Source organism: Larimichthys crocea, chromosome XXI, assembly GCF_000972845.2.
Source record: "Larimichthys crocea isolate SSNF chromosome XXI, L_crocea_2.0, whole genome shotgun sequence".
Lineage (NCBI taxonomy): Eukaryota > Metazoa > Chordata > Actinopteri > Sciaenidae > Larimichthys > Larimichthys crocea.
In genome coordinates, this window is record NC_040031.1 from 19,021,399 (window position 1) to 19,165,577 (window position 144,179).

At 39.8% G+C, this 144,179-nt stretch overlaps 3 protein-coding genes across 9 annotated transcripts; all 3 read left to right on the forward strand.

Annotated features, from left to right (window-relative positions):
• Nucleotides 1-7,272: 7,272 nt before the first annotated feature.
• On the forward strand, nucleotides 7,273-37,275 carry sema3d (sema domain, immunoglobulin domain (Ig), short basic domain, secreted, (semaphorin) 3D). Of its 2 annotated transcripts, XM_019273413.2 has the most exons (19): nucleotides 7,273-7,434; nucleotides 7,543-7,618; nucleotides 14,482-14,739; nucleotides 18,218-18,378; nucleotides 20,437-20,499; nucleotides 20,672-20,791; nucleotides 20,902-20,995; nucleotides 21,448-21,576; nucleotides 23,740-23,876; nucleotides 25,743-25,857; nucleotides 26,087-26,156; nucleotides 26,248-26,392; nucleotides 26,987-27,209; nucleotides 27,594-27,682; nucleotides 27,991-28,032; nucleotides 29,129-29,286; nucleotides 30,908-30,972; nucleotides 31,136-31,275; nucleotides 35,962-37,275. In XM_019273413.2, exons 3-19 carry the CDS (start codon nucleotides 14,532-14,534, stop codon nucleotides 36,415-36,417), a joined length of 2,415 nt encoding a protein of 804 aa, XP_019128958.2. In that variant the 5' UTR covers nucleotides 7,273-7,434; nucleotides 7,543-7,618; nucleotides 14,482-14,531; the 3' UTR covers nucleotides 36,418-37,275. The 2 variants fall into 2 exon arrangements, with proteins under 2 accessions (XP_019128958.2, XP_010728062.3); XM_010729760.3 differs by having other exon boundaries at nucleotides 7,273-7,618.
• Nucleotides 37,276-43,572: 6,297 nt separating this feature from the next.
• sema3ab (sema domain, immunoglobulin domain (Ig), short basic domain, secreted, (semaphorin) 3Ab) lies at nucleotides 43,573-101,018 on the forward strand. Of its 5 annotated transcripts, none has more exons than XM_019273945.2 (18): nucleotides 43,573-43,774; nucleotides 77,240-77,602; nucleotides 85,207-85,367; nucleotides 85,812-85,874; nucleotides 88,900-89,019; nucleotides 89,960-90,050; nucleotides 90,828-90,947; nucleotides 91,626-91,768; nucleotides 93,524-93,638; nucleotides 93,739-93,808; nucleotides 93,920-94,064; nucleotides 94,193-94,412; nucleotides 94,516-94,607; nucleotides 94,722-94,763; nucleotides 95,247-95,404; nucleotides 96,711-96,778; nucleotides 97,998-98,143; nucleotides 98,383-101,018. In XM_019273945.2, the coding sequence occupies exons 2-18, from the start codon at nucleotides 77,485-77,487 to the stop codon at nucleotides 98,914-98,916; spliced, it is 2,406 nt and encodes an 801-aa protein (XP_019129490.2). In that variant the 5' UTR covers nucleotides 43,573-43,774; nucleotides 77,240-77,484; the 3' UTR covers nucleotides 98,917-101,018. The 5 variants fall into 5 exon arrangements, with proteins under 5 accessions (XP_019129490.2, XP_019129482.2, XP_019129492.2 ...); XM_019273937.2 differs by having other exon boundaries at nucleotides 77,294-77,602; XM_019273947.2 differs by lacking the exon at nucleotides 43,573-43,774 and adding an exon at nucleotides 59,257-59,590.
• An 11,688-nt stretch (nucleotides 101,019-112,706) lies between these two features.
• sema3e (sema domain, immunoglobulin domain (Ig), short basic domain, secreted, (semaphorin) 3E) lies at nucleotides 112,707-133,832 on the forward strand. 2 transcript variants are annotated; one of them, XM_019273359.2, is made up of 17 exons: nucleotides 112,707-113,926; nucleotides 122,588-122,748; nucleotides 123,009-123,068; nucleotides 123,461-123,580; nucleotides 125,476-125,569; nucleotides 125,845-125,961; nucleotides 126,545-126,687; nucleotides 126,782-126,896; nucleotides 128,273-128,342; nucleotides 128,426-128,570; nucleotides 128,884-129,109; nucleotides 129,387-129,478; nucleotides 129,908-129,949; nucleotides 130,191-130,357; nucleotides 130,728-130,798; nucleotides 131,101-131,234; nucleotides 131,793-133,832. In XM_019273359.2, exons 1-17 carry the CDS (start codon nucleotides 113,806-113,808, stop codon nucleotides 132,291-132,293), a joined length of 2,379 nt encoding a protein of 792 aa, XP_019128904.2. In that variant the 5' UTR covers nucleotides 112,707-113,805; the 3' UTR covers nucleotides 132,294-133,832. The 2 variants fall into 2 exon arrangements, with proteins under 2 accessions (XP_019128904.2, XP_019128910.2); XM_019273365.2 differs by having other exon boundaries at nucleotides 130,731-130,798.
• The last annotated feature ends 10,347 nt before the right edge of the window (nucleotides 133,833-144,179 follow it).

Below are 144,179 nucleotides of genomic sequence, written 5' to 3' on the forward strand. Positions count from 1 at the left end.
TTACTTTTATTGAAACTCCTGACTGCTGTGAATTGTTTTCAATTAGTCTAAATCGTTCAGTTAAATCGTGAGAGTTAGTGACTTACTGAATCACCTCAGCATGGACTGTGACCATATTAGTATTGAACGTCTCTGTAATGATGCTGAGGTTCCTCAGTAATCAAAATGTGTTGGTAATTGGGTGCTTAACTGCTCTTAATTGTTCTCAATTGCTTAAAATACTGTAACAGAGTGATTTATAGCTTCCAACGAGCCAACCAGCACCAGACATCAACACTGAGTGTTCCCCAAAGTGAAGCTGTAGATTCAAAACACACTTGAGGTAGACTTTAGGGATAGGGAGGTCATGCTTCACTGGCACGCACATTATTATCAATACATTCCTCTGAGACCTAATGAAAGCCGTGTAAATGCATTCCATTGTTATAATGAATAGATGCAGAAATACAAGCCTAATAATAACTGGCTGAATGGGGGATTCAGTGGTGCAGTAAAGAAGATTAGAAGTAACAGCAGAGTTGATGCTGTATCAGTAATTTGATCATATTGTCTAACTTTGGCCGTGGTTTGTTGGCACGTCTCTTCTAACTTCAGTAAAGGGATGGCAGGCTAGAACAGAGGAACTTCTGGTTCATGCTAATGGTAAATAAACAACATATAGTCTGGTTTTCATTGACAGGATTCAATGAATACGAGGACAGCAAATGAAAATCTGCCAATAACATCATCATTCTGATGGTCTCCAACCTGGAAGTTTACAGCACTTCATTAAGAGCGGTGAGGTTATCAAAGAGTCCATCTATCTTTCTGTTTTGTGATTTTTATCCTCTGTCGGCTCCTCTCTCTTGTTCTTTATGCTTGAGTGACCACAATTACAAGCTGAAGCCAGCACAGGATGCGGCAGTGATTTAAAATGATTCATTTAGGGAATGCAGAGAGCTGACACACTGAAACACATACTCCCACTGCAGCCCCACATCCCACCCACATACACTAAAAAAGGAAAGAGAACGTAAAGCTAAAACTGTTAATATCCAGAACAGGTATTGATTGAGTACACAAACGTCCTTTCCTAAGAACCAGATGAAAATTCTGCCCTTTAAGGTCTATTAACAATGAAATGTGGTCTTCTTTCAAAATTTTTCAATTTTTTTTTTAACATTTGTTAACACACACAACTTCACACTGTTTACTCTGGCATGTCAAATCCAGACTCCGTCTTTAAAGGCGACCTGTCTCAATGTTTGCGAATGTGGGACCACCCCAGGGGACCCCCCTCCCTCTTTCCACCCCTGAGTGAGTGAACTGTGATGTTTGATAAGCTGTGAGAACTCTGCAGTAAATTCAGCCTAGTTGGGCCACAGGCATTGCTGTGTTTCTATCTGTAGCCCTCTACCCCCCCTTGAGTTCTCTCTATCTATCCTACCCCCACTAGTTGATGGCCTAAAAGAGTAGATATAAATCACATGTCAACAATGTAGCAGTAAAAATGAGGGAAAGGAGAGAGAAGGTGAATAAGAGAGAGAGAGACAGAGAGAGAGAGAACCACTGGCACAGGACAATTAGGCCTTCTAACAGGAAGTTGAACGCACATGCCTCCTGTCTCCACTTCCTTTCCTTGCTGCCAACATTTGACCCTCTCCGATGACAGCACAAGTTCAAAACCCTTACCAGTGAATAACATCATGGCATCAAGCCTCTTGACTGGGAGGTTTGTGCGGGTTTCTTCATATCTGGTTCTGATTAGGCAGATTCATACTGCGATATATCACAAACAAAAGAAAAGAAAAATCATGGGATGTGGGTTTGAATTTATTGGCCATTGTGTTTGTTAAACACTTAACAGTGAAAGATAATATGATAAGTAAACCCAATACCTCCTGTGTTTGAGCCACTACTGTAGATTTGGGAATTATTTTATACAGTGAGAACAGCTGATCGATGGAGGAGAGGTATCCCTGGTAAAATGACAAATAACACAGCTGCGTCACATCACAAACACACAAAGTACACACAAAGTACACACACACACAAAGTACACACAAAGTACACAGGGGAGGATGTTGTTACATGTGTTCAAAGACATGCAGACCATCTGAGGCTGCATGTCAGCCTCCTCTCTTGAATGTCTAATTTACACTCTGCCCTTCTATCAGTCTCCCTCTCTTCCCAAGAGGTCATATTGATTTATCCGATGAGATCCACAGAAGCTTATTTCACTAGGGAGGAATGTGAAGGCCTATCAAGATCTCATACAGACGTCAGCTCAGCTCTTTAGTCTGGATACCATGCCAAAAGAAATGGACAGTTACTGACAATTTAACATGAGTGGGGAATACCCTTCTTTGACAGGTTTGAGTGATAGTAGAGGCAGTGTTAGGGTTAAAATAAACTCCCACAATCCACATCCAGCAATAATAAGATCCTGTCTATTCTGTAGAATATGAAACTGAAATTAACGTCAGTGATCAGTGAGTTTGAATAGCTGTTACATCCAATTTCTGATTTTCCTTAGAATAACATTCATTTTTACAAGTCATGACAAGATAACAGTCATCCATTTCCTAGGATGGACACTCCCTCTTTTGTGATCCTCTCCTGTGCACAGAAAAGATAAAATACTTGAGAGAAAGTGGTGCTGATGTTGGCAGCTCTTTACTTGGAAACTTTTGGGAATACCTGAGTCATTTGTGGTTTCCCCTTGGTTATTTCCTGCAGAGATTTATTTCTAATACAATACAGTCTTTAACTGTACAGCTCCAGCACAAACCTAAGACTGCAAATAATCAGAAATAAGAGATGCAACATGAGGAATAAAGAAAACAGTATAAAAGTCACATGTGATTTTCTTTCTGTGTAGTCACCTTTAAAATAACTGGATTCAATTGGAAGTAATCTTTTTACAACACGTTTCTTTTTATTATTCTTTGTGGGTAACAAGGAATGTTTTTGATTTCTCATTTTTTCTTTCTCTTTCTTTTTCTCGTGAAGCAGGTGTTTCTTTTCAACCAATAACACACATCACACATTCTCTGTACTTTTTCTCCTTCTAGCAGTCGTACATCCCACCTGTTTCCACTTTAAGGTCACTTCACTCCTCCTTGTTGTTCTCTAAGCCGCAAAGCTGCATGTTCCTGATGGAAATAAATAAATAATCCCACGCTCAGACACTTGACAATCACTAATAACCTGAGAACATAAATAAACAGAATGGAGATGTTTTCTCAGCGTGCGTTCACTTTCTACCTCTCTGGCTGTGTGTTTTTGTTACAGTTGCAGTCTAATGGGCCTACATGTTTAGTGTTTACCTTGGGCACTAAGGCCTGGTGAATTTTGAAATGTGTTGAAGGGTGTGTGTGTGTGTAGTTGGGAAATGCATTTAATTGGGCTGTGGGTTTATTGTTTAGACTGTGTATGTGTGATGTTTGAAGCTGTGATTGCTTGTCTCGCATTCAGTCAGACTGCATGCAGTCTGGTGGCATTTTGTTTGGGTCACTGTGTGTTTATCAGAGGTACATAGAGAGAACACTCGACACAGAAAATGTATTTTTATGCCTGAGAAGAGCCAGTGTTTGTTTAAAAGTTACAAAACTATTGAGATGAAATAAAGGTTTTATGGGAAGTTACAGGAAGAAAATAAACAAGGATGAGGAGATGTGTTAACAGGCATTGTAGCACATTTTCCTTACTAGCAATAATTGAAAATACACCTAAAGTATGTAATCCAGTATGTAAGATTCAGGGGCCTCTATTTACAGAATATGGCACTGGCTCAAGTGGCCAGTTGAGGAACTGCAGTTTTTCATACTGACCCACTGGGTTCACTTCATAGCCATGGCGGTTGCAACCTGCAACTACAGCTCTAGATGGCACTAAATCCTACTCGCAGATCTTTTACTAGTTAGCATAGCTATGGTGATTTATTCAAAAATATTTTTTAACTGTATGAAATTAAAGTTCAGTGAGTAAAATTTTAAAACTAAATGCTTCTCTGAAATGTCTCATAAAAAATAAAGTCTCAAAAAGAAATAACAATCTCAAAACTAATTACAAAAAAATGCATTACTTCCCTTAATTAACTTTTTTAACATCTGCTCCAACAGTTTCATGTTATGGTCAGTATTTTTTACAACGTAAAACGTAGAATTTTAAACCAGAAAAATGAGTGGCTCACAGTGGATTGCCTCTAAATTCATGTTGTCTCCATCTTACCAGCTACATACTGCAGAGAGACAGTTACAGTTAGATCTATAAATTACAAAGTCACAGTGAACAGCAAGTCCTCATGTGATTTATGCAGTGCTGAAGATGTCATTCCAACACACCCATAAACCTGGAAATATGCTGGCAACTGTTTGAATGTTGGCCATATAGTTTTATTGCATTCAATGTCATTTCTAACTTCCGCTGTACATTGAAGAGCTTTATGGTTACCTGTCCAGGAATCACAAAAGGAAAAGCGTAAAGCAGACTGCTGAAGGTCCCCTTAGACAGCGAGACAGAGAAAATGGACATATGCAATATACGTGTGTGATCACATGTAAACTGAATCAGTTAACCATTCAATTGCAAGTATGCAGTGAAAGGCAAACATCCAAGTAAATAGGATGTATTACAATGCATCTTTTTTCCACATATTCACCTATTTTTTTAATTAAAAAAAATCTGTGTGTGTTTGTAGCCTGCAGTATTACATTTTCTGAACATAGTCAAAGTCCCTCCATGCTTGTTGCCATGTATAGTTGAGATCTAATTAATGATCCTTATTCCTAATCATCGATAAGTAACAATCAGTGACAATTAGCTCTGGTCCAGTTGTTTTAAAGTTCTACGAGCCTGGTGGCAGCTCATGTAATCAAGATTAGTTAATCAGTTCAAGTCTATTGGCACTAAAGCTCGGAGGCCTCCGTGTGTGTGTGTGTCTGTGTATGTGTGTGTGTGTGCACATGTGTGTCCCGAGCTCCCTGGGTGACCAGGCCTGGCTGACTGCCCTCTCGCTGGAGATCTTCACGATTACTTTAAGAAATTACTCACAGATTGCGCTTCATTTTGCGCCCTAACATGCTAACTATTTGTGTGATCGTGCACAGGGACCCCCTCCCGCATGCATACCACAAGCATGTGAAAAAAAAGTTGTTTCTTTCTCTAAACAACTGAGGACTGTGGATCAACTAATGGAACATAAATGCCCAAGTTTATAAGAATTTGTGCTCTCTCACCTCATTTCACAGAGTGTTTCAGCCTACTGGAGACTATAACTTAACCTTGTTTTACCAACTGCCAAGTGCTTTTACAAAACTTTAAGATGAGACAGGGAATGTGGACCAAACACTGTGAAGTGATATATTGGCCACTTACATATCCCAAACACATAATGTACTAGTGAAAGTGTGTCCAGTTTGTTAAGAGTTAATCCCTTCGAATGAGAGAGGATTTCACAACTTTCTGCTCCTCTTTGACTTCAGATAACATATTCTACCTCCTCCAATGTCCACGATCTTCTCCTGTTTATATTTCAGCAATGCCGTCACTATTTATAAGAGAATAATCAGCACAAGCCAAGATGGTATATTCTTCTAAAAACCACTACCTGCCGATCTCACATTTCTACAGCTTCCCACCTCATCCAGAGTGAATGGTTGATCCTCCTAAATGGAGGATCAACTGGATAACAACATTGTAGAAATAACTAGGGATTAAGGGCCTATTCTTTGGTTTGCTTTACATATCATGTCATGCACTGCCAGATCCTCTCCATTCACTCACACTCCATATATCAGGGGATCTGGATAGTAAAAACACAAAACAAGCTACTATCCTGTGAGTAGTTCACATAGGGGGAAACACAAATAGCATAATTAGCGTGCGTGTATGCTCATGTTTTGCTGCGCGTATGTGTGGGCTGCGCACACCAACACTTGCACAATTTTTTATCTATGTGTAAACTGAAAATTCACTTCAACAGTAACAGTTGTTGGTCTTTGTTTTACACAACATGGCAGCTGCTCTGGGAGCACTGCCAAAACTCTCCTAAACTATCCGCTAAAAACATTTCTTATTTGATTTGCAACAAGTCAGCATTACTAGGACAGTTGCTTAACTGAATGCTTAAATAGGTTTAAACGCTATACATGAACTGCCACATATCCAGTTTGATTCTGAGCTCTTTGTTGCTCATCTGTCCTTTGTGTCCTGTCATCTCTCTTCTCTCCGATAAAGGTTTGAACTGCCACTCAAAATAATAAATACAAAACATTTGCATTTTTGGAAACAGTAAATACTATTTCATTGTTTTACTTTTAATGGTTTGACATGTGCCTGGAGCTTATAAAATGTTTTCTGGTTTGTCAGGCCTAAAACCTTATGGACATTAGCTAATGTCCCCAAATGAAAAGTCGCCAAATTTCTGCTTTTATTTATTTTGAGGTTTAAGCGCAACTCTCAGGAGAATGGGCAGGGATGGGGTGGACACTGGACATTATGCGCTGTTTTACAATTTATGTCATCAATGCTCATCACTAATGCTTTTACTCTTTGGGTGTGTGTGGTGAGGGAGTTTTTCTGAGGAAGTGCACACCCTGATACTAAACCTCCCTCTAGGGAGGAAGGACACTGTTTTAACCTGTTAACCTTTCACCCATAGGTAACTAAGATCCAGCTGCTGAAGATACACACCCAGAACCGGAGCAGCAGGTTAAATAACACCACAAGTATAATAACACGCATATCTCATCTCACTTTACGACTGGGACTGTCTTTTCTGGGCAGCTCTCATCTCAACTGAATATGAACTCTCTGCATACTTGGCCCTGACCATTCCACAACTTCTGCTAAAGGAAAAAAAAAAATTGGATTTGGATTTGGACAGACTTGTGTCTGTGTGTACATGTAGTGGAGTGCCAAAGAAATCAATGTTTACTTCAAAATCTTTGGTGCTGCACGCGCCCTGTTAGAAGACACACGGCCAAGACATCCCACCCAGCAGGATCTGCTGCTTGAACTCAAATACAGCTGTTCTTTTCTCTTGCACGCAGCCTGAGGAAATCACAAAGGAGCAAACACCTGGTTCAGAGAGATGATCAGCATCAGCTTTGGCAGAACATCCATGCTCACATATCCAAGATTTAACAGTTATAAAATTATTCCAGTGTCATGACACATGCTTTTGTAATTAAATTGATTTAACTACAAAAAATATTCGGAAATAAGCTGTCCAAGGCTGTGGAAAAATATATTTGAGGACGTGTACCTAACTCCCAACTCAACTCAATCCTGGCTGGCAGCGGTACAGATGCTGAGGGCCCCTCCCCTCCAGCAGCAGCATACTGTAATTGGGAGGTTGCCGTTTGTCTTTGCCGGGGCGAACTGCCACAGAGTAACCAGCCATCCAACACACACAGGCGCACAGAGTGCACATAGAGTTCAAGAGCGCTGGTGTGCGTTAAACTACTATTATAGGCAGTGGACATATTTGGTGGAAGTTTTCACTTTATTCATCCACTGTTCTTTTGGACGTGCCAAACTTTCGCTTACTTTTCTCAGTGCGTCAGGCAATTAAGTGCGACGCCGCTGTCCGGGCATGCGTTACACGTGAGAGGAGACCGACTTGAGTGTGCAGGTAAGATGAAACAAGCAATGAAGACAAGAACGATGATGCAAACCATGTGCAGTTCATTGGAAAACTTACAACTTTGTTTTTTGGAGTTGATATGAATGTGCTGTTTCTAGTTTCTGATATTTAGTTATTGACTGTGCCATCTGTTGCATTAAGACGTCTCACTTTATTTTTCTTGCGTCCTCACATGATGTTTTCATATTTGATATTTTCGAGTTAAAATCAACCTTTAAAATTAGGATTTTAACTGCATTCATCTCCAAAATGTCAACGTTCAAGAAATTCTGAACGGTTTTGTTTAAAGCACCATGATAACTTTTCACATACTGGGCTGTGAAAGGATTTTATGATCGTATTTGATCGTTTTATCAGCAAAGTATGTAATCCTTTTAAATGACTGCAACTGTAAAAAATCTTTGTAATGCATGCTATTTTTCCAGCAGCAGTGATGTGTTTCTAAACTGTGCCAACAGTAATGAGCTGAAGGTGTGAATAAAGTGGATCAAAACACATTCATTTGATATTAATCTATTCAAAATGTCATGCAAGATAGCTGAATTTGCAACATCTACCTCTTGTATTAGAAGTTTTTATATTAGAGCGGTAAAATGAGTTTGAGAGTGTCTGGTTTTTGAGGAAGGGGGGTGAGTGTGTGATTCAAATACTCTCAAATTGATTTTGAATGTAGGTGCACTTAAAGAGCTGAGTGCTTTACTCTGATCCAAATTATTCACATTGCACATTACAATACATTAAACATATTACATTGAACCTGCTTGCTGTACTTTTGGATCTGACTGCAATGTGTGTATTTTTGTGGCCTTACTGTGCAGCATAAATATAAAAAGTCTCAAGGACCCACTCTTTACTTACTAAAGGTTTATCTAAGTCTCTAGAAGGAGCGTTGGGTTGAGGGGGTGTTGTGAGAGAATCAAAGAAACTCTTGAGGGGAGGCAGAGAGATGGGAGTTGTGTAGGTATTGATTTCTCTGGCAGTATTTCAGGGCTTTCGATCAGCATGACTGAGTTAAATAAATGATTTTTGCTCCGGGCCACAGAATCACAACTCAAAAAAAAAAAAAAATCTTGTCTGATTTTCCCCTTTGAACATCGTCCAATCGTTATGTCACTGAGGTGGCGTCTGCCAGGCATACTGCTGTATACACAGGCAGTCAAAGGTTCACTCGACTGGAGGTGGGGCAGTCTGGGGACTGCTGCTGCTGAAATCACAGCCTGGAGATGTATACTTGTGAGCTTTGAGGACTTTAAGGGGACTTTTGAAAAGTGACAACACACTTCGTGGACGAAACTGTATACTCTCTCATCATTTGTGTGAGTGCTGTGTTATGACTGGGGAAGTGGTTTTGGTAATCAGTCAAAATGTGAGACTGGTTGAAGGGATTTGGTAGAAAATGTCGGTTCCTTTATTCTCTATATCAATCAGTTCAAACCCATGGTGTGCTAACCTACAGCCCCCTGGATGCTTTAACTCACTCCTGTTCTGTAGAGCATGTCTGGACTGATCCAACATTGACCTAAAAATCACACCATCAATATTCAGCTGTGTTTTGAATGGCCTACAGCACCATTCCTGCGCTCTGTGACTGGTTCATGCCGATGTTTTTTCCTGGACGGTGATGAAAACTAAAAACTGAGAGCATGCTTTATCAAAACTCAACAGGTTTTGGGTGGTAAGTGTTATTAAAACATAAAGCAGCCATGCTGCACGATAGCGTAGCCTTACACGGTCATGTTTCCAGAATCCTCCAGGACAAAACAGCTAGGGCACCTTTATTGCAGTGATGATGTTAGTATGTTTAGAGAGTCTATAACATTTAGGTGCCAATGACTTGCAGACAGACAGCCTGGCTGGGTTTCCCTGCCCTGCAGCTCTAAGGTCTCCATGTTTTTTCTGTCTGTACCGGAGCCGATGTAGAACTGCATAACAAAAGCATTCCTGGGATAGAACACTAGAGTTGCTTCCCACATTTGTAGAAGGCTTAAATGCTCTTGAGAAGAGTTGTTGCATAGCATGCATGGGTGTACCTCGGTACCTCAGGCCATCAGAAGACAAGTGAGAGCACTTTAGACAGTCAGTCAAGGTTTTCAGGCTCTATTGCTCCCATCTGCCTACCTCAGGATAGTATTATCTTACACACACATATGTCCATACATGGAGTCTCTCTACACATTTAGAGTTGCACGTCTGGTTCTTACCCTGTTCAGCACATGTAGAATTACTTGTTATGTTGTCCCTTATCAACAACCCTATGGGCATGTTTATCTAAATGGTGTTGTCTCAGTTACATGGTTTCCCCTCTGTTTTGGACAGACACTCGACCTTGTTTGCACTTGTTGTCCTTCTGTTTCCATCTTCTCTATTCAAAAGAGTTAAACCACAGATCCAGTATCACTCGACCCCTCTCTCAAACCTTTCCATTCACCCATAGTGTGACAGCAGACCTGGGCTTGCACTGTCTCCGTTGTATTTTGAGTAGTGAGGCTGTGGGCTCTTCCTCCACAGACAAAGATTAGAGGATTAAACTGCAAGATTAAGCATAATGCAAGTTTTTAACAAAAGCAGCAAAGGCACTATTATCTGTCTTTGGTATATTTGGTTACAGTTGCCCAGAGTATTCTTTTACCAGTGTTTTCAGATAACAGCTTGGGGAGGGACAAATTGTGGACAGACAGGACCTCAGGGTTGGAATTTTATCCATCTCCTCTGGTTTTTCCCCACAGACATACCCAAAACGGAAGGAATTGCACAGGAATGTCATCTTGTCTGCGCATTGATTTTATGCAAAGGGGTTTCAAACGTGTGTGATTGTCAGTAGATATTTGTAATTCTAATGGTATTTGGAATGTGTTCATGTGATGCAAAACTGAGAAATCCTCACATAAACTCTTTTTCTTACGGCAGTGGAGTTAACTGTCAAGACTCTGCTGTTGTTAAGCTATGTGAGAGGTGCTTTCTGTAATCAGACAGCCTGTGGATTTCTGATTTATAGGATTTATTAGAAGGTAAACGGCTGCAGGAAATACAGACTTTCCTAATGGCAAGGGATCAAATTATCCCTGTTGTAGTCCACAGAGAGGTATTAGATATCCTTACCTAACATGTTCTGTACTATGCATTCATTCATTATTTAGGAATAATTTATTGCAGCTTATTCAACTTCAAAGCCCATCTCTGCCAGCATGACCATGTTGGGTATGATTCAATTTCATGTGTAAGGGGATATTTCAGCAATTTATTTTGCTTTCGTTTTTTTTTGGGAGTGATATGTAATTTCCTAAGAGATACACACTTGCTGTGCTCATAGATACAGTGTTTCTCTCAGATAAGGCGGAGTAATGTTGTAATCTAAAATAAATCTCATCTTGCTGCCTTTGTGTTTACTTCATGACCTAAGTAAACAAATTACAGGAAGAAAAAAGGATCTAGTGATACTGTAAAAGTTGCCAAAAAGCTCTAGTATAATAGTATGTGGGTTAAGGTTATTGATCTCAGTCCAGAATGATCTTACATTTCCTGAACAATCACACGTTTCATATTTACTTGTTATGTTGCAACAGTTCACGCTCAGCATGCAGTCAAACACAGGAGATAGAAGATACAGATTTTGGACCCTTCCGATCAGTATAGTTTATATTAGTAGTCTTTGGAAGCAGAGCTGACAGGGCTATTTAACTTTGTTTCTAGAAGTCTTTTGGCTTGTTATGAAAAGTTAAATAAATGACCCTCTCTTTAAAGCAAATGCTATATTACAGTGCCAGGACATAAAGAGAAAGAGAGCGTGCTTTTCTGTATTTGAACAGTGTTGTGTTTCATCTTTATTGCCTTCTATAACTGGAGTTATAGCTTAAAGAACAACTTTAAAATTTAATGCTCCTTGTATATGCTTTATAGTTTGTGTTTAGTCACAACACATACAGTATGACTAGGTATCTGTCCTGTATTTTCCCTACAAGACGTGAACTCACACAAACTCACAGGGGAGTTACATACTTGCTTAAATGTGCACAATGAAAAAAGATGATTGACTGTTGCCAAGAAAAACAACTAATGTCTTGAGAGCTAGAAACCATTACCTATGTTGTTCTGCCAGGCCAATGCCTGTGGTCAGGGAATAAAGACAAATAGCTGTGCTAATGCACTTTGTCCTGTGGAGATGGAGGGGTTTGATAATAGTGTACGCTACAGGGCACCTGGGTGTTGCTAAATGCCTCATTAGGGGTGGTCTCTGTGTGAGAATGCCTATGGACAGAGCACTTCTTCACCATCTGCTCCTTCCTTCCTTCCATGTCCACTAACAGTCTACAAGGAATATGTATGAAAGGTTGAGCTCCTTTAAATGTGATGATTTTCATTAATTAATAGCTGCTGGTGAATTGTTGTATACACTATATAGTCTGGATTTGTCTGATGTCAGCCAGTATATATTTGAGGATGTGACATTTATTCTATATGTTGGGCTGAGATCAGATGCTTGCAGCACCATGTTGGCTGCTATAGCTGTAAATCTGTCACCATCACCATCAGGATTGTTTCCCATCACCCCCTGCACCGTGTGCCGGCCATGCTGCCAAAGACAACAGGGACTCAAGCCACCAGGAAACAGGGGTGTTAGCTTAACCCACATGGCACAAGCTGTCTGTGTCTCCTCTTTCTCACCTCTCCCCACCCCCCTTTCTCTATCTCTATTTTCATCTCTATTATTCACTCATTCTGAATTCCTGACTGACAATGAATATTTTGTCTTTCTGTTTTGTGACCATCTCCTGTTGTTCTCAACAGATGGAGAGATTTTAACACTCCTCTTGTAACACTTATTCCTTGCGCTTTATTCTTACATTCTGCATAGACCTGTTCTGCTGATAGATGTGGGCACTCAAGCAGTGAGGAGAGATACATTACTGAAACGCTATTTCACATGGGTGAAATCGTGTCACTGCTCCCACTGAAGATACTGTGTGGACGATGAGCCCCACCATCACTATCACTGTCGCTCACAAAGAGCGCAAAGACTGCACAGATTTAAACCTGCTTGCCTTTTCACTCTCTTTGCTGATTGCCCATCCATCACACACAGCTCTATATCTGCATTTCTAACCCTGAAGGTGTGAAGGTGCCTCAATTTGTCATTTTGGATAAACAGCAGTCTGTTTATCAGGGTTTTAATCCTCTTCAGTTTAAAGCTAGAGGGCACTTGGATGGGTGCCACTCTGCCCTGATTCACATTAATGAGCTCAAGTTTCAAATACCAGATGACAAAACTAGACAGGGAAAATAAATGAAGTGAAATGAGTTGTACTATTACATCTTGTATCTGTCTGCCAACATGGCATTTTACATTTTATCTTGCAACGCAAACCTGTATGTGTCGGCGTGAATAAATGTATGTGCTCAGAATGTTGCCCAATATAATTTCCTTGGCCCCAAACGGTGATCGTGTCCTATCTTGTCTGTATGTCCAATCTCTTCAACTGACGGCACCATGTTCGGTTTCAGTATTTAACATGTGTGAATCTGTGCGGCAAATTGAATCTATTAATCTAGGTTGACAGTGTTTATGTTGTCACGAGACAGGTTGATGTGTGTTATCTAGCATGGGAGTGGAAGGAAAGTAATGGGGAAGATGTAGCAATAAAGTCTAAAGAGGGGAGGCATTCTTTTGATGTATTCATTAATTTCTTCATTGATTGTCTGGTTAATTAGCAGATACATGATGCATTTCAATAACATCTTTGTAAGATACACCACTTTTCTTGAGGTAATACTAAGATACTACCATGCATGTGAAATAAGTAAAGTAATTCAGGGACAGTTCATTAAAAAAGTAATGAAAGATTCATAGATATTGTAGCTATAAAGCATTACTGTAGATACTGGTTTCAAAGTACCGTTGAAAATAATAAAATATAATAAAACCTAGAATATAATCCTGGTCAGGTACTACTTGTGAAACAATTATGTATTAACACTTAGTTTGTGATTTCTTCTGTCTTTTTTTTCTTCTGTGATGATCACATTTTCATGTTTGAAGGTATTGTTATCATGCATGTCACATGTAGGTGCAAAGCTACTGGAAATCAGCTTCAAATCACAAATATATCTAAATGGACAACTGTTCATTACAAGTTTGACATGTCAAAATAACTGTGATTGAAATGTTGTCATATTTGCATGTTAAATGTTAATGTTCCCCACTGAACATAACAAAAAAAATGTCCATTTTCGGCGTCAATGATTTCACTTTGTCTCGTGTTCAATTAGTGCACATCGCTCAAGCTCTCCTTGCTTATTAGTAACAAAAAAGCCAGCGAGTGTTCCCATGACTGTTCACTCATACGTCTCACTTTGCATTGAGTGCAAACTAATGTCCGTGCTACAGGCCTCTTTAATGCACTGTGAAGTCCTAAACAGGACATGGCCCATTTTTTTTACAGAACATAAAGGAGGAGGTGACAGGGTCGACTATTGCCAAGTAGCTAAAGATTAGCTACGATTTAAATGAGTTATCCAAGTCAAAAGAATATAGAGGAGAGAGAGAAACTGAAAGAGGCGTGGTGGAGTGAAAAATGGTAAAAATGTGACTGTTTTGTTAGCCTGACCTTTGTTGTGGGCAAACAGATTTAAAGGCGACACAAAAGGAAAGCCAGTGACAGGCAACAGCTGATGTAGGACGGGTAAAGAGAGGGGACATGCCTGTAGGGCTCCATGGTGAAACAGCTCAATAGCAACAACAGAAACCTGTGCACATATCCTGCATAAAGTTAGATGAGGCTGCACAGACACTCATGCACATACAGACTTATGATGGCTCCTCCCTAGCATGACTCTTTTCTCTGGTCTCTCTTCAGGGTTGCAGAAAAGGACATAGTGAAAACGGAACAAGACCACTCTACACATCATGAAGACAGAGGATTCTGTTAATCGGAGTCTTAATGAAGTTGGGGCGCTGCACTGCATGTCTGGCAGTAATTATGGCAGCAGAGGGAAGAGGATTAAGGCACTATCCCATCTAGGGGTGCCATTAGTGGGATTGATGTTGTTGGCCACCCTCCCTTTTGGAGCAGGCATCAAACAAAGTGTCCCAAGGGTCAAACTCAGCCACGGAGGTAAGAACTGAAATATTGTCGATATGTCTTGTTATTTTTTATTGTTGTTAACTTTTACTTTGAAAATTTCAGATTATTTCAGTATGTGTACAGGGCAGTCTGAAAGCAAAATAGTTTGGGTAATTTTTGATATTTCATCTCATGCCAGCAACCTTCATCATCTATGTGGAGTTATAATTTAAGCTGCATGCAGTATGTTTGTTCAACCATTTTTGTTGGTAGCATTTCAGTCATTTGGTGTGCATCTGCGGAGTACAATCTCTGTGACATTTTGTCTCCACTTTTCTCTACTTCTCTTGTGGTTTTGTGCACACAGTGGAAAAGTGAAAATAGAGATTAGTAGGCTCAGTTGCACTGTTAAAGTAAATGGCCTTTGAAACATCACTGTAAAGTAGAGGGAGAGATTTAAGACTCACTTACTGATCCATTAGCCCACTTTATAATTCAATGTTTGTCACATGTCAAGTAACCTTATTACATAAACCTGCAGTCAGTTTAAAAAAAATCTAAAGTTGTTGCAATCCAATCCTTATATTTCTAATTCACATGCAGGACATACATGTCATGTTGATGCTCTCAGTCCAGAGGAGACTGTCGTTCAATAAGTTGTGTGTATATTAGCCAGTCCCGGCAATATGCACTCTGTCCATGTGTTTAGTTTTGCGTCAACTGAGTCTGTTTGCTTTGTGCCACCGGAGGAAAGCTAAATTATTGCTCCCTTTAAAACCCATTCTAAACTCTAGTGCAAACTTAACTTCAAAGTCTCTGTCCCTCATGCGATGTATCAGCTAGAAGAAACCACACAAATGAACTTCAGTCTTGCTCCATAAAATTGAATCCCCACTGTGACCTAAAAGTAAACTTACTATGACTTCAACCCCCAAAAGCTGTCTTCTGGTGAAAGGCTTTCAAAACGCAGTACGGCTGGAAATAGATACACATGTATGTCCTGAGTGTCCAACATAAATATATGTAAGTAGCTGCAGGAATAATGATTGCTAGGGACAGTGTTTACACAGCAGTTAGGCTAGTATTTAACTTTACAGTTAGTCACTTTTCATGCTTGTTCCAAACCCTGATGATAAAATAAAGTTGTTCATCATTTCATAGATGATTGCTTTTTAATGAGGCTATATATCTGACAGAACTTTTTTGACACTCTATCAGGGTGTGTCTCTTGGCTTTGACTGAGCATCGATGACTAAACTTTACCCTTCATTGAGGAAAACAGCCATCTGACAATGCAGCACTTTCCTTTGGACCTCAGACAAACAACAGCAGAACAATGTCCATGTATGGTTCTCTCAGTCCAAATGACTGAAGCAAAGAAGAATCTATCACAAGCAAAATAATCTCCGACCCAGTGCACACATCATGCGCACAACTTTTCATCATCTCATCAATGCACACTCTTTAAAAGCAACACCACCCAGCACTGATCACTCTTCAAACATCACATAGCACCACCCTCCAGTGAAAGCATGACTTCAATGAGTGAAGGGTGAAGTGATCAAAGTGAAATCATCCCTGATTGAGCGAACACCTCCAAATCATCTGTCTTCTACCCCAAACTCACAGACTTTACTCTGAAAAACACCTCTTTAGGCACGAGTTCAAGTTTCATCCAGAGTCACAACATAGACAGCGTGGCCTTCTGCCAAATGTAAAATCGTCTGGTGATGATTTAAATATGTTTTTAATATGCTGCACATTTAGATTGTTATTCCTTTGTTCTTAATGTGCAACCAAAAGGATTAGGTTACACCCAATGCATTCTGTCTGGCTCAATATAATACCGCCTTTTAGTGAACTTTGCTTTAATACATTTCAGCGAATTAAAGCTGCCTATTCTTGACCTCATCTTTAGTATTTCGACTTAACATTTGATACTTTCTGTGACGTTACTCTGTGTATTTTGAAACCATGGACAGAACATCCTCCGCTGCATATATTGGCAGACTCCGGTTGTCATCGGGCATGAGGTACAGCTAACTCAAATGCGCAACCAGCTTATATCCAATAAATACTGTCATAATTAATGCTTATATTATGTGACTCTTGTCCCAGCACATAGAACAGATTCATATACTGCATCATTACTGCAATTTATCTAATCTAAGCAATCTAAGTATTGCCCTACTCACCCTGTGGTCTGCACTTCTACAATAATAGAAATTATAGTATTACAGGGCTTAAATGTACTCAATCAGCAGAGCCTGAAACTGTCAGCAACAAGTCAGCATGGTGATGCCTTACTCAAATAAATGTGTTGATCAGGGTGCCTCAGAGCTCTAGCAGAGGAGCTAATCAAAAGTTGTCCAGGGGGCTGAGGGCTCTCATCTGTGGAGAAAGGTGTGGAGCACTATGCCGAGTGGCAACAGCTAAGCACGCTGTTTCAATGGGCTCATAGTGCTCTGTGTTTACAGAACAGATTAGCGTTAGCCATGGGATAGCAGGCCTAATCTCTCTGTAAGGTTTAGTCTGAATGCGGCAATGTATATGAAAGGGTGAGAGATGTGAGCATGTGGGGGTGCTGTGTGTGTGTGTAGAGCAGGAGGTATTAAACGGGATTGTGTGGTGTGGAGGGGTCCCAGAAGTTCAAATATTGAAGGTTGGTAACCTCTCCAATCCTTCACACCAAGAGGGTAATCACAATGTCAATCCTTTCAGAGTGACTCCCACAGGACTCCCCCGCATTGAGCCAGTGTTTATTCAAGGCATGTTGCTGTACTGGCAGACTGAAAAGAGCCTGGTGATAGAGGAGATCAAATCAAGGGGATCAAGGACACAGTGCTGAGAATGTAGTCCAAAGACCGACAGATACTCATGGAAAACAGCATGTATACAGTCATTTTTAACATCTGTAAGGCAACAGCAAACCATACCATCATCTAATGGATGAGCGACATGTAATCCACCTGCTCTTATCAGGATCTAATCTCATATTGCTCATGACAGGCATATGCTAAAGCCATATCTTGTGCTTATGAAGATGTTCAGTCATCTGCACGTAACGTCAAGTCAGGCAAGAACTGGTGGAGATGCAGGTTGTTTTAAAATGAATAAATCCCACATATCTTTCTAACAGCTGCTTTTAAAGCGACACCTTCATGATTAATGAAGTAGCTGCGAAAAATACCCTGATAAAGATATCCGATAATGGATCCACTGAAGCAATGTGCTGTCGGCTTATGTGCTACTGTATCTCTTTTCTATCAGCATGTGTAGCTAAGGTGTTGAACCACAGAGGATTAGGCAATTTCAAGTCAAGCCAAGACATGTTTTCTCTAGAAGAAGAAAAGCTAGTTTTGAGGATTTCAGTATGAGTATATATCCTGCCAAATATCCTTTCCAGCATACTGTAATTCAATACTAGATGGTGCATTTGAAATGTAAGAGATATACATACTCTGCACTGCAGGTATTTATTCATATTTCTGTTTGTCTCTATGTTTGTCTGTCACTCTCTGTGGGTCAGAACTGTTGCAAGCCGGCAGTGTATCTCTGTTTTTGGGCCCCTCTGATGGTCTCCACTCCCACTCACTGCTGTTGGATGAGGAGAGAGGTCGTCTTCTGTTGGGAGCCAGGGATCACATCTACCTGCTTGACCCTGACAACCTTGCCAGAGCCCCGAGAAAGGTACATAATGCTGTGATGAGAAAAATAGGAACGTGCACATTTTTATATAGAAGCTTAGTGTAACAAAATAACATCAGCTTTTAGTTTACTATACTATACTGTAGACTGTTGAATGCTTACAACAAAGCCCCCACAGCCTCTGACAGAAGGATAGTGCTAGAAGAAATTCAAGTTTCAACAGGAGATGGGGTATCTTTCCATACACAGTAACCAGCCCAATCCCCAGACATACAAACTCATTCTTGGAATCACTTAAGACACCCTAATAACCTCTGTTACTTGCTGCTCATTATTATAGTGTGTCATTTAACTCCACTTCATGACACTTATACCTGTTTTGCCATTAAGCAGGGTGATGTAAGGTATTTTTTTTTCCATTACTGTGTTGCCAAGCTAAAATGCCTCAGCCGTGTATTGTTTTAGCGAAGAGCTCACCTTTCAATCAACAACAGTCTGAAACTGTCTGTCTGGCAAAGTCTGGGTCATCATGTTGGAGGGCACACGCACGTAGACAAGTATATACACATTTACAGAGTATGCACGCTCAAGCTTAGACATATGTGCCCATATACACAAACATACAGATGCATCTGGATGGAGGCCATATGTTAAAGTTTGTAGATGTGAGCGTGTGTTTATGCAGCTGAAGTTGATACGCAAGTGGGACGACAGTGTGTTTATTTGATCTTTATCTGGTTGTTTTAACTCTTAGACTTGCTCTCAAAGTGTTGCCTTTCTGTTGCCTCTCTGGTTATTGATACTGATGCCAGGGAGATATGCATCAAAAGTCTAATTCTCTTGGCCTTTTGTGACCAGCCCTCAAATGTGCATATGGTCCCGAGGTGCAAATTTGGTTCTTATCAGCTAATAAAGATGCATACCTGGAAAGGGACCCTCGGGCACTTAAACACAACCAGATCTGCTAGTAAGCATTCCAGTTGTTTATACCTTGATTTTTAGGAGATAGCTGCTATGTTGTAAACATTTTACCACTGTCTTTAAATATCCCCATATGCTGAGGTAAAACTAGGCTGCTGATCATTTCATATTGTGTGTTATGTGGTCAGTTTAAACTCTCACACAGGCCACACACCACTCAGTCAACAGATCACGTTGTAACACTGGCTCTCTGTATGAATTACTCAGCGGCATGCAATCATTCGGAATCATGAGATGTTTTAGTAGTTGTGCCGGTGTGTTTGCATGCGTATTGAGCCTCTGTCAACCCATGAACAAGTTTGGCGATAGCTCTCCTTGGTAGGATTTAGGAGAGGTAACACGCTAAGCACATAAGCCTTTTATAACACATGTGTGAACATGGTGGGGTACACTGAAAGGCCACTGGATATTACACATCCATTGCTTTCCTGTAGCAGCACCTGGAGAAGTTAATTATTGTAGATCTTAAAACAGTTGTTTAATAATTCTCCAAATGTCGCTGAGAGAAGCTAAAAGCCATTGCTCATTATTAATTTAATTTAGATAGCCCTCTTCAATTAACATAAGACTGGAAACAGCATAGACCAAATGAAAGTAAAATGGAAAATAGCTATATACAAATCATAACATTTCAGAAGAACATTGTGTCTTTAAAAGGGATTTGATATGATAACGAAAAGGCTTGACTGAACTTCTCTGGTAGTTTGTTCCAGAGTTGAGGGGTCCTTGATGGCCCTAAAGAGCCACTAAAAAGTACCTTATGGAGGATCTTGGGCTGCACTTAGGCTCCTATCAGGTTAGGGGATTAGGAGCTCACTTGGTAGTACCCTTTAAAGTGATCCATAAAATTTTATATTCTACTCTAAATGTACAAGTAGCCAGTGTAGAGATGTTAAATAAGAGTATTATGCACTCTCCTGGGTACTGCATTTGAACCTACTGCATCTTGAACACATTATATTGTTATATTATTGGCTTACATTTAAAGAAAAGATTTGGATTTTATTATTAAAGCATATAAATTGAAACTGTATGAAGACTGTTTTATGATGTAAAGTGAAGGCACATGCTACTTTATAAGATGTGGAAAAACTTTTTTCTTTATTCGTATGTCCTTAGATTTACTGGCCTGCTCACCGGGACCGAGTTGAAATGTGCAAACTGGCCGGCAAAAATGCAAATGTAAGTGTCTCTAAAGAAGAAAGAATATTTTCTTGACAAAAAAATTATGTAGAAATAGATATCAATAGATTAAAGACAGATCTTTACACCATTGTGTTTAGTAAAAACAGCACACCTCTTCATTCATTCATTCAATTCATCCTTGCTCTTTCTCTGACCCTACTTGTCCTAGTTGGAGTGTGCCAATTTTGTCAGGGTCCTCCACAACTACAATCGGACACATGTCTATGCCTGTGGGACAGGAGCCTTCCACCCTAACTGTGCTTTTGTTGAAATCACTGGGCACAGAGAGGTAAAGTAGATATGAGTTGGTGAATGCCAGTAGAAATGATGGTGGCATGAGTTCAGGAGTTGGTCCAAAATATTTGAAAGAGTAATATTATCTTGTTTTTCACCTCTCAGGATGGTGTGTTCCAACTACTGTCTAGTACAGTGGAGTCTGGCAGATTGAAATGTCCTTTTGACCCCTTGCAACCATTTACCTCAGTCCTCACAGGTAAGATGAGCCATCATACAATGTTCTGGCAGTCCTCTGCCTGTCTTATCTCTTGTGCACCAGAATTGTATTGCTTTACAGCACCATTAGTCTACAAACAAATGATGCTTTTCTTCAATTCACCTAGTTGTTTGACCACATTTGTATTCATGTATTTGCTTTCCCGGTGCAAGAGATGATCCAACTTTATTTGGCAAAGAATTTTAAACAAGAATTGCTTATCTCTTTTTCATATGTTTGTCTCGTGAAATCTTTTCTCAGTCTGTTTTTATAAACGGGGTCACTAATGTAATGGTGAAAGCTAAATGATATGTTTTCTGATATCAGTATTTTTATGGTGATAGTATTTATGGTGTACGTAGGTATGTGGAGATTTTCATGTATAATAATGTGCATATTATATGAGTATATTAATGCCATGTTTAACTGACCTGTCTCTGTTCTTGTTCCAGATCAGTACCTGTTTGCTGGCACATCTTCAGACTTCCTGGGCAAAGACACAACATTCACACGCTCCCTTGGCCCTCCACCTGACCAGCACTACATACGCACAGACATATCTGAAGACTACTGGATCAATGGTACACACATGCTTGAACATATCCACATTAACACGCTGAGTGCACTCAAAACTTGTTATTGCTCCAAACTTCGAGCCTCTCTACTGATACAAAGAGGCTCTTTATGCCCTCAGGATAGTTATTGGCATACCATTGCAAAGAAAACAGCCCACTTATTCATTTAGCTGGAACTTTTATATGAATGCCATAGCTGAGCTGGGACCACACCTACAGGGGAATTTACAGTGTGCCACAAAGTTCACGGTCTTAGTCACACAACCGCATAGCCACACACACACACACACACACACACACACACACGTACTTACACACACACATACACAAGCATGCACAGTCATCGCTGAGGAGGAGTCTTCTCTCTGTATACATCTCCAGTCTCAAGTGTTTTACAGCCACTGATGGGTTGTCGTGTATCAACAGTTGTCACCAAGACCTAAATCCTTACACATGGTCTCCACATTTCACAACCACACAGTCAGAGATGTTTGGAGTAATTATGTCTCTCTCTCGCTCTCTCTCAGTGTGTGTATACAGCATGTTTTGGCGCAGGCCCGGCAGAGAGAAAGAGCACATAATTTCTTGCAGTGTTTCTGTTTCTGTGAGCCTGTGGAACATCTTTCTTGTGGCGCAGGACTAACAATGACCTTCTGTCGGGTGTGTTAGCAGTCGTACATTAAGCTGTTCCAGTTGGGGAATCACCCTCTGGTGGTTGGCTCAGCTTCTCGGGGTTGAGCTAATGTTGATGTAACGTCACTGCAACACTCTAGCTTTTGGACTAATTCCCCTCTGAATCAGGACAATGATGCCAGCATGCTGTTGATAGTCTCCCCACTATATCCCAAATCACATACTTTTTACTGTCCTTGTTCTAACACCATCTTATTACTCTGTTCAATGTCATGAAATAGAAATTACTAATAATTCTTAGCATTTGTTTTTCTCCTGAACCCTTTGATAGTATTGATATCAGTAAAACTTCTCCTTGCATACATTTCAGTACTATTTACTGAACTGCATTTATTTTGTGCTATACAAATGACTGTGTCACATGAAACCTGCTACCTATAGAGTGTTTTAGCTTTGGTTTACAACTTGCAGGTGAAGATCATGGCACATTTTCTCAACCAAAGAACCAGGTTTTTCCCTTGTCATGGTGTAGACCAAAACAGAACAAGAAGAGGGTCAGTATTAGATTAGATTAGATTCAACTTTATTGTCATTGCACAGACTACTAATACTAAGAAAATGAATTGCAAACAGCAGCAATGTACCTATATATAAAATAACAGCGAGTATGCTAAGATATATACAGTATAAAGATTTTTAACAGTATCAACAGAGTGAAATAAATAGACTAAGATATATACAACATGTGCAGCAATCACAGTTGGCAAATGCAGGTATAAACACAAAAAAGTATCAGTCATATCTTTATGTGTGTGCAGACTGAAAATGAATGTTCTATGTCTGCTCAGTGTCTAAATGGCAAACTGTTTGTTAACATATTTAACTTTATAAGGTATTAATATGTCAATGTTGTTTTTATGGTGTGTTGTGTCCTGCTAGCCATTTAATTAATCCTGCTTTAAAGGTCCAGTGTGAAATATTTATTGGCAGAAATGGAATGGGATATTCATAATATAATAATATTTAACCTATGTTTTCATGTGTGTTTAATCACCTGAAAATAACAATCTTTGTGTTTTTGTTGCAATTTCTATATTTTAATGTAGATGGTAATTTAATGTTCTGAGTACTGTTTCAAACACTGGGAATACATGTATTTAAACCCGGGGGTTCCAGCTGAAGCAAGATTTTGTTGCCACACTGCTGCATAACAGATAACAGATACTACCACACAGGCTGAAAATCATAGAAAAGTAAACAGAACTGCTTTTAAACTAGCCTAAATATTCGGACTACAAATCACTGCATTAGCAGTCCATGCAGTCCAATGCAGCAAGTTAAAGATTTATGCGCAGCCCAAGTTCCAGCTTAGTAAATAGAAATGCTAGTAAATCAGATCTTTCCGTTGAAATAGAGCAAGACAGTAAATAAACATGTGCTAAGTGAAGTGTTAATGCCACCTTGAGGCTGCACTGCATGGCAAAGCCATTACCTGACTCTCCCCTCTTTTCTTTCTTTTCCTCTTTGTGTCTTTAGAGGCCAGGTTTATATCTGCTCATCCCATTGCAGACACTTACAATCCAGATGATGATAAGATATACTTTTTCTTCCGTGAGGTGTCGTGGGAAGGCAACGACAAGAGCATCGTGTCCCGTGTGGCTCGTGTGTGCAAGGTGAGATATTACACAAGAGAGACGTGTGGAAAGTGGGAGGTATACAAAGGCATGGAGGGGAGGTGAGGATATGACATATGAATGGACAGGGAGGGAAGAAAAAAGGGGATGAAAGAGTGAAAACTAGGATACTGTACATTGATGTCCAAACCCAGATCGTAATAACAGAAATGGTCCTGCAGTGGTACAGTTAAAGTAGGGCCAACTTAGTGGGAGTAGAGAGAAAGACAGCATTAGTACAAGACCTCTCACAGTGTGTGGGGGAGTCATATAGCTCGTACAATGATCTTATCGGATGAGGATCTTTTTGTCGGCCACTACAGAGGTGGTTTATGTCCCTCAGGAGGAGGCCTTTCTGATACATTCTTCTTTTGTATCATCTGAAAGAGTCTCTCAGGAGCAGTAAATCATGGTTTAGCCCCTTTGTGCTCTGCTGACAGGGCATTCATAGAGCTGCTGCCTACATTATCACAAAGGTCGATGTAGTTCAAAGATCTTTGCAGCATCTCATTGTCTCTATTAAAAGTGACTGCAAATATCAGAGACAGAGTTCATACGTGTGGTAACATTACATTACATCAGATTTTGTAAATTTGGCAGAGGCTTTTGTTCAATGTAACTCAGTGTGAAAGCATTTCAGTGTTGGCTGGAATAAGAACTAGATGTCATCATTCAAACATCTGTTGTTAGAAGCCATACTGAAGCTGAACCATTTTGACAATACAAATCTTTATCTTTGTTCAGATGGTAGAGGCTAAGACGGTTGAGAAGCATATCATGTTTCAGAGCCCATTAGGTTCCATTTTGACAGCATGTCAAAATAACTGTAAGCTTCGCACTACACAGCAAACTGGGGACAGAGTCACGAAAAATTAATGATTGGGGACTTTTTCTATGCCATGCAGTGTGCTGTGAGTCATTCCAAATGGGACTAGCCCACACAGCAGTTTGCCATTAGCATTCAGAGGTCTATTGCTACATTCTTAGAGAAAAGCTTTGAACGTGTTTATGACTTGGGAGTAAGCTGTAAGACAGACTGGAAGGAGATTCCTCAAGATTACAGCCCTAGTTTTTTCTTTCTCTTTCAACTATCTCTCCTTCTCTTTTGGTCTTTGTATTTTCCCTTCACTTTCATTAACTGTGTTTTTTTTTTTTCCTGCATGGGGCACTTCATTCAATCCTCTTTGAAGATTATCACCATTGTGAAACATCCTCATTAAGTGCTTACATTTTTTTTTTTTTTGCCGTCTCTTAAACGCAAATGCGTTTTTATCTGTGTTGAACCAAAACGGTCTTTTCCATACCACTTAGTTAATGCACTAGGCCGCTTTAATGGGGAGGTTCTCTTAAGTTTTTCTATGCATTACAAAGAGGTGCACTTGAATTCTCTTGCCAGGGCTCAATCAAAGGTCGCTGCTTAAAACAGCAATTCACATGCTGAGATAAAACCTGCATTATCAACCAGCAGCCTCACTTGATTTTAGTGCTCTCTTCCAACACGCTGCACTTTCATTTGTTAATTTTCTCCTTTGATGTTTTTCCCCCCTCTTCTCTCTCTGTTCTACCCTTTCTCTTTCCTCTCCTTTTTTAATTGCTTTTGACTGTTATTATACTAACAAGAAGGTCTCCTTTTGTGCTAGTTAAATAAGCAGATCCATACTAGAGGCATGTGGTTCACCTGTTTATTTTCCTAATTAGTGCAGGGAATCTGAGTCAGGCTGCGATGCTGTATGTTGTCTCTGGGTCCATTGGATAGATTACAGTTGGACTACAGAGTACTGAGTGGTTCTCTTTTGTCCTTGTTGGACAGCTGCACCAGGCTGACTATGGTTTTGTTACAGTACGGTATTTACGGTTGTGTTTCAGAATGATGTGGGTGGGCTGAGGAGTTTGACCAATAAATGGACCACCTTCCTCAAAGCCAGACTTGTGTGTTCTATCCCCGGACCAGATGGAGTGGACACACACTTTGATGAGCTCCGTAAGTGACTAAGAGAATAAAAAGTGATAATGTAGGCCATTAAACTGGGTTTTATCTTCCAGAAACTACATTGTGATTGCACTTTAGAAATGGAGTGAATTTTTAATTGCGCCAGCAGTGGCACAATAGTAGCAGTAAGCAATATTAGGCTGCTGTTATTATGGATCTTTTCTGTGCAGATAAAGGTAATAAAAACAAATAACCTTTCTGTTGCTTCCTTTTCTTATAGAGGATATCTTTCTGCTCCCTACCAGAGATAGCAAAAACCCCATAGTGTATGCAGTCTTCACCACCTCCAGGTTAGTATTCATCACACCATCATCAACACCACCTGTGCTCTCCTTTTCTCCCTGAGCCTTAATCTGGTGTCTTATTTCACTTTTCTCTCAGTTCCATTTTCCGTGGCTCAGCAGTCTGTGTGTACAACATGGCGGACATAAGGGCTGCCTTTAATGGACCTTACGCCCACAAGGAGGGGCCTGACCACCGATGGGTAGAATATGAGGGAAGGATACCATACCCTCGCCCTGGAACGGTGCGTTGCCCACTGAAAGGCACTGAGATAACATAGAGCTCATACTTTAGCATTCTTAGCTAGAGATGATTTTCTTTTCACAAAGCAGATGAATAAAATCCTCAGTTTTCTTGCTAATTACAACATAATAAACATGACCTAATTTAAGTGTGCCTTTGTGGATTCAAGGGTGAAATGTTCAAGATGCTGCAGGGTCTGAATTCACATCTGCACATGAAACCATATGATGTATGACATAACTTTGGCTTTGATGAGGTCACTCGACATGTTAATCAGATTCTTGTTTGATTTTGTTTACAAAACCTAATCAAGGGACAGGGATGTGTGGAGATTTTGGTGTATGCTTCAGGTGTACAGCTGAGTGAGCGCAAAGTTCAAGCTATATTATAGATAGAAAGGTTGAGCAGGAGTTTCACAGATGTTCCAGATGTGCCCTGCCTCTTGCTGTTCATTATTTGACCACCAGAGGGAGACATGCACCAGTAAATTATTAGACATAAAACACTGGTTAGTTAGCTGAAGGAAGATTAGTCACTACATCATCATGTGAAACTCATCTTGTGAAATCAACATGTTTTTATTTTCTTCTTTTAGTGTCCTAGCAAGACATATGACGCAAAGATTAAGACCACCAAAGACTTCCCAGATGAGGTGATCAGTTTCATTCGATTCCACCCTCTTATGTATCGCTCTGTCTACCCTCTGACTGGCCAACCGGTGTTCACACGTGTCAGAGTGGACTACACCATCACTCAGATCGTGGTGGACAGAGTTTTGGCAGAGGATGGACAATATGAAGTCATGTTCCTGGGAACAGGTGAGACACACATTTCTTCAAGCTGTCTCTTGAAATGCCATATTTGACTAGCAGAGGGCACTATATAACTACAAATTGTCATCAGCCCAAAAGTTTTACTGACCCTGTTATGGTCTTGCTTTTTGAAAAATAAATAAGGTTGAACTTATCCTCTCTTAGGTCTCAGCACTGACCCACAGAAACTCTTGTTCCAGTGTTTTTTTCTGTTTTTGTTGCTTTAGAGAAGAGAGTGAGGGATAGGACTCAATGTACTAATTTTAAATGGATATGAAAACAATCCTTGGCTGATTTACATTATTCGCTTCTAAATGAAAAATGCATGCTGTGTGACTTACTTGACTTATTCCAGTCACACCTCCTTCCTCGTGCCTTACTCTGTCATAGATGCCGGCTCAATTCTGAAGGTGGTGAGCATAACTCAAGAGAACTGGTCAACAGAGGAAGTGGTGCTTGAAGAACTTCAAGTTTTCCAGGTTTGGTCTTCAACACAGGCACACACATAAATACAGAAACACTAGCACACAGGTTTTCTGCTTTTGCTGTGAGCGTTGCTTTTTGATAGAAGATGACAACTGTACTCCAGCCGTCCTCGGTGGGCTAGTTGACTCATCAAACAGTGAAATATTCAGTGAGCTTCTGTTATACAAACTCTGCAATGCCGATGGATTTTTCTAAGCTGTTAAACAAACTCACGTGCTGTTTTTACTCAAACTCTGCTCCAACTGTGTATTATTATGGAGGTGTTAAAGCTGATGAAGTTTGTGTGTTTTACTTTTTGCAGGTTCCCACTCCCATCCTCAGTATCGAGATATCTTCAAAACAGGTTTGGCCTCATTCTCATCTATTTTATTCACACACTCTTCCCACATTATTTCTGCATGTCTTCCCTGCTGTCTGCCTTCATTCTTGCCACATGCATCCAGTCGTGTGCATATCCCTGATGTGGCATAAGGCATACTGTTTTTCTCTCCCCAGTTCATTCATGTATTCAATTTCCCTCTCTCTCTTTAGCCTTTTGCCTTTCCTGTAGCTTTCTCTCCCCCTGCTGCCTCATTATCTTAGGGTCAGGGGTGTCAGTAGACACCTCAACCCCAATCACAGCTTCCATTAATCTCCAGCAGCGTTTGACTTGCATGTGTGTGTGACTGTATGTGCATGCTTACTAGTATTTGCAGTGGTTGCTTTAAAGTTTTGGTTAGGAATCTTATGAGATCCTTTGAGTCACATTTTTCAAAGTTCCTCATATTTTGACTTTCATTAAGCCTTTTAAAATCAGAGTCACAAGGTGCTGTACAATGTTATCAATAGAAAGTTAGTACTGGAAATGATAATATAGAAAACAATATAAAAAGCTACTCAGCAAAAAAACATTACAGGACAAAGTGCTACAGGTGAGTTTTTAGCAGCTTTTTAAAGCTACTGATTTTTTTATTGTTTGGAGGAAGCAGTTCCAAAGGTTGGCCATGACTGCAAAGGCTCAGTCAGGTTTGGTTTTAAGCCTAAATTTTGGGATCACGAAAAGGCCTTGTTTAGTAGACCTCAGAGATTTCAATGAGGTCTAGTGACATAATAATTCAGAAGTATGGAGTGGACTCGGTCCATGTAGTGCTTATAGTTTTTTTTCAAATGAATTCTACATTCAACTGGTAACCAATGTAGATAAGCCAACACTGGTGTAATTTATATATATTACTGGTATAATATAATGTGGACTGTAGCCCAGAGAGGAAATTTTAATGGATGAAGTATAAATATATACAAAAATTCAATATCACAACAAAAAAACAGCTTCTTTTGCTGGACTTTTTCTATGTTTATATTTTTGCACTTCTCACCAAATCATTTTCCTTTCTGGATAATAAACTTGAACTTGAAATTGATCTTCCCTAAAGCAAAGTGTGGTGTGTGTTTCACTTTAGCAACAGCTCTACGTCGGTTCAAGGGAAGGGCTAGCCCAGGTTTCACTCAGCAGATGTCATCTGTATGGCCACGCCTGTGCTGAATGCTGCCTGGCACGAGACCCCTACTGCGCCTGGGATGGACACACATGCTCACGATACATTCCTGCATCCAAGAGGTATGCTTTAGTCTTGGAAATTCACTTTGCTTAGTTGTAGTTACTATGTAGTATAGAGAAATACCTCTTTAATTTTTATCTTTTTATGTTATGTTTTTATTAAAATAAAATAAAACTTCACCATTTGTACACACACATGCACATGCTTGTATGTATATGTGCAGGCACGAAACTCAATTCAAAATGTAGTACTTTTGATTGACTTTTGAATTAGTTTTTTCCACATTGATGTCTTGGTGCTATTAGGATTTCTGAAATCGGAGACCATGGCTTGCAGCAGGAAAATGAAAAATCCGTTTGATCCAAAAAAAAAAGTTTATCTATGAACTGCTTTGACCCTTTGTTGCTCTACTTCTCCATGGTTTATGAGTATGTGTTCTTTACTCTGGCATCTGACTGTCAGTTGGAGTGCATAATTGTTCTTAAACATATTTCCTCTTCACCTCTTAGGAATTTGTCCATGCCAGAGTGTATTAGTCAGTTTGATTAGAGAAGCTGTTCCTCAGCTGATTAATGCTACTGTCATTCCACACCTAAAGTGTAGTCCTTGAGGTGCAAGTACTGTATGTGCATCTGTGTTTCTTTTTCTTTGTGCTTCCTTGCACGAATCGAGGCTCTACAGAGTCTATACCCTACAGATAGAGGTCACACTGTCAGATTACTGGCCAGTGGGGATGCTGTTATGGTTTGTGGAATAGTGGAGGCCTTGCTTTTGGTCTCAGGGGCTCTTTGAAAACTGATCTTCACAGTCTCAGTGAGTGTAGGCTACAGATGTCCCATCACACAGCACTGACAGGAGGTGGAGGAGGTGAAATCAATACAAACTTAAGAAGTCCAAGTGAACAACAGCTAGAGGCCAAAGAAACTTGATTTTTTACCATTTATACTATAACAGTCAACAGGAAAACAAATATCAATCTGCACAAAGGGGTGGTGGTTATATCACAGACAGAGAAAGGTCAGTTTCAATACAGGAAAATTGATCAAAAATGGCTTGAGAAGTTTTGCAGTGCATTTAGGTTTCATACATGTCAGCTAGAGAAAGTCACTGAGGGTAACCAGTAATCACAGGTCATCTTAGATCACATTTTCGTTGTGAAAAATTGTTGCTGGAGGTAATAGTCACGCAACTTCTTCACGTGCTCACCATAGCATTCCTAATTTTCCAGTTTATGCAAATTTGACATTTGAGAAAAGATATCCCCTGTTTCAGAGGCCCTTCATTTGATTCTTTATTTCTTTATTTTATATGTAAATGTTTCTTTTTCTACTTTTTTTTCCAGAGCATTTTTACTGAGTTATAAAGACACAGAAACATATTTGAATTATATTTTGTATGAACAACCATGATTGTTAGCAATGTCTTTTATTTATTTGTACAGTATAGAGTTTTACTATTATTATTATTATTTTAATTAATTAATATAAATATATGTGCATTTTAGTGTAGTGCATGTTTAATGTTGAGCTATACCTATTTATTAAGATCAAGTAACATGAGATATACTTAAGTACAGTACTTGAGTGAATGTACTTCATTACATCCCATCACTGCTGTCAGTATTGTATGACATATATCTTATATGCTCAATAATATGTGTCTGTGTCTGTGTCTGTCCAGACGAGCCAGAAGACAGGACATCAAGCATGGAGACCCTGCCAGCCAGTGCTGGGACATAGAAGACAGTATGTAGACTTTGTTCTCTTAAGAAGTTTAACCTGTATCCATGGCTGTAAACACACAAATCACTTAACTAGCCACTAGAGGAAACCTGCATGAAATACCTTTTTTAGAACCAGAGAAAAGACTCTTGGATCAATAACAGTCGTGTTTTTTGTTTTTTTTTAGGTCTTGTTGGGGGACGGGTCGAAGAGAGGGTCCTCTTTGGGGTGCAGAGCAACTCCACATTCCTCGAGTGTATCCCCAAATCTCAACAGGCCCAGATCCGGTGGTACATACAGAGACCTGGATCTGAACGCAGGGAGGAGGTCAGAGAGCGTGCTCAATCACACACATGTACACACACAGAACCCAAACATAAATTCTCCCAGTAACCTTTTCCTTTTTGCTTTTCTTGGGTTTACTGTACCTGAGGGGTTAAATTTTTTTCATGCCAGGTCACAAAGCAGAAAAGAATGTAAATTTCTTACATAAGTACTTCAAAACATCCAAAAACATCATACTTCACTTCAACCTTATTGGCTATGAGGTCTGAGCCTTGAACTCAACAACTGTTTGTGCCACAAATCAGATTGCTCCAGGTCCTTATCTTGGGGAAGATAAAAAATGCTTTGACAGCATACACAAAGTTAAATACCCAAAAGTCACATACATTGTGGAATTATTGGCTTTTTGATATGTGAGTCTTCAGGGCTTTCTGAAACTCTCTGCAGCTTCTCTGTTTTTAGAGAAGGTGAGGAATGACTTGAAACTGTCACACACATGGGGATGAGGTTGAGACATTATCTATCTCATATAAAAAATGGGAAAAGAGGGAACAACATAGAATTTACATTTTAAACTTGCATTTAACTTTTTTCCCCTTATTGAATAGCTAACTGTTTTTACTGGTGGGCTTCTGAAAGTTATTCAAGGGAGGCTAGATAGATTCTTCAAGTTGTGTTCTGGTCAGCAACATGCAGTAGTGCATCAGAAAATTGTTACTGACATACTGACATCACACAAAACATTACTTCAAGGTCTTGTGTGTTTCGGGGGCTCTATTTAGAGAATATAGAGGAAATTGAATATAATATTCATATTTATGTTTTCACCTGTGTATAATCACCTGAAAATAAGAATCAAATGATGCTATGGATCCTCATTCAAAAACTGCTCAAAAACATTTAAAACTCAATAAATGATGGGGTAGTTGGCGAGAGATTGCAGAAACTTTAAAGCTCATTTCAGCATTTCTAAAGAACATTTTTTTTATCATTTCAGTTTTGCAAAAATCTCCTTGATCCTTGCAGACAGGATGGTAGACAGAGAAGGACATACAGGGACAGAGGGGTAATGTGTTTGCATTTGAGGTGTTGAAAGGAACTCATTGATGATGACACTCGTCTCCTGAATGGGACAACAGAGACCTGCTTACTCAGCACCTTGGTGCCCGCCCCTCCCCTATCAAAACATACAATGCTTCCTCTACCCACTGGGAGTGGCCTGCTTACCACTCAACCCGCTCACCACTTCCAACTAGACTTATTTACTCCCACAACCGGTCCCCTGTCCTCTCTCTCTCTGGGGTAAATGTAAACACACTGACAGGTGCAGAGGTCACTTAAGACCCATGTGGTCCTTTACGGGTCTGCGCAGCAGAAAGCCCTGTGTGCGTATGTGCGTGTTTCTTTATGATCCCCTACAGCAGAAATCATAACAGAGCGCTCCCTAGGGACTGCCATGTGTTTTAGGGTAATAAACACAATGGGGTGTTTTCTGTGTTTGTGTGTCTAGTCATGCAATGATATGTGACCTATTGTACTTAAGACAAAGTGATGAAGGATAGAATGCAGGAGTTCTTCCTCCCTCGGGATTGTTATGTGATAGACTCAGAAGCTAAACAAATAAAGCAGAATGTGCAGAATATGATGGCTCAACAGTGGTGTTTATAATGGCAAATGTTAGAACTATGTATATAAACATTTCTAGGTGACTGAAATTGTATCTTCTCTGCCACTGAAAAGGTAGGACCACCTGGATTATTAAAAAGTAATTCATGCTCATGCTGTGCTTTGCAGCAAATACCTTTCCTTTTTCATCATCTATTATGATATCTGACTTAGTAAGTAAATTACTGAAATCCAAAGAAAGCAGATGGTTCATTATGATTCAGACAATGTTTTGGGGGAAATGAGAAATATTTCAATGAGCAAACATGGCTTTATAGTACAACAGTCTTTACATAAATAAATAAATTTGGCATGGGAGCCAGTGAACATCTCAAATGTTTGGAGACACAAAATCCCCAAGACAAGAAGAAACTGCACAAATGCTTGGATTTCCAAGTAATTACACATGGCTGAAAGATAAATTGTTTCTACTAAAGAGCGAATAAATTAACATTTAATTAACATGCCAGGCTACAAACACAGCCTTCAAACTGAACAGGAAAGACAGGACGTCGTTTAAGAGCAGATTTTCTTTTTTACTTATTGTGCTCACACAATTGCTGTAAAATGGCTTCTTAGTTTTTACTCCACTCAGAAAAGTCAACACAAAGTAAAGAAGTTCAAATGATCCCCACAAAGCTCGAGGTCAATGAAACTCAGTGTACTTCCTCAGGTGATGGAAGAGATTAGTCATAGCATGTTTTTCAGAATGTCTTTTTCTGAGCCTTGTTACATGGAAGATAATCAAATCGCTTTTAATTGATGTTCTTGTTTTTCCCCCTCATCTTTTTATGGGAACATGACTTCACTGTTATTGTTGCTTTTGTTCTTTTCGGCATGAGTCATTGTTTCCTTTCTTTGTCACTACCACTTGTTGCTGTTACCTTTACTGGCAGCTGTGTCAAGTACAAAGAAAACGACAACCTTGTTACCTGAATTTTACGACTTCAAACTTTGTGGCTTAAATATTAAAACTACAACCATATTAAACCACCCAATAAACCCAGATTATCATCATTAACCAAAAATCAGATTTGAGTGACCCTTACAGCAGAGACCTAGGAGTCATGAACAAGATCCATTGATTCAGTTGGTTCCATCTTGTAGTTGGGTTTGGTGACCAAGGGCTTTCCTCTTTGCGTGACAAGGTGGTCTACATGCTCTCACAGCTGGACCTGTGGTGTTGGAGCAGGTGATGTCTGAAGTGTCCTCTCCCCCACCCTTATCTTTCTTCACTTCCTGCCTTCATGCTTCTTACTCTGTACAATGTCCCTTCCATGTCTCCCTCCACACTTTCTACCTCCCAATGGGTTATGATAAAAGCATCCTTGACCAGCACCTGCAGCCCACACAAATACTTATTCTGATCACACACTCATACACACACTCTCTCCTCTCTTATACCCTCGCAAAGGTCAGTTATTAAAGATATGAGCTGGAAGAGATTCCTCTGTCTTTCTCACACCACATTGATTGTGTGTGTGTGTGTGTGTGTGTGTGTGTGTGTGTGTACTCCCCGCCTGGAGCCTGGAATTGTGGCCTATTAGGACATTTGTAATAAGAAAGGCATGGATGATGTTGCACAGCCTTGCTGGAAACAAGGGAAGTTCTTAACCTAATTTAAAAGTATGCACTCAAACTTGTAATTTGTTTGACTATTAAAAGCTGTGTTTCATTGGGTTGCCCCACATGCAGGCACACAAAGACTTTGCATATGCGAGGTTTTATCTTTTTCATTTATTTCCCATGTGTTTTTGTCATGGTGTGTCATGAAAGGAGAATGTGATAGGAGACACGCTAGAAAGTCCAATGTAGGTAGGGGTCAAGGTGCAGAGAGCCTCTGAGGCCTGTGGGTCTGCCTCTGGCTGGACAACACATCATCAGTGTCAAACCTAGGAACTATTGCACAAGTATGCACCTACACACACACACAAACACTCAGGGTATGGGATGGATGTAGGAAATAAAAGTCACAACACAAACGAACAGGCAAATATCAATGGTTTTCTATGTGAAGTTTACGCTTCTCTAGTTTTCTTATCAGTTGCACTTCTGGGGGGGGGTCAGTGCAGGCCTGTGGGAGGTATTCTTTTGAAGCATCCGCACATACATCCACTCTGTCTCTGTCCTCTGAACACAGCTGTGTTGTTTTAGGACCTGACAGCAGCCATGCCACCTGATGAATCGTGGTGGATGCTAAATGAAAAGAGTAGACTATAAACATTAGCACACTACTTACCCTTACACCTTAACGCCTAACTCTCCCACACACACTTGCACACACAAACAAAACCACCCACCCCCACATACACATACACACCTACACATACACAGACACCCACATTTTTGCCTTTTCGCTTCTTTTGCCTTTGCTTACTGCTGACACTTATGTATCTAAAGATCTCTCCACACCACGTAATGACCCCTGCCCCACACTCACCACACCCAATTCAATATGTTTCCTGTTTCAAGGATCATTACCATGTTCAATGCACCTTGGATACAAATCAGGCATGAAAATCTATGTGTGTGAACAAGGTGGCAGATACAGTGGTCCCTCGTTTATCGCGGGGGATACGTTCTAAAAATAACCCGCAATAAACGAAATCCGCGAAGTGAGTTTTAAAATTATTATACATGTTTTAAGGCTGTGAAACCCTTAACCACACACTTTTTACACACATTTTGTACAGTACTCCCTTAAACAGGACGCAGAACACATGTGCGGTTCTCCCTTAGCCAATTTAGGACGCAGAACACAATGCGCGTTCATACTGTACAGTACGCTGTAAAAAAAAAAAGCATGCAAAATTACACTAAAAAAAATCTGCGAAACAGCGAGTCTGCGAAAAGTGAACCGCGATATAGCGAGGGACGACTGTACTGGCAAACTGTTGTCATTATGATTGATTGTTTTAGGGGTAGAGAGACAGAATTTCTCGTTGTTATTATTACGAAACACGTATTTCAGTGTAATATTAGTGTAATAATTGTGTAATATATTGTAGTGTAAATAAAGGTGAGTGTGAGTTTGTGTTGAAGGATGTTTTTTTTGTCCCCCAGGTCCAGCTGGATGATCGTGTTATAAGCACAGGTCGAGGTCTCCTGATCCGTTCCCTCCACGCCTCTGATGCTGGCATGTATGTCTGTGTGGCTCAAGAGCATACACACTTCACCCACACTCTCCTCCGTGTTACGTTACAACTTGTTTCACACGGTCAACTGGATGGGAAGTCTAAGTCCATTGAAGACCCTGTAGCGGAGCTCCATCATGGCGCTGAGTCCCGCCAACGTTATAAAGACTACCTGAGAGTGATGAGCGCTCCATTTGGCTCTCTGGAGGAGTACTGTGATTCCTTGTGGCTGGAGAAGAGGCCATCAAGGGTCCGAGGAAAATTGGGAGCTGGCAAATGGAAACATATGCAGGAAATGAAGAAGAGCAGAAACAGGAGACACCACAGAGAGAGGGAGGAAGAGTGGGAAAAACAAGGGAGGGTGGTGAGGACAGCAAAGCAGTGAGGGGTGTGGTACAAATGATACAAATTCAGGGTTAGCTGTCCAGTTGGATAACAAAGCAGGTTTGACACAGAACTGCAATTGAAATGACAGATCAACTCGGAGCTAACGGGGTATGGCAGACTAAGACTGAAGTATACACTTCGACAGTTCAAAATAAAAGTATTCATTTCAACAAGCAGTTTTAAGTAGTATTTCGTTTTGAGTATGTAATCTCATTCATCTACCAGTATGAACGGAAATTTTGTGGTTTTAGAGGAAAACTACCATGTGATTTTATTTCTGAATCTTCCTTTTGAATTTTTAAGAGCAATTAGTTCTTTGGATAAAACTGAAATTATAATTTTGTTCTGTTTGTAGATGACATATTTAGAAAAAAACATCAGAGACTAAATAACAATGACTTTTGCTATTTGCAAGTTCGCATAGGCATTTATTGATTTGTAGTTCAGCTGCAGTGCTACTGGGGATGAGATGACCAGATGAAGGTTTGCAACATAACTGATCTTTCCTACAGTGTTCACTGGCAAACAGTACAGACAGTTTATAAAGGCATTAATTTGATGATATTAAAACAAGGTTGGATTGATGGGATTGGGGAAAAAAATAAGTTTGCTTATGGTGATGACAATGCATTCATGTTGAATGACTGTAAATATTTATATAACATGTACAGGAGATACAGCATGCTCAATTTAGTCATATTACCGATCTGTATAACTATAGTGATTATCAGGTATTATGTTTGTGTTGACAAAACGACATATTTTTGTACAAACGCTTCACTCTTATGTACTGTAGGTTCAATAGATGTTCTCTTTATTGCTGTTTTGGAAAATTATTTAAATAAATTTGTCTTGGAGCCTCTTTTCCTTGAATTTCTCACTTAAATTCTCTGAAGAGATAAAATCAATATACAAGAAATAAAGCTTTGTACAAGTGCAGTTCCAGACACTCTCAAGCGAACAGCAGACATGTTGAGAATGGGTTAGGGTTAGTTCAGCTGAGCCTCTCCTGATATAGAAACACAAATCCCTGTACACTGTATGCAGATGTCAGAATGATTCAGGACCAGCTGGTCTCTTGTTTAGTGTTATTGTGTACGTGTGTGTGTGTGTGTGTGTGTGTGTGTGTGTGTGTGTGTATGTGAAAGAGAAAGAGAGAGAAAGTTAGAGTTAAACATTAAAGCTTGTGATCACACTGAGCAAGTTACATGTTTCCCAGAATAAACAACCACAGCATAAGCGTGAAAATCGAGCACTATGCAACCCAGTGAGTCTGACCCGGATAGTATTTTTGACTTACATAATAACATAGATAACATTGTACACAGCAGAACGTTGACAAGATCTTTCTGTGAAATACATTCTCAGAAGGTGTGTTGACTGATTTAGTGAATTTTAGGGAGGTGCTTGACCTCTACATACATATGTCTAAACAGACAACATTGAAGTCTCCCATTTTCAGCTCCTCCACAGTCATTTCACCATGTTTCTTGTAACAAAGACAATAAATATTTCAAAGACTTCCTCCTTGCCTATAGTTTATTTATCAGTCAGCGGCAAAAAACAAACTACATCTCTCCCAAATGGGAAACAGTAAAGGGACACTAGATCAGGCTTTAAGACAGTCTTACAAAACAGTGTTATAAAACAAATGCGTAATCCCGCTTTATCTGTACCTTATGATCACAATATAATCTATTTAAGAAGAACAGCAGCATTTATATGTCCAGAATCTTCTATAAATAAATGTACTTTTCAAAAATCAATGCTGCATCTTTAATGACTGTTTACACCACTCATTCTTATGGTCTGCACCTCAACGGTTTGCCCCTCTATACCTCACATGGGTCTAAAATGTTGTGAATTAATTAGTTCACTGAGGTGGTGGAGAGTAAATAAAATGGCGAAGCAAAACATTCCAAAAATATTACAAAATGAGATGTTTGAGAGGTCAAGGTAAACTTTAAAAGACAGAGTAAAGGGAGAGTGGACAAAAGGCCTGAGGTAGAAAAAACATGTCTCCTGTAGAGATACCACATTGTCACAATATCAACAAGTCAGAGACATAACAAGATTATTACAAATCATTCTTCCTGCAGGTTATTTTTCCAGGAATCTTATATTTGCATTTATGCTTTGTGTAACTATGTTTTCCTACAGAAAAGATCCATTGTCAGACTCGTGAGGAGCTCTTCACAATATAGTCATAGTCATATGTCAGGCAGTTGCTCAGCACACTGCTGTGTTAACTTGACTTGAGTTAACTTGACCTTCACATTTGGTTGGAGATGAACCAATGAGTAAAGATGACTTGCTGTGAGAGAGAGGCAGACAGAGGCAGTGGGGGGTCAAACAATGAAAAAGAATTGAGAGAAAGAAACCTGATTTTAAGGAAGGAAGTGCTTAATTTGATGTGATTGGTTTAATGAGCAAGCAAGTCAGCTCAGGACCCCTGTAGTGATCTTACAGGATGCTCACACACAGACAAAGGCACATACACACACTATACTCCTTTTCCACCTTCTTCATTTTAAGTGGTTTCCCTGTGTCTAGTGACCCATATTGGCACATCAGATATAGTGCATGGGACTGGGGTTGTCCCAGTAGGTGGCAAAAGTTAGACTCTAATTAAAATATATTGTCTGGGCCAGGTTTAAAAAGTGGCTTGTCAGAGCTTCTATGTCTTTATTATTTTTGGAAGTATTTTTTGGCAATTCATAATGGAGAGTTGAATTTTTCAGTTGAAATAAAACATACTTGTTATTCAAGGACAGCTTGTGGTCCGGTGTGATTGAGAAACTCATTTCAGTATCTCTTTCCTTTTTATTTAAGAGGGGAAAAGAGAGGCCCGAACTTAAAGATATGCCTCAGAAAACAGTTATGGACAGTGTAAGAGTTAGTTGGCACAGCACAAGTGAGCACATATTTGTATCTGTTTATGCAAGTGTGTCCAGGTGCAAGAGGTGTTTTCCAATAAACACTGTCCCCATAGCAAACTTACACAGTACCACGCCACAATCAAGATATCAAACACCATGACAGGAAAAACTAAAGGGGAGAGAAAAAGGAGATGAGAACGAAATTAAGATGTCAGACCGCAGAGGTGTTACTGGTTCTATATTACAGGGTATTTACAGCTGTGCAGATGTATGTGTTTGTCAGGCGTTGACATTGAACCTCTGGGCCTGGGTGGAGACAACCAAGTGTTGTGTGGGAGTTGTCAAGCTGGGCGGTATTGATGGCCGCCTGGGGGTATTGGAAGACGAGAGGTATGTGTGTACGAGCTAGAAACAGTTGTTCCCCTTAGAGTAATGACTACTTGTGTTCCTGCTGCCTGATTTACGGACATACATAATCTCTCCTCACTCCTGGATTTGTGGAAGTACAGGCAGGATGCAGTGAATATCCTAAACACACCCTATGATGGATGTTTTCATTTGCTGTGTGAAGAGCTGCTTTGAAAAAGTTGATTAAATGTATCCTCTGAATGCTCTTTGTCCAGTTGTTCTCCCTTGCTGTAGCAAATGACTTGTAGATGTGACATGTGATTGAATCAGGAAGCCGGGGCGTCATTGGTTCTAATTGGATATCAGATGTCATTTGGCATTGTGCATCCATGCATATCTGCTTTCACAGAGGTTTTGATCAGGTCCATGTTCTTCTCATTAGGGGTCAAGGGTCACAAAAGAGGCTGCTGGGCTCAGACATATCTGGTATCAAAGTACCAGAGTTTAGGGAAAACTCCTTCAGATTTTATCATCAAGTGCTGGCAAGTTAAAAAAAATTAACTTAGCTAGATCCAAATCTAGTGCCTGTGATAGTTTACAGTTTGTCTGGCCTGTGGTTGAAGAATTCAGTCTTTTCCTACTGGGACAGTAGGAGTTTCTCATTTCATGTGGTATGAAAATGTCTGTCACACAAATCTTGTGAGACATCTTCAAACATGAGAACACTTTCTGATTATATAACCACTGAGGGGTGGGTATAAATGTATTCAATGTGATGGCACCACAACTACTCCTAGTATGAACAGCTGTGAGATAAGAAACAATTCATAATCACATCAATGGATCACTTAATCATTGTATTATCTTATTTGGAATCAATTTTCACTTCAAAAAACTTGAATGTTCATTTTGAAAATAAACTGTTCATAATTTCACCCCAGTTGTTTGTCTCCATTCCTTTACAATCCCATTTTTTTCATAAAACTCTTATGCTACCTACATGTAAAAGGGATTATAGAGGTGACCTCCACATATAAAGACCAGGTTTCCCGCAGAGCTAATTAATCATAACAGCATTGCAATTATAGTGAGAAAATCCATTGTCTGTGGTACTGAAAGTGTCATTAGATTAAATAAATACAAGGTTTGTTTTACTCTTTTCAAAGAAGGGGTTAATTAAAATTGGCTGCTTTCTAGAATCTAATCTGATGTTATATGGTCTGGGCATATGGCTGCCTTCTTTGTTTCAGTTTTCCTTGGATGTTCGGTAGTGCTGCTCAAAAGAAAATAGAATCATTCAGTACATGGTTTATGTTGAAATGATACGATAAGATACACAAAAAGATCTGGCTGCTGGCTGTTGAGCACTACCGCCATGCAAGGAGGAGCAAATGCTGTGTTTCCTCTAACACTGTGTTGCATATAGCTAGTTGATCAAGTTTATATAAGGTCTGCTTGCTACCAATGGTCCACAGGTTAACTTTGACCTTTTCTCAATAACCCTTTTCTTCTTGCCTCATCTCCTTTTCTCTCACCCCATCTCAGAGTTTTCCATGCTGCTGTATAGGTACATTTGTAAGGCATGGTCATAAATGTGTTGGTTTACCCAAGGAAAGAGTCAAGCCCAGATGAGAGTTAAGAGAAATTCTAAATGAGTATAGCGACAACGTCTGTGGATGTGCCTGCCTTGTATTGTGGAAACCCAAAGCCACAAGAGATTACCTTAAGCCATGAAGGTTAATGAGCTCAGTAAACATGGAAATCTTCCAGAACATTGTGTAGCAGGGAGGATTTTCAGCATTTTCCATGCCTGGATGTGAAGAGGCAAACAAATTTCAAGCTTGATTTTGTAGCTTAGCATACCTCCCTTATTTTCTTAACCTATCCTTCCAAACTGCCTCGGGCTACCTTGATTTCCAGTCTGGTTGTTAGTGTAATGAATTTAGGTCTGTCAAAAATATAGACAGCATGTATTTACACTGTGTTAGATTCTTTTTCATTGGGCATGCAGTACATTAACACATTCCTGCATTACATGTATGTTGTAGTGTGCTTTAATGTTGTCTGTGGCCTAACACTGGCCCACAAAGGTTCAGATTATAGGGAAATACAGAGATTTAAACATGACTGAATGTTTATATGATTAACTAGTCTCAAAATAATCCAAAGGGTTGTGTTTGTTCAGTGTTGGAATTTAACTTACTTTGTGTGTTTTTCTAAGTATCAGTTTTCAATAGTTTTTACATTCTGCCAGAAAGAGGACATATTCAATTTTAACTAAGTAACATAATCCTGTTAAATTTGAAAAGTTTACACCACAGACAAGGCATTTAATTTATGAGTATTGGCACTCTTACAGTTTTTTATTTCAATGCTTTTAAGGTTTGTACACTAAAGAAGATAATGGGTTTCTCCTTCTCAAAACATATGAACTAAAACCCTATCTCATCCTATTCTCTGCTCAATTTATACATTTTCGTACAAATAATTTATATAGCATATGAATAAAGATGAGGCGTTTAGTCATTTAACCTTAAATAAATGTGAATAAAAACATAATGACATCAAAACTTTTTTCTTAAACAATGGAGACAGTGTACAAAAACATCTCAGCTATGACTATTATTCAAGAATAAACTAACAACAAATGACAATAATAAGCTATTTAAAAAAAACAGTATGGCAAAGTAAAAATGAAGCTGACATATATCAGTCATTTTGTATTCACAGATTATTCAGTACATGATAATTATAGTTAATTTGAAATTGAACTTTATTCATATACTCACATTCATCTTATAATACTTACTGCTTACATTTCTTCACCTGCAACATAGAATTGTGCACTTTAATTACAGTAATAAAGTAGTACAAAGAGTAATAATAGCTCTTACAGACTGTTGTGATTTATATGATGAGGGTTAGCAGAGTCGCAATTATACAATGTGAATATAATAAGTTTAAACAACGTACACAAATGATATCAAACATATGAGAGGACATTGAAAGACACTGACTTTTTTTTTTTTTTTTTAGCATCCAAATGGAGCAACACAGTGATCCATAGATCATCTGCAGACAATGCTTCCAAATTATACAGTTAAATTAATTTACTTAATCAATTGGCATATCAAGTTGATGAGCCTTATGGCATGAGGGATTTCAGCGTGTTGATGTAACTGGGTGTATGTGTGTGTGTGCAACACTAGAACAGTCCGCATTCCTAAATGTATGTGTTACGGTATGAGTATGTGTGTTGTGTTATGTGATGTGTTATGTGTTGTGTTATGTGATGTGTGTGTGTGTGTGTGTGTGTGTGTGTGTGTGTCTCATATTGCTGCTGGAATCCACAGATCCCATGGGCGAACACAGTGTGCACATCCATGAAATAGATATGCCTTTCAGTACAGTTTAATGCCACACCTCTTTGACCTTTAGCCTTCCAATCGGTTTTTCCAATTGGTCACATATCTCTGCTTTATCCTTGCTCTGCTCTGCAGTGGACTCCACTAATCTCATTTGGAAAATATTTTCCTGATTCATGTAACAGATATCAGCCTCAGTGAAAGGAATACCACACCATGATGATTCATATATATATATATATTCATGTTTGAAACAAGTGTCATCATATCATTAATTCTGGAGTGCCTTGACAGTGTTGGAAACTATTTAGGAGTCTCAAAGCAGTTCAGCTATTGTAAAAAGATTAAACCATCAGAGCATCCATCTTTCTAATGATGAAGTAATTTCTTAAAGTCCTTCTGAAAGATGCAGGGAACAACAACAAGACAGTAGGACACCAAGATAAGGGGACAGGATACTAGAGATAAAGAGTGAGAGGTTTTCATCGTATTGATCTGAGACACTGAGTAGGATACTTGGCAAGTGGTCAGGGCTATCAGATGTTAGAGTGAGGAGAGGGAGAGGAAGCAAGCAACAGAGTGGGAGAGAGAGGTGAGAGAGAAAAGTGGATACTTGAATGGGATTAGTATCAGCCTGATGGCATGCGATGGCATCTCGTTCTTCTCCAGTCATACCACATCACATCATACCACCGAGGATCTGGCAGCTGAAACCAAACTCCCCTGCAGCGCTGCCGTTAGACTTCCTCTGCTTGACTCCAGGGTGAGAAAAATTCCTTCTCATTTTGAAAATCTATTTGTTATACATCATGACCAATAACAAGAGATTTTAAAGCTGCATTTCCCAGACCTGTTGACGTCACTTATTGACTTGCTTGTTCAGGGATACTGAGCTGTGTACAGCAACCTGTGTCATGTTGTTTTGGGTGACTTTCCTCTGTTTGCCTGATTTTAGCAGATGGTTAAATGCATTTATGTAGTTTTTGTTTTGACACTCATAGATTGTGACTTCTTCCCTACTTACACCACACTATGGCATGAAGCAGCAGTAGGCTATATCACTGTTTTTTATTCTTTAAGATTGAGGTTATGTGCATGGGATATTATTACAAACAATATATTTAATATAGACAGATATTAACTATGGGTCATGCAGTTATTTTTTAGTGCTAGTTAGTCTAGTAATTTGAATTTTATTTTAAGAAAACATGCATTTATACCTATCCATACTGTCATGGTCTTGGTCTTAAACATGTACAGATAAGCACTACATGAGCATGATGAAAATATAGTTCCTTTTAACAGCTTATGTTAAATTAGTTTGGTTTATCCCTTTACAATTATCAACTGGAATAATGGCAGAGGTAATGAGATAAACAGATCTATAAATATAACAAATCATATAGAAGATGTGAAAGAGCTCAAATGCTTTTGCTTTTGCTATGTAACCCAGGAAAGATATAATAGCCCCATTTAACACATTAACAAACGATGTGGTGTAGAGACTCACGAGTGCTTTTAAGACTGTATGTGTGTTACCATGTGTGTGCACGCTTGGTATGTTCTGTAAGTATTTTCCAGAGGTGTGAATGGTGATGAGTTTCCAGCGTCGGGAGATCAAAAGCTTAGATGCAATGTTTGTCACTATAACAGCTGCAACACTGTGGATTTCCACTTGATGCTTTTAAGCACAGTGAAGACTGCAGAGACCCCTATTCTTATGTCTTAACTCAAAACATTTGCAGGTCTTATTAAGACATTTCATTGCATGTTTACCTTGGTTCGTCACTTCCATTTTACAAGTTCCAGACTGGCTGTTTTGAGAACAATCTGTTGCTCTTTTGCAACAATGTTCCTCTCTGTTTTACTGTGGATCACTTCCAAGCAGAACTGTTTTATTAAGACCAAGGGGAATTTGATTTAAGTCCCCAAATGCCTAGCCAAATTCACAACATTACATAAGACAAAATCTGGACAAAGTTTGTGAAGAGAAGCAATGGAAGGGGTAATGACAGACCGAATAACAACAGAAATCAGACTAGTAAACTCAGCAGGCTGATTTGTAGCAACCTTAAAAGCTACTAACCCCACTGCATGCAAAGTGCAATATCATCACCAGGCTAAGATATATATAGACAGGCATTTGACGTGTCACATTTCTATTTACGATTACTAACAAGATTGGCTGCTAGCGCCCCGGAAAGGAATGACAGCACAGCGGTGCAAAGCCAGTAGGTATTGGCATTCTCAGTATTAATCAGTTTCAGCTGAAAAGATGAATGGAAGGGCCCTGCTCCTATTGAGTGAAATTCCTTCTCAGATTCATGGCCATTCAGATGTCCTAGTAATGAATGCCAGTCATCAACAGTCTAGCAGTCCAGTTAACCAGTCCTATTGTGTACAGCTGGAAATGAAAAATGACATCCATGGCTCTACATCCCATACATTCCCTCATCATCCATAAAACTGATGTCATGGCCCGGTGATCACAGCAGGTCTTCACACAGCTTCCTCGTATTTTAAACTGATTTGTATGACGGATGATTCAGTGCTTTCAGATGAGAGAAGCTGCCTGTGCCTCTTCGACTGTGATAAGCCTTTGTCCTCTAGCATTTGTCTTAATGAGCCCATTCTACATTCATCGCAAGCTAATTACTTTTCTTAATCGTCACCAGACACATGGAAGTCTATGATTATGATTATTATTTATGGTAGACTGTACTACAAATGGACTGTATTTTTCAGTCGTTTATGTAGTTTCTTTCTTTCTTTCTTTCTTTCTTTCTTTCTTTCTTTCTTTCTTTCTTTCTTTCCCTCTGTCCTTCCTTCTTTCCTTTCCTTCTTCCTTCCTGTGGTTTTGGTAACCTTACCCATATGGCTTGGTCTTTGATGTCTTTCCCAAATCCGTGTGCATGTTGGTTGTCATGTTGCTTCATGGCAGGCACATTCCTGTCTTCCAGCATGAGGGCCTCCCAACACATAAACACACAAACACATGGTGGGTGTCTCAGTCAAATCAAAATTGGAATATTCTTTCCCATATGTGCCATGTCAATGCTGCTGCAGTATTATTTCCATTTAAGAACACTATAGAATCACTGTATTGTAATTACTGTTTCAATCCAGCCACAGGAATTAGTTTTTCATTGTCCTATCAGAAGATGCCAACCTTAAACTTATCCCAACACCATCTCATTTTCACAACTACATTTAAGACTGTATTAGATGTGCTTGCATAAAGAGAGGTACTAAGTCACCAGTTTTGGCAAGCATGAAGGGCACCACGATCATCAGGACTGAAGATGTTCGGTAGCCTTCTGCAAGTGACAGATGACTGCACTCACCGCCATTTTATGGCACCTTCAGCCATGCTTAAAGTTGAAATATGTGAAAGAATAAGCAGAGAATATATTTCACACAAGACGTGGAGGTCACATCCAACCTGCTATGAATTTTATGGTGGTTCAGATTCCTACTCACTATATATCTGTGTGTGTGTGTGTAGACAGAGAGAAAAAGGGAGAGAGATGAAATAAAAGTCACAATCAACTTGATGAATGGTATAACATTTTCAGTGGAAAGTGTCATTTCACAAGATTCATGAGTCTCAGTTCTTCCAGCTGTTCAGGTCTGTGCACTGGATTCAAGGCTCAACTATTCCCATCAGTGGTGTCTGATATCTATTTTGGAAGTGCTAGACAGTTTAAAAGACGACGACTTATACTGCATTCAAATGTACTTTTTGGATCATCAGTAGAATAACATTTACTACTGTTTGTATTGTGATAACATCACTTGTGAATTCTCTGTGGAACAATTTCACATGTAAGAGCTATGCTATGAATTATTTGACACCATTACTGTAAAAGGAAAATGGTTAAGGTTTTAATGCGTAATATAAAAGACAAACTATTTAATGGTGGAGGGATCATTTTTAACAACTGGTAATTTGGTGTGATCGTATATCACAGCACAAATGTCCTCAGAACCCTTTTTTTCACTGGCTTTGTTTATGCAAAGTGTATGCTAACGGTCATTCATTCTAATGTGTGTGTGTATATGAATAAGTGCAAAAGAGAGATAAAGAGAGGATGATAGATCAGAGACAGGTATTACTCCCAGATGCATGTTAGTTGGACACCACCCAGCGTGTCATTAAATATATAATGGGAGTGGGACCTTAATGTTAGGCTGCTGTTTTAATGCACTCCATCTTTCACCCTGTTATATGTTGAACAACCCTGAACCACCATTAACCACCTGGCACAGCCTGTGTCTCATTTGCTTACAGGTCTTTTTGATTCTGCTCGTTGTGTTATGCTCATTCTCTTTGCTGTTTTACTTAAATCCGGGTTTTGTCTTTGTCTGCCTTAGTGTGCGGTCTCTTTCTTTGTCTCTGTATTCAAGCCCCAAAAATAAATAAATAAATAAAATACACCTAGCATCCAATTACCTCTGTCTCATCCTATTGTGCTATTGGACAGCTAGTGTATATGGAGTAAATATAGCAGTCCATACCCGTTTGTAATGAGGAGCTCAGAGGACCACAGTGAAACCCATTACCCCAATTACCCAATTATCTCAAATGACAGGTGATTATCAGACATCATCACCAATATTGCTGTTGCACCTCCGCTAGAGTAGCACTTTTGCTGGTCTGAATATAGCTATTCGTGTCTCCATTTTCTTAGTGTCAACACAGTCACACATAGAAAAACACTAGCCTGGCTGTCATACACCTATTTTGACAGGTCATTCAGTGCAGTGTTTCCTTTTCTGAACCATGGACGAAGCTCTCGTATTCGATGGCAAAGGAAACAGAGCTGTTAGTATGAGGTCACAACCTATCACCTGACATATGAGAAGGCTGTTTGTGCGCGCGCGCGTGTGTGTGTGTATGTGTGACATGTGAGGAGCACAGGTCAGAGTGTTCAACATCCATGATTTTTTTTTTTTTTGCTCCTCTGCCTCCTCTTGTCCTTTCATCTGTCCTCAGACCCAGGATCCAACAACAACCAATAAATAGGGCTCTGTTAGACCATAGGAGACCTAAAAAAATCTTTTGAAATGACAGCAGTAACCTAACAGTGATACAAATTGTATCTCTGTCCTTTAATCAGAGATAATAGCCCTAGGTCTTCATGAATCTAAAGTCAAGAATGTGCCTCTGCTCACAAGCAAAACTACTTCCTGATGATTATCCATCTCCTCCTCCTGCCGCCTTCTCTTCCCCTTCCCCTCCTCCTCGTCTTCATCTTCTCCACCCACCTCCTACAATTCATGGCATCACACCCAGCGATGATGGACATCTCAAGCACAGACCACTGTTTACTTAGTCTAAAAATAAGAGGTTAGGCTCCAAACGCCATAACTTGTGCGCGCCTGACATGTAAGGTGCAGCAGCAGCTTGCATTTGTGTGTGTGTGTGTGTGTGTGTGTGTGTGTGTGCCTGCGCGCTCACGAATGTCTCTCTTTGAGAGGTTGAATGGGTCATCACTTTAGTCATGTGTATATATTAGTGCCAGGTGATGTCCAATGAAGGACGAAGGCTCCTGTGTCTACCAGTCATCTCCCATGTGGCATAGTGTCACTTGCCCCCCCTTCTTGCCTCTTCTCCACACTCACCCCCCCTACTGATGGTAATACAGCCAGGGCTATTCTTAGCTTCTGTCAAGTCTGTCTCTGGGGAGCAGTCGAGGGGTCTCTGTTACATGACACACACACACACAGACACACACATGGACACAGGTGTCTTGAGACGTCTCTATTTGATCTGTATTAAGCACTGTAACTCCAAAACCAATTTGAAGAACAGCCTTCTAAGTAAGATATCATATTCCACCACAACTGAAAACTCACTTAATTGAGTGGTATGCAGATAGGGTTGCTTCAACAGGATATTTGTAGTTGACATGTTACTAGTGACATCCATGACAATCCAAAAAGATATTTATTGACTCTATTTTAAGTCTTTGAAGTATGATTTTTCATGCTGAAAGCACAGATTTTACGAGTATTATCAGTGGCATGTGCATAAATTAGCTGTAGGACCACATTTTATGTAAGTAGTAAAATACTGAAGTGTGTAATTTAATTTTATTATAGAAGTTTCAGTAGCATGTGTTTCCCATTTGAGGCGGGACTGAAGACCTAATTGTAAGACAAAACAAAAAAATCAGATTTTTCTGCAGTTTAAGCTTAAAAAAAATAGTATATGTGGCTTGTACTCACATCCTCATATTGTGAGGTTGGGATGCTAGTGGTGATGGTAAAGGTTAGGTTTGAGGAAAAGTAGGTTATGCTTCGCTCTTCCTGCAAACTGCTCAACGTTGTTGCAGAGAAAAGGTAAAGTTAGCTGATAGTTTGACACAGAAAGCTGCTCCTGTGTGACTCTGCATGTGACACATCAAGACAAAGACTGAAGCTAGTGCCCCCTTTTTCAACCCTCTCTCCAGCCTCTCCTTAACTCAATCCTCCTTTTACACGTGTGAGACTTTAATCTACTTCGTATGTCAAATGTATTCACCCACACCGTGAGAATAAGCCTTACTGTGTTCATCAGTGAGATGGTACCACCTGGCTTTTGGTGGCAGTTGCTGGGGTTTGTGTGTGTATGTGTGGGTTCAAATGTCTGGAGCAGGAATACGGTTGAGGCTTCACTCTCATGTAAATCCTGAGGTAAGCGTCTCGAGCACGTAGCACTTCATAACAAGGGCATTGCCTTACAGACCACACGCAAGATTGGCACCCAGCTAAAGCCTTGCAGAGGGTAAAAAAATCCTGTCAATGTGTCTCTGTGTGTGGCAGAGGAAGGGACAAGAAGAGGAAGGTCTGGTTTAGTCCTCAATGCAGCTGTCCTGCTCTTATCCAGTCAACTTCACACACATGAACACCTACCAATACTGCACACTATGCACTCTGCAATCTGAGCAAGTTGTGTTTTCGACAGAATCTTAGATCGAGCAAATGATCTTCTCTGACCATGGAAAATTAAAATTTGAACATTATGAGAGTATGATTGTCTGTGACCAGCTCCTTCATCCTACCCAAGCGGCAACCTCCATGGCTGGGAAATGAAGCCAATGCGGAAGTGCTAAAAACTGCACTTCAGAAAACTATGGGTGACGTCACTTATGCTCTGTCCATTCTTTATACTGTTAATGACCACAAAGTCCAGCGATGGTGGGTGAAAGCAGCAGTAGCTGTCATTTTTGGTTGTTTTATTTTCACTGATTTCCTTTTTTTCATACCATGATATTTTCCATTTGAGTAATTGTGAGATCACGAGAGGTTGCTCATAAAAAAGCAATAACAAACAAACAACAAAAAAAAGAATTAAATACAACAGTTCAATGTGCAATATCCTGAAATCTGTCTTAACTAGTACAAAACTGCAAATTAGGAAGCTTATTCTATTCCTATGTGTATTCTGTGTGTTCTATTAACAAGGTAGCCAGAGCTGAGATAAATATAAATTAATAACTTTATACGCTTCTTGATCCAAAAATATGTACTTGATCTATTGCTCATCTCTGTTCACAGTCTACAGCTGCAGGGCCATTTGTTGCACACTGCTGGTCTACCATACTTAATTCAGTGGCTGTGTAAAAGAGTCTGCAGTCGTTTTGCTCTGCAGCAGAGCTCTAATGCCGCGTTTCTGGTGGTTAATGGCCTCCCAAGAGCCTGCTCCTGTTTTACTGCCCAGCCTATGGGAGGGAAGAAGGGAAAGAGTGATGGCGCCTGGGGGAAAAAGAAGTACAGAAGCCCAGAGAGAGAGAAAGAGAGAAAAAAACAGAAGTAAGGATAGGGAGGGAGTTAGTGGGATGAAAGGAGGAATGATGCATTGATAGGAGACAGGGACAAAAAAAAAAAAGTTAAAATGCAAAGAGGGACAGAGATTGTGGTGTGAGAGATGGTATAAGGTGACCCAGAGCCCTGCAGCCAGTCTGACTCCTGATAGTTTGATGGATAATCACCACCCTGACAGGGTGAGATATTTATTTCACACGGTTTCTGCACTGTGTGTGTATGTGGTTTGTGTGTGTCTGCGTTTTACTGGTTTCTGTATGTGGCCTCCAGTGTACAAAGGTCCACCATCAAGTTCAGGGTCACATTCACAACCATTAATCACAGACAAGGCACCAGATTGAAGTACTGCCTTAGCTTCTCTCCCATTCATGCAAGCTGAGGCTGTGGTTTGCCCTCCGAGGTCTAAAATCTACTTCTAACAGCCTACTCTGAATACTGATCAACCGGACCAGCAGGAAAGCCATTTTTAAAATCTGTGTTACCATCACAGCCGTGAACAATGTAGACCATTTTTTAATCATGATCATTTTATTGTAGGCAGACAAACATTGCTCCAAAGATTCAGCTGTTCAGCTTGAAATGTGTATAGAATAATGCAAAAGGAATAATTTAGCTATTTCATATACTGGTGCAACTATAATATAGTTGAAATATATATCTTGGACTTCATTATTTCATATAAAGGTCCACTAGGGAGTTCTATTTCCAGAACAGGGCAGAAATTAAATTTAACATGTTTTCTTTAGTGTATAATCACCTGAAAATAAGCAGCTATAGTTTTCGTGAGCCTTTTTTAATATGACCATACACTATTATAGGGAAAAAAAGATATTCGGGATTAAGCTATATTTGAACATGTCTGAAAAGAGAGCAAAGCTTACTGTCTCTGTTTAGCTTGGGCTTTTACAAAAGCAATCAGGAAGCTGTGGTTATACTTTAGTTCCTCTGTAGTCAACAGAGTTGGAGTCAGTTATAGGGCAGAGGGATGAGTAGCCACACCAAAGCACCCTCACTGCAGTTATATATAGAGGCTGTTCACCCCCACCCTGCTCTGGAGGTGAATGGGCTGTACGCAAACACATTCTACAGCTTACATGACCTGTTTTCACACCCACCTCCTTGGTCCTGCTTTTCTTTCCTCTTCCAATTTGCACTCTTACATCCCTTGTTTTTAGTTAGTGGTTTTGGCAGAGCAGCACAGTATGTGGTTAAAGAGAAAATAAAAAGCACAAAGCAGTCTAGTGAGATAGCTATTAGCGTAACATATCGGTTGACTCCCTGTCATGATTGTTGCCTCAATTTGTATTTATATATGCATAAATATACCGTTTCCTTTGCACTTTTGATTCACTGTCTGAACAAAAACTTCTGAATTCACACCCAGTCTATGTCTGAAAATGAGCCACAAGGACATTTTGTATTCAGGGTCGGGATAATAATTCAGGAGAGGAATCTAATGTCAGGCCGATCTCACACATTCACAACAGACCATATTTTTTTTCTGTTCCCTGTTGATGTCAGTAATTCTGCCAGTAAATGTTCAAGAGTTTGTCAGTTCATGTATTGAGTGTCATGTGTTGATCATCATGAAGCTCTGGTAGTTTTGCATAGCCTTACCCGACAGAAAAGTGTGTACTAGTCTATCCTGTTTTTCATTGTCCTGACTTGTTTTATTGTCAAATTACTGAAAGAAAAACAGAGTGAGACAGAAGCAATGGAAAGAGAGAGGGTGAGAGAAAATGGAGGGATGGCAGAAAGAGAGAGAGAGAGGAGGGGGAGAGAGGGAATGCTGACAGCAACAGGATGCATGGACAGTGTCACATAGGCCAGTGCAGTACGCGAATGGCCGAGGCCTCCCATGGCGCTGTGAGTGTTTTCGGCGTGTTGGCTGTGAGTGCGTGAGAGGTCAGAGCTGGATGGACACTGAGGCTATTGTCCTGATATGGCTGAGCACTTATTTCCTCTCACTGACCAGGTGTTAAGGCCAGACAGATGACCTGCAAGGAGTCTGTGTGTATTCATGTGTGTGTGTGTGGGTGTGTGTAAGCACTTTCACACATGCTGTATTTACCATTAATAAACATTACACTGCTAATGGTTGAAATAATAACAGCAAAAATGATATACAGTGATAGTATCACTGTAGGCCATATGCCATTGTGCTCCAGTATCAGTGTTTGTGTTTTTCATTTTCCAGCAACAGAATACTTAAATGCTCTTATTCTAAAACATCTTTACTGCAACAGTAAAAGCCAATATCATTAATATTACACAATGTATGAAAGGGTCATATGGGTGAGCATGTGTGTTTGTGTTCCCTAAGATTCCCACTGAGTGCCAATCACACCCCCAAAGTCCTAAGAAAATGTTTATGCTATTTAGCTTTCGATCTTTATTGAGTTCATGCCCCATCCCTCCTTCTCCTCCCCTCGTTTTCTCTAACTCACAAGGTGTTGTTTTTATTGCTCATTCTTGATGGGCTCTGGTCACCATGTGGAGCTCATACTGTGAGTGTAAATCAACACCTTGTCACACACACACCAGCTTATAGCCACCTGTGACAAAACGCCCAGAGAAAGGAAACTGGTGGAGTAAAAATTGAAAAATAAGAAAGCGAGAGAGAGAGAGAGAGAGAGAGAGAGAGAATGTTCTTCACCTGCTCTTCCTTTTGGTTATGCTGTTAATCACATGACTCATGAGTGACTGAATAACAACAACAACAACAGTGCCAGGAGACACTTTCCACTCACACACTTTCCATAACCCTGAGATGTACTGACAAATACACATGTGCAGAAACCAGTCTGTGGTGTCACCAACAGCTGCTGCCCCTCAACCATTGAAACAAAAAAAGGTGAGGAAGGTTGAGAGAGACCCAAGGGTGGGAATGATGAGAGATCATTGTTTTCAGAAAGCATTTTTGAAACATTATACAGTGAAAAAAAATAGCCTGCTGTGTATGAAAAGTGTCAGGAGATAACTTCTGTTATGATTTGGCACTAAATAAAATAAAATTGAATTGAACTAGCGTATGTGAATGTCGCTGTGAGGCTAAAACGGGGAGCTTTTCTTAAATGTTCTGTCAAATTTGATTGGTTTAGTGTGGACATGGCCTCTGTAGCACCATGACAAATCAAAGACACACTTTCTCTCGCACTCTCTCTGTGGTCCAGCTGGTTTTGCCATTATGTACCAGCCACAGACACACACCCGATCAATCACATTTACTCATTTTGGATACAAATGCCACACATCAGCGATCGACACTACACAATAACTGATCACAAACACTTAATGGGAGACAGATTCTTAAGGATTCAGGAGGATCAGACTGATTTAAACTCCAAGGAATAAAAAAAAAAAAAGAAACAAAAGAAAAAAAGCAGGATATTCAAGTGAGAAAGCGTAAACTTGAAATCAAATACACAAATTACTTTGACACCATATTTTAATCTCGTTATCACTGTGATAAAAGTAAATCATTAATGTGATAACTTTCCAGGGTTGTGAAAACTGGTTTATGAGTGTTATAAATCATTGCAGTGTTATGTCATCCAATAAGCCTTCAAACTCATGAATACGTTTCTCAAACTGGATTTTCTGGATCATGTCTCACCAGTAGCTGAAGCAGCACACTCCTTTTTATTTTTTTATGCAGGGATGTTTTCAGTCTGAATGTCTGCTCAGGGCCCATAATGTGCAGGGTCCATAATTGCTAGCAGTGCTCCTGGACACACCTATCTAAAGCTTCTCATTTCCTACAGTCACCTACAGTCCATGCAGTCGTCAGTCCAGTGCAGGTCCAGTTACCAAACATTTCCGTCTCAGGTAGAAATAATAAATAGTAAGGCTGGGCAGGTCAGATTAGAGAGAACGGTGTGTATTTTTATACAGCTGAAGACAAGGGCTGCATACTAAAGCTCTAATGCCCTACAGATGGTTCCACTCACTTTAGTCAACTACAGGACAGGGCCCTCTCTCCTTGTTGGCTATATGATATGCTGAAGCTTGACCAGATCTCTGATATGTCTGCTTTGACTTTGTACGAGGATAGACTCTATACAGGAATTCGTCAAGGATTTACCATGTCAGATAATAATCTGCATGTCACAGTCTACAATGTGTATTCAGCATTTCTCACTGATTTAGGTTGTAGAAAATACAGATATTATTAACCTTTGACCCCTGCTGGATCACATTCAAGTTCAGAGTAAAGCAAATACTATTAACAAATACTGTTATCTTACCGTTAGATGCTTTGACAACACCAACAAATGTATCCAGGGGAAAAGAATCTTTATGTCAAAAGAAATGCTTTTCTTTCCAGACTGACTGTTGACATTTAATAATCACAGAGAAATTCTTCCAAAATAAACATCCTCTCTTTCTGTGATTATGACTTGTAAGCTCTTGCATCTGTAAAACTAACAGCTGCGACAAGTCTAGGCAGAATTTTTGTTGGCTATCTCCAAAAAATATTTTAGAACGGTTGACAATCATTAGGTGAAATCTAGTATAAGTAATTTACTGAGGTTAAAAAATATTGTTAAGCACCATACATGGAAGATGTGAATGTAGATAGTTATACAGTAACACTCATAAAATAACTGTAGTGAAGTATTGAAACCTGGCATTTTCTCCTCTGGTTGTCTTTTTAAACAGGATGGGATTATACACCCTATTTGCCATTCTCTCACCATCTATCTGATATGCTGACTGACCAGGCCTCTGATATGGTCTGTGTAGACATTCTTGGAGGACATACTTTATACAGAAATTCGTCAGGGATTTACTGTGTCAGATAATAATCTGCCTGTCATAGTCTATAATGTGCATGCAGAGATCTCTACAGCTCAAGTTTTCAGTGAAAAAAACACTGAAATCACCACCAAGTGTGATTTAACTGCCACCCACCATGCTTTTGCAAGTTAACCTTAAAGAAAATCCACCCTAAAACGTTTATTTTGTTGTGCAGTGGTGTATAAATACAGCGCCATGAAAGAACAAGTGATTTGTCATGAAAAGTTAAATAGCAGTAGAAGTTTCAATGAAGATATCCTCACTGTGTTAGGTTGCAGACCCAGGTTGACTTAAGCAGTTTGACTCCATTCTTACAATATTTTCTTGGTGTATGCTGCCTTTTGAGTTCTTCACATGGACTGTAGATTTTTTTTTTTCATTACTCATTACTCACTCTTCCCTTTGTATAAATAAGGGACAAGGTTAGAAGTTTCATCATCAGAATTCTATTTCCTCTTTTTCAATAACTGTCTTGTCTCAACCATTTCTTTCTTCACTTTTGCATTACCACGGTGTAGGTTTAAAGGGCATCTGCAGCTTCTCCAGTGAGCAGTCCATTTTACAGTGGAGGTCAATGAAATGTCACATATTTGAAATGGCTGAACACTAATATGCTTGATTACTGGTGAAAGGTCTGTTATGGTCCATGAATGTGTAGATACCAGAGTACATAAAAGTTCAAATTTGCATCCTCACGTCTTTTATTAAACAGAACGCTCCACTCATTCAATCAAATCTGCTGAATTCACAAAAGTTTTAGTTTTTCAGTCGGGCTTCGCTGACTTTTAATGAAAAACTGTACACATAACTTTGATCAACAGTGTCCAATTTAGGCTATTAAGTTTAATTTCAAGCCTGTAAACAGTATAACTTGGTCTGCTGCTCTTCTGTTGTTAAGCCACTAATCACACTGGAGCCTTGAATAACTGTTGTTTACCAAGTTCACCAACAGTATGCTAATCTGTACAGACACATAATTATCTCCTAAGACTTCTTGCTGTCTCTTGGTGTTCTGTTCCTTGAATTTCATTAAACTCACAACTTTTTGGTCAGGCTAAATTGTCTTGTCATTTGGACTAATTTGATTTAAATGAGATTTTGCTGATGGAACGGGTCATGCCTCAGTTAAACCATTCATCATGCCCTTTATTCTATTATAATCACTTTAATAACAGACAAATTATTCATCCATGTTGTTTTATGCAATGCTATTAGATTGGGTGGCCCGTCTGCCTCTCCCTCCCATAGGAGGACAGCAAGGAGAGACAGTACAGTAGAACTCTTAATACAGAGGGGCTTTGTAAAGGTAACCAGCAACAAACACACACACATGCATGCATCCATGTGCATACACATGCACACAAACACGCTTTCCAGCACCGCGGCGACAGGCAGTCCCACTCCGTTAGGGGTAAAAACACAGAAATTAAACGCTGCATGCTTGTGGTTTTTAATTTAGCATGCTGACAGCCATCCAATAGTCCTGTGGTGACACTGGATAACTTTACGACCCTGGTGAGAACAGCCTGGGACAGGGACCAGGACAGACACCCACTTCAGCTTTAAGCCCCTCTACACACACATACACACACACTTCATTGAAAATGTTATCTGGAAGACCTGAATTACTACTGCAGATGTTCAACATTTGATCAATGATTTTAAATACTTGTGGGTACATAATGGGGCTATTGATCGTGTAGTGAAAACATTTCTGTGGTCAAATAATAATAACATTGTCAAAAATAAAAATTTTAACAGTTACTCACACACAGTATGCCAAGTCTACATCAGTTGCTGTGGTCTCTATAATTGCCTAATTTAGAACCAAATACCCACTTTCCTGGACAACATAGCCACACACGAGTGCTTTGTGTGTGTGGTGTGCTTGTATTTGTTGGGACTTCACCGTTGTGCTGTCTGCCAGTTAAGAAGTGCTGACTGCATAGCATTTGAAATGGGTACTCTGTACTTCAAATCCTCTGAGTGAAAGGCAGGCATGTATGTAAAGAATTTATGGTTAAGAAAGCATCTCTTGTCTCAGATTACCATAGTTCCATTACTAGCTGCTGAGTGATGAAAACAGATCTGATCTTTGCTTTGTGAAAGCTTGTGGCTTGGTGACTTTACTATTGATTGGCTCAACCATGTCCTGAGTTGGCAATATTGACATTGTGTCAATTGTCTTACTGCCATTTGCCTGTAGTTGGTATGACCTTGGTAGGGTGAGCTAAACATCATTGTAGTGTGAGGAGTAAAACATTTGCAATGCCTAAAGAAAATGTGGCTTCTCCATTCATTTCAATGAGTCCACCTTGCTGGCATAGCAGTGGTGGCAATACGGAGGGTACTGTCCAAAAAAAGTAGGTTGTCCACCAAGAAAGTCCAGTGTGATCAAATATGCACAAGTACATATTATAGGTAAGATATATTGCTGAGACAGTAGACTGCAGAGACTAAAGCATTCCCAGCTGACACACAGAGACAGTCAGTCACACTCACAGTTAACAGGTTAATGAGGCCCTAAATCTTGATCTTCGAAGTTGATCTCATACTCTCTTGACATTAACAATTTTGTTGTAATCTGCATATAGAGCTGCTTACTGAAACAAGATGCCGGCATGGATTCCTTTACAGGCGGACACACACAAATATACATAAATGTACACATAAGAGAATGCATGTAAGCAGAAAAGATGCAGTGCATGGTGTGGTCCATATGTTTTGTTTTATGACTCTGAATATAGATACATGGATCGAGGGCTTCAGAGGTGGCCTTGTGGGGATGTGTGTAATTTTGAAAGGGCTCACTCTGTAGGTGCTGGATATGTGGCCGTTCCATTGCCGCATGGTGGTGACAGTGTGTGTTGATGAAAAGCACATGCATTGCCAAGACTGTATGCGGTTCTATTTCTCTGTGTGTGTATTTTTATGGAAGCTCAAACTAAGTGGATTGTGGTCTAGTCTCAGTGGACATCTTATTAATAGGCTCTGACAGTGAACTGCATTAATTCGACGTGACGACACGTGCCTCCAAATTAATGCTCACTGATGTGTTTGTGTGTGTGTTTTCTGAATGAGGACATGCAGAAAACAGGTCATATGAAGTCATATGTTGGACTGCTGTAAAGGAAAGATTTGCTGCTCTGCTGGAATATTCTGAATGGTTACCAGGCTGGTTGTTCTACTGTGTACAGCACTTTGGAGAGTTGTAAATCTTTGTCATTTGGGAACCATGGGCTATACATACTGTAGCCTTTGTATGTGTCTGTGGCATCTGGAATACACAATCAGTCTCCATGAATGAGTCACAGATGAGTCTTTCTTCATTGAGTGGATCTCTGTCGTACGATGTTTGTATCCTTGCACATCCTTTCTCCATAGGGAGATATTCACATCTGTGTTTCCCCACCTGCAGTCTTCATTCACTCTCTATACCTGCCGACCTGTCTTTCCCTATTTTGCTCTCACCCTTTGCCAAATACTGCCACATGCTACCAGGTTCCCCACAGAGGCAGGCAGCAGGCGGGCATGCCCAGTGCCAGCCCTTGTCCTCCTCTGAGAGTGGATGACGTCACCGTTCTCCCAGGTGATTCTGTGAGACACATCAACACTTTCACACGCCATGATTTATCACACACATCAGACCAGTAACTAAGGAAGGAACTGTGTGTGTATGCATACACACACAAGCACAACTGTGTTTATGTTTGAAAGACACAGGAAGAGAGAGATAGAGAAATGGAGATGCTAATGATCAGTCGTTGGCAGATGGTAGAGTGATGTAGCGAGGACTGATATTACTGCCCACTTAAACTCATCTGCTGTTACTCCAACCCCCCAACACTACTACAAGGCTGGACTCAATGCACACTCATCCTCTCTGTCACGCACCCCAGGGCGCTTCCTCTCATGCACACTCTTTTAGATACACAGGACTCTACACAAACATCGATCTGGATTAATAAGTGTAAGTGAACACCCTTTTGTTTGTTTAAACTGCATTCCAGTATTATTAGAGGAGATCTGATATATCTATCTCGGGTCGAATACAGGGCAGTGGTTGTTAGTCATGCATTGTCTTGTCATCGCTGGTATCATGCTGTCAGGGTAAGGAGTTCAGTGATTGCATCTTTTGTCATGGCAATAAAATAAGTCTCAATTACAGTTTATTGGTGCTGTTGGGCTGAGTAACAGATATCGTGGGGCATGCCATGTGTTCTCATAACACAATCTGGTGTTTTTCCTGTGTGTGTACATCACATTGGTATAGTAACCAGGAGAGGAACTCTCTCTCTCTCTCTCTCTCTCTATCTCTCTTTCTCTCTCTCTCTCTCTCTCTCTCACTCACTCACTCTCTCTCTCTCTGCGTGTGTGTGCTTATGTGTGATTTATGATGGCAGCCCAGTTCATAAAATTATGAAGTGTTCAGTGTTCGGTAATAAACTCAAGGCTTTTATGAAAGTCTGTAGAGTCTCATAATTAGCATATTGGTCTGGAGTTAGACAGCAGCGGAAAACACTCATAGCTCTTGTGTTTCCTTTAGGTGTGAAGCTTGAGGAAATCTCTTCAATATGACAACATGTTTTGCATTTTAATATTTGTTTAGCTGTTTTCCGGAGCCATATTTCAAACTGGCAGTATTTATTTGAATACTTAAAGAAATCAAAATTCCTTCAGATATTTCATGATCAACGACAGAGACTACAGACCATGACTGATGATCAAATTAACGCTTGCTTTTAGTTTTTGTTGAGCGAGTTTGCGAGCACATACACTACACGCACACACTTCCACAGACACATACACAAACCTGCAAGTGCACCCTGCACCTACCGTATGCCTTTAATGACTGAGGATCTTTGATCAGATATCATGCTTCTGTAACCTGATGATGTCTTAAAATACCCCCAGCATGACTCAGTGCAGTTTATCTATATCTGACCATCAGCAACTAGAGGATAGGTTACCCAAACTCCTAAATATCTGCACCAATGACATATAAAACTGTATAAGTCTGTGAAATAATTCAAATCAGCTGATTGGGGTGCATTGTGATAATGTATGCTGACAAAAGTTAATCAGAAAAATTAAAGGCAACACATAATGCTACAAATAGCTTGTATAAATTGTGCAGTACTCCGAAGGATGTTATTCCTTACCATCTCTCTGTGTTTACACTGATCTTTAAAGTCCCTAATTAAAAGCTATGTACAGGGATGTGTTCTCTTAAGTGAGAGGTTGAAAGGCGTGAAAGCTTATTTACTGCCATGCTGCACTGTGGGGACTAGTTAAAGGTGCTGACAGTGGCTCATGCACGTCCAAAATACTGTAACACATACACACAAACACAGATGCACACACCATTAGGGAGAAATAGATAGAGCACAGCTGCCCCGTCTCAGGAGAGAGAGAGGATGAACAGACTACTCTCTTCAACAAGACCACTCCCTACCTAAATATTGACAAACTAACAGCTCATAATGAAAGAAAACCACAACCAAAAGAGGGAGTGACAGATTTTAATTTTTTGCACATTATGGAATCAAAGCTACATGCATGATTGCGAATTTAACAAACAAAGCAGATCAGTCATGATCGGTGTCCCAGCTCCTGCAAGGCTGCAGCCTGTTTTCTGGGATACACAAAGTGCTGAATCTCTGTTGAGGCATTATATTTGGGCCAGCTCGCACTGAAAATGCATTGTCTCCTGACATTTAGTCTAGATTTTTCCCCTCACATGGTCAGCTGTTGCAAAGCCAGAATCTTGCACGTGGTTTTTGTTTCTCTGGGCACAATGCAACAGAATACCTCTCATTAAGTGTAGCTGACCGTTACCACATGGAGGTGAGGTTAAGAGGGGTTAGCATAACTCTTCTGCTACTGCTCAACCATATCCTGTAAAATTCAAACAGATCCCAAGAAAAATGTGGCGAATGGTAAATATGCAAAAACATAACTGTAGCGAGAGAAAACAGCTCGTGCTTGTACAAGCTTGAAAGGAAGAGAGAGAAATGAGTTCAGTCAGGGAAGTTATGTTGTGCGTTTGAAATTTCTCTGAGCACACTATAAAATAGCTATAAGGACTTAGAATAATATTGGTGTAGTGGAGCTACACCTTAAAACTGCCAACAACAAGTCTGTTAAATACAACTGGAAATATAGCTTCCCCCACTGTCTATTGTCATCACATAGGGTGGCAAAAAGCAGGGGAGTCACTTATGCTATTTCCTCTCATTACACACTTTTCACACACAGCTTTAGGGTCAGCGTGCAAAGGGCTAATTGAGCCTTTAGATAGCGCAAAAAAAAAAAAGGGGGGGGGGGACACTAGTTTACTCCCACCACAGTCTGTTACTAGCATGAACAGCAAATCCTGGGTGGTAATTATGGCTTCATTATGAACAGGCATTCCTTTTGAATGCTTGCTGGTAGTTAAATATTTCTCTCACTAAAGACTCTTGATTAAGGGTGCAGACAGAATCAGTCAATAATCTGCTGAGTAAGAAGTTGACAAAGGTATTCTCAAAGAAAACGTTGGGGTTTTCTCTTACTGTGCTATACTATAGTGCACTATGCGAGCTGAGGATATGTGAAGGTTTTATTTGGCATAAGCAGCAGTTGCTTTTAATAATTTCCAGAGTTTGGAAAATTACCCAAATATAATTAATTGAATTATATCTGGGATTTCTGTATTTGATTACTGTGAGCTGTGGCATGTGGTTATAACCTATAAACTGCTAATGTTCAACAGACATGACCCCTAAATAAATAAATAAAAATATGATAACACACACTGAAAGGCGACACATTGTACGGTATAACTAATCTTGTCTGGCCCCTTAATTGGTGTCCTGTGAGCCATGGGTAAGTCATCTCAGAATATTCCTATCTTTGTTGAGAGTTACACATGAGCTGATTGAACATCAGCAATCATATCTTTCACAAATAATAGTTTTCTCATGTGCGTTCTGACCACACTTAGTCACATTTCAAAACCCCTTCCCTTTGAAAAGGCCATTCACAGACATGTAAGAGGTAAATAACGACAAAACTAAAATTAGTGTGACATCAGCTATTTAAAATGTACCCGTCTGCATGACACTTCAACGATTTGCAGGGTTGAAATTCTAGCTACAGATGGTTTTGAAATGCTGTGTGAAGAACTAAAAAAAGTGTGGGTCATGTCTATAGCAGTCGATGAGTCCAGTCTGATATTGTAGAAATGCCTTTTATACAAGGACATCAGAGGGAAAGCAGAAGACATTTTCTCTGTAATATATGATCCAGTTTTACAAAACGACAAGTGCCGTTAAGCATTACGTACTTCTCGCGGGTGATCAAGCACAAAGAGCACCCAGAGCACAAAGTTAAATAGTGTGAGAACAGACATTAGGGGCACAGAGTGGGAATGACAGAGACACCATTCACTTGATTACATGTCAGTGTATCATCAAAATGATTTAATGGCAGAAAAGTTACACAATGTTGCTTCAAACAAGATTTTAAAAGACGATCTTTGGCTCACAGCTACCGTGTTAATCAGCTTACTACTAGCTCAATAGCTTACTGTTATAGCAGTACATTTGATGTTTCTATGTTGAAAATGGACTGATGCTTAACTTATCAGTACGATTATGTAGGTTATTGTTGTTAACTTATCAATATTATTTTCAGTTACAATAAGTGATGGATCTGATTCATAAATAATAGCAAGTATTATTATTTTTAACTTTAACATTTTATTGATAATATAATAAGATAATAAATTGCTTGTTACACAGTTATACTGACTGTGTGTTAAATAAATGAGTTTCCCCTGTGACGTTTTGGAAGAAATATTGTCATAGCACAATTTAAATGAACACACTCAGCCAAGTTCTGTTATATGGTATGAAATCATATCTGATTAGTCACCATGACTGTTATAACAGGAACCAGATGATTACAGAGCTGTGCAGGAGAACTGATCTAATTAGTACCTCTATGTAAATAGTGCTTAATGTTTGTTAGTAAGAAAAACAAAAGAGGAAAGTCTTCCAGTAAATGATGATCATGATATAAGCATATTTTGTTTTCAATATTACCAATACCAAAACCCATATTATTGTAAATACATGTTATTGTGAATAATTCAGTGATTGCAAAAAAATCACATAGATACTCCCTTTGTCTCTGCAAATGAACTGTAATACAGTGGGTCATGTGTGAACAAATTAGTGCTATTCAATTGTACAATTGGCAATATTTCCCATGAAAGATTAGAAAAACAAATTATGCATTTAATGTGCCATTTTTGGGTGATTCATTGAGAAGGAAACTGGTGAAACATGTTGCACTATGATCATTTCTTGACAGTAGGTGAAGATATTATTATAGTTTAGTAGCAACTGAATCAAATAAGAATCTGTATTTTAACACACAGGTCGGAGTGGACACTTTTTATATTTAAAGGGTTATTTTAATGGATCCTACTGTTGGAAAACAATGCAGTGTCAGTGTTGATGCCTTTGATATCGATCTGTCCAACAGATCAATGCAGATCCTACACAAATGTTGTTGTGTCATTTGACTGCAACTTTATTATACAACAGTGTTTTTTTTTAACCTATAATATTGTATTAAATTTGACAGATTTGTTGGTTATCGTTGAAACACAATCCTCATTTTAGCTTACATCAGTGTGATAATGTACCTCAAGTGTGTCTAGTCTTTCACTCACTGTCAGATACTATCTCAAAGGTTATCTTGGAAAACTACCCCCTTCACACCAGCTCAGATTTCTTTCAAGTGACCCCCCCTCTGCCCCAACTAATGGATCTGCCTGATTGTGAGCAACAAGTTTTCTTTTGCAGCCGCCTTTCATCTTGAAAATAACACAAGTTTGATTTAGACCAAACATGTGCTTGTGCAATTTGCAGTAAGGTATTTGTTTACTGCGTTAGGCTAAACTGGAGATTTCTAAGAGCTTCTGTGTATTTTTTCTTGAGCCTCCATCTGCTTCTCCTTTGCTTCCTCCACTCACCACATCCCTCCTTTTTCAGGATTACTTGCTCCCTGTTTCAATTTGGAGACTCTTTTTAAAATTCCCTCATCCTCTCTCGATTTCTTTTTCCAGTGCTCACCTCTTTAGTCACAGCTACACATCATCCTCCCCACCCAAAAGCCCTCTTGGTGCTGACACAGATGTGCTCTCCGTGAGTTCATGCTTGCTGACCCCTTGGGTGAGCCCCTCTGCCCCACCGGACGCTTCTGTTTGCAAACTGTGACAAAGTATCAGATTCACCCTTTTCTGTAAGTGCAGGCAGCGTGGAGGAACAGGGGATCTGGGCATGTTCCTATATATTACCCATCACACCCCCATCACACCCCATAGTGCACACATTCACTGAGACATGCAGACATGCCTGCGCATGCACGCACGCACACACACTCACCAAACATTCCAAGAAAAACTGAGCGAGTGAAACCCTCTGTGGTTACTCAGCCTTTGTCATTGAAGGACAAAGCCTTATTAAATTAACTTAAGTGATTATTTGGCATTTGCTAAAGTTGCTCCAAGGCACCACATTATACACACACACACACACACGCAGATATCCTAATTAGCTAAATGAGTCATTAATTTTAGCACAGCCTTATTAAGATAAAGTTAATGAAGGTAAGACTAATTAAGACTTGATGAATCGACATGTCTGTTACACCCATTAACATGTTATCTCCTGCTTCTCTGTTATCACTCTTATCTGCTTTTATTGCAGAATGACGTGCCTGGAAATTAGACATTAAAGTGCCATCCAGCTGGTTTATCTTAGAGATTGACATTAGGGGAGACTTTGAGGGAAGTTAATTTTCTTTAGCTTACCTCAGTACTTTTAGAGATCAACATCATCAATTCAATTCTGTAGCAATGTCACACAGGCCAGCAGGAAAAGTAGCCTGTAGCTTGTTGTTGCTTTAGCTGCATAATGTTAACCTGACCTGCACTATTGAACAAGTGATTCTTGTCCTGATGAAGACTCTTGAAACACGTCGGTTCATCAATAATTAAATGAAGGATTTTAAGATTTTGTAATTAAAGTGCTTTGAATTTTTTGAGCGAATCAACCAACATCATGCACTTCCATTGACACTAAGCTGGACAGTCATTGTCATTGTCATTGTCAACTCTGTCTATCATGAAAACTTCGACCAATCAGATCAACAAACTGAAGTCAGTGACGAATTGATCAATATAGCTTGCTAATTAGTCATGTGGGAAAACACTGTAATTGGTCTACATAAAAGGAACAATAAATATGAAGTAAAGCACAGTTGCATCATTTAAGAATTAAAACATCATCATAGACATGGCTTAATGTAAAATGGCCTGTCAAAATAACTAATAGCGTGGACAATTCACTATACAAAATATGTCTAGTGACAGGACTCATCCACTGGTGGTCAATTTGCAGTTCAGTTGTGCATCTGGATAGTCTCTTTTTTTTAATGAATGGAGTTGCATTTGAGGTAATTGCCAACATTTTAAAAAGCTTACATTTTTTTGTCTGTCATTCTAATTTAATACTTCGCCATTATGCCTCATTAAACTCTTTTGGTTTCATTCTTTCACATGTTGTTCCAAGACAGTTAGAGTAGAGTGTGCAGGACAAATTGCATCCTGTATAGATTCAGTCAAGTGACAGTTTTATTTTTCAGTGCGGAACAATCCCATATTAAATGGTATGGATGACAACCATGGGACTGTACCTGTCAGAGTATGTAGAGCTGCTATCTTCACTCATCTAATGTACTATCTATTAGGTAGCTTGTTAGACATCTAGCTAAACTGTTCTTACTCACCCTGAATCTTTCAGCTTTCTGCATTGCAACATCTATGCTTCACATACTGCCTTGTTGTACTTGACTTTGGTGCTATAATATGGTTCCATTATTATTCCTTTTTCAAGCTGTATCTGAATGACCTGGTACACTCAGCACTGCTGCTTCAGTCACATTTTTACAACTTGCCAGCAGTTCCATCTGAAACAACAGCAGTGGCACAGATAGAGTGCAATTATCTAGTAAAAACGGCATGGTCAAATGAGAATATTTATTGACTGTGTGACAGTGTATGGATGCCTTATAGGTAAACATTGTAAAGAACAGAGCTTTAGGGTATTTATTTCCCCTCTATCCTGTTTAGGAATGGAAGGTGACAAACTTAGTAGAGTTGAGTGTTATAATGACCCTGATGTCCTGAGGTGAGTTTCACTTTGTTTGCAGAAGACTCTCTAAGTGTGCCATTAATTCCCACTCCTCCCCCTTACACTGCTGACCTTCCTCCCCATGGGGTGCCGGTGAAAGGGTGTGGCTGGATTATGATAAGCTTGTCTGTGCAGGTGTGAGTGACAGCAGTCAAAAGGTCACTTGTGTCTCCAAAAGCTGCCTAATCCCTTTATTTAAAAAAGGTAACAAGAATAGAAGCCTCATGCGAGAGCTGTGGCATAAAGAAATATTACAAATCATGAATATAAATCATAAATACGCTTGGGTGCTTGTGTTTGTTCATAACATTCTTATTGTTCTGTTGTATAATATTGTCCATGTACCCCAGGAGTTATACTTTTGAGATAATATTGAGAAGGAATTAAGCTGCTTCTTCTCATTTACTGCTTACTGCAACACAATACATTATGCAGCAGCATGGCAGACCACATACCAGAGAGAGAAGGAGCCAAGCATGATAATACACTGCTGCGGGTTTTGTTAATTACTCAATTTAACAATGTAGCTAACATTGTGTTCTCAATTATGCTTTGTTACATGTTCCACATGGTGAAGTTCAGTGTGTCCTTTTTCCACTCAATTTGATTGTTTTAAACAAACAAGGCACAAATATTCAGCTGTGGTACGAGGTTTGGCACTGGCTTAGTTTGAAATCCATCTCCAAAAGAAAGCACATCATTAACACTGGAGAGACTGACATTTTTTATCCAGGGTTGTTATTCACATACAGATGGCTTTGTAGCTAGAATATGAAGCGGAAACTTGAACACTGTACATAACTAGAATCAGAAAACTAAACCTTCTTTAACAATCATTTAAATCCATGTTTACATGTTCCATGTTCCATGGCAGGCTGGGCACCCTGTGTGATCATGGCCAGTGAGGCAGAGCAAGTGAGCATGGAGGTCAAAGGGGCACAGACGGACACGGAATGTTTGTATTCAATCAGCAGCATTACCAGAATGTGTCCACTTACTGTAACTACGGTTGCATTCAACTTCGTTCACCCATGGGTCATTTAAGATTATACATCTATGGGCACCCAAGCAGTACAACATGAGGCTTGGATGAGATTGAGATAAAGGGATTGGAAATAGGAGGGGTGTATAAATGAGTTTTTAAACTTGGAGAGCATTGGCTGTGTTTTGTTTGATGCCTTGGCAGTGGCTGGTGTCTGACTAATGTGGCGTGATACACTGGGTACCAAAAGCTGGGCCAAGGGTTCCATCCTGGGCATGAGTTTCTGGATCGAAGCTTCTGCTTAATAGGACAGCTGGACCAATTTCTACACATATTTTAACAAAAGAGGATGCTGTTAGCTCTTCTCTTCTCTTCTCTTCTCTTCTCTTCTCTTCTCTTCTCTTCTCTTTTTGATTTATGCACGCCTCTTTACTCTTGCAGTACTGACATTGCTTCTGTGTCGAGTGCTTGCTATCAGTGCTGTAATCAGAGATTGAGAGAAAGATATGTGTTGTTTCTCTCTTCCCTCCAGGTAACAGGCTGTCTCATTCAACCATGGCAAGCCCGGCAGTTATTGATACTTTAGCTAAGGGGGGTTATACAATAATACTCCTTTCTCTTTCTGCTGGTTGTAGGGGTCCTCCCAACCTAATTTGGAGCAGAAACTCTTCGTAGTCAGTGAGTGCCGTATATTAACTTACAGGAATGCAGGCTTTCTACTTAGAAGTGAAACTAAACACACTTTCCTTTCATGATGACTTGTTTTTGTCTGCAGGGTACTCATTTTGATAAACACTTTTTATGTGACATGAAATTTGATCTGTTCAAAACAAGTTTGCATGAAGTGTTTACATCAATGAAATATTAGGGTCACTGCAAGGCTCTGATTGGGGCAAGTCATTATACAAATGGAACATTAATCCTAAATGCTACTTGCCACAAGATTATTTATGAGCCGGACGTTAAAAATCTTGTTAAAATTATATAGCTGCACCTGGCAGACTGCTGCAGAAGTCAAAGCATGTGTTATGTAAAGACATACCTGTAGTTGAGGGAGAGTTTCAGAAGTCTGAGGTTGAATGAAGGGTGGAGTTTTACATGGAAAAATGTTGGAATCATGGAAAAAATCATTCTATTGAAATATATCTTTATTCTTGAAAAATGATGGGAATGTACCATGGTTAGTTTAGAGTCAACACCTGGGCCGACTGGGTAGGATGAAAGACATGTCGTGTCACATTTCTGCTACGTGTCCAGCAATAAGCCAAAATGAGGTGCAATTTCCTCTTGACTAATTAGTGTGGAATTGGTGCTGTTTTATCAGCCTCCCCAGGGCTTCGGCGAAGCGAGCTTCTAGCTGGAGCTACAGAACACTGGAAGTTGTCTGGATGAGTATAGACAGACACAGACAAGATAGGGGCAGAGAGGTGTGAACAAGAAAGCAAAGAATGACAGAAGACATCAGCCAGAGGTTGTTGTCTGTTGGTTTACTGTATATACGGGGCAATGTGGGCTGACACAGAAGCCCTTTCTTTGGTCTCATCACTGTCAAAGCAGAAACTCATAATGCAATGCTTCTCATATCAGGTTATGTTGAGAGTGCTGATAGAGACATGCAGCTATGACCTCAATCTATGATGCTTTTGCACAGTGACAGAGTGAACTTTGTAGTGATCGATGTTCACCTGTAGATGTAGCTTATTCTCTTCCCTCTTAACTTTCTTTGTCCCTTTTCACACTTTTTCTTCTTTTTCAGTTTTGTTGGTATTATGTTTTATCCTCCATTCTTTCTCTAACTCCCTTTATTGTTTGTGACCCTCCGTTTTATAGAGTAGGTAGACTGTATTCAGTAAGGAGAGAACAGTCCAAGGCTGAATGGGAATTATTGGGTTTATGTCAGTGTCAAGGTTCTGACTGAAAGAATAAATCTGGGTGCAAGGCTGGAGGCTCATGGATCTCTTCTGTTTGACCTCAGCTTAACACCAGAAGCCCCATTAAAATAGACACCCCAGATCAATCGATCAAACCCGTCCTTCCCCTAGATCCCCCCTGCTATTGACAAGGTCAGTTAATCCATCCTTAAATGTCAGAAGACACAATGTTTATGGGCTCAACTGACACTGCTGATGTGCACATTCTGGGGTCAGCAGTGGCAAGCAATTTGATTAAAATGCACCAAGGTGCGTGACATTCAACATATATAGTCTTTGGGAAGTAAGCGCAAGCATGATAAACATTAAAGCATAAGAAGAAGAACTATTCTGACAGATCTATTAGATCTATATATTTTGCTGGTGATTTTAACAGTTTTAGTTCTGTTCATGTTTTGACTTCACTGATGACAGATATTGTTTTCAGACTACTGGAGTTACAGGCTTAGAGGTGAGGCTTAACCCAGAGTGACACAGGCTTTTAGCTGACCCCTTCTTTCCTGATCAAAGACTCAACAGAGGTATAATCTCAAATCTTCAGTATTGGTTTTTAATGAAGTCTAACCTTTAACCCACAATAAGTCCCATCATACCATGTTGAGTAAATTTACATTCAGAGTACTTCCCTTTAAACAGTCACAATTTGTTTCTCATGGAGCAAAATCATTAGAAAATACTGAATGTTGATTTTTATTTCTAGGTTCTGTATGAATTGGCAAAGATGGGTAAGCAGGGGAAGACGCCTCTGAGCTAAGAATAGTGTATCAGCAGGTTTGAACCTTCGAAACTTGAGAAACAGTGGCTCTTGTGTTCTTGCTAACTACTTTGCCATTGGCACTGCCCACAGTTAAAATAGACTAGTCTGTCATGTTTGTATAAAAGAAGTTATTGTTATGTCTGCTTCCAGAAGGTATATCATTACATGCTGGGCAATGGTTTGCAGAAGTACTAGTGCTCTGTCTCTTTTCAAAAATGTTCCTCTTCACACTTAAAACTACACAGGGCTTGTCGTTTTAACCACCAGGAGTGTGGCAGGGAAACAGAAAGTGAAGCATGATGGTCATATCAGTTTGGTTTGTTATAGTGTGAAGGAAGTGAGCTGTGATGTCTAGACTGCTGTCACTCTGAGCTGAGTCAATAAACAGCATCACCGATGAGTTTCAGCTCGTCTGTTTCTACCACACATGCACACACACGCACCACACACACAATGTTAACAGGAACGCACATTGTAACTGCTTCTCTGAACCATTAACCCCTCCTCTCCCTAGAAAGCGAGACTCTGCTCTGACACATCAGCTTTGGAAACGTATCTTATTCTCAAGTGTTTTATTACTTTTGTACAGTAAATCTACAAAACTGCACCAGATTTACAAACCCTGTAAAATAGACAATGTGTGACAGATGTTGGAGTCAAATAGCCTAAACAATGTAAGTTATGAAATAGAGTTTCCACAAAGTTCAAACTTTGTATCAGATGTGTGTGTCTCACCATTGTTGCATTGTTTCTTGACCACAGTATTTTCTTTAACTTGTCTTTCCAACTTTTCCTAGAAAGGAAGTGTTTTGTGTGCTATCAGGATCAGTGCAGATAATCATCAGCAAGCCATAAGCGGAATAGTTTACAGTGTCCAGATCAGTTTATGAAACTATATTTGGAAAAGTCATACAGGATCATAGAGTGCGTGTGATGGTTTCTTTTTAACGAAGCAATAGCACTAATATTATTCTCTAGTTAATGCATTAATAGATAGCTAAGGCAGAAATGGCGCATGACTTAATCTGCACTGTATGTCTGGTTTGTATCTCCTAATCATAAAACCTCAGTTAGGATAAATACAGAAACAGATTCTCCATGATAGTAGATCACTATAAATGTAACTCCTCCAGAAATCTAAGCATGTCAAGAAAATTAAAGGTGCCTGCCAAGTGGTGCTGCACAACACTTCTACCTGTCGCTAAATACCATTAATATATCTGTGAAAAGTTGAAATTTAAGGTGCTTACAGAGGCTTGTCCTGCCAAGAGTCCACACTGCTGAAATACTGAGCAAAATCCTGAAATGCTACCAGCTAAGGCCAGTGTACTGCAGCTGACCCTGCACTCTAACCTCCAAGAAGGAAGGCAAACAAAAAGTATCACATTACATTTGCGCTGTGTGGCTTTTTAGGCTTTTAATGAAGCCATCAAAAGTTCTGGTCACAAATGTCATATTGTGTTCATATATCATCCAGTGCCTCTGCTCACTTGCATTTTTCTACATGGTGCCTTATCTAACCCAAGGTGAAAAGAAAATATGTCTTGAAATTTCTACTGATTATTTCTATACCGTGTGACCTTATTTCTACCAGTATATGATACTGTCACAGCCCGTCCTTGTTCGTGTAATCTCTGGGACGCTACATGTTAGTCAGAAAGAGGCTCTGTGTTTTTGTTATTCCCTGTGGAGGTGAGATGCAGGTAGCCTGAAGGTTGAAATATTGATGGATGATGATAAATTCATGTGGCTGGTTAAAGAGTGAGGCACATTCAAACAGACCATGTGTCTTGGCAAAGTGGTGTTGTGCTCTAGAGAAGCAATGTTGTTCAAATTAAATTTGCATTCTCGTCAATATGTAGTGAAATTTGAGAATGTTGTAGGACTATTTTTCAAAGTTTGATGTGATTACAGGTTGTGTGTTTTCCCTGCATTGTCATATGACCTGCCAAACTCTAAGGTTTGCCATAGCCGACCCTCTGTTTACCACAATAAGGGTGTGGTTGCTTCGGTGATGAAGACAATGCACTGTTCTCAGTAATTTATTCATAACTCTGGGGTTTTTGTTGTATTTTTCATCCATTTTTTATTAAGAAAGACTAAATCACCAACAGCATGTGGTTTATTCAGTCATGAATAGTGCACAGGATACTGTGTCTATTTATGCCATACCCTCAGAAGTCTGCATACATAGCAGAGTTTGAGTGGAAAACAGTTTTTCTGCTTTTTGTTTGATGACAGCACTGACAGATGCACTCAAGTATGATTTTCTCTCCCAATGAGTATTTTAAATAGTACTACTAGTGTTCAGCAGTGGTCAGATCTGATGTGTTTTTCTTGTATATCGTCTCACAGATGCCCCTGGGGTAAGTTAGTGAGGATTTGAGCTGATTCCAGTAGCTACCAATGTGAAGAAAGGTCCCGTTTTTCTTCATACCAAGACTTGCTGGATCACACAGCTGGCTTCCATCAATGCTTTGTGTGTATATATGTGTGTGTGTGTTTATGCCCATAATAACCACAATGCCAATACATCAGTCCTGTCATAGGCAGCAACCTAATATCCATGGCAGTGGGGCAAACTGCGTCACTGCATGCATGGGAATACAATGTTATACAATAGTATTTAAATTCTCTTGAGGTAAGTTATTCCACTGAGAAGAATTATAGTCAGATGGAACATGAATGCCTTGACTAATCATTTTCTGAAACCATTCTATACAGGCTATTCTGTACTTAAACCCGTAACATTACTCTTGATAGTTTTTATTCATGCACTTTTTCCGGGTGTGAGTTTTTCTTTTGTTTTTTTGCTTTTTTCTTGCATGCTGCCTGTTCCAATCACTCACTGTGAAGCTAATCTTAACTACAGCTGGGTGGGTGGATGCAGGGGTAAACTATGCAGGCTGATATTGTAAAGGGTAGGTGGGCGGCAAATGTGGTTAATTTGCTTGTCTTGGGCTTGTGGTTCATTTTGCTGAGCCAAATCCTCTCATTTAGGGGATTATGTTCCCAGGCTTGTGGAGAGTAGGTGGAGGTCAGGGAGGATGAAACAGAAAAAGGGAGGAATGGAGAAAGTGATGGAAAGGATTTTTGGTGTGGGGTAGAGGCATGGAGAGACATGGCAGCAGATGGGGGTTAATGTATGTGCTTGGTGTGGAGTAGGGGGAGGTGATGCTCCGAGAGAGGCAGAAGAGGAAAGCAGCTTGTGTGTTGAGAGATCTGAGGGTTGGGGGTGTACTTGTGTGGGCAGGAGGTGTGGTGAGGTGGGGAAAGAATTGTTTAAAGAGGTCTGAATGAACTCATGGGGGGCTCCAGCTCTCATTGGATATCGACAGATCTCCTCCACTACTGTTGCTACTCCACAGCCCTTGTCAGCCCCACTTTTAAACATACCATTAAAGAAGTCCTCCCCTCTCCTAGTGCACTTGCACATATGAGTTGATGAACTTTGAGATGGTCAAAGTACTCTAGGCTCTAGGCACTGTTTTACTGAACAGAAGAGTTGAGACTACAAGGCTAAATTGGTGCTTCAGAAAGGGGCAGCTCCTTGAAAGACCCAAGTTGCTTTTGGTTCTGTAAAAACCCACACATAGTCAAGGACATGTCTCTCTTATTATTGGACCAATGTTATTTAGTATATTTTTTAACCATAGTTAAGCTCAGAGGTAAAGGAGGACACTGTTCAATAATTTTGTAAAAAGCTGAAGAAGAAATTGAAACTGGAAGGCAACGTGCAGAGAAAAACAACTAAATGAGATTTGATGAAGAGCAAGACTAAAGTAGAGAAATGAAAAAGATCAAGAGAAAAAGTTAGAGTGAGTGCATGGAATGAATGAGTTAGAACAAGATGTGAACTGAGAGGGTTCAGTGAACAAGTGAAGAACTCTTGAGTTGGAAGCTCTGAATACCTCGCCTATGTCAGGAACTGGGGCATTCCCACCATCGTCTTTTTTTTTTTCTTCTTCTTCTTCTTTGAGTAGGGGCCAGGAGTTTTTATCAGCCCATTCTCAAGTCTGCATATGCATTTTTGATAAGAATCAAAAAGAATCATAAGTGACAGCACTTCAACTAAGAGTTTAGATGGTATAATTGATGTGACATACATTACAAGAGGTTATAGTTGCTGCTATCCACTTGACACTTGAACAAATGCACGAAAACACTTAGCAGATATCAACATGCAAGGAGTATGGCCAGTAGAAGTGTGGAGTAACATTCTCAAGTGGGCCATTCAATCCTAATTCACCTCAAACAATCGCTCCGTCTGGCCTTAGTTATGGCAGATTGTGTTACATGATCCTTGGAATAATGAACTAGTGCGTCAACACTGCCAATCCCACATAGCAAAGAAAGGAATCTGTCTGTTCCAGTCCCTAATCCAGTCTGTTTGGGAAGCAGAGACTGTGGCGTGACACTTGTTCCCCATAGTCTCCAGTGTTCTCCCTGGAACCTCCAAGCGCCAGCTCACATTAGCATAACCGTGAGGCCCATCCACTCACTACAGGATTAGTTCAGCTCTCCTCCCACTGTCTGATGGCTCTTTATCCAGATGGATACTGCCTGTTAGAGATCTTAACCACACCATTGCCACTAAAGTCATTATCATTCACCACGAGAAGGAATCAGCTCACTGAGGGGCTGCTGTTTAGAGTAAGATTGACATCTCATTTGGGACGGTTTAAGAGAAAAGACAGGGAACACCCCTTCAGACTATGATGGAGTAGCCAATAAATGCCCTATCAATCTGCCTTCGTCTTTGAGTGACTATTTAAAATGGTTAATCTGGTTTTGTAATGTTTTAAAGTGGATTATTTGTGTGCGGCACGTACAGGCTTTTCAACAAGACAAGCTTAAACTGAGAGATTTATTGCTGTTAATAGAGATTTGATTACACTTGTTCATGTCAGTGCCCAAATGTGGTCAACTTACTGTTCTGTATCTCATCCTGGGAATGATGTTTTTTACTCAGTTCTGTTTCACAGAATGAGATTTGTCATACTTTCCCCAGACTCAGCTTGAAAATTAAATTAAGCTTGAAAACAACTTAATATTTTGTTCACCCATGTGATTGTTGAAACTTAAGTGGCGCCATCACCAGACAGATGAGCCTGACAAGATGTATTTGTCTCTATATAACCATATTTGTTCAGATAGTTCTAGTAGCTACAAGCTGTAACGTCAGCTTCACAACTAATCCATCAGACTCGGGTAAACTAGATTGAAAAGGAGCCACTTAAATAGCATGCAGTTGGCATGATCTCCAGTCTTACTGTCTGGCTTCCTCACTCAACTGGGAAAACTCTATTTAATTTGTACTGTTATTCTTGATTTGATTATTCTTCCCTGATACATAAATAAATAATCTGTAGTAGATTTTAAACCACATAACGTAGTGATTTATTTAAAATAACTTAAGAGCATAATGCATTTGGACAAGAGCACAAGTGAGGTAATAAATTATGTATAACTTAATTTATGATACTGTTGGTCATGTGGGACCATAGATAGATCACTGTAAAATGGATTCCTTTCAGTATTATGCCGTTCTTTAGTTCTTAAGTAACAGATAAAGGAACAGTGCAGGACAGACACAACAAAATAAAAGTGAATTACAGCAGCTAATCCTAACAGCTGTGTAATGCATAAAATTATAAATTCTAAAATGCATAAAAAAAAGAAAGAGTGATGAAAGAGATCTTGTGCATAATTGAGTATAGAGGGAAGGTAAAGAAGATTTTCCTAAAGCTAATCAACATGAAGTATTGAGTTGAAAAAAAATACATAATGTGGATTGTGTGCTACTCTGTTTTGTTAATTGTTTTTTAACGCTGCAAAATCTAAATAAACTGTTTTGTTAATTGTTTTTTAACGCTGCAAAATCTAAATAAAAAAAAAGGTTTTAGGTCTCCTCTATATTGAAAAAAAATATATATATTTTGTTTTGCCTACGAATGTTCTGCTTTCATGTGTTTTCCCATTTTCATACTCTTTCTAACCTCTTGCCTTGCCCTCACCTTTCCTACTCCTACTACTTTTGCTTTCACTGTTTTCTTTTTTATCATGCTTTCTATGCTCTCTCACCCTCTCTACCACCTACACTGCACTCTCTTCTTTCTTAATCCTCTCTCTCTCTCTCTCTCTCTTCCTCTCTCTCTCTCTCTCGCTCTCTCTCTCTCACACACACACACACACACACCCACACACACACACACACACACACTCTGACTATGCTGTCTGCCTCAGCTGTTCTCAGTTGCACTGTGTGCCTTGTGCTGTGGGGACAGGGCAGAGCTGCGCTGAGTGGGGCTGAACTAGTCCAGAGCAGTGTTAAGTAGACAGAGAGAGAGAGAGAGAGAGAAAGAGGTAGATAGAAAAATAGAGTGAAAGAGGGAAAGAGAGTCCGTGCAGATTGTGCTTACCAAGCAGACTGGATTAACAGCTGAAACAAACTGGACCTGTTTTTTCTCTCTTAAGCTTGAGGTAGAGACTCAGCAATAACGTGGATGGTTGTTTAGACGTGGCTGCATGCAAGGACGGAAAACTATGGCAGTGATACTCAGACCCTTTCACTCTTCCCGGCATTTAGTATGGTGAAGATTTCTTATTTGTGCTTAGTTTAGTTAAGTTTACCTTGGACTTACTAGTGTGGGAGGCTCCCTTGAAGTGACATTGACCCATAACCCCCAACTCTGCTTTGCAGGTTCTGTCTCCCCTGGAGTTGGACTCTAATTTTGTCTTTTGACCCCTGGAACAGGAAAGGGTTTTTCATTTGGCAGTGGATGTGACCTGCTGAGAACCGGTCTGATCCACCAACATTTATTCGTAATCACTGGACAGCAGGAACATTTCTTCAACCGGCATTTCTTTTACTACTCAAGATCCGAGACTGACCGCACTGGAGGCGTGTATTTAAAGGACCTCGCTGGCCTCTATTGCCCCAGGACCATGGGCTCTCTCTGGGGCAGCTTTATGCTGCTGTGCGGGGTAGTTTTGCTCAGGACGGAGGGCAGTGGAACCCAACAGACCAAGAACAACGTTCCCAGACTAAAACTCTCCTATAAAGGTGAGTTCATTGCATTTGTTTTGTCTCTCATAAATGGTCATTTCTCTAAATGATTAATCTCTTTACTATTTACTTTACTTTGTCCTAAAGTCTTGCCTCTTGATCATGTAGATGTTGATGCCCAAACTGCATTTGATGTACTGTATTGATGAAGGGATTGCCAGTGTCTATAGTGTCTATAAGTTGTAATAACTGTGAGATCCTAGATATACCTTTGAAGTGCCTGAAAAAGTACAAACGTAATGTAGTTGAAAGATATCTATGTTCTGGTTGTGTGGTGTGTAAAAAGCAAATTAACATTTAATGTTCATTGAAGTCATGCAGATAACTCTCCCAAATATAGTGTCCATGTTCCACTAGGACACTATAAAAAGGTGTCGTTCCATGGAAATCTTGTGGCAGTGTTAAAATAAAGAGTACTAAATTGGTTCTGTAAAACAATCAGTTGGGACTAATAAATAGGAATGAATGATAATGAATAATTCACTAGAATACATTTTAGTAGGATTTAGGAAAGTAACTTCACTTGCCAAATCAGAGGAGGTGCTCCTGTCTGACTCTTTATTACAGAAGTCTGTCTCTGATGCACTCTCTTCCTGTCTCTCTGTCCCTGTTTCGATCAATTGCTGTTGTCAGTTTTGCAATGAAAAGTAGTGCCAGACATTGACTCCCTGGCAGTTGAGCATCATTTATCCCTCTCTCCCTTTCTTTTTTTTTCCCTGGATGTCATTTTACCGCTCCGTTTTTTCCTGCATGGTAATTATACTCAGGATGAATGGTGCAGGTCTGTTTCAGCAGATGGCTTTCCCAAAGAGAAATGTTTCTCACTCAGCACTGGGAGATCCATAATTATACACACGCACACACACATACACAAGCATGCGCGCGCACACACACACACACATACACTCACACACATGTTTGCACACACACACACATAAATACATGGCCATCTGTAGATAGCTAATGATACCTGTGTGCGTATCAGTCATTTAAAACAACATGCTGTCAGTTTGGTGAAACACGCCCATGCAGTGATATCTCTATTAAAAGTCAGGCCTTCAGGTAGCAATCTGGCCAGCTTGGTTATTTGGCTGCCATCTCCACATTCAATATTTCCATTAGACCTCATTCACATTTCAGCTGGTGGCGACAATATTTGGCACCATCCCTGGCTTAGGAGGATAGTGGGCAGGTATCATTTTCATGCCTGCAATGTAGTGGAAATATTATTCATATAATACTGTAGAATTTCATCAAACATTATCCACCGTAAGTCCCATTAGGCAAGTGACATGGGATTACTGCATTATGAATCATTTATATTATCTCATAAATTATTTATTCCCCCTGTGATAGCTGAAACAGACTCAAATTTACTTATGGAAAGGAAGAAATCAGATGATTCACAGAACAGTACCTACCTAGACAGCCTGAGAAGATGCCCAGTCATGAGCAAGGAACATCTGATCAGTGACGCATGAGACTGTGAGGGGAAGGAACTCTGACCCCTGTAGGTCACTGGGAATACTGGGAAAATCCATGTGCGTCCAAATAAATGTGTGTATGTGTGTGTGTGGGAGGGTGCGTGTAGGCATCCTCAAACGTCCACATGTTTTTGAGTCTACTGAAGACTTAACTCCTATGAACATAGCAGGGAAGTGTTTGTCTCGAAAGCGTGAACCTGACCAGCAGCCTGCTCCCCCACAGTATGAGCCCCAATGAACACAGTTAGGCTCTCTAAAGCAAACATACCAACTTCCCTGACCAACCACACACGCATCCCAAACCTCCTGAATGAACCTCAGGAGATTCCAATAGATCTTTGAAAGCGAGAGTTGAGGGGCAGAAGGGCAGTGGAGTAGGGGGAAAGATAATAATGGTACCCCATGGCTACCTAAACATGAGCCAACTGACCAACTGTATCAACAACTAAGTGACTGGGTGATGATGAGGTGTTGGTAGGCCACAAGTTTACAGTGCACCACGGCACCATGGTGTCACTTCACATATGTTATACTTTGACATAAACTGAAATCGATTCATACCCTAGGGGCAAATGGATCCTCGAGAGAGTTTACAGAGATTCATATGGTTTGATCGTTTATGGGTCACAAGAAGTAGAACGCATGTTGTTTACTGTCCAGGGAATGGAAGAGAGGGTACTTCGATTTTATAGGATGTGGGTGTACTGCCAAAAGTAGTGCTTCTCTTCGACCTGTCCACCCCTTTCCTGAGCAGAGCCAAGTGCTTGCACACTAGTGCATACACATATCCACACACACATACAGGCAAATACATTCACAGCAGCCTAACTAAATTCTTTCTCTCAAATACCAAGGAGGAAAAGAGCCAAGAAAATTGAAACTACAGTAGGAATTCCTTCGTGTCATTGACATTCTTCTTCTCATAGTCATGCATTCAGCTGTTTTTGTTTTTGTGTTATTCTTGTTTTCATTGTGGAGTAAAGTGACTTTTAATCAGTGCTGGAGAATGGATAAGGTCTCTGAGAGACTTTTAATCCAATAGCACGTTAAGAATCTTAGGAGTGGAGTTGGGTTTCTCTTGATGTGTACAGTATAGACTCTAAATGGCCCTGAATGGCCATAGGAAGGTATTCTATACACTCTGGAGGCTTTTCTCTGGTTCTGAATAGTCTCATTCCCTCCAACTGGCAGCATGTTCAGGATTTGTTTAGCAGTGCTTAGTTTTTGGTTTGTTTTCTTCAGGAGCTCAAAGAGAAATCTTTGTAGTCATTTGACTCAGTCATCATCTGTACTTTCAGCAAAGTAAGACAACCCAAAAATAAATTCACTCATACACTTACATAATCTGCAGTGCCCATGGCTAATGGCTAACAAACAAGGCATAGTGTCATTTAAGGCTAGGCAGTATGGTTTAAGTCAATATCATCTCATTGAATATTAACATTTCCCCATATCAATATGGCAAGGCAAATATATACAAAATCACCTTTAGAATGATTAAAGTGAAATGCAGCAAACTTTGTTTTACATGATACATTAACTGTGTTAAACAACTTCATACTACTATCTATCTATCTATCTATCTATCTATCTATCTATCTATCTATCTTGAATTATTGCCCAGTACTAGATATGTAATTAAGTCTGCTTGACACTGAACAAATTATTTAACTGATGAAGCTTTGTGCTGTTTTCCCTCAGGTATGGATGAATCAGTGATACGTTGTGTTTTGTCAGTGTGCAACCATTCACTCAGTCATGAGAACGATGAACATCACTGAAGCTACTGAACCAGGGCCAAACATCAGTGTTCCCATATACAGTGCGGCCACACGTGGGTTATTGTTAAGACGTGTTTCTGCTTTTTCTTAGGAAGCACTTAGATAACACTCCCTGTGCCCTCCAGGCGAGAAAGAGAAAGAGAGAAAGACGGAGAGAATGTAGGCTAAAAGAGTTTATTTTTATCAGTCTCACATGGGACTGTTGATTCTTTGCATCCATTCCATCTGCCCCCTTATCTCTCTCACTCTCACTCTCTATCTCTTTCTCTCTCACTTTCCGTTTTCACTCTTGCTCTTCTGCTCTCTCTCTCTGTCCTTCACTCACAAATTCATTGTTACAGAATATAGTAGGGGTGAGAGAGATTTAGAGAGAGACTGACAGGAAAAGGTAGGATATATGGTATAATTGTTTTTTTTATTATTATCATTAAAATAAATGGGGGAGGAAAAGACACAAAAGAGAAAGTAGGCAAAAAACAGCTGGTAAAAAGTGGCATTTGCAGGATTCTTGACAGACCTACTTCAACAGTTACTGGGAAAAAGAGAAAATTTGTAAAATATGGCAGGGCAGCAGCTGCCACCTGTTACAGGTCACACATTTGCCTATCCACCTGTCTTTATGGCTCTATCTTTCTGTCTGCCTGTTTGTTTGTCTGTGTGAAAGTGTTAAAGAGCAAAGCATGTCCTATTTAGCACAACATTAAACCATGTTACTTCTACAAAAACCTTTTTCTAGGGCTAGCAGTGTATCATACCGAATTTGCTCGATATTGGTTCAAATTTTCAGGTTAAATGGGAGGAACAGGCCACTGTATCCATTGTATATTTACCATGAGGGGATGCTAGTTCAGACATGTATTAGAATACTACCTTTGGCATTACTTCGAAACATCCTGTTTCTTTCCGATACCACACATCACTGCATGCTCCATAAACACACATACAGACAGAGATTCACACACAATACCCATAGAGTATCTGTCTCTGGATGAATAGCTTTTAATAACTTAGCAGTAGTCTCTGTTGAATGGTCTGTTGCCATGGACACTACTCCCATAGACAATTTTTACAAACCACAGTGTATGTGTATGGCGGGTGGATGTGGTGATGCTCTTCTCCATTCTCTCACAGAGGGATGTGGTTTAAGGAGAAATGAATTGCAGTCATCGTGTCTGTGCAATCTCCCTACAGACACATCCATGACACCTCGCTGTTTATAAAACAAGCAGATCACTCTATGGGCAATTACTTATTTCCTTTAAATGACGTGATTATGTAGTAATTACACAGATACACTGTTTGTATTGTTCACTGTTTGTTTTAAGGAGTAGAAAGGATCTTTCTTTTGCTTTTCCAGGTAGCGCATCAATGTGCATTTTTGAATGAGTGTGCGTATAATTATTTTTGATAGGTGTCAGGTATAAGAGCAATAGTAAAATATTATACGCGGAGGATGGCAACTTCATCTTTTCCTCCCACACACAAATGCAGCCTTGGTGCAGGTGAAAAAGGGTCAGAGGTATCAGGCGGGTGTTATTGTGTTGTCAGTGAAGGGCTTAGAGTAGATCCACTAATGATTGATCACCAAGGCTACAGAGGAACATAAATCTGGGACGCAGCTTTGGACTGGGCAAAGTAATACTTTTAGTGCAACTTTTTATGACCTTGAGCTTCTTTCCAGTGGCTAGTTTATGTGCAGCCCAATAATCCCTTCATAAAATCGAATTATTTATCAAGATAATCTACCCAATAAAACATAACAAAATACTTTATTGTAATTTGTCTCAAATCAAACAAAACTTTATTCAGATTTACATACATGTAAAGGCACCGATACAAATTACAAATACAAATACAAATATAAATATCTGGAAGCACTTCTGAATCCTAAATAAAACTTTTAGAGTTATTCATAAAAAAATGGCTTGAATTACTACTGTATGTCTTAACCAGCTTTTGGCTGCTTTTGGTTTGGAATCAGTCCAACTATATATCTGAGTGGATACAGACGAGATCTGTTCTTTACAACTTCAAGAATACTTTCAAATCCCCATGGACTTATTAAGTCAGCTTTAGATTCTTCTTAGAAGACTTTGAGGTGGGGAGTCAGAGAGCCCGAGGGCTGGGTCACACAGGACTGTGAGTTTATATTTAGGAGACTGTCTAAATCTCTCCCCATCAGCGCTGAGGCACAGGAAACCAACTAAATCACCAAGACAATGACAATAAAGACTGGGTGTCAACCCATTGTATATTACCATCCAGTTTACAATAGTGTGCATGTGAGTGCACATTCACACGTGTGTGCATGGATTTATTGTATGTGAAAAAAGCAAGTTATGTTAGACTGACTGTCAGAGCCAAACTGTTACATGCAGACAAGGAGGTTTGGAACTGGAGCCAAGAGGATTTAGTTTTTTTCCTTTCTCTCTCACAGCTGTGTTTCTTCACCTGTTAACATTTTTCTTTTGTCAAATCCAGCTTATTCTTATTTTTTATTTATCTCACAACATTTTATATTTTTCTTCCTGTTATTGGCTATTGTTACCAGCATACTATTATACCCATAAACTCTCCAAAGCCCCTTATTTAAAACAACTGAAGTACATTATAATACAAAATATATATTTGATTTTCATTGAGGCCAAATAATAATTATGATATGTATGTAGTAATTATTTCTAGAATATATATTTTATTATTATTATTATTATTATTATTATTTATATATTTGCTTGAGGCGGTTGATGCACTTAATGGTGGATGGAAACACTTAAAAAATAAATATATAAATAATAATATATAAATATATATATATATAAATAAAGCATATAACTCACATGACTGATTAGCTGTTTGAGCTCCAAAAGTTTCCTCATTGCTTCCATGGCTCTATAATACACTCATGATAGCTCCACACAAATATGATGTAACCCTCCTCACACAAACACATAAAACAAACAGAAATGCCATGTTTCCATCATGTTTTCTGCACTTCAAAGTGCTTGTTATAAATGATTTAAAACAAATAATTCAGGTTCAAATTTGCAATACATTTGGATGGAAACACGGCTAGGATGATACCCTCACATTTTCAATTTTCTTTTCTTTTATACCAGCTTTGCTCTAGCTCCTGTCCTTTCATTCTCTTGGGTTCTGACACACTTTAGAGAGGGGGCATTTTCCTTGCTAAAACATTCATGAACGTTTTTGTTATTTACTCCCTGAAAAAGAGAGAGAGAGCACCAATGGAACCAGTTTTCCTCTGTTCCATAACTCTCTACCCTTTTGTGTGGGTGGTCAATGGGAGGGCGTCATAGTGTGGTTAGACTTTGCGGGTGAGAACAAAATGTGAGAAGAACAGAGCATGAATGTGTGTGTGTGCGTATGCACATGCTACACAAAAGGTGTTATAATGCCATCGCCATAATGCCACCTTTAGAGGTCGTTACAGTAATGAGATCCTCAATGTCTGTTTGTGACAAGTCTGGCTTTCTGCTGTGACAGCTAATGTAGCTTCTTTGCCAGACTTGGCAGACCATTGCATTACACTGCAAAATGTGAGCTGTAGCCCATAGTAACGTATCCTAATAGCTGTTGTGGTTTAAAGTAATCCTGTAGTTTGGACTATGAAATATTAGCAGAGTCATATGACATTACATATTCCTCCCTGTTTTCCACTGTGAATGTACCAAGTTCTGCTTGGCTGCTTTGGTCAAGGTCACTTCCCCATGCAGACAATTTGATCATTGGCTCCCAATGCTGGCATTACCTGCCCGGTCCAATTTGGCTTGGCAGTGGTTCTTCACTATCTGTCAGTTGCTTTGCTTGGCCAAGCTGTACAATTTACAGACCCTGACATTTGTAAAGGGAATGGAAGCTTTTACAACAACAACACAACATTTACAGAAAAAAATAACATATAAAAAAGCAGCAAAGGAGGCATTGACAAAAAAAAGAAGCGGGCTGTTAGTCTATTAGGGATATACTGTAGCCAAAACAAACTCATGTAACATTGTTTACGCATTCACTAGTGTACTCTCACGGTATAAAGCAGTGATCCTCAATCTGTCAGTGTATTTGGCACATCATAGCACCAGGCAGACCAGTGAATGGAGAGGTGAACCTGTGGTCACAGTAATTCTAGGTGGTTGGAAATGTTGAAAGTTTTCTAAGGCTATGTCTTTCAAGCAGCCCTTGGAAATGTAATAAAATAATTGAAATAAATATTGACCTGATGGATTTTTCTTTCATGCTGCCCACAGTTACTGTGATTTTCACAAAGTTATTATCATATTATGCTGATCATCACTTTTCTTTCCATTTTTGTCTGCAGACATGTTGGAGTCTAACAATCTTGTGACGTTTGAAGGCCTGGCCAACAGTTCGGCTTACCACACCTTCCTGTTGGATGAGGAGAAAGGGAGACTTGTGGTGGGAGCCAAGGACCACATCTTCTCTTTTAACCTCCTCAATGTCAGCAGAGACTATGTACAGGTAAAAAGCAATGTTTGATTTTCAGTCTGCCTGTTTGGTGGTTTCATCTGTTTATCCATTTATTATGACTGTAAGTCCTTTTCTGACGAACTTAATGTCTGCCTCGAGTGTGCATCTCCATCTAAATTGCTAGTCAGGTGCTCGGGTATCTTGGGACTTTCTTTTCTATTTCTACAGAAAAGTGCCTCATGAATATTTCAGACCAGGGCTGTCGCACACGATCACACGCTGTGCCAGGCATGTTAGCTGCTCTCTGCACACCTGGATGAATAATGAAGTAAACTGAAACAAAGTGGATAACAAATCGCGTTGTGACCCCTTCAGCCCTCATATATACACCTGCATGCACACAAGCTGTAGCTGGAATGAGTCGCTCTGTAAAAACTGATTCTAGGAGGGGATGATTCTTTTCTAACATGTACAGGAACTGTGTTTTTGTTGCAGATCCCTTGGCCAGCTTCTCCCACCAGGAGAGATGAATGCAAGTGGGCAGGAAAAGATCTCTCGGTAAGAGCTAAAACCATCCATCTTGCAAGTGGATGTCAGCATTTTGCCCCTCCAGTCCCACATATGTTTTGAAAATGTCTTTGTTCTTTTGTACTATGAAAGATGTGCAACTCTGCAGGTCTTAAAGTAAACCTTGTAGTTGCACTGGGATTACATGGATTGTGTGCCCCATATATTAATCACAGACAATACAAGTTTTTTGTCTTTCATCTTTCAGCTTGTTTATACCCTGTGTGTTGACATGTTCAATCTGTCATATGGACAACACACCGCCTAGCTCACCATAGATCTTGTCATAATCTCAGAGCCAAGATTGAACCCATCATTTGACCTTAATCACTTATCAAGCCTCTGGGCACTCCACTTAATAGAGTGAGGTCTTGGGACTGCTTTCCACCAGACCTACTGATATAACGGTACTGCATGAATAATGACTTGCTGTCATTTATTCGGGGATCATAGGCATTAGTGTCCCCATGTTATTAAACTCTAATTTTCCATGTTTCTCCCTTTGTACTCTAAAATTTCTGTATGTTCATTAAGCAGACTCTTTTCAGGTATTCTCAGATTAACCTCAGGGAGCACATCTGAACTGATCTGCTATAAAATAGATCCTATTGGACAAAATAGTTAATAAAAAAAAATGCTGTTTATTAGAAATGGAAAAAGCTATTCACCCCAGTTTAAATTAAATTTAAATGAATAAATAACACTTTAGGGTTTTACTTAAACTACATAATGAAGATAATTATCCTTATCCTGTGCTTCACAGTACAATATCTGAGCACAAAGCACAAACACCAAATTATCTGGGTTTTCTAAAGAAAAGAAAACAGTGTATTTCTTTGTTTAAGATAATTAGTTATTAAATTCTGAGGAGCTCAATTTAATCTTGGATCTGCAACAATGAAAATAGCTATTGTGGCATTAAGATACGGGTTTCTTTCAGAATCCTTACCTCACTCAACCCTTGCATGACAAGCCAAGCATCACATATCCCTGTATCTGGTCGAGTGCAGTTTTAGAGCAGCTTGTGTGGTGTGGTGAAACTCTGTGTAAACACACTGAGAGGTTGTCTCTGCTCCCTGCGAGCTATGTTATGAATTCTATCTTCAAAAGGGCCTAAGGCTGGAATGCAAAATCAAGGGAACGCTGTTTGTGCCTCAGTTCACTGCCTGGGCATCGGCCAGAACAGGGCAAGTTCTTCTGCCCTTCTAGCCTCCTCTATGGCTGATTTGAAGCGCCATGAAGTCCATTGTGTGTTTTCTGTAAACATTGTGGCAAGCATGAATAAGGTGCCCTTAGGGGGTGGTCTTTCTGTTATAGAGTCGGAGGAGAGTGAGAATTAAAGGAAGATGGAGAGTGAGTCTGTTGACGCTCCCTAATGAACTGTAAGCAAACACTTCGGGAGATTAGTCTGAGATGAAAGAAGGGATAGATGGGTATGAAAGGTGTGACAGTATACCCACACAAAGAAAAAGAAAGCTGCAGCTATTCCTTAGCCTAAGACATGTGCACAAAGTCAGTGCCCAACAGGAAAATTACTAAACAAGTTGTACAAAGCAGTATAAAGGAAAAATATTTGTTGTTCTTACTTTGTGCTTCCCTAATAGATTTATCATGTTTTTGCTCAGTTTTTCTTATCTGACACAAAATACAAAATCAAATCAAATACCAGACATTTGTGTAATGAGCTATGTGGATAACATTTGTTGATTGAATTGTGATTGTGAGAAGATAAAACATAAAACTGCTAATTCTGTAAGGATGTTATATTATTTATTAAAAACCCACTAACATAAGGTATGACATAGATGCACACACCTGTATAGTTTGAATCATCTTGTCTGCATCATGCTGATGATCAAGAGATCATGCTGATACATGTTTATTACTCAGATAAACCCACCCATAGAAACAGGTCATATAACAAATCCAAGGAAAGACAGCTGCTTAAATGTCAACAGAAGCTTACTCAAACAGAGGCTGCTGTCTGCTGATGACCTAGTAAAGCCAGATGAACTTGGTCATGCATAATTTGTGCACTATTCTCTCTTTTTTTTTCTTTTTTTTTTTGAATATGTGATGACACATTCAGTTTTATTTGAGGTCAGGTCTGCTCAGGCACGTGCCGCCAGTGCACGAGGAAATATGCCATATGGCAGCGGAGCAATACACACAACACATACAGATGCCTGTTGTGCAACAAACACACGCTTCCCTTAAATAAACTAAACTAAATAAACTATATCTGCAATATTACACCGAATGAATATGTCAGCAAGTAGTAAGTATGTAAGTTATAGTCCCTGAGTCCAGTCAAATACTTAAATATTCCTATATTCCTATAATAATCACAAAACAAAGCAATAAGAGTAGAACGCAGAATCCAAATCAAATGTTTTATTTTCTTCCTGTGAGAATAACAGAAAGCCAATGTTGACTTGCATTACTCATTTGTACAGGACTATTGCGGTCCACTTTCATTGATGGATTCTTGTTCTACAGCCTGTAGTTCCCCCCTTTATGAACTCCAGTTGTTCTATGTGGAATTACACAGGTCAAGGACCTAGAATCTCTGAAACAGGCATGGGAAGATGTCACTGAGTTCAGAGAAAAAGACTCAAGTGTGTCAGGGTGAAGCCAGGGCAGGCAGTAGTGTACGTACAGTAGAGGAAGTGCAAAAAATACAGATTCATGAATGATAATGTTTAGTCTGGTTATGTTTTTAGTATTACTCAGCACAGTGGTGGTGTTATTCTCTGGGGAATTACAGAAGATCACAGTAAGCTTTGCTCTCTGTTATCATCACAGATATTTAAGTATTAGATTTTTTCTGTGACCTGGGCTCTTAGTAAGGCATGACCTGTTTATCTATCCAGCAGTTCCACCACTTTTTGACTGACCCAAATGTCTCAGGTGCTATCACAACAAGCTTTTGGATAACTATGGCACTAGACACTGTGAAAATGATGGCTATAATTTTCTGTCAAAAGTGATTATTCTCCTTTGTTCTCTTCATCAGAGGGAGTGCTCAAATTTCATCAAGGTATTGCAGCCGTTCAACCAGACCCATATCTATGTGTGTGGGACAGGAGCCTTCCACCCTGTGTGTTCCTACCTGGAGGTGGGCAAGAAACCGGAGGTACGAGCCCACGTTACATTTTCTTTACTGCCTCCGCTGTGCCTCATACTAAAGTTTAAGTTATTTAAAGTCGTGACCATGTCTAGCTGGGTGTGAGTGCATTCTCTCCCTAATAAATGATTTGCTAAGTACATAAAAATCATTTCATTCAGCAAAACGAGGTGGAAAATTAAAAACAGGGTTTCATAGTCTGTGGAATTTCCAATTGGTCACTCTAATATGGAACTGCTGTGTGTGTGTGTGTGTTCAGTATGAGTGAAGGAAATTGCTCTCTTCTCCTCCAAATGTCACTGAGTCAGACTTATAAATGTGCGTTTCTTATTCATTAGATGCTATTTACAGACAATTAGAGGCAGGAAATTTCTCTGAGAAAAGCCATCTACTGCATATAGATCATAAACTAGAAATGTAATCTATCTAATGGGTTTCCTACACGTGCCGAGGTCACCAAGTCATAGCGAGTGATGAGATTTCTTCTTTTTATCCTCAGTCAGACAGTACACACAAAGGTTTCCTCAGATTTTTTGGTTTCCACATTTAGTGGCAATGTCACATGGTGTATTGTTTATCTGCTTCCTATATAAGCTATTTGAATTGAAATCATGTGTACAATTTTGGCATATATATCTAAAAACAAATAGTAATTTCTTGATGGCTGCACTTTCACATCTTATTTGTGTGATTCACTGTGAAACATTTGGGAACCTCCTGCTTTGGATTTAAATTTCAAATACATTTTTCCGCTCATTTACCACATTTTTCACCCAACTTGGTTGCCCTGATGTGTTGGCAGCAAAATGGGTTCCCCATTGAGAAATCCACTCATACTAAAACTTTTTTCCGCTGTATAATTTACATCTTCAATGAATGAAAACAATGTGAATCTCAACATATCATAGTTCACTACAATTCCTGTGACTTTCTGTCTCTTAATGTCCAGGACAGCGTGTTCAGACTGGAGTCTCACGTAGAGAACGGCAGAGGGAAGAGCCCCTATGATCCCAAGTTACTCACTGCCTCCATGCTAATTGGTGAGTTTAAGCCCGGATACACTGTGCTGTTCTCCTGCGTGTTAGAGCAAGGTCATATAAAAACATGGGAGTCCTAAAAACACACTTTGGCTTGCTCTTTCATTTCAGGAGATATATAGAGTGTAAAGTAAAACGTGAATAACAGAACGGGGCATTCCTGTCATTCATTACAAGGTGATCTGCTCTGTAGTTTGTATTTACACAGTGGGAACCCCTCATTGGCAGGACTATAAACTCTATTTCAATCTGAATGTACCTTCTTTAGTGCTGGGCGTGCCTGGCAGATGACACTTTATTGAGTTTTCTTTGCGCTGAATCCCCATTTTTGGCAAATAAAGCAGGTCTATGAGAGCATGTCTTTCTCTACCCCCAATTATTACCAGTCACATTGTGTTATATCACACCGTTTAAACTAGCAGATGGCTATTTTCCAGCCCATCACCCCTCATCTCCTCTCCCTTTTCTCTCTCCCCTCTCACAAGCATTATTATGTACTCCCCGTCTCACACCTCCATCCCTCCTCATCTGTCCCTCCATCCGTTCACCCCTCCCTTTTCAACCCTGCCTGCTGTGTTAATGTCAATTCCACACTCCTGATGTTCATCACGTCCATCATTGTCTGTGTTTTCTCAGGACTATCTGTTGTCTAGTCTATCTGTACTACTAAGCCCATTAACAATTCCTCAGACTTTACACCTGCATCACTAGTGTGATATCACCCCAAACTGTTTTCTCATCCATAGTTACAAGGCTAACACACGTTCATTTTGCTCTCAGATGGGGAACTGTATGCTGGAACATCAGCTGACTTCATGGGACGGGACTTTGCCATCTTTCGCACTCTTGGAAAGCATCACCCAATCAGGACAGAGCAACATGATTCTCGGTGGCTAAATGGTGAGAGCGAAAAGGAAAATTACTGGCCAACTCTTTTTCTATATATATCTATATATACTACAATCATGCCTTTAAATTAGTAGCTGTAATACAGCTCTCCACTTTTATGCGGACGACACTCAGCTATACTTGTATGTAAACCACCCTGATCTCAGAAAACTAACTTACGTAGATAACTGCCTGGACTCTCTGGACTATGACAGACATTGTTATTATACTTTTCTCAATATAAATTAGGAAAATAAAAAAAAGTGCTTATTATTGGTGCTTAAATCACCCTGCAGTTGCATCATGGACTTAAATCATTAATTACTGACCCGGATACAGTAAGCAGAATTTAGGTGCTATATTTGTCCATATTCTATCTTTCGAAATGATTTTGAATATTATGTGTAGGTATTGTAATTTATTGCACACTCCTGGTTTAGAATGGAAGCTGTAGTTTTTCTGTAGCTCAAAATAGTACACCGTTTCTTTTAACAAAGACGCAAGCGCAATGAACACATCACTGAAGCCTTTCTCTATTGTCTGCCTGTGGAGTCTTTGTGAACCGCATTGGTGACAAAAATGCTATAAAAAATAAGTAAACTTGAAAATGTGACGCATTTTGTAACTTACACAATTAATTACTAACTCGATTTTAAATCTCAAATGTGTGTGTCTTTCTGTGTGTTGCAGATCCCAGGTTTGTGGGTGTTCATCTGATTCCAGAGAGCGACAACCCAGAAGATGACAAAATCTACCTGTTCTTCAAAGAGAACGCTATAGATGGAGAGCATGCTGGGAAGGCCACACACGCTCGCATCGGACAGCTCTGCAAAGTATGCATACACAAATAAACACACAGCCACATATCTATGCAAACGTACACATACACACACAAGCTGGCTCACTCAAAGGAAAATTCAGTCAGACATACAAAAGCAGAAAGACAAAGACACACACACTTTTACACAGACATTATGTGAAATAGCTTCTGTATCTGGAAAAACACTTGACGGGTGTCTGAGTGGCTTTTATAATGGCAGGTTTCAGGGGCTGTTATCTGTGATTATTTTTAGCCTGGAGAAGAGTGGGCTTTGTTGTGAGTGGTACAATCGCCCCAGAAACCTGAGAGAAATGTTAAATGTCACCAGAACCTGAGAGGCAAAGATGCTGTCAATGGCAGCACTGTTATCCTAATGCCAGGCTTTGGCACTGATTGGGTCTGCTACACCCTCCAGCTGCAGGGCATGGTTATGTTAAATCGCTGGCCTTGTATCAGCTTTCACGTTCCAAATCCTATTGTTATTCATTTAGCAGGAATCCATTCAGCTGACTGCAGATCAGTGAGTGATGTCCAGACTCAACCTCCCATTTAACTGCATATCGTGCCTCTGTCATAACAGCCTGATTACCCATAATGTCAGGAATCTGCTATGCTCAACACAAGACAAGCCACCCATTATGCAAGATGTGTTATTAATTTGGGCCTACGCATATTTGGACACATTCTAATTCATAAATCAAAACCAAGTGAGATACGTTTTTATGAGCCAGCACTTTGTGCCTCTGTTGGTGTCCTATGTTTTGGAAAACAAACACTATACTGTGAGACACAAAGACACATACTATTAGGGTGTGTACTGGAACATACAGTACTTTCCGAAGCAGTCTTCTTCACAACATCTAAAAATGTTTTTATTTTTCACACTATTCATCATTGGAAATGTGTTTTAAAGAGACAAATATTAACGTTTGGTTGATTAAGAGAAAACACACCATCAATGAAATGTCTTGTTGTCATGGCTTGCTTAATGTCTTTCAAATAAGCTCTCTAGAATATATCATACATTGAGATATCATTGTGTAGTGTGTTTCAAATCAATTTTGTGGAAAGAATCTGTCAAGACCATTAAAGACAGTTCACAAGTTTCTTCTGAAAATGTATCATCATATGACCAGCAAATCCAATTGAAGAAACTGTGTTTTAACATAGATGTATTACCTCATGATCTGACCCTGTAAATGGTCTACAAGGCTGTCTACTGTAAGTAAGGTATATGCTTGCATAAGTTCTAATCTCGAGGTCTTTTAAGGTTTCTTGATAAGCCATGTCTCCACCTACACTAAAAGTTCAAAGTTTTATGTATTACCACTTCTCTTGAATTTCTAAAGGGATATTGGCCATTTCTTTCCATATCTATCTTGTGTCTATAGTATGTTTTAAAAGGCATAAGAGAAGGGAAAATAACAATGCATCAATTGCATAGGCAGTTCTCTATAACCAACCAGCAAGAGAATGCCTCACCTCACTCAACTAAAGGGTACTGAGGCATATATTTTCAGCACAGCAGCAGAGTATTAAATCAGGCAAAGCAAGTTTGTCATTACATTTGATAGGCTATATGTTTTTCTCATTTTAGACATAAAGCTACATATGACTAGACAAACTTACTGTAAAGAAAGTTGTCTAAAGATTCTGTGATATATTGTTATATGCTAAAAAGTAAATAGAACACAATTGTATAAATTGTAAATATTTCTGTAGTTGCCAAATATATAAATGCCATGTCTACATGTGATCTGTCCAACAGAATGATTTGGGAGGTCACAGGAGTCTGGTAAATAAGTGGACTACCTTCTTGAAGGCTCGGCTTGTTTGTTCCGTTCCTGGCAATAATGGAATAGAAACGCATTTTGACGAACTACGTAAGCGATTTCTCTCACACCTTAAAACATGTCAGATGATAATGAAATGCTTTTAATGGAGGATATGTCTGTGATATAATGTCTTCTCCTTGGCTTTCAGAGGATGTTTTTCTCATGAGCACAAAGGATCCTAAGAGTCCAATCATCTATGCAGTATTTACTACATCCAGGTACTGTGGATGACATTGAAATACCTTACGTCAAAATCACTAAACGCATGACTTGTGTTTTCAACAAGAACCTGCCCTTCCCTTATTTGATTAATTCTTTCTGCCCATTAGCAACATCTTCAAAGGTTCAGCTGTGTGTATGTACAGCATGACAGATATCAGGAGAGTGTTCTTGGGCCCTTACGCTCATAGAGATGGACCCAACTACCAGTGGGTGCCCTTCCAGGGACGTGTTCCCTACCCACGTCCTGGCACTGTGAGTATAGTATGGTCTTAGCTATTAACTCAGTGTGTCATAAACTGGCCCTAAAAGTTAATTCTAATGTTCTAATTATGCTGTCCTACAGCGTAATTGTCATAACAATTACTTTTTTTTCCCTGCAGTGCCCAAGCAAGACATTTGGAGGATTTGATACAACTAAGGACCTTCCTGATGAAGTTGTAACCTTTGCCAGAAGCCACCCAGCTATGTTCAACCCTGTCTACCCCATTAACAATCGACCTATCATAGTCAAAACTGATGTTGACTACCAGTTCACCCAGATAGTGGTGGATAAAGTAGAAGCTGAGGATGGACAGTATGACGTTATGTTCATTGGCACAGGTATAAGCATTTGCATACATGCTGTATACTATAAACTGGAAAACTGTTAAATGATATACAGAGTAGATGTTAACTTAATACATGTGCTTCCATTTTGTGCTAGACATGGGAACGATACTGAAAGTGGTATCCATCCCCAGAGGCTCCTGGCATGACCTGGAGGAAGTCCTATTGGAAGAAATGACTGTGTTCAGAGTAGGTTATTCTATTATCACCTACAGTATATTAATCCTCCAGGGTAAACGGATGACTGTAGAATCACCAGTGAATCATCAAGTTTTGTCTCATAAATCTGTCATTTTCTTACAGGAACCAACAGCCATTACAGCAATGGAGCTTTCAACTAAACAGGTATTGATTGCAGTTCTTATTCCAAATTCATATAGCAACATGTGTAATAGAACAAAGCACTGTAACCACAGATGATATCAAACATATATCAAGATAATTCTATGAGAAACATGTAGAGATAAATCACACAAGCTGAAAAACCTGTCGCTTAGAAAGTGAAAGCTTTTCCCCAAAGGAGACACACCTTGCTGCACACTTTGAGATGAAACACTTTATCACAAAAGATCTCAATTGTAGGCTTTTGAACAGTTAACTCATAGACTTAAATGGCAGGCACAAACAAAACAAGTCAGCTAATTGACAGGTAGGAGGGTAGTAAACACCTGTCCACATTCCTGACTTGTATTGTTGCTTCACCAAAAACATAAGCTGAGCCAGAAATAGGTCTATTACTCAAAGCACACCACCCATCTAGACCTAAAACCTAAATTGTAGCTCCTAAGACATGAAGTATCTGAATCTTTCTCTCTTTTACCTGCACAGCAACAACTGTACCTAGGCTCAGACATCGGTGTGTCCCAAATGCCTTTGCATCGGTGTGAGGTTTATGGGAAGGCCTGTGCTGAATGCTGCCTGGCAAGGGACCCGTATTGTGCATGGGATGGCACTGAGTGCTCCAGATACTTTCCCATGGCTAAGAGGTACTTAATACATACTCCACATTCATACTTGTCATGTCGCCATCCTGCCATTGTGTTTTACAAGTTGTTCAACACCTACGACTAATCTGATAAATAATTAGTTTGCCTACAATGCAATATGATACATCCAACCACAACAGCTGGTATTTTAACACATCTGTTTAAATGTACACATTAAAACACAAATAAAACATTAAATTAAATTAAAATTAAACTTTTAAATCTGAAATGAACAAAAATCAACAGAAAGGTGTATTTGTGCTTTGCATCAGAGCAACCTGCTTTGAATTTAAGAATCGTTTTTCTTTAACATACGATACTATAGTATATATAGTATAAGACTATATTTTACAGAGGTAAAACCAGATTATATAGAACTGTTTTTACAAGTATTGAGGGCATATGCATATGTCACTGTCTGCGATTCAAGAGTAGTAGGCTTTGTATAGTATAGTGCAGGCTTTGTATATTTGCCAAAAAACCCTAAAGGTATATGGTGTCGTGTTTCTACCAGAAAGCTAGAAATATAACCTGCCTCATGTGTTTACTGTAAATGAGAACCAATGTCAGCGATGTCTGCAGGCTGTCTGGGTGAACCAGGGGTGAGGTTGGTGCTAGTGGTTCGGTAGTAGTGTGGTTGTATTAGCGGACTGATCTGTATGTGTTCTCTGTGTGCACCCTCCCACTCATAGCTCCATGGACCTTATTGATTTGAATGTTGAAGCTGCACAGTATCCTGTTCTCGCTGTTAGTTGGAGTCCTACATTCAAAAATAAGACAGCCAGAGAAAACCCTCACTTCCAATTACCAGCACACCAACTCTGAGTTGTAACAATGGGAAGCAGTGGGAGGGAAAAGTTATCAGTTTGCTTTGGTGTCTCCATAGTTTCTTCAATTACTGTTTACAGAAAATATACTCAAGGTTTGATACTCAAAACTCAATCTCTTTTTGCATCTGGAACCTGGAGAGACAACATGCTGAAATGACTGATTGGGTTTGAATTCCTCTGTCATGCACACCCTATAATTAAAGCTTTTCTGTGATGCTGCCTGTCGTTAGTTTATCTATTTATGTTGGCGTCCGGTCTTGCTGCATATCCAAACCACCTTCAGATACACACCTACACACACACACGCTCCCTGTGCACACACATATTCTCTCTCTCTCTCTCTCTCTCTCTCTCTCTCTCTCTCTCTCTCTCTCTCTCACACACACACACACACACACACACACACACACACTCATACAAAGAAACTGGTGTGTATGCTGACTCATCAAGGTGTTTTTTTATTTGTGTTTCTGTAGGAGGACAAGGAGACAAGATATCAGAAATGGAGACCCACTCACACAATGCTCAGATCTACAACACCATGGTACATATATGAAACATATATATTTTATAAACTATGTATGATCAAAGCAATGTGTAATAAGATTTCAATGTTGGTTTTAGATTAGGCATTATTAATCTGACTAACAACACATTTTTTTAAAATTTCTAAATACTATATGGAAGCACATAACAATCTTTTTCCAACAGCATAACACAAAGAGCTTTGAATTTATTTCTCTTTGGAACATGGCTGGCCTTTCCCAAAGCAATCAAAATAGTAGAGAAGCCAGATGAATGTGGGTGGCGGTGTGTCTTTGCATTTTATGTGCTTCTGGTGGTGTGAAGATTAAAGTCGGTCCATGTGAAGCTTATAATTAACATGGTCAGAATTCCTCCAAGTCTCCTCTCTGTCGCCAAGCCCTCCACTCTACTGCCCTGTTAGTGGTCTTAGTCCAAAAACAGGACTCACACTAATCTTGTTGTCTTGATTATACATTTCTTTCATTTCAGTGGACAGAACAAAAGAAACAAAACTCTTATTGAAAGCTGTTCATTTGAGGAGGAGGAATACAAAATAAATACTGTTACCTGTTGCTACCCACTCTGTAGGCAGCAACACTTTTGTTTGGACATTTTAACGCATTTTAGATACAGCACTCTATTCAAAAGAAATATATATATAATGATAAAAGAGAAGGGAATAACAGTATATTATAGTAGGGTTCACTGGACTCACTCTGAATGATTATATTTACAACATGATTTAAGAGATCAATCAGGAAAAACACTGACCTTACAGTGCTAAAGCTCTCTGACAGTATATCATTGCACAGACTCGCCTGTATATACTTGCTGTATAAAATCCAGATTTTAGTTACAGTCTATTTCCTCTAATGACTGCTCTGTGGTGGGAGCTGCCTACTCTGCACATGATTGAGTGTGATAAGAAAAGAAACAGAATAATGTGACAAAATAATGTAAAATGCAGTCACTGAAAGAAAAAAAACCCCAGCCCCTTGACATAGGAAATATTTGGAGGCAGGCAGAGAAAAAGAAGAAAAGCAGACAGAGAGTTATACAGAAAATCACTAAAAATCACAAAAGCTGCTAAACCTGTGTTGTGTTTTTACCTATAAAACATATAACTATCACATTAAGTTATAACCACAATCAATACTATCTGCAATAAATTACAAAAATCGTAAATTTTAACAAACTTGCCTGACTAATATATTCTGATTTTTTTTTTTGTTATCAAGATGAACTAAATGGGAAGACGACTCTCATGGATAAAACAGTGTATGGTGTGGAGAACAGCAGCACCTTCCTTGAGTGCAGTCCCAAGTCCCAGAGAGCCATGACATATTGGCAGTACCAGCGCTCTACTGATGACCGCAAACAAGAGGTTGGCACTACCTCAGCACACACTTCATCTATTTTGTTGAAATAAATTCAGATACAATCTGTCTGCGGAACAAATTAATAATGATGAGTCTTCAGAATGGAGATAATTTTAGATAGCAATAGTATAATATTTTATGAATACTTAGCCATCAGGCATAGCTGATTAGATTTTTGGAAATGTTGAGTCTCATATTTTTATCTCTGTGTCCTTCTTTTGCTTCCAATTTTCTCATTCTGTAGCTTAAATCAGAGGAACGTTTCATCCGTACAGACCAGGGCTTACTGATTCGCACGCTTAACAAGAAGGATTCCGGGATCTATCTGTGTCAGGCAGTGGAGCACGGCTTCATGCAAACACTTCTGAAGGTGACCTTAGAGGTAATTGACACCGAGCGCCTGGAGGATCTGCTACATCGCGATGAAGAGGCCACAGCCATCGCCCCTGCCCAGGAACGTCCCACACCTCAAGAAACTCCCAATCAAAAGCTGTGGTACAGAGACTTTCTGTCTTTGGTCAATCACCCGACTCTGAACAGTGTGGACGAGTTCTGTGAGCAGGTGTGGAAAAGGGAGAGGAAGCACAGGAGGCAGAAAGCTCACCTGGTGCAGCAAGTACAAATACACCAGCAGCAACAGCAGCAGAAGGTTGTGGTGAACCCTCACACCCACATGCATGCTCAAGGGCTGGCAGCCAAGTGGAAACACCTGCAAGAGAGGCAGAAGGGTCGCAACCGCAGGACCCATGAACTGGAAAGGGCCCCTCGCAGTGTCTGACCTATAAACCTTGAGTTTTAACACCCAAATCTGAAACCACACCCTGTTCTCATTCTGTAACCCTGATTAACTTAGCCACTTGTCTCCTTCATACTGAGATACAGACTTCTTCCACAAAGACTGGGTAGAAAAGTTAAACTGGAAAAAGGTCATACTACCCTGATTCTGTGCGTGGGCAGCCATGTTTACAGTACGCCAGTACCGAGGACTGCAGGAAGCAGGATGTTGTATCACACCAGACCATTGGAGCATATTATCTCAGCTGGCCTCTGTGGCCTGAACACTGCAGAGGGACAGTGTCAACCAACACAAGAACTGGAAACATATATCAACACTATAGACATGACTGACTCCATGTTGAGACGACTGTGTTAATGGCATTGTCTCATGGCATGCTAGTTAGGTGTCTTTATCAGTGTGAAACTAAAGTAGAAACCTGAAAATACCCAATAATTACTTTTCTACTTCACAAATATGAAAGAAGGGGAGGTGGGATTGTATTAAACGCAGTGTGGAGAGTTAATGGACTTGCAGTGTTTTACAAGCACAAAATAAGTAAAGCTCGAGGAAAGCACACAATGGGATGTTTGGTAATTTTTTAGGTATTATAGAAGGTTAAATAAATCAACATGAAAAAGGAAAATGCCCAAGCACTGCAAGAAACTGGGAGCAACAGTCACCACTTGTCAACAAATATAATTATGTAGCTAAGATGTGTAAATACTGTATCCTCATACTAAAGGGAATGGCTTGCAGTTGTCTTGTTGCTTTATGTTGTTTCCCCAAATAGAAATTTATTTAAGATAAAGTCTTAGGACTTTATCTCCCAAAAGGGAGATCTTGTAATAGTCTTTGTGTCGGCGCCCTAGATAAGCTTCCCAAACAAAGTCAGGTTTCATTATTATGTTTTGTTTTTAAATCATCTGATTCCTTCCAGTGTCAACAGTCACTGACTGTCACTTCACAGGGATGTCAGCTGCATCATTTCAGTGCACGAAATGTCATACTGAGTTCTTCCATGTTCATTTCTTTGTATACACTTTGTTTCCAATACATGTGTATTTATTGATATACAATTATGTACATTGTGAAAATATTTTTAGTTTTTTTCTTGCAATTTATCATTTAGTTTGATTTATTTGAATGGCATCACCAAACTCTTAAAATAACTGTATTATCACAAATACTGTAGTAAGACTGGAACTTATTTATCAATATTGGTCAATATTACATGCATTACATATCAAATGCACTAAGCAATAACCCAGTATCCATATTGTATGTTTTCTTCCACATTTATTGCCTCATATTCATTTTCTTCACAGGCAGCGCAGTGTACAAACTTCATTTCACTGCATGTGACATAAAAAAACAACAACTTGTTTTTCGGATTATAATAATTCTTTATTATACAATGCGCACACAAACACAAACCTGGAATGTAGCTGTGAACATTATGTAAATATAAATATTATGGTCTATGTTCGACAAGTATGACACTGTGTACTAGTGCATGTGAATACTATTGTAGTGTTCCTGTTTTGCTATAGCAATGATATACTAGTCTGGTGTTGTCACTGTTATTCTGTTGTTTGCTTATGCAGTACACAATATTAACTATTTCAAAGATGTACATAATATTTCTGTTATGACTCCAAACTGTATAATTGATAATTCCTGAAATAGGTATTCATAAAAAAAAAGATAAACAAGATCTAAACAGGATCTTATTGTGGATTTAAATGTCCACAGACCGCTTAACAACAATGAACAATAACACTGAACAATGTCAGTTGAGCATTGCAACACATCAGTATGTCAGATGACCTTGTCTAGTGAGTGTTTGCAAACCTCATCTGTCGTGGAAGCCATGACAGAGGAAGATGAGAAACAGCTGGAGCTCGAGAAACTGACAAGAAGAGTTGTGGAACGTGGCCATATGATAAGATCATCATAATAAAGAGAAAACGGTGCCTCACTGCATCTGTCTTGGACATACAATGAAAGTGAGGAAATGAAGTGCTGCTGCTGCTGCTGCTTTTTGGCATGATGGTGATGGTGGTGATGTGTTCTACTGATCTAATAAATGTCTCTTCATAAAGTGCTGGTTTCATTAAATCAATTTTTTAATATGCTGTGTCCTGCTGCTATCATGGTATGTGGTTAGTGAGAAAAAAAAAAGTTTCCTGTGGCGTAGATGATCAGATTAGATTTTGGAACACCTTGCTGCGTATATTTCCATATTAATGAAAAACTTCTATAAACTTGTAGAACTTATCTTTAATACTGGGATTTATTTAACACTGTCTGTTACATCCATATTGAAAAATACTGTAATGACATAGAAAGATGGGCTGATGAATGATTTAAATAACTGAAGTTAATTAACATAACTGAAAGAAAATAGTGCCTCTTTTACTATAATGTGTACTGAAAAATGAATCTGTGTACTATGTTGTGCCTCAGGCAGTAGAGGAAGTACTGTAAGTTGTTATTAAGACCTGGATGTGTGATGTGATGTGAATAATACATGAGGTCCCCTACAGTCTCAAGCTGAAACCCAGCAGTTATATTTGCATATCTACAGGAGTTAGAGGCCAAAGATACAGTATAACATCAGACTTCAGTGTCTGCAGCTCAAGCAGAACCTAGAAAAACAAAAACAAAATAGAAAACCAACATCTTGCAATCAAATATCAGTTCTTAGGGGTTTGACAAAACTTCATTTCAATATGAGCTGTGTTTTACTACTGCCCTCTGGTGGTTATAATAGAAAAGCACACGTTCATCCCTACAGTACAGTACATGGAAAAAGTGATTTCACATTTTCCATCTGTTCATATAGAATATAATGATTGCTATCGGTGTAGATATGGCAGTCCTGAAGCTGCAGCTGAAAATGTAACAGACTTTTTTATCACGATAGAGCATCTGTTGACACCTATGGTCACCTTTGATCCAAGGTCAAAGGTCAGTCAGCGTATGCCTCATCTGGGCTTTGACCTTGACCTTCTGCAGTCAAACCAACTGCTACTGTGGGAGCTTTCAGCCCAAACTGCCTCAGGCACTTCAAAGGGAATGCTATTGAGAGGCTCTAGTGTTGATAGTGTCACCTGGGAGAACACACACACCTTTGAAATGAATATTTTTGGGTATGTGTGTATGTGGCTCAGACAAAAAGAGAGGAGTCTGGGAGATGCAAAATAAAGTTAATTGTTAGTCATGGTCATCACCTGGTTTTGTTACCCAACTTTTGACCACGGTCTGACATTACTAAACTTTGCCATTTCTACTTCCTAATGAACCACAAATGCAGAGAAGGCTTGAGCAAAAACAGAGAGACAAAGATCAATGGAAAGTTCAGCATACAGTGTACATTTTCACACCATCATGTCATCATAGAGTCTACGGAAAATAAGGATTTCAGAGCTTTCTGCCTCCAAATACAAAAGTTCTTCATAGGATTGCTTTTTGGCATTGCGGTCATACCTGCAACACACAGCATGACTGCCCTCCGGTGGCTGGAGGGACCTCTTTCAATACGGTTCAGCTCCATCTGCCTGATGATGGAAAATAGTAGCTCACAGTCAAGGACATGGATGAGTGAGAAGGGCCTCTCCGATACTCACACAAAGGACCACTACACCCAATGGAAAAACTGACACGTGAGTGACAGAGTGGGAGAATAGGGAGAAGCGCGGTCTAGGCCTGATTTTTTGGCAAAAGAAAGCATTCATCTTGAACACATCTTAATGTTAATCTTCAGTTATTATAATTCAGCACATGCCAATTCAATTCCAAGACATTTATGACACATAATACACCTAAAAACACAAACAAGTTCTGTCTAAAAGATAGTACACGTGGGTGACACCACATGATCTGATAAGTGATCAGATAAATGAAAATCTGACAAGATTGCATGAAATGTAGAAATGGAATAACTGGAGAGAGTGGAAAGGAACATGAGTGTGATTACTCACCTTGTCTGTTTCATCATGTGAGACTAATCTGGCCCCATTATATACTCTCGACAAAAGAGGTGTGGATTAAGAGTCATCTGGCAGGCAGCTGAGTGAATATGTAAGACACACACAGTGCATTAGTCTCTTTCCCACAGACACTCATCATATTTTACTGCAGCTGCATCCTTTACTGCAGCTATGGGGGAGAGGCATCAGTGTATTCACCCCTATAAGGAGGCTTGCGAAAAGTGAAATGGAGCAGAGATAGAGTCATTTATTTTACACTAGTGACAATACACTGGGTTGATGCTCCACTAAGCCCAGTAGGGTTCTGCTGGAGACATGCACAGATCCAGCTGGTTTGTTCCAGGTCACCTCGAGAGACAACACATTGGTTTATCTGGAAGATTGATGGAAAATTCCAAAAGCGGAAGATCCAGCTCAAAGTTTTATCATAAAGATCCACATAGTTTTTGTGGATGTTTGGATTTTAATGCAAACCACAGACATGGATACTCCACAGTTTTCTTAAAGGTGGATGTGCTACACAGCTAGAAGACATGGAGAGAAATACATCCCCCTCAGTCCCAGTGCACCCAAACACAATCCACTCAGCTACAACATTTCTGACATTTACTCAACTAAAGAATGACCCACTGACGGCATCCAGCCCATTAGCCAGGCAAGAAATAACATTCATGTGTCATAAACTCGGTTTTGCCACCTTATAGCAGAGTATGGTATATCACAGCACTCTCTGAGTGAGGTAATGATCTGTTCCTTTCCCTCCAGCTGTCACTTATCAAAAGCTTGTAGATTTCTGGCAGTGTCCCTCTCTGCGTCACAGAGTCAATACCGGTGGTGGAAGTGCGTGAGTGGGGGTGGATTATAAAGTTATTTTCTGGAAAACTTTTGCGGGATGGCCGTGATTTACTAGATAATAGATGGATAATGCTTTGAAGCACAGTCAGAATCATGTGTGTGTCTGTGTGTGCTGCTTTCCATCAAACTTTAGTGGCGTGTTAGCATGCAGGGGCGCATCCCTTGCCTGGGGTAAAACAGAGGACAGGGTATTAAGCTGTGGCAGCTTGGCAGTGGTAATGCTAGTGGTGTGCTATACAGCTGGCAGGAACCTCGAGTGCCTTTCGGCTATGAGTGACAGCATGGCACAAGAGGTTTAGACTAGTGGTATGACAAGAACTTTAGCTCATTTCCTATGTGGAAAAGAGCTGCCAGTGCTATAATGTTATTTTTATGTCTGTCACATACTCATTGTGTAGTCTACTTTACCATTTTACTGTATCGCAACTTATTTTACAAAACCCGCTTTCTTTTATCCAAATATTTGACATGAATGGGGAATTTGCAATATGAAAAGAGAACATACAAGCTGAGCATGTACGCATACATACACACACACCTGAACTTGATATAAATTACGATGGCTAAGCCAGACATGATGAGATTAAAACACGATTTCCTTGTCACATACAGTTTAACTGAAAATGATCTGAAGTATTTAAGTATGTTATTGGTTTCCCTGAAGTACAACAAAATTACACTGTAATTTGCGGGCTGGCATCACAAGTGTTACTACTACTTTTTTGACAGTTCACAAATGTAAAACTAATTTTATAATCAGGTGATCTGTCAAGGTCCCCCCCAACCCCCCAACACCACCACCAGATCAAGTGAAGAAAAGAAAGAAACATGAAGGCTTTCTCCTCCTACACCTTTACTGCCATACACTTGACTCACTTTTAAACATACAATTACATTGGAATAAACTTCACCATGAATGGTCAATCATGCTGACTTTGTTTGTAAGCTCCTTGAATTGTTTATGCAGTGGAAATGACATATAAGCCCAGTAAATCAGTTTATGTGTACAGTACTGTGTACCGTAATTGTCTAGACAGTCAAATATTAACACTGGTAAGAACGAGCGTCTAGGTGAAACTAAACTAAAATGTGAATGTGAGTTTTATCAACCACATCATGGTCAGATGGGTGGAGGACAATGTGGAAAATGTCACAGTTTTCAAATCTTCTATCTAATCTAATCTTCAACATTCTATCATGTTTTCAGTTTGTGTAATTAGAAAAAAAGATAAAATCAAACTAAAAATGATTATCCTTCAGGCCCTCAAGGGAAATGCTGTTGGTTAAACAAGATCAGATCAGACTGGAGAGTGTGCAATGAAAACAAAAAAGCATGAAAGCTGCTGAAAGGAGCTGATGAGATAGGATCAGACAATGGATGAATGAGGCCTCGGGCATGACCTCAGCAACCCCTGAGATGGGTCAAAGGTCTCTGCACCAAAGAGCGGAGGTCAATTAATCCAGAGAAATGTGCCTAGGTAGCCTGCCGTGTTCCTCGGCTGCTCACTTCCACACCACACCACTAATCTGTAACTGGCTGAGGCCTGAGAGTTGGCTAGAATTCCTGGAACATATCACCCGGTAAAAGGCTTAGCTTTGTGTCATTCTGGTTCAGGCCTGCTTACTAGATATTAGATAAAGGAAAAGAATCAGTGACTCCTTATTTGAAAGCAACAAAGCCTACAATGTATTAAGCATAAGCAAAGACTTCCCCCAAACTTTTGGAAATTGCCAAGACTTTGCAAGAAAGGTATACACAAATTAATCCTCATCTCCATCTCTGCTCCTTCCCTTGTATATTTCCTCTCTCCATGTGAAAAATGTGTTGATATAATTTAAGATAAATTAGAGACTTAACAAAACGTAAACATTCACTACCAAAATTCATCTCTGTCAGCATAGATTAGACACTGCAGTCATACATAATACTGTTTTACCATTTATGTAAAAGACTGTTATACTACCTCGGTCTAGTCTAGTCTACTAATTAAAACCTTCAGCAGGAAAACACGTTTGTCAGCATAAATTTGCATTTCAGAATCTACTGTACACAGGAATTTATGTGCTTGCAAAGCGCCACTGATGTTCCAAGAATGAGAAAAGCACATTCATAATTCATTTTCTTTATGTTTGTTATGATTTATGTTATGCTCTGTGTTCAATTGTATTTAATGCTGGAAAAAGGGAGGAAAAAACAACATAGAGAGGTACAAACTGTCAGACTGTCAGTGATCAAGTTTCACTCCTTTATCATTGAGCAAACAAATTCCAAACATTTTATGCAAAACACCCTGCTTGCTCAGTCTAGTCGCATCTGATACAGTACACAGCCAGTGGTAAAATGATTGGTTGGTACAAAGTTGAAAAACTTTACCTTAAAAAATATTGTATATTAAAATGTATTCTTCCACCTCTTTTGGCATAATTGTTTTATCTCTGCAGGACCACAAAAACTTTATACATGTAATTGACAGCTTAATAGATAGACAGACTATTTCATTAATGCAGGCGGGAAATTGTCTTGTTAAAGCACCAAGTCATGTCAATCACAAAACAAGAAGATACTCAAGAGATAATAACGCACAGAGTGCAGTAAAGCAGATAACTTTTAAACTTGTGGAAATGCAGGCGCTGTGAGATTTTCAAATAGCTCACTGAGCTTGGTCTTGGACATTTAACCTGTCTTGTTTTCTCAGAGTACTGACTGGCTGTCAGTACAGTTATGGAGCAAAAGTGCTGTCTAACAGGAGATTTAATTGCAGGTGTTATATTCAAGGTGCTTTCTTGTCTAAATTTAACCATTAGCTAACCTTTTCATGTGGTGAACACGTGAAAATAGCACATCTGTTTTGTGCTGTTACCACATTATCCAATTAGTGGTTGAGAAAGAAATTTTCTCAGTGCACCACATAATCTACTTTTCACAGTTCATGCTGGTTGTTGATGAGTACACACTGGTGGCTGAAAATATGTGACCCAAAACAATTGTGTTTTGTTCCAGGAAAAGTGTTTGCCAGTTGACATAAAGTGTTGACTGGTAACCGTTTATTGACTTTCAAAACCCCAGTGTTTACCTCCACTTCTCCTCAGAGTCAAAGCGGATCTTGCAATGGTTTTTGTGGAATTGTTAGTCCAGTAATTATGGACATATGACGTGACAAACAAAGGCAGTGGAGGTTACAGAGGCATGAAACAATCAGACATCAGCCATGCATCAGTTTTACTGGCACTGCTTTGACAAAGCCACTTTGACGTCAGTCTAAAACAGTAAATTGTTAATGGGTTCACAGCTTAGTTTCTTTTTTATTCGTAGTATTCACTGGTGTTGAAGTTGATTGCTAAAACGATTTTAGTTGGAGAGTTAAAAGAATTGTACAACATTATGGGACATCTCTAACTCTAAATTGCTTTCTGGAAAAGAGTTAGATGAAGAGATTCATAGCACTGTCATGTCTGTACTGTAAATATAGCTGCTGTTATCTGAGCTTAACACAAAGACATGAAACAGAGGAACAGAACCCTCTGTAAAAGCACAATGTGTCATTTGTACTCTTTAGTTTTTGTATGGATGAATCAAACCAGATATAATGTGTCAGTTAGTTACATTTGGACAGAGCCAGGCTTAGCTGTTTTGCTGTTTCCAGTCTTAATGTTAATCTAAGATAACCAGCTGTAGGCTATAGCCTCATATTTACCACTAGTAAGCATAATTCTCAAGTTACACTATTCATTTAAAATATAATGTATTTGGCCTAGCTGGATAAAAATTCAAAGGCTATCTTTGTTTTTCCAAGTTTGTGATAGCGCCTGCCGCATCTTTGTGTGTATGAGTGCGTATATATATGAATAAAGTATATCAGTTTGCTTGTGTTTCTCTGGTATGTCTCACTTTGATCTACAAGACTCCGAAAGATTAATCAGAGTAAGGGAGAAATGTAAACTCAGTGACATCTGCAGATTAATTTACAGGAGATTTTAACAGGTCACTGATAGTGTCGTTCAAAGCAGTCAAAGAGATATGGCGTAGGTTAACAGGTTAACTGATAGTTCTGCCAGAAGCAACGACACATCTGTAACAAACATTATCCCCGGTTCCTTACACCCATTTCTCATCTTCCCACTCACATTCTTACTCATGTTAAACACATACTGCATGTCACTGTGTGAGCAATTTGCGCAACTCAAACACAGCTAAAGTTAGTATTAAAGGGTCAACAAACTGACCTGAGGTCAGTTTCTGGTCTGAACTCAGACCAGGACGAGGTGTTGATGTCAAGCGTGTTTCGCATTTGTAGGAGAAAAAAACAGGAAACAACACACACTAGACTATGTAGACATACCAGTCTACCCAAAGTATGACTCACATTTTTAATTCACGGATGTGGATACATAAGTACTATTTTTTAAGCATTTGGTCTCAGTTAAACTAATTTTGTTTTCATTTTATGTCTTCCTACATCAAACAGGGGTTTCTTTTTCATATGTCTGAATGTTTATTTGTCAGATTGGTTGAGCAATTAATGACAGGGTTTAAACACGAGAGCTGGCCTTTATTGGTCACAGACAATCATTCCATATAGGATTTTGAGAAACTCTAACTCCTTCTGAGCCACTTCAAAGCAGGCTGTCAGAAAAAGGAGGCAGCGACTGCCACAAGATTTCCCTCGTTGCAGCAGTACATGGTGGTCCTGTCCTGGAGCATGATGGGAGCAGTCTGATTTAATTAACATGTCACTATTCATATTTCATAAACATAGAGACGTACGCATAAACATATGCTTGGCGTTACAGACACAGACCATGTACATTTACACACAGTCACACTCAGAAAAAGTTGTTTTTCAAGTTTGGTCAATTTTATGCCGAAATGTTTTCCTTGAGTGAATCCAAAATTGTTTGTCTGAATCAATACGGTTACAAAGACTGCAGATTCTCCACAATCATGCAAAGCTGCTTTTCAACATATCCACCCTTGTGTTTTAGCGTTGGTGCTGAATGAAATGTGTCTGACATTACTGTGTGGGAAGAAATCACAAACCAGTGAGCTAGAAAAAACAACGTTAAGTACATGCTGAAGGCAGATGTTTAGTCTATATTTGTTACCATTATTATTCCATCTATCTCTATTTTGTCTGCTCACGGTGATCATAGCTGAGCGTGTTTTGCGACAAATTGTCAAGACCAGGCTGCATTTAGAAAGCTGGTTTTTCAATCTTAAACCTTTCTACATAAATACTCTCATGTCATTGTGCCAAGCATGACAAATGACAGTGCACAGGAGAATAAATAGGTACTTCCACATGTTCATGAGTTTTTTCACCCTGTGCAGAAACATCATAAAATTCACCTGAATGTACATAAACACAAGCACATGCAATACACATGCATTCACAAGCAAACACCCACACTAACACACACACCAACACACCTGTAGATTATGTGACGGTTACCATGATGATGGATGAGGCCAGATGGTCACTTCCACATATCAGTCCAGAGGCGTTACCCATTCCTCCTCTTCACAATCTGTAACTGCAGAACACTGCCTGATTCTGGGTTTCCCATTACGAACCCTACAGTATAACTAAGAAATATGTCCTTAGAGCTGAATCACAGGAAGCAAAGAAAGAAAAGATGGTTGCCATGTAGCTTCTTTGATAGCAGTTTTGTAACCACTTGAGCATGTATAATACATTTTGGTTTCTGGCATTACATTTGGCACAGATATATATTTAACACGGTTTGGTGCAATGGACACTCATGCAAAACGTGCACCTACTTAGTGCATCACCTGAGGGTTAGTGGCACTCAGTAGGAAAGATGTTAGGAAATAATGGAGTGTGACAGAACATATACAGACTTCTTTCCACTTATCTATAAACATATGTTAAAAGTGGTTACTAGTATGATTTCATATGCATGAAGGTGTGCACAGTGGGTTTTATACTATAATGTTCCCACTGAGCAGACACAGCTAAGCCAACCATAGCACACCTGGCTTCGCAGTCAGAGCAGACCTATACCTCCTCCTCCTCCTCTGCCGCTGCCTGCCTTTCTCCCAGTCCGATCATCTGACTCCCTCTCACTGCGTGGTATCACACACAGTGCAACATGAAGAATCTCCAAACTGCACAAATAGGATAAACATTTGTATTTCTATTTCTTGGTGAGGTTTTGTTACATGCTATATCACATATGGTAACCACTGATATATGGCAAGGAAATAAGTGCTGCTACCTGCCTTCAAATTCTGACTGATGTCTCTGTAGTCAGTGTGTGCCACGGGGACGAACTTTGCTGACCATATGATAGCCACCTGTGTAAACGGCTGGAGTATCTAGTAGCTCTGAAACACTGGATCCTCAGAGTGCTATTGTGTTGCCACAGGAGACCAGAGGCCTGACCTCTCTTTAGCAGAGGGAAACCCTATAGGCGGTCAGTGGTAGACATACATAACATACACACAGTTTTATGCACAAATGCATGTATGCATACACAGTTAAGTCTATCTTGCTTTTAATCCCTTTGCTTTTCTTTCTGCAGTCCAGCTTTTGACACTTGCACTGGCATAAACACTGTGTATCTCGGGGAGCAGCAGGAGGAGAGTACATGTCTGTCTCTGAGGGTCAAACAGGAGGTGAAGGAGGCTTCTGTTGAACAGGGGCGGATATTGACACAGCATTAACATGAATGAAAATATTTTCTATGTTCAGTGAGCATGAAAGGAACGCCGCCAGACGTTTGGACATGGCCTATTCAAACAAACGTCAGACATCAGCACTCAATCAAAAAGTCTTTTCACTCACCAGGCATCCTAAAACAGCAGCTAAAGGAAGCAGACCTTCAGTGATGTGACATGTAAAATTTTCTGACCACGAAACTTGCCATCTTTGAAATTTGCTGCATTCACAGAACTCAGATAGAGCAGATTAAATACCTCTGCAGTGCACTTCACATCGAATAAATATTCTAGGTATTGGTGGAATCCCAAAGACGCGAGTAAGAGGACAGAATTTCAATGGAGGTGGAAAGAAAGTCGGTGCATGGCTGCTGTGTAGGAGTGCTGCATGGGAGGGCCCTTGGTAAAAGCTACTAGCACAGTAAGACTCTAATGGAAAGATACTAATGGAAACATCAAGTACAACACAAATCAAGAAAAGGGAGAGAGAAGGAGGGGCAGAGGGAGGGAAGGATATTTAAAAAGAGTGGAGCAGTGGGGGATTGAACTGTTGTTGTTGCTGTTACTAGTCTACGGCAGATTCCTGACTGATTGCTGCTATTAGACTGGGTGAAGGAAGGAAAGACCCATACAGTCACAGACAGGCTAATGTGAGTAAGTGGCCACTGGCCTGTGTGCATTAGCTGCTTTAAATGGCTATTAATCTGATGCAGTGGCTTAAGAGATCGGAAATGAAAATCTTCCGGAGCACCTTTCATCAGGATGCAAGGCTAAAATATGCTCTTACATTAATGCTTTGGTCCAAAGTGATGAAACTATGTGTCACAGTCATTCAGATAGTGTCAGCTCCATGGGAAGCTGACATTGAACAGTTGTCTCACCCTCAACAACAGATGAGAGTCTATAATTGCACCAGGCAATGGAATAACAGAGACAGTGTATGTTAGGAGACCTCCACACACACAAAGTCCTTCTGTTCTGGCAGGGAACAGGTGCAATGTGGGAGTTGGAGTTATCAGATCTCAGGGTGGTGCAAGGGGGTGGGGGTGCAGCTGCTAGAACCTATTGCAGTCATTTCGAATTACATATTACTGTATGTGTCTTATTTTATAGGCTTGACATTTGTTAATACATACATATATACACACTCACATTCACACTGTGATATATCTGTCTTTCACATTTTTAGCTATTCATTCTATGTCTGCTTTTGTCAGTGTAATTTATTATCTTGGTGCAGTTTTATTTTTGCTGTTAATCAACGTAGATATCGTAATTATGAATAAAACCAATGGGAAATGTTTATTCTATTCTATGATTATTAAATTCTTGTAATGCAAAAAAAAACAAAAAAACACAAAACACAATAATAACACAATGAGACACAGATTTAAAACATCGAACGGAAACTTTTTTTAGTTGTTTCACAGACTGATGGAATGTTTCCATTTTAGGGATTAGCATGACTTAATGTTAGTGTCACCAAAGAGCCATGAGAAAGAGACAGAGACAGAGAGAAACAGATGTATGACAGAGAGCTTTACGGGAGACAGACAACTCCCTGCTCCAGTAACTGGACGCCTGTGGGACTTTCCTGTGGGATATGTTCAAATTCAATAATACCTCCTTCTTTTTTTTTCAGAATGTGTGTGTTTGCTAATCAGATTCAGAAAGCTGTGGACCTTGAGACAAAACAAAAAAAAGTACAAGGACACAGTCAAGACTGCATTTCAATGAGTTCAGCATTAATATTTTACACAATACTGAGAATACCTGAACAACTATACACACATAGAAACTGAAAAGAGAGGGAAAAGCTAACTTGTTAACACAGAATGCAATAACGGAGAAAAGAAAAGAAAGACAGAAAAGGGAATGAAGCAGGCCTCCAATACATTGAAGAAGAAAGCGCTGGACACAGGGACAAAGTAATGACTAGGTTTTACAGGACTGAGGAGTGTAAGAGATGGGTAGATAAACAAACAGGAGGAGAGATTAGATGGGAAGGCAGAAGAAAATTACCATGAAAGAAACCTTGTGCATGAAAATCCATGGTAACAGTGATAATGACTATCCACATGGAAACAAACACAAAGAGGGCAATAATTGAAAATGAAAGAAGTGCCAGAGTTAAGAGAGGCAGAAAACCTTGGCTCAGGTCCATGTTAATGCAGCGGAGGTAGGAGCAAAAAAGAAGGTGGTGAGGGAGGAGGGGAACGGGGGGAGAGGAGAAGTAAGGGGTGGTTGGTAGAGTGACATGAGAGGCAGCATTTCTTAGAGAGGAGCCAGGAGGAGTATTACAGAGCCTGCCTGGGAGACACAGCACACCTAATCCAGCCGCCTGGGAGGGAGAGGGAGATCTCAAGACAACGTAAAGGAAGGAGGAGGCGATTTTTCAGCCCCTCAAGCTTATACACACTTCCCCACGTTACCAACCACACACACAAGCTTTTCCTCAGACACACCAGACCATGGCAGGTGGCCTCTGCCCAGAACAGTAGCTGTGGTAGGAGCCATCTTAACTGACTCACTGAGGTTTTGAGCTGAGGTTTGGATCCTCCCTGACTGTTCGAGCGTGAGCGGAGTTGGGAGCGAGAGCTTCACTTTCTTCCCCAGTGCAGAGAGACAGCACGCCAGGCACGAGGCTTCCCACTCCTCCCCTCTCCCACTCTGCCTTTTCCTGGGCTCCTGTCCAGAGAATGACTGGCTCCAGTGGACCCAAGAGGAGGAACACTGCCTGAGGATACAGTACAGCAGCTTCAGCCCTGCCTGCCTGCCTGCCTGCCTGCCTGCCTACTGGGACAGACAAATGCACTGAGGTTTTACAAATCAGCAGCTCCTTCACCTTTGTGGGATTCACAGACTTTATTTATTAATTTTTTTCTTCTGTCATCAGATCAGAAAGACTGGACCTGAGCTGGGCATACAGACAGACAAACAAACAGACGGACTGACATATGGACAGAGAGCAGTGGGCACTGCGGCGTGAATGTAGCAACTGGACTTCTCCTCTCCCTGGTTACTAAGACCAAACAAGGATAATAGCCAGAGCACTATCCTGTCCACTGAGGTAGTGGGTGGATGCAGCATTCAGCAGACTGCTATAGGGGAAAGCAGTGACTGTATAGAACCTGCAGAGATACATCTAGATGATCAACACTGTGGTAATAATCAGGAAAAAGGACTGTTACCTCCGAGCAGACTTTTGTCAGATTGTTATGTCTGAGACTGTCTCTTATTAAACATTGTTTGCAGGGACTTGCAGGAGCAAATTATTATCTTTCTTTTCATGGACTTTGCTGCAAGTGTTGAGTGGACCTCTTCCAGGATTTCTGTGTTGATGAACGTGGAGTGTGTGTTTCAATGAGGATGGCAAAGTGCATAAGGACTGTGTATCTGACACTGATGCTGCTGTATCTTGTTCTGCTGGGAACGGCTCACGTAGCCCACAGCGTCTACCCGAGGATACGGCTCTCCCACAAAGGTAAGAAATATCTAGTGTGGGATCTTTAATCTACTTTGGCAAATAATTATCTTTGCACACAATCAAATGCTCTGTCTGCATCAAAATAAAGGTAAAGCCAGTTGATGATGCTGCATGTTGTGTTAAACTGTCCAGATTAGTGAATGCAGCCTCAAACAAAACAAGTATTCACTATTCAGTGCCTTCAGGTGAAACAGAACTGATTTTTTTTTACACATTGAAAGACCTCTACTCTCAATTTATAGTTGTTTTCATTGCATCATCTTTGTGCGTACCACTACTATTACTTAATAGTAAATTAATAGTTAAACAGAGTTATTTCTATCTATCTACACTGATTTAAGAAAATACTTATCTCCTCAAGATGTATATGTAAATAGAAAATACGCAGATACAGAAAACATACCGTCAACAAAGCCAGAAGAGCGGCATCTTCTGTGAGTGAGTAAAAGTAGCTGCAGGTAATCATTATCATGTAATGAGATGGCCATTGAAGATTTATGTTTTAGCCTGGGAGAAAAAAGTCATCGACACGTTGGATCTAAGGCGGCTGACTTCTGCTCTGACTTTGTGAAGCGCATACTTTTTCCACTCTCTGTTGATGTTTGAGGAGCCTCCTTGTAGTTTGTTTTGATCCCTCGGACATGGTGGCTGAGATCCTACAATGTGGCTTTCTCTCATGCCATAGTGGCAGAGAGATGAAGGAGGGTTTTTTTTTTTCTTTTTCTTTTTGGACATGTGTATGTGCCTGAGAGAGGAAAAAGTGTTGGTGGGCGCCTGTTTACGTGTGTGTGGGAGTGTATGATATGGATGGGCATGCACTGGAATGCAGACTGATTGTTGTGTATCTCTTGAACAATAATGGGGGTTCTTGATCATTTTTATCTTTTATCTGATCTAGATAAAACTCTTGAGTAAACACTGCCTTTATCCCACAGTTTCTTTGATCTCTATGGCAACACAAGGTGATGATTCCACATAAGCCTGTTAGTCATGGTTGGATATAGGTGTGGAATTTGGATGGTCAATAACTCCTAAATACCATGCTGTAAGTATGTTATGACAGTTGACAAATCTTATTCATCTAATACATCTGTCAGGAGGGTTTGCTGTTTTATGATAGGTACTGCATACTTTATTTCATAGCTTAGACACAATAGATAAACAATTAAATACACTAACACACAGTTCTCCAGTGAAATATAAGTAGAAATGTAGTGATTTTGAAAGATGTGAGGAAAAAGACCAAAAAAAAAGGGATTCTCACTTTTGGATAGAGTTCATATATCAAAAAAAAAGGGATTCTCACTTTTGGATAGAGTTCATATATCAGCAAAAGCAAGCAAATCGGTGCTGATGTGCTTAGTCATAAGTACTACATCAATATTTGTTATGATTACGACTTTCATATAACATTCAATTCATTAGCCACCTGAGGGGAAATCTGCTACAGTGATTGACATCCCACCTCTTTCCCTCTCTCCCTCTCCCTCTCCTCTGATACATGTTCTGGCTAGCAAAGAGCAATATGAAAGGCTGCAGTTGGATCCTATCATTATGGAATGAAAAACATCTAAGCCCTAATATATGCCTCATGGGCCCTGCCAGTGAATTTTGCACACACAGTAAAGTTCACACAAACTTATATGCACACACACAGACAGACAGACATGCACATCCACAAGCCGAATAGTGTAAATTCTTCACACGCCAGTGACTTGGATGCAGTTCAGGGATATGGTGAGGTGTGGTTTTAACTATTCAGCCTGAGGACTATGAAAATATTACCATAACATCTGATATCAAAACAGGGTGGAGAAACTAGATTCTCCTCCGAAAGAAAGATTGATCAAGAGAGAGAGAAGTTAATATCAGTACTGAAATATTTTTAACCTGCTTCTGCTCAGATGGCCAGATACCAAGTGTTGGATCAATAGAAAAATATCAGATCAACTTTCTCCTGGTTTCTGGGAATGAATTCCTCTGGGCACATTAACATTTGTTTCAAGGACGACCTTACTATCTTGCAGTATAAATCTCATGCATGCTTTGATGTTAGCCACACCTAACACATGGTGTTGAATTATTATTTTCTCTCTTTCATCTATTCCCTCTCTTCTTGTCTAGACCTCTGAACCAGTGAAGATTTTTCCAAATGTCCACATTTGTTTCACTTTCATCCCCGCTATCCTTTCATTTGCTTACACCCCCAATTAACTCCAGCTCTAAAAGGTTGTTACCTAAATCACATGGAGTATTGAATTACGATCACAGACTCTGCTGTCTTTAGAGAGAATTGACCCTAATCTTTGACTGCACAGCTTCCAAATACCCAATAATTAAACACAGGCTGAAGATGTAATATAGCTCAATTGCATTTTGACCTTTGGCCAATCAAACTCCCTAAATCCTGTGTTATTATACATAGAAATGCCCTGCAGAGACATGTGCTCACCAAAGAACAGAAATTCAAATGGGATATTGTATTGGGCTTTGTACTATTTTTTTGTTTTTTGACAGAGAACTATGAGATTTGGTGCTGCATCATCCAAGTCTCTTGGCAGCAGCTTCAGATCTCCAGGCCTGTGGTGCCCTGTGGTAGAGTGAAATGAGCTCTTCTTTTAGGACGATCATCAATTCTGCTGCTAATGAAGCTGTTACGCAGCTTGCATGTGTCAGACTCCCGGCAGGCTGTAGATAGATGGCCAGGTTTCGACTTATGTTGATGCCTCTACAGCACCGTCATCATCCTTGAGTTGCAGAGAGTGTGAGACAGCAGTTTTCATGTTGGTGATGACCTAACCAGTTCAAAGTCACTTCCAAAAACTCATCACTTCTTTCAGGATCATTATCTCAACCTTTGCACTTACCTTTGAAGGTGATGTCATGTTGGACATTCAGTTTCTGTTCAGTCATGTCTGTTCATTTCAGTTCAGCTGTGATTTTTGGACAAATCTGGAAAATGCACACCTGGCTTAGTGAATCTTAGACTTTCACCTCAGCCACATTATAAATACCTGTCCAGAACTACTCTGGCAATGTGCACTTACATAAACCAATATTTGATAAAGAAAGGAGGGAAGTATTTTTTCATATCTGAGACAGTGTACCTGCCCTTTCTTCTGTTTGCAGCCAAACAAAAATCCCAAAATTGTTTCCAACATTCCTGAGAAATAACACGAGTTGACAGGTTATTATTGCAGACGAGCCTGTCTCCTAAGCTTAGTAGAAATGTTCACGAGGGCACTTATGGCAAACACATGAAATAATAAAACCAATAATAACACATTTCACAATAATTGAATTGACCATGCATTTCTTCAGCATGTCTGCCAAAGACGTTTACTTAAAGTCATAATCGTTTAGTAAGATATAAATATTTCTCTTCAACGGGTCTCTGATGGTGAATTAACTTATTGTGATACTAAGCTGTTCTGACAGGGTTAACATCATACTGTATATGTTCACTTATATAAATAAACACATGTGCTTTCAATATCTCAACCCAACATTTACCTCATACAGAATTTAAACATAAGATAATTAAAGCACTCAACAGCTGAATTTACTCATATACCATGTGTACGAGGGTGTGTGGAAGACAGTCTCTTCTAAAAGAATGTGGGTGAGTGCAGAGAGCTTGTACAAATACATCGGTCAACAAATGCCGAACCTTCCTTCAGACATTTCTTTTCTTCACCGTAAAATAATGATAATAATGAAAATAATTTAAGCAGAAGGAGCAAAAGTACATACATGTGTGAACACAGGGATTTACTCAGGTAGCAATTACTGGTGCATGATGCCCCCCTTTGAGCTGTAATTTTAAACCTTCCTCTCCAGACAAGAAAAAGGTCTCTATATTTTTTACTACCTTGAAATGACGTGGTTGTAGGTGACTTTCCTCTGAGTGTGAGATGGGGAATACCAGTATGGCCTAAAGTTGTGTCTGCCTGAAATGAAGTGAAGGCGGGGAATTTTTCTAATTTTCTCTATATAAAGCTAATGTGCAAAGTGAGGAGTCCCATTCAATTTCTTCCGCCTACATGTACAGAGACCTATAATTAACATTTACCACATTGGATGGTAGCCATAGGGCAGTCATAGACCTTATATCAAACCACTGAAAATGGAGGGTAGAGTGATGATTAGATAAATCATACCTTTTAAGTCGGCAAAGGAAAAATTATATTTTTCCAACCCCCTCCCCTCTCCTCTTCGCTCCCCCCCTCCCTCTCTCTCGCCTTCTCATTTTGTCTGTGTACCATCTCAGCGTCCTTTTCTCTCCCATTGTGTTGCGTGTGTGCTCTCCAGTTCATTAATGAGATGTCCAGAGGGGAAGGCAGCTGGTGAAACTCTAATATCCTTTCTGACCTTTTCCCCATAAAGGGACCAGGGAAAGGAGATGAGTTAAGTTTGTCAAATGGGAAGAGGAGAGAAGAAGATTGTTTCAAGTCTACAGAGAGTATGTCGCAATGATATAACAGAAGGAAAAAAAGACGATGGAGGATGATAAGTGATGTGAGCGTTTAAGACAGAAAAGACCAAGCGAATATTGTTCACTGTAGGCTGGCAGCTTAAGGCAAAGCAAAGCTTGACTTCCTTTATTTCACTACACAGAAAGGGAACAAAGAGGAGACCTGTCCGGAATATGGCTGAAGTCGTTATAACATAACATTACAAGTGGAGTAAATATAACATATGAACAACATATGCACTAACAGATGGTGGTGCAAGTGGTGAAATATATATGCCAGTTTAAGTTTGTTCAATGTATTCTGAGCATACTTTGTCTGTGCTGACAGATATTTCAAGCAAATGACAATCGGTTTGTACTTCATAGCTATGCATCAACACACAGTCAGACACGTCAATAAGTCAATTTATTTGGTTTTCAAGGTCACATGCACGCATGGCTGAGGCAGTATGGTTTGGACCAGATGTGGATAGATTTTGATTAAACGTCAGTTGAATACAACACATTCCTTTATATGGAAAGTATATTAAAACTTGACGCACATACTGCCTGTGAATACATGCATTGTTCACATTAAGAGGTATAGAGGTACACGCCAGCAACAACATGAACTGTCAGTTATCAAGGTATTCTCCTGATTTATAACATCAATCAGGCTACAGACTTGCACTTGGTCTTTATTATGGAGAAACATACGTTGCTCTCTCTTTCTCACATCCTGCTTCGACACTCCATGTGGCTTTCATTTTGCTCCGTGACATCACCAACCCCCCCAACACACACAAGAGCATATAGCAACACACAAGGCCATATACGATAATGGCATAACACCCCAGTTCTGCAGCTTCTGACCCCACTCCCAGGGGCTCACTCCGGTCCTGACAGCACAAAGAGAACAGACCCTCCTTATTCTTGTCCCCTTTAACTCCAGCTTACTCCAATAATTCTCTTTGTTTCTCTTCCAACACAAGTGCCATTACTCTAAATAAACCTCTATACACTTATTTCCCTGGAAATATGAGACTGCCTACCACAAATATAATTTCTGACATGGAAGTCCGTGCCTAGTATTGGCAATAGATCAAATATGATATCACATTTAATTTATGTTTTTAATGTTTTTTACACTCCTGTGTGCATTTATCTTGATTTCTTTGACTTAAACCCTGCTGTTAAGAGACTTATAATGAAGAGTAGTTTGCTACTGCACACACAGAGGCACACATACTTATATTGTTCTCCCTGGTGCAGCAAAACAATGTTTTCATACACCGATTAGGAGGAAATCACAACGTTTATTTTTTTTCACTTTACCAAATCTTCGCAGGCACCTCTCAGCACTCCTCAGACAACCGATGAAAGTATCTGTCTTGAGGGAGTCATTTTTTTCTTTATGTTTTCCATTTGAAGTGAGATCACAGTAGGGCTATGTGTCCCCCTGGCTCAGTTGCTGATGGAGAAACACTGTCCTCCTCCTGAAGTCAGCTCCTTAGCTGGCGGCCAAGGATCCCTCACTGACTGCAGATGGCAAAAAAAAAAAACTTGGAGAGGAGAGAGAGGAAATGCGGAAATCCCCTTGTTCCTTCTTCAGTCTGAACACTGGCTATAACTGTCTGCAACTGGTGCACATAATGACAGAGAACAGAACATTGTGCACTGTGATGCATCCCTGTGTGTCAGTGTAATCACATCCACAGATTGTGCTTTAGATTAACTCTGTAATTATGTGTAATTAAGCTGATTAATCAGCAAATTCTTTTATTATAAATGTGATTATAGTGCATTTTCACTTTTCTTTCTTTCTTTCTTTCTTTCTTTCTTTCTTTCTTTCTTTCTTTCTTTCTTTCTTTCTTTCTTTCTTTCTTTCTTTCTTTCTTTCTTTCTGTCTTTCTAGTTATTGTTATTTGTTCCATATACTTTCCTCCTTTTCTTTAATCACACGAGAATGGCATGAAAGTATCCTAGTTCACAGTTGAACACTATGCATCTAAAATATCATATTTACAGTTCGACTTAAGTAAACATAATCATGGAATGAAATGCATCTGTGTTTTTGTTTGTGTTTGTGTTTGTGTGTGTGTGAGATAGGGAGAGATGCACAAGCTCGTGTATTTTGCTGCATCTTGCTGTGGGTATGTGTCCATATAAATCAGCCGCCACTCGTCATTATTAAAAAAGACAAGTGAACGTTGATGGAAAAAGGGTTTGGCTTAGGCACTGTTTACTCCATCACTTTAAATAGCCGTCTAAGTCTGTCTTCTGAATAAAGTGGTAGCAGATTTAACTTCAAATAAAGAAGGAGCTGATTGTTTGAGAGCCGGTCTAACACTTGTAGAAAACATAGAGTGGAATGTGAGGACTGTCCTTGGTCCAAGTTCAGTTTAACTCTGAGGAGATAGAGGGGAGAGACAGTGCATGTGTGTGTGTGTGTGTGTGTGTGTGTGTGTGTGTGTTTGTGTGAGCAAGAGAGAGAGCTCCAAGTGTGTGTGGATTAGATAATTACAGGAAGCATGTCTGAGCCCTGGCAGAATACCACTGCCACATCCCGTTGCTCCCTGCCACCTAACCACCCGAGATCTAATGCTACTAAAACAAACACTCGCTTGTCTCCAACACAGAAATCTTAATAGCAACGAAATATACACAGTCACCCTCTCCTTTGTGGATACCTAATCCCATGTTAAACAAATAAAAGCTTTCACAGAATGTATGCGGTTGCTATGAGTAATCTACGAAAATGGTATAAACACTCTCTCCTTCTATCTTGGAGATCAAGTATCACTAAAAATATACACATGCTAGGAAAACAAATCATGCAATTACCCCCTGCAACCCCAGCATGTAGAGACATCTCAGCATTATTTAAGGGCAAGGTTGGCATTGCATTACAGTCATGCATGTATAGCTGATGGTTTTTTCCTCTGATTATTTAAAGGGGTTTTTCTAAAGAGTAGTGCATTGATGGTGTGCATTGAAGTAGAACAAATGGCGGGGATAGAGTCTGTGCAGTGCTAGTGCTATAAATTTGATCATAACCCCTGCCTTGTCTGCTTAAATCTGTCTGGAGTTTCAAAAGCTCTGCTAACACACACCAGATTCCCCTTTCTTCTTTTACAAGGACACCCGGTCATGTGTTAATGAAAGGTTTTTCAGGCCAGTGCGACTCAGAGGAAATGCACACCTCTGGGGCTTCAAATCTATCACCCTCAACCTGTCCAAAACCTCATGGAAAGCAGGTATAGAAGAGTAGCCTGTCAGCTTCAATCACATAGATACAACTGGTTGTGCTGCATGTGTGTATGCAAACTATATGAGTATGTACTTGCTCTGTGGTTATTCTGATGAGAGTGTGTCTACATTTAATGACATATTTGTTATTTGGTACACTGCTTCCATTTTAGAGAAAGATTTCAAATCACCCCTAAGCAAGACTGACAGGGAGTGGCTGCTGATCTCAAACTAATGGAAGATAAAAAGACTGGTTCAGTTTCCTGTCTGATAAAAACTTGCTTCCGCTCAGACCATAGGCTCTGTGTACATCTGTGTGCACATCAAATGTCCCTCCTATTAATCACAACATCTTTCCCAGGACTCATATCCCACTACTTTTATTCCTGCTTCTGCAAAGTGTTCTCACTGTTGCGCTTTGTCAAGGGTGAGCAACGGAAGACCTTTAAGCAATTTATTAGTTCGTACTAGCGAGGTACCGCTTTGGGATGTTTCTACTCTTTTGTGCCATCCTAACTTTTACTGATGATAAAAACAAGATATTTTGTAGGCCTATGGCCAAGACAATAACACATAGAGACATAGCTGAATTGAGAAATAGGAGGCATAGGTGCCATACAAGAGGGAGAGATAAGATTGAAAGATAACCCTGTGGTTGCTCTCTGCTCTGATGGGGAAGCCATGAATCAGAAACACATGTTGAAATTTGCCCTTGGCCATGGGAGCAGTTGGGACTCAGATGCTGGGTACTGGAGCAGTTTCAAATGCCTTGAGGAAGGGGTTTGGTCAGATTTGATTTTGCTGGTTAGTACAGGCAAGAAGGAAGATGAGATGTCTGAAATGAAAACTCTGTCTATCAGACCAGCTAGCAATTCCTACCTACATTGCAAACTTCTATTGTGTTGCTATAATTATTTTGACTTTTTTTTCTCTTGTGTGCGTGTTGTTGTCTTCAGAGCTTTGGCAGCTGAACAGGACATGGGTGTTCCAGGGACATGGAGCGTCCCTTCAGCCCCAGACCATGCTGCTGGATGAGGGCCATGAGAGGCTTTATGTTGGGGCCAAGAATACTCTGTTCTCACTTAGCCTGGACCGGGTTAATGTACACCAGAAAGAGGTAGGCCTGTTTTCATCCCCACCCTGCCTGTTAGGAAGTGAGACATATTGAACTCACATATCCACAGAGTGTGTCTTCATGGGTATAAAACAGTACTTTTTAAATGTGAGTTGAACAAAAAGGTGGCATAATGAGCCAATGAGTGAATGGTTGTTTTTTCTGTTCATGTACAAGTTATTTCACAGTTCTCTCCTTCCTGAAAATAGTGTGAAACAACACTACATTACTGTAAATATGACTGTAAATGTCTTTTATTTCAGATCCAGTGGGCCAGCACAGAATCTCAGATAGAAGAGTGTTTGATGAAGGGGAGGGAAAAGGTAAAGGACACCCTCTACAGTACACGACTGAATACAAATCTACATTCTCAGCTGCGCATTGGTAGTATGAGGTCCACTATCAAGGGCAAAGCACAAATGCCTAGTTGATAATGTGCTTTATAGTATAATTGTAATGTGTAATGTATTATATAGGTAGATAGAACCATTATAGAGATAGATTCTGTCAGCAAGTATGGTTTGATTTACATGTCTCACTATGCTCATTAACCTTTGTTTAACCTGAATATTGATGTTATTGATGATGCCATAAAAGCCTGGCATGTTTCCATCTCACCATTTTCTCTGCCTGGCCTCAATCTGCCCTCATGACCTTTTAACCACCCACCCCACATTACTGACCCACTGCTTTATCTCTGTATCTTTTCCAACAGGCGGAGTGTGCAAACTACATCAAGGTCTTGCAACAGTACAACCAAACCCATTTGCTAGCCTGTGGAACAGGGGCCTTTAACCCTGTTTGTGCCCTGGTCAGAGTGGGACACACAGGGAAGGTGAGTTCTTAAAACAGATTAGAGTGGTTTAACAACTAAATATTCAAATGGGATTTGAAGGGTTCCTCCTGCTACAGATCTTTTTAATGTCATACAACACTTTGCACTGCTTTACTGTTTAGTTATTATGCCTTCTTTAGTATGCCTTCTTTAAAAACCATGGTTGCCTTAAGTGAGCATCATATTTTCACTGCAAAGGACTGGCAGCAAAACCAGTGGCACCCTTAGAAATGTTTCATGGGTGCCACTGTAAATCTCCGGGTGGTCAACAGTGTCTGGCAAGCGACTGTATCCCCATTGGCAACACCGCTGAGCAAAACAAATGATTAATCCAATCTTTTAGCCAAATTTCCCATTGCACTCTTCTCAACACTTTAGAAAGCTGTCTCCAAAATCTTCTTCACTCTGTTTTGACACTGTTTTAGCAGAAGCCTAACCTAGAATTGTTAATACAGCTTGGACTCTTAGCACATGCTACTGCTGTAGTTGAGTTTATCCTCCTAGCAACAAGGATTGATGTGAGGTGGAGATGGAAAAGAGAGTGAGTAAGAGAGGGTGGCGTTCTTGTTTTGCTCAGAAGGAGAGAATAGTTTGGAAAGGTCTCACTTATATTTCAAATAAAAACTGGCATCTCTACTGTCCAGGTTAAACGAGAGGACAGGCCAGATGTTACCTTCTTTATAGGTGGAAGTTTAAGGAAGTCAGGGAAGACTAATCTTCTGTGTCAGTCTGCTGTCAGTTTACAATTGTATGTGTGTGTTAGCTGCCTGAGCAGCATCTGAGCACATGGGAGTGTTTTGCGTGCATACTGCAATATTCCCGTTTGTCTACAGTATGACACATATCTCTCAGATGTCAAACATGGAACAACCCAAGGTGTGTGTGTATGTGTGTGTGTGTGTGTCTGGGATGTATTTAGAGATGGAGGAGGGGAGAAGGTTTCCACCCTACATTCCAACACTGGTCCAGTAGGTCGACCAGTCCAGGAACCTAACTCAACCATCTCTCAGATCATTGGAATGCTCACAGAGTGAGCAAAACTAGATTAGTATAAGCAACCTAATCTCTCTATGAGACAGTCTCACATAAATGTCATGCTTGGTATATGAGATTACGTCTAGTCTGCAATTACCATTAAGCTTGAGCTGAATAATATTTGGGTAATGATAAACTATGATAGAAAACAATATTTATCCAAGCCAACTGCTGGGTAACAAATCAAGTATTAATGCACTACTGGCACAGGTCTTTAAAAAACTAACTTTAAAAAGCCCTCATTTCAGAGTACTTCATGCAGAGTAATACTGATTCAGCCTATTTTACCTATTTTACGTTTGATAGACCACGTTACATGATGGATGAGTTTAACCGAGAGACAGACTTCTGTTGCAGTCAAATGCAGGGCGGTAGTCACAGCACAGTGGGGTTCTTTGGCTACTCATAAATCAATATATGACACCCCCTCTGATCTGCCAGTGACAGTCATAAACACTGTGGTAGCCCACAACATATATGAGCTGTGGGTCTAGTGGGAGTTCAGGATATGTATGTGTGTGTGTGTTTCTGCCACCTGCTGTGCAGGGCAACAAGATCAGAAGAGTAGGAGAAACGAACTCACTATGATATAAGAGCACAGAATAGTTATACACGTTCAGACAACAGTCCTTCATTTGGTCATCCATCACTTCTTGTCTCATCTATCTTTCTTCTTCCTTCCCATCCATCACTTTCCCTCCTCGTCTCTCTAATTCACTTCAATCTGTCACCTACTGGGGTTTGTCTGAATGTTGTTAAAGCCTTTGCAGCATTTGAGTGCATGCTTGTGGTATTTATTCATGCATACTTGTGTATGAATAACAATGCCGGTATATGTGTGTTTCATATGTTGCCCTCAGGACAGGCAGTTTGTTCTTGAAGGAGACAGTATAATGAGTGGCAGAGGACGCTGTCCATACGATCCCAACAGTCCCTGCACGTCTACGCTCTCCAGTAAGACACTGCTCACTCTGCACTCATCACCTCACCGTCAGCTGAGCTAAAAGCACAGTTGTGAGGGCACAATGCACGTTTTCATTACAGCTGAACAAATATATGCCATGCAGTTCCACACTAAAGGGTCAATACTGCCATCTTGTGGTCATTTTTCATGTCAGCATTTTAATCACAAAAGGGGTTTCACCTTTAACAACATATGTACTGTTATTCATTGTTTTGTTTTTGTGTGTGTGTGTGTGTGTGTGTGTGTGTGTGTGTGTATACATTAGGAGGACAGCTGTACATTGGCCTATACACAGACTACTGGGAGAATGATGGTGCTTTGTGTCGACTCAACAGCCAGACCTACACGCGCACTGAGAGAGACGACAGACAGCAACTCAATGGTTGGTGTACATTACAGGAAATTGATCTCCCTTTTTCATACAAGGGAGTGCAAAAAGATATAGTATATTTTGTAATGAATCCTATATGTTTTCAAAAACATATCAAAATAGTTTTGTAATGAATCCTATATGTTTTCAAAAACATATCAAAATAGTGTGACAGTTGCTGTTTACATGAGATGGAATGATTCATGATGTTCCTTGCAAACCAAGTAGTTTCATGATTTTTTTAAATTTATTTATTTATTTTTTGATGTTTCAAATTAAATGAGTTGGTTATTAAATGTCAAAGAAAATGTGACACTAGACAAGATATTGTAGGTACTGTATGCCTTCCACACGATGGCAATATAACATCAGAACTGATTTTATTTCATTAATTCAACAAAATATGACTTTGAAAAAGAGATTCCTACTATGAAACACCTAAAATCAGTATTAATTTAAAACGAACAGCTTACAACAGGCATACATTTTGCGTTTGTTCCAGTAATTACTATTGCTTCTTCCGCTATCTGTTTTTGTTTGTTGTCTGTCTTCATGTTTCAGTCCAAGCCTTTGTAAACAATTCTTCTTCCTACAGAACCCAAATTTGTGGGATCAGCAGTTATTCCTGACAATGATGACACAGATGATGATAAAGTTTACTTCTTCTTCACTGAGCGAGAGACGGATGCTGAGGGAGGGAACAAAGCTGTATATACTCGCGTTGGCCGAGTCTGTGCGGTGAGAATTCAGATGCTGTAAAAAGGTTTCTGGGCATGATCCAAGCAAAGCCAAAGCACTGCATTCACATTCTATACTTGCCTCGATCCCTCAGAATGACCAAGGAGGACAGAGAATGCTGGTGAATAGATGGAGCTCTTACCTGAAAACCCGTCTTATCTGCTCTGTGGCTGGACCAAATGGCATTGATACACACTTTGATGATCTCGGTATGGATACAACTACAAAAAGACATGCTATCTTAATTATTCATTGGCAAATTTTGAGTTTTTGCTTTATGACACACACACATGTTCTGCTTCTCTATTTTTTTTAAAATGTATTTATTGTTTCTGAGAAGCAACTACAGCTATAATATAGCTTCTGGACATTCCCCCCACCCCATAATCCCAACCTCTCATAATAATAACAATAATAATAATAATATGTAAGCTCTTCTATCTCACACCAAATACATTCGCTAAGTACCTAATTCTGTGATTTATTATCTCCGTTTTACATGCTTTGTTAATTGGTAATCTGCTCAGTTGTGGTGCCTTGAGGCAGTTTTGTTATCTGCCTAAGTGCAGCTGCTCTTAAAATTCTAAAGAGATACTTCAGATACTAGTTTGTTGAAAGAGCAGTTATGATGCTATAAAAAGCTGCTCAGGGCCCAAAGGGAGTGTACACTGATAAATGGTATCCATAGCTCAGCTAATTTGAGTCCAATTTCACTACAAAATTGAACAGGACAAAATATATATATGTCTTCTGTATTCTTCCTCTCTACATTTCTGCCAGCAAACTGTGTTGCCTCCACAGAGTTCTTTACTTGAATTGCTGGTGTTGAACCTTTCTAAGAAAATTGTCTCTGAATTGACAAACTTGTGGTTTTCATTTATTCTTACTCATGACCTTCCATATTTCTGATGATATACTTAAATTCAGTTCCTTCTCCCAGCTGCTGATTGCTTCGATTTCATGACTTCTAGACTCTTCTTCCAGAATGTGATGAATCTGGAATAGTATGTTTTTGTGATAACTCTATTATAGCTCTATATATACTTAGATATGAGCTGCAATGTATACAACATGCCAGATATAAAATATTGGATGGTGGTAACCAATATTTAGTGGTAAAACAACACATTTCTACATTTGTTTCAATACGATACACAGCCAGTAATTGCAGAATGAGTGTGAGAGAGTCAGTGTGCCTCTCATGTTTTACCACGACAGCATTTGATTTAGAGGAAAATAAATAAACCTTGATCTTTGAAGTGTCCAAAAAGTCAAATACTTTTCTAACCATCTGGATGGATCAACAACATATTCTGTTTGCTGCAGAACCTACTTGCAAACATGTTAGGAGTAATCTTGACACCTTAATTTATAATGCTCCCAAAATACAGTCTCCAAATTCAAGATATTTCAAGCAAACCAGCAGTCCTACCGAGCCCCACAGCACTTTTAGTTAAAATGTCAGCATGCTGACATACTCTAAATGCCAAATTATTTGCCGGTATGCTTATCATGCTGACCATATTGAAGTTTTTACCTAGTGTGGTTAATAAACAATTGTTAAATTTTACATTTGGTGTTTCAGAGGATGTATTTGTGCTCAAGAACAAGGATGGAAAAAACCCAGAAATCTTTGGCCTCTTTAGCACAACAAGGTGAGTGGAGGATGGCACCAGCATTTCATTATAGTCACAATTCAACCATTCATCAAATCACCAATAAAACCTTCTCCTTGCAGTGCTGTGTTCAAAGGCTATGCAGTGTGTGTGTATCACATGGAGGATATCAGAGCAGCCTTTAATGATCAGTTTGCCTATCGAGAGAGACCTGAGCATCACTGGACACCTTACGAGGATAGAGTCCCATACCCTCGACCTGGATCTGTGAGTCTTAACAAAGTCTGAATAAAGAAATGTCCATAGGATTTCACTCCCTGATGCACCACAACATTATGCATTCACTGCACTCGCCAATATTCTGTGTCTACAACAGAGGTCCTTTAATAGGGACAGTGTTGAGAGCATGTAGGACAGCTCTGTCGAGTGTCAGGGCTGTTGTAGCTACTTCAGCAGGTCATACAGGGACAGTCTAGGCCAGACACTACATAAAGTGCCAATGCAATTAATGGCCCTCTTCTGTCGCTGTCCCTGCTCCTTCCTTGACTCTCTCTATTCTGTCACACGATCTCTTTCACAGTGTGCCAGTAAAGTAAACGGAGGAGGCTTCTCCAGCTCTAAGGAGTTTCCTGATGAGGTTTTGCGGTTTGTGCGTGCTCATCCTGTGATGTATCGTCCAGTCCTTCCCCAGCATCGTAGACCTGTCCTGCTGCAAACAGAGCCAGGCAAGAGGAAGTTGACCCAAATCGCTGTGGACAGAGTCCAAGCCCAGGATGGACACTACCATGTTCTCTACATCGGCACTGGTACACATATTGCAAAGAATGAACACCTGTTATAATTAATCCAGAATGCAATGCACGACTCTTATATGTAAATATGCACGTTGCAAAATGGAAAACCAACAGGAGATACTGAACATTCGGGGGCACAAACACACTCAAGAGGTCATACACTCACCAGTCATAAATATATCAGTGAAATGCTAATTGAAAGTTGTTGCATATATAACTAAAGACAAGAATTTATGCCATTACCTAGAAAAACTTGTGTGTGTATAACATTAATCTCTTCTTCCATTAGATGACTCAGTGGTGTTGAAAGTTATCACCATCTACAACAAAGACACAGACACTATGGAGGAGGTGCTGCTGGAAGAGCTGCAAGTATTCAAGGTACTCTATTTTTAGGTATAAAATGTAAAAGCAAAGTAGACTTTGTAACCAAGCAAATTCTACATTTTGCATACTGAGGCATATCATTGTATTGCTGCAGCAACACTAAAAGATTGACTGTTTTGAACTTACTGATTGCCTATTTGAGTCCTCTCCACCATCAGAAAGGCACAAGCGTGATTGTGCAGCCAGCTCGCTGAGAGAACTCAAGAATGATTTGAATATAGTGAGATCACTAAAATCTGAGTACTATTCTAAAACAGCGGCAACTGCCATTTTAATTAAGACCTGATTTGCAATCGATAGAAGCATGACAAGAGCCCTGCAGTGACAAAGAGCTTTGTGTCAACTCATATTACTTTATTCTCAGTTCTCAGTATACCACTGATTCTGATTCACTGAAAAACAGAAAATGTTTCCTATTCGCAGGTTCCAGCCCCAATAAGAGAGATCATAATATCACCTAAACGGGTAAGTGGGGCATCTGAATTCCAATGCTGACATTCATTCATGCAATTCTGTTGTTTAGCCACAAGATGTTGACATTGCAACACATTATCTTACCTTATTTTGACATACAATATATGTACTGCCGTCTACTTGTGGTGCTATAACTCAGATAGATGAGATAAAGACAGAAAGTATCTACATAAACTTTGATTCCAATCATACTGTGTCTTAATATTAATGCTCCATGCTGTTTGCTCTACAGCAACAACTGTATGTGGGGTCTGAAGTGGGTGTGGCCCAGGTCAGACTGCATCAATGTGACCTCTATGGTTCAGAATGTGCTGATTGTTGTCTGGCCAGAGACCCTTATTGTGCCTGGGATGGTCTCACCTGCTCCAGATACTACCCTGCTGGAGTCTACACCAAGAGGTAATAGCACAACACAGACACACTATGAGACAGGTCCCATATTTTCCTGCAGATGTGTTTGTGTGATATCAGCTCCTCACACCTTTACCAACACACTTCTGTTCCATCATAGCATCTTGCCCTAAATGTCACAATGCTCTGAGGCTGGTTTATCAAGTCAGTATCACATGCACTGAGAGACATGAGAGCAAGGTGTTATGCAATGTCTATCAGCATGCACCTGATCACCTCACTTCCTCCTTTCCTCTCTTTTTCTCCCTTTTTGCTTTCTTTCTATCTTTCCTTTCACCCATGTCTCGCACTTTCATCACATGTTTAAAATTACTCTCTCTCTCTCTCTCTCTCTCGACTTGCCTCGCTCCCATCTCAGCAGACGATTCAGGCGGCAGGATGTTCGCCATGGCAACGCCGTCCAGCTGTGCAATGGGCTGCAAATTGATGGTTAGTGTATAAAATGACTGTGTGATGTGTGTGTGTGTGTGTGTGTGTGTGTGTGTGTGTGTGTGGCACATTCAAATTCAGTCAGACAATACTGTGCACAAGCAAGAAAATGGTGCAATTCTTCAGGAGCACTAGACTGAATATGAATATGAACTCTTTTATGTCATTGCAGTTAGAGGTCAGAAAGATGTGTGTGCTTTTATTGTGGCAGTAGATTGTGAGAGAAAAACATAACTATATAGCTAATGTAAGTTCATGACAATCATTGCCAAGTCTTTTGCCTCGTGTGTGCGTGTGTGCAGATGAACAATGGCACAGAGCTGATGAGAAGCTGGTTTATGGTGTGGAGAGCAACAGCACTTTACTCGAGTGTGTCCCTCGATCACTTCAAGCCAAGGTCCTCTGGTTCTTACAGAAAGGAGGAGAGAAACATGAGGTGAGGGCCTATGTGTAAATCTAAATGTAAATATAAACACACTGAAAACTGCAAACACAGATAGGAAAAGATACAATACACTGGAAAAATAAAAGTAGCATGAGGTGAAATATTGAAAATTTAAGGCTTGGTTAACATATTCTGCCATTTACTCTTATTGTGTACTCAACTTCCAAAAGCATATATTTCCACCCCTACAGGTCTGTCTAGCCATGCTGAGAGTTTGACTTACAGCTTTAACTTCTGCTGCTGCTTTATTGCATTTGGAATAAATGGAATTTAATTAATTTCAAGGCAGTGAAGTATCTACATTTACAGATACCTTGCAGAACCTTAAGTACAGATTCACTGTATTGAGTGCACTATTGAAGTGCTACCGTCCCCTAATTTATCCTTCACTTAGCTTAAGTCTGTAGTTTTTTTTTTTAATTAAAATGCCTCTTGAGAGAAGACCAAATGCAGCAGCAGTGTAGCAAATTTCTGAATTGCTAGAATTGAATAATGGCTACATCAGTAGTTAGGGAAAAACATTCATTCTGCTTTTTTCCCTCCGTGTAGGTTCAAGGAGATGAACGGGTTATCATGACCTCCCACGGGCTGCTGTTTTTACGAGTGAGAAGCTCTGATGCTGGTGTGTACGTGTGTCAGACTGTGGAACATGGATACGTGCACACATTATTACGTATATCTCTGCACGTGCTTAGAGGGGAGAGGGTGGAGTCAGCAATCCACAGGGCTAATGATGGTGAGCCAGGGAAAGCTACAGCTCCTTGCCACTCCTCCATGGGCCCCCAACCAGGCCCCAGCATCAGCCCCAGGGTTCTTGGGGCATCTGCAGTCCTAGGTCCCCATTCCAGGGTGTGGTACAAGGATTTTCTCCAGTTGATTGGCTACGGGGACGCTCAGAGAGTAGAAGAGTACTGTGAGAGAGTGTGGTGCTCAGATAAAAAACGTAAAAAGACCAAAAGGAAGTATGTTCCTCTCGGTGGTGAGAAGAGGGGGAAAGGGAGAGCAGAGGAGAACTCCCACCGAGCGCCCAGGCACACCTTGGACACCTGAGGAGAACAGAAACTGACTCCACGCACTCATACACACACACCCTCACACACATACATCGTCTAAAGGTCAGGCTCACTCAGTGTTTGCACCATGTAAAAGGTTTTCACTGCTTTCAACAAGAGTAAAGTAACAGGAAAAACAACAGTAGCAGGTTGTCTAGCTTCTGTAGCTACATTTATCACTCAGAAGTGCGACTGTGATGTTATTTTAAGAAGCAACATTTCAACTTTTGGTGTGATGTAAACCGATTATCTGGTGCAGATCCTGGGTAAATACTTTGAATGTCAGTGTCAATACAGAGCAGAAGCCCAGAGAGGAGAGGAATGACTAATTAAGCGGCGTTGCTTCTGATCTGAAGAGACAGAAAACAATTTATCAGCTCCTGTGGACTGACCCAGCCCGATCCAGCTGTCAATCCAAACGCACACGGAGACTGCTACACAAAACCTCTGCTCCACCTCTCATTCAGTGGCTCAATATGACAAACTCTTGCTGTATCTATTATGAGAGAAAACAACTATGTAAAAGGTAACGGCCTTGTCATCTTCTTTTATTTGGTACTATGCTAACTTATTTTCTTGGTCTCTACTTTGCTTTCTTTAGTTGTTTAGATGTTGTAAACTGGAAAATATAGTGCTGTTGTTTTTGTACAGTGAAAATGCTTTGAGCTTTATAATACTGCTAATTTGATTATAATGTGTATGTGGCTACAGTGCCACTATGCATACAGTAAGATGTTGCAGTGCCACTACTATGAGTATCTGAGGCATGTTTTAGTTATAACTATGCCTTTAATTCAAATAAATACTATTTAAGCACTTGTAAAAATCTGTTACAGTACATGAAAAGTGACCCGATCAGTGGATACTACTATTACTATTATTATTATTAAGTGTCTACATTTATTTCATCATCATCAACAATTGTGATCAAATGTACCAGCAGTATTGTGCGTATTGTATATTTTATTTATGTAAAATTCAGGGTGGTCTTTTCGTGCTCATCCAATAACTGTAAATGTGTATTCAATAAGTGAGTCCTTTTCTCCTTCCCTTTAGCTCACTCCCCTCACCCCTTCGTTCCCCCCGATAATTACCACCACAAAAAGCAATTCAGAATGCCACTATTTGTTCAGAAGAAAAAAAGACAAATAAATGTTAGGGTGACCATCCAGGCGTGCATGTTATTAGCAAAACCAATGAGTCAGCCTCATGAATATTCAGTTAATGCTGAGATGACAGACACATCAAACAATCTGATGTTAGAGCGAAATGCATTGTAGTGGTTGTGCTAATGACAAAGTCTGGAGGATCACTGCTTTTTCCATGTCTTGCCTTATTTATCTCTTCATTTTGTCACGTTATACTTTTGACTTTGTCGCCATTACCATATTCATGATGTGGTAAATAACAAATGCTTGGTCTCTGTCAAAACCGTATGTCGTCACTTATCCTCCTCCTTGAATATTCTTCAGCTAAGACTTAGATTGAAAATACTGTGTCTACTTAAAACCACCTGCCATTAAAAAAAACAAATGGACCATCCTTCCCTGGTGTCACCTCTGTGGTTAGCCGTCAATAATGATAAAGTATACAAAGTTGATGTGCACACGCACATACATATACACACACACACGCACGCACATATGAGAGTTAAGCCAATGATGCAGAAAGAAAGAGGTACTGTAGAGAGAGAGCCTCGAGCCATAGCCACCTGCCATGACAACAGAAATAAAACTAAATTAACTGAGATATTTTCTGTTTCATAATTATGTAATGCTGTTTTTATTTTATCTTGCAACACAACATCAGAAAAGTTGGTTTGTTTGCCAATATCATGGAATATGCCATATGCCGGGGAAATACAACATTTAGTACAACCAGTAAGGACTGGTTATGATTTTGTTTTTGTTTCTCGCTGTGAAGTGCACACCGGGGCACCATACTCATTCAAATTCTGTCTAGGTCTACCTGTGTCTGTGGGGTGCTGAAGGCATTTGAGAATGGAATTCATGCTGCTGATTTATTCTACATGGGTACCATAGCAACAGGCTCTGGACCAGTTCAGCTCCCCTCCTCATCAAAGCTCTCTCTTCCCTCTCTGTCAAGTTTTAACACTGTTACTCTGGCCCCTGGACCTCTCTAGCCACTGGTCCCTGTAGCCACTCATATATCGCAGTCTAATGTATAAAACTGGTTCTGTTAGTTAAGACCCAAAGAACCGAAGCTGGCGCTGGGAGGAGCTTCTGACACCACTGATAGATGCCATCTTAGAATCTTTGAGGACAGATGCATGCTTGAATCATATTTTTTCCTGTAGTCAAAAATCTCATGGTTCAAGAAGCAAATTTAATAGAATGAAATGTCATAAACCTATTTATTGATCTACAAAGCAATTAAAAGGTCAAAGGTCACTATGGTAAACAGGCTGCTGTCACTGTGTGAAGATAACAGTACTTTCCTTTTCATCCATCGGCATCCCTCTCCGTGTTTCCTGCTGCCTTTGTTGTCCCCTCACAGAGCTGTTTCTATCAGGAGTCAATGCACCAGAACGCGTTATTACAAGAGAAAATGTCAGATAGGAACGGAGAGGTTATGAGGAAAATTAATCTTGAAGGACAAAACCAGCCCTTAAAGCTAGTAACACTTAATGTGCAGAGTATACTGCATGTGAACATGTTTTTCTTATGCTTGTATTCAAGTATTCATGGGTATGTCTGTGTAAACAAGGATGAAATTTCAGCAGAAATGACTAGATAGATGTCTCGCTCTCTCTTTCTTCTTCCTTTGATTTAGGGTTATCAGTGACATGCAAAGCTCGTACACACATCTAAGACACACCTGAGCTGTCTCTCGCATTTAATACTGTTCACTTTATATTCACTTCATAAACTCTGTCTTTTTCTTTTTCTTTTTTCTCCTTTCACCATGATCTGTAAACCACTGAAGAAATCCTTTGAGAAATAAATTGTTGTTCATATGGATTCTCGGGATTCATATAGATCCTCACTACAGGAACTGTTGCACGACAGTTCTTTTAATATTTCCATAAAAATCACTGTGTTGGATTTGCTTAAATCCATTTTTTTTGTCATATTTGTTTATGTGTTCAGACAGAGTAAGCCCATCTCTAGTTTATCTCTAGATGTTCTTGGCACATCAGGTGTGACAAGTGAAGGTTAAACATCAAATACAATCCTCTCCACATCCGATAAGCAAAGGGGAGCTATTATCAGTAGTGGCACAGGCTGTGGCTTGCCCTGAATATCAGGTTAGGACAAAAAGGGCTCCGCTTTTGAAGTAAGGTATTTATTTGTCACCACTAAACTTGACATACACGGAGAGATACACACACACAAAATACCCACAGCACATAAAGGGAATCAGAAATAATATAGACATCAGCACATTGTCCACACAATTAGCATGTCAACATACAACGACATACGTTGTGTTATCTCACTGACGCAGCTGTCACTGAGGTTCAGTATTTCCCCTCAGCAATCAGTCAGTTAAATAACCAGCACAAAGAGAGATTGGACGATCCCCTGCAAAACATAATTTTGTCCACATGTCTGTTTTTGTCCCACACATGCCTTCCAAAGGCATGCACAAAAAAACACACAACCTAGTAAAAAAGCAATCCATTCATTCACCGTGCCTCACTGGGCTGCACTTGTGTGCCTTTGCCTCTCCATGATCCCTGGGAGGAGTTTGCATGTATAAAAGATGACTACCACCCCTCATCCAGTGATATTTCCCACAGCTCACATACCTCACAACACACAAGAGCTTTAGAGAGAACAGCCAAGGGAGTGAGAAAGATGGGAGGCGTAGATCATCTGGCTTTTTCCTACTGCTGATAGCCAAGGGAAAGCAGAGAAGATAGAGAGTGAATCAATGAGAGAGAAAGTGTGAAGTGAGTGAAGCAGTAAGAAAAGGAAAGAACAGAGGAACTCGTATCTGGGGAGCTGAGTGATGTTAATATCTGTGCTCTCCTCACCTTGGGCTTTGCCTCTCATGGGATCAACACGACTTTGAATTATATCGCTACCTTATCTGGCAACTTGAACTGTAAGTCTGCCAAGAGAAGTGGGACAGGTGCCTGATCAAAGTGAGAAACATAGATGCCCTAAATACATGTCAGACAGGTATAAATTAGTAATGCTGTTTAGTACAGCTAAAAAATAACGATAGTTCATTGTCATGAGTTTTTTATTTTTGTATTCAGCAGAATGTCTGAAAATAAAAACGTTCTGGGTTTGGGTGGATGCCTCTGTGCCTGCATGCTTTAAAGCACATTGTGTTCAGTGCAAGTAATAATGAATGAATGTGTGAGTGTGTGTGACGCAGTGAGTGCTGTGTCATTAATCTGGGTGTAATCACTACATTTGTGTCCCCGTGGGAGTTCTTCTCTCCTCTAATCCGCCTCTTTATCCCTGCATCTTTCTCATTACATCACTCTGACCTTTGCACCATGACAGTCCCAACAGCTGGCCAAGGCTGTTAAACACCAAAAAGCACGTGCAGTCAATCAACTTACCACATTGACTCTACATGCTGGGGAAAACAGGGAGAGCAGAAATCAGATAGTGTACCATTATACACCGCAATACACATTCTGTGGTTTCACTCGAGGATCATTTACAAAATACAGTATAAACTATAAATACAGCATATGAAATGAGAACGTTGTTGCAGTCTAGTTGCAGAAATCCTTCTGTATCTATTTCAGAAAGATTTTTTTATTTTTTTTTGCAGCTAAAGAAATGCATTTATTGAATAATCATGGTCTTGCATTTTATTAAGTAAGCATATATTGTAGAGAAGCAGAATGATTGCTCTATTTCCTTACCTTGATATTATTTCTACATCTTAGTCTATCTATATTTATGTATATTTATGTGTAGACCTAATGTTTTTTCCAGTCAATAAGCATAACTAACCATGAGAAGGCAGAAGCAAATATCGAAGATGTTTGGACGTTTTTATATACCGTCCTGACTGTCCTCAAAAAATATTTTTTTCTAAAATAAAACCTGAAAATGAAAAGCAATTACAAAGTCAGAACTGCATAAAATGAGTTACCTTCATCTACTCTCGTCTGATATAATCTCTGAATGCGTCTTTTAAATGACAAATAACCTAATTATAGGATATAAAAACTAACCAGATAACAGCTGTGATATTTTGATGAAGATAATATATAGCTTTGTTGTACTGTAGAGAGGAGATAAGAGAGGAGGAAAACAAAGCATGACACAACATTTTACCCAATGCTGAATCATCCAGCCCCCCTGACTCAAAGTTATATTAAGAGACACTGCTTAAGGCTGAAAGGTAGCAATACAGTAGATGTTACAACTGCAAAGACTTTCTCCCACAGGAAAGCTAGGATTTACATGAGTGATCTGTTTAAAATATTAAGCAGATTGTTCATCCTTTATGACATTTTCAGCAACATTCTTCAAAGCATCTTGTAGAACACTTATCCTTTGTAAGCGATTAAGGTAGATTTGTCTCAAATGTAATACATCACTGATTAACTCTCAACATTACTTTTGACACCCAGTTCTTGCTACTGTTGAATCTAATTTTGCAAATCTGCCTTAACAGTGCATAGAAAGACTTCATCAAACATCCATATTTGCAAATAATATCCTTGCAAATCAGTTATACTACCTGTACGAATTGAAGTGTTTTTTGGGGATTTGCTTGAATTCATTTCTCCTTCTGTCCCTCAACCAAAGCAGTTGTATTTGCAGCACGGTCTAAGCTGACAGCATTTCATGATAACATGAAACAAGTCAGCTATGAAATGAATTCCACATATAGAATATTACTATTAGAGAAGTACTGGACACTATGCACTGTGCATCTTTGTCTGTAGCCTATTACAAAACTATTTGACATTGAAAATAAACAATACTACAAATTTTGGCTCAGTATCTGGAAAGGAGGGTATGTTTTTTCTGTGTTCTTTCATTGCATTTTGAGAGAATATATTTGACTTATCTAAAATTAAGCATTCATTTGGAACACACTTGAACTTGGGAGGCGATCTACAGTTTGACCACAGAGGCATAACTGTTGTTGGTATTGTTCATGTAAAAGAACAGACAGTAAGCATGTCTGTTACTATACAAAGACAATGTGTTATTTACATTTCTGCTTTTCATTGTAACACCCCAAGCACTTTAGGCTACCTTTGTGTCTGCTCTATCATTGCACATCAGCACAAGTTTCCATTTTTGGTTATGGAGTCCTAGACATTTATAATTTATAGGTTCACATAAGAGTCATATCAGTTTCAAGTCACATACATTTTTTTTTCTCCTTTCAAAGGCATAGTCATTTATGAATGCATGCATTAGATGGAAGTGGATCATGTCACAATGCTGAATGCAGACTGCTACTGTAAATAAGACACTACTTTTTACAGTGTATAGGTCAGTGTTAAACTCTTTATACATCTTTAACCTTGGCTTTTTTAGGTAATGTTGATTAATACTCATACTGTTTCAATACACATGCCATGCACATTAGGACTGGATATTACACACACAACAGCTGCAAGGTACTCTTGGAGCAGGCCACATGTTTTCGAGTTGATCTACACCAGGGGATTGACTTTTTACTCACAATTTAGCAACCCAGCTTGCATGCACTCAAGTGGGAGATTTGCTGTATCCAGTTGTAAGTGTATGACATTTACACTTGAAACTGAGCTGCATAAACTTGAAAAACGATGCTCAAAATGGACTTCAGATATTTTATGGTTCCCTTTTTTCAGTGAATGCATCAGGCACAAATAACACGGCAATGCGTGTGCATTATAGTAGCAAGCAGCTGGGAGCCTGTGGTTGCTGGTGAATATTTGATGAGAGAATGGATCCTCTCCCTGGGCAGGTTGAGTACAGTGTGCATACTCAATCGCACACATGAGCACACACACACACAAGCATACACGTATGTACACACACTCCGGGTGGTACAGTTTCTCTGCCGCTCTATGCCAAGCAGGTGCCAGTGAAGGTGATATTAGAGTATTCTGCATAACTCAAGATGAAACTCACACCAGAAAGCGATGCCTCTCATTTGCCTCGCTCTCCATCTTAGAAATCATTGGGGCACACACTTAGAAACACACGCAAGGTCATCTTCTCTTTTTCACCAGTAGGTTTCAAGTGGTCAGAGGGGAATGCTAAGAGAGAGTCAAACACAAAAATGTCTAGAAATTGAGTGATTACAAGTACACTCCATTCATACATATTCAAAGCTGACATTATTTGCAGCGTTCTACACTTAGAGGACTATAACAGTATTTTTTTTTATGATTTAGCCCATTTATTACAAACCTTTTTAGAGGCTTGATTGATTTTTTTTTTCTGTGTGGTGCTGCAGTGCAGACTTTCCAAATAAATGTGCACTTATAACTGCATTAGCATAGTTTAGCAAAGAGGGGGATAACAGAAAAATCAGACATGGTGTTCATTTTGATAGACTGAAGCGATTTTCAAGCCTTTGCAGGTTGCTTTGCAGACTGTTGTGAACTGAACGGAAACCAATGCCCTATCGAAAGTGGTAAATACAAAGGTGGCTGAAAGCAGTTTGCATTAAAAAAGAAGTTAGCGGTGATGTAAAGTATATGCGTTCATCAATGCTAAATAGACTTAAGTGATGTGAACACTTTCTGATATGATGGAAAGCCAGAATTAATTGATTCATAAATCCTCACACAAATATACAACATTACTATTTGAGAATTAGAAAAAAAATGCTTGCCTAAGCTGTATTAACAATGCCATTCAATCAGTTTGAATTTCTTTGGAAGGAAAATTTGCACTATGGGTACAGTATCTGCCTGTTAACTGACCAAAGTTAGCCTCTGACACTGTACACTGCCGAGTAGGAGTCCTCACGTAGTCTAAAACCCCATCTTCTTTTACACCTCTTCAATTATATACAGCCTGGTGTCTAGACTTTATCACAGCACCTCTACAAATATTCTGAAGTCCATCGCCCTGCCAAACAGCAAATAACCCTGTCCACCAATAAGCGATATACCTCTGACTACAGACAACCATTATAGTTTTGTCTATTCAGTCGCAGGGTGAATAAATTTGGCCTGTTTCAGTGATTTTCTGTTACATGGGCAAAATTTGTGTTTCAAAGTCTTCCCTACTCTCCCATAAAAAGGGAGAAAAGAAGGTAATGCAGACGTGTGCACTTTCCCTTGCCTTTAAATATTAGAGGCTACAAATGGCCACAAATATTAGATGTGTCTGATGCAAGAAAGACAGTGAGGATTTTAACCTCAGGGCATTTGCCATGTCTAAGAAAGGCTTACATTAGATTTAAAGCAGCTGCAGCTTTGCCGTTTATGCCTTCATTTTTTATTTAGAGCATTATTGAGATTCAACTCCATTTCCGTTCTCACATCTCACATGAAGATCTCACGTTCTTTCATCTTTATGGTATTTATCAATTTAGTGTCCTCATTTCCATTATCAGACTAGATGTATTTTTATTCCACCCACTCTCATTCTCCCCCATCCTTCTCTCTTTTGCCAGCCTGACTCCGATCAGCAGTGATTTCCTCCTCACTGATTTGCACGGTTTGGGGGCGTGAACTATGTTATCCTTAGATTTCTCCCATGATATGTCATCAGGGGGAGGGGCTGGTGGGAAAACGAGATAAGAATAGGGGAAGTGGCGATAAGGCTGCACTGAGGCCTTGTGGACGCTGTTTCTTTAAGAGTATTTTTAGTATGGCAGCTAGCAGTGGTCACTAGTCAGGAAAAAAAAAACGGCTGGGTGGCTTTAAAGACTTGTGCAGTGTTATAGCATGATGCTGAGTGAGGAAGGAAGAAGGCAAAGCACACACCATGCTCCCTAGTGACACACAGCATACTGCCAAGTCTTAGTAACTCTACCTGCGTATCATGCACATTCTAACACAATCAACTTATCAGTCAGTCAATTACATTGTTGGAACGTTTATGTGTGACAAAGTACTGGCTTGAAGCCGTCCATGAATGACCAGGTGTTCACAGAGAAAAGAGGAGCCATGATGAACCAACTTCATTTTCCCTGTATATTTTACTTTTATATTTCATTTAAGAGCCCATCACTCAAACAAAAAAGCCAATATATTGCTTTATATGTCAACTAATTATATGAAAGAAACAAGATAGCAGATCACATGACATAAATTATGCCTAGTGTTAAATGTCATACTCAAAAACCAATGTATCAAATATTTACTTAAATTTTTTGAATATGTCTTTTTTGGTGCATTTCACCGGTCTTTTGCTTCCATCTAGAGAGTAGTGTCGTGAGTTTATATTTTCCCCTCCTCAGGACAGATATGTAAATTTAATGACACTGGCAAAGTGTCTGTGATCAGGTTACTGTATAGATTACACGGTGACCCTGCCAAACACAGGCATAGACCTGCTACAGACCTAGAGACCTCGAGAGGACAGCAGGATTGCCTCCATGCAGGTTACCGCTACACAATACTCCGGCTCTGCTCCAGAAAAAAACATGCCGGGGAAAAATTGCTTTGCCTTCCTTAAGGGTCAACGACAGAGGTGTGTCTTTTGTAAATTAGTACCAAAATACTTTTTTTCTTAAAAAGGCATTTGTAAGTGACTGTTTGGCTGTCATTGTTGTTGTTGTTGTTGTTGTTGAGGGAGTTGCAGTCTCATCTATGAGAATTACAGCTGAGGGAGTTAGAAACTGGCTAGGCAGCATTATGCTCCAGTGTGTCGGCTTAATTAAAATGAGAGCGAGATAAGTACTGCTTCTGAGCTCTGTTTGTTTGAGTGTGTCTGTGCATGAGAGAGCTAGATAGAGAAAGAGAGGGAGAGAGAAAAAAGATGGGTGTGTGGGTGCTGGGATCGGGCTCAACTGCACAGAAAGGAATACAAATGCTGGCTAAATGTGATGTCTTTCTAATGGCGTATGCCTGAGTGAGCAGAAAGGCATTGCTCACAGAATGGAGAATCACAGGGGCAAATGGTCAACTGTCAGATGAGACATATCCTCATGTCTATATTAATGCTTGGAAAGTGGAAATCAGAGATAAGTACATTAATGGTTAGCATCAATGGACCATGGCTTTGACTCTGCCCATGGTAGCAAGGTCGCTGGATGGTATGCACTGTTGCTTCTTAGAAAGCAGGTCTAAGGTTCAACCCTGTGTGGATTTTCCTCCCACAGTCAAAACTGCTATAGGAGCACAAACTGACGACCTAACCTGTCAATGATGTATCCCACCTTCTCAATATAGGCTCCAGACACCCAAACCCTGAACAGGATAGGTTTCTTCTCACAATGATTTCAATTTCACCTAAATACTGGAATACTGAGTACTGGAATTCATTTGTACCCACACAATTTTAGAGATGCCTGTTCAGTAAGGCATCACACTCCACATCATTAATATTCAATTTTCACAATAAAGCCCTACCTTTTCTAGATGTGGGTGCTAGATGAGTGAGTGCTAAGGAAACCATGTGTCTTGAAGGGGTGAACATGGAAAGAAACATTAACCACAAGTGTCTGATAAATTATTTTAGGACTACTAAAACACAAAGCAATCAGAGCAACAGATGGTTGTCTTGTCCTTGGAATTCCTGCTGGGAATGCTGCCTGTTTATGGAATCTGCTTGAATGAAATGGAGTTGGGGGGTAAAGAGGTATTAAAACGGACTTGAAAGGAATTTTATCTCAATTCCTTGCGTAAATGTACTCACTACACAAAGGAATCCAGGGGTGAAATGTGTTTTAATATTCAGGCTTTTCAAACTGTTACCCATGAGCAGCTTGATTTTGTTTCACAAGAGGAGAATACAATTCATTTTGGGGTGCGTCTTCACAAATGAGTGATGCTTTTAAAGCCTGTGATGTTTCAGTGGGATTTAAGTCCAGTCTAGAATTATCAGAGTGCGTGGGAGAAAAGAGGATGGTGACAGTAGAGATTGTAGTTATTGCTTTTAAACTGACAAGCAGGGAGAGATCAAAAGAAAAGGACATGATGGTACCGCATCTGGTGATTGCCTGCTGTCTTACTGTCTTACATAATATTGTTGACTGACAAACACGACTCACTTGTGGAGTGGATGAAAACAGTTTAACAACATCAGAAACAGTGATGATGAACTCAGGTTTTTGGCAGTCCTTTGTTTGCTGTGATGTGCTTTAAAATAACAAGCCAAAGAACCACAGTTATGCAGTCTTCTCAGGATATATAGTATGGGTTATACAAAACATACAGTTGAATCTCCAGAGAATAAACAGCATTGATGTAAGTTCTATTCTAAAACTACACAAAACAGGAAGAAGACCATCAATAATTATGTCATTATTTATTTTTTTCAAGAAGCAGATTGTAAGGATAAGTTAGATATAAGCAGTCTAAGATTACTTAAAGGATTTCCGGCCCATGTACAAGCACCCAGCTAAGCTACAGCCTATGTCCCCAGATGGAGATTGTGCTGATGAATGTTTCCTATGTGTGTGTGTATGTGTCAAAGCCAAATCTGGAGCTTTCCAAAGAGAGACCATAGCGATTCCGCTGCTCACACATCACACATGACGTAACTCTTCCACACGCCCACACACCACTTGCTCTCCCTCCTACCCACACATCTCACTCACGCTTACCACATACTGAAAAGGAATTCATCCACTGTGTGTCCTGTGTGAATTTGCATCTCAGTATGGGGCATGTGTCTGTTCAGAAATTCTAGATAGCTGGTGAATTATCGTTCTTGTGGCAGAAGGGTGAACTATAGAGGTGAGAATTTTTATTATTTATATCTTATTTCGTGGTACATTCTCATCTTGTTCTTCAATCAGCCTTTTTTATATTTTGTAA

What these genes read in the sequence shown, in the direction of transcription:
- sema3d (XM_010729760.3), top strand. Translation starts at nt 14,532, where the DNA reads ATGAAGACAGAGGATTCTGTTAATCGGAGTCTTAATGAAGTTGGGGCG. An exon ending in AGTCATGTTCCTGGGAACAG is followed by an intron (nt 27,210 to 27,593) that starts GTGAGACACACA and finishes ACTCTGTCATAG; the next exon opens with ATGCCGGCTCAATTCTGAAG. An exon ending in TACATTCCTGCATCCAAGAG is followed by an intron (nt 29,287 to 30,907) that starts GTATGCTTTAGT and finishes GTGTCTGTCCAG; the next exon opens with ACGAGCCAGAAGACAGGACA.
- sema3ab (XM_019273945.2), top strand. Translation starts at nt 77,485, where the DNA reads ATGGGCTCTCTCTGGGGCAGCTTTATGCTGCTGTGCGGGGTAGTTTTG. An exon ending in AGGTGGGCAAGAAACCGGAG is followed by an intron (nt 89,020 to 89,959) that starts GTACGAGCCCAC and finishes CTTAATGTCCAG; the next exon opens with GACAGCGTGTTCAGACTGGA. An exon ending in CTGATGACCGCAAACAAGAG is followed by an intron (nt 98,144 to 98,382) that starts GTTGGCACTACC and finishes CTCATTCTGTAG; the next exon opens with CTTAAATCAGAGGAACGTTT.
- sema3e (XM_019273359.2), top strand. Translation starts at nt 113,806, where the DNA reads ATGAGGATGGCAAAGTGCATAAGGACTGTGTATCTGACACTGATGCTG. An exon ending in GATACGGCTCTCCCACAAAG is followed by an intron (nt 113,927 to 122,587) that starts GTAAGAAATATC and finishes TGTTGTCTTCAG; the next exon opens with AGCTTTGGCAGCTGAACAGG. An exon ending in CGACAGACAGCAACTCAATG is followed by an intron (nt 125,962 to 126,544) that starts GTTGGTGTACAT and finishes TTCTTCCTACAG; the next exon opens with AACCCAAATTTGTGGGATCA.